This window comes from Spermophilus citellus (assembly GCF_964194105.1).
Source record: "Spermophilus citellus genome assembly, chromosome: 11".
NCBI lineage: Eukaryota > Metazoa > Chordata > Mammalia > Rodentia > Sciuridae > Spermophilus > Spermophilus citellus.
This window is the reverse complement of record NC_138192.1, coordinates 85,327,637-85,471,815: the sequence shown is the minus strand read 5'-3', so window position 1 is coordinate 85,471,815 and position 144,179 is coordinate 85,327,637. Positions and strand designations below refer to the sequence as shown.

Sequence of the window (144,179 nt, the reverse complement as noted above, 5' to 3'; positions counted from 1 at the left end):
AAAGCAGATATTTTAAACCTACATTTTAAAATTGAAAACAATTTATATTTATTCTTATGTTGCTGTATACATAAAGTATGCCCAAATTGAAACAAGTTGTTTTATCAAAGTTTTAACATTAACATTATTCTGTAGGAGACTAGAGTTTGTGGGAATTACATATGTACATACACACAGTTATTTATTAGAAAATGTTTTATTCAGCTGATTCCAATTGGCTCTTAATTATATTTTAAGATTAGGGAATGACATATTGTAGTTATTTGATTTTTTAAGGATTATTTTTGTTATTTCAAGTGTGGACCTTAAGTGCCTTTACTGTGGACAGCAGCATGCTTTGTTCTGTCAAGAAAAGCAGCTGTAATAAGTTTCGGTTCTTTGATTCTAAGTCTTTATTTTTAGTAAGTCAAGGAAATGTCTCAGAAAATGCTTCTTTTGGCCATTTCTCCCCCCCCCCCCTTTGTCTTGCAGTGCCAAGTGAAAACTAATCATCCTTAGGAAAATTAAATTCTAAATCATACAACATGTTGATTCATAGTTTGTGGATTATGCCAATAGAATAGACTTGACATTTCTAATACCAAATTATTGCAATGGTATTTTAACACTCCCACAGAATAAACCTGATATTAACAAAGCTGCAACACACACCACTTCTGCTTTAAATCAATTGATTCAGGTAAAATATGACATATCAGTCAGAGGTTGAAAACCCATGAAACAGAAAAAATGTTTTATTTCTCTTTTGATTGTCTCATTTTTATTTCATTCTTGCTTACAAAAACCCTGTGAAAAATAAGTCTTCTGAAGGTACTGTCCTTGCTTAATGATTTGAAACATCTATCAAGTTTGAAGGATTCAAATGAGTTTCAATATTTCACAAAGTAGAATATTCCTATGTTATATCTTGCATGGCTGGGTAGCTGCTTTTCATTGTTGGAACAAAGCTTGTTGGGCACCTGGGTTCTCCCTGGATATTAGTGAAGGCCATGAATATTTCTGAAAAAACACTCAGACACAAAATGAAAGGAGAGAAAATCAGCCAGCATTCAAGACATTGCCCCTAAATGTTTGCAGTCAATTAGAGCCCTGTTCAAGGTTAGGCTGGAATTCCTCCAGCTGCGGTGTTCCATGTAAAATAAAATATTGCCAGCTGTGGTCAATTATTTGATTTCCCTGTGAAACTCGAGAAACGTGTAAACACTGTTAATATAGTAAAAATTGATCAAGTGTGACATGCTATGTAATTTACTGATTGCAATAGCCTTTTAGGTATCATTTCAGAGCAATATCCACTGATTAGTTTCTAGATCTCAAGGTCTAAAGTAGGAGTTTCAAATTTAGCTTTATATCACAGCACAGGTCAAGAGACCTGTTTTTTTTTTTTTTTTTTTTTTTTTTTTTTTTTTTTTTTTTTTTAGCCACTTGATAAAATAGTATCAACTGTTAAATGTTTGGGGAGTAGTGTTTAATAAAGTAAGAAATGCTTATGGAGGAATATAAATGAATAAAGTAGGACTCAAACTTATAAATATAATGATTACAGTTACATAAGAAAAAGTAGGTTTAAAAATGCTAGAAAATCAAAACATTTTCTTATTCCTCCCCTGGTTCTCATTTCTGTTAAACCAAAATGTTTCATTCAAAGATTGTATTTGGCAGTCTGCATATAATTTGGGAAAGATGTAGAGGGGAAAATATAGTAAAACTATCAAAAATAGTTAAGAAGCAAAAGTCAAAGAAAGCCAGTGAAAAATTGAAAAATAGAACGTCTGAGAGCCCAGGCATTCACTTCCACAACTTGTGCCAACAAAGTAATTCCCAACATGCCTGTACTTTGGTGATAAACATTTCTGAGAATCTCAATATGCTCATTATATTTGGAGAGGGTAATAAAGACAAGACATTTAATCACTTCATGGTGAGGAGGATAAACTCAGGAGCTAGTCATAAACCTGACATCCAATCTATAGAGGTGGAGTAACAACATTACCTACCTAACATAACCTACCTACTAGACAACCAAGTGTGACCATGCACAGAGAGCCCTCAGCACTCTGCCTACTTCTGGTACAACAGGTATTACCTGTTCACAGGTATCACTGATTTTTATGAGTTTTAAAATGTCTAATTTTTCAAATTATCAACTATAATTCTGTAAGCTTTATTTTCCTAATACAATATGCAATCAGCATTTTAAATACATTTTTTTGTGGGCCCAAAATATTTTAAATTCCCTATGAAGAAAGTTTCAATGTATTATCTTTTGCAACTCTCAGAGTTCAACAATTGTAGCTCTTCTTAAACTGACTAGCTTACACACGTCTTTCAAGATTGACTCAAATATTGCCACCTCCTTATTCTGCTATTTGCATTTAAATTCTACCAAAATTAATATTGTCATTTTGTTGTATTGAATATTCATTTACTATTGAGGCATAAATGGTCTGATGTCAACTTTGGCTCTATAGATTTGACTAATCTGCAGACTAATCAGAACATGGGCAGGAGCTAAGGCTGAAGATTATGTCCTTGTTCTGGGGGGATAATATTATCATCTATTTTCAGTAGAGACACTTTAAAAGTCTGTTATATTTTATTTTATTATTATTATTATTATTATTTTTTTTTATTATTATTATTTATTATTATTATTTTTTTTTACTATGTAATCACTCCTCAAAGCTGTACTTTCATTTGTAATGACTTAAAAGGGGAGCAGAGAGGCACAAATCTTTGAGTCCCTGGGTAACTTTGGCCTGTCTGGAAAAAAAAATTACAAAATATGTTGCTTACTAAGGACTCTGTTTTATCTTATCTTATCTTATCTTTTTGCCCTGTCGTGGATTGAGCCCACAACCTTGGGCATAACTAGACAAGTTAGCACAGGGATTCATTTTAATAATCAAGTACATCAAACCCTCAATATGCTCAGCACCCCCTCCTCACACACGATGTTTACTCCAATCTGAAGGGTCAGTCCAGTCTAGGTAGCTTTGGGTTCACCATATGAATTTCTTCCATAGGTTAGGATCGCCACTTGTACTCCCATGCAGGGGTGGAGTATTCCAGAGGGCCCCTGGAAGTTGAAGAGGCATAACCTTAGAGTTTGCATGTCCTGTTGCATGTGCTCTTACCAGGTCTAATGAAGAACACTGCCCTAACTCTACTGGCTCTTTTGTATGTGAGGGCTAAAACTTCCACCTTGGTGTAACTGAGCCAAGAAGGCTCCTCACAAAGGTTACACCTCTAGGTCATATCAAGGCTTTGAATCTGCTACACCAGAAGCTCTGTTTCCCTTTGGTGAGTTGGCTAGGTGCCTTGTCTGCTTTGTCACCACAATGCCTGTTTTTATTTGGGGGGCTTTGTCTTTCCCTTCCACTGTGCCTTTGGCCAAGTCTTCTTAGGTCCTCAGATAGGAACTTCCAATCACTTGGAAGTTCAGAAGGGACTGGGATCTCCATATGCAAACTTGTCTACTTCCTCCCCAATTTCCTTTAGGCTCTGTACACTTGTAGTTTGTGGGAGGAGAAATTCAAGTTTCATTTCTCTGAGCACTTCTCTACATGTCTCATAGCATTGACAACCTATACATCAGCGATGTTTCTGACTTGGACCAGTTCTCAAATCATCTCTGTAGTATTTCCTTCAATTTTGTTTTCACTGGGTTTTGCAGATGACTTCCAAGACAAGATTCCAGATTTTATGGAATTCTCAGCAGGTAGTATTTGCAGTGGATGTACATTCCCGGAACTGTTTAGATTATCCTTAGCAAAAGACCAGAGGCATTTTCACTTGGACAACCATGGTGCCTCTCTCTGTCATTCTTTTATACTCACTCACCACACTGTGAGCACGGAATAGATATTAAAAACATTTTATTGTTGCTGGGCATGGAGACAGGCTGGTACTCAAGTTCCTTATAAATACCACATGACTTTTGGTGATTTTCCCTGAACTACAGCTGAGCAATTGTTTCTGCAGTAACCAGATAACTTTCTGGATTTGAGGGTTATTTTACTGTTAAGAGAAAATCAAGGTAATTCATGCAAAGAAGATAAAAATACTGAAACTTAAATATGCTGGGTCAACCTTTAATTTTCTTGAAAGATTCTATGATTTATAACTCATGCTATATGATTATTGAAGTTAAAAGAAAGATCCCTAAATCAAATCAGCTGGCAGTAAATGAAGGCAGATTAAGTCACACAAAAAAATAGATTTGTGTAATTGTTTATGTTACTTTATCTAAACATAAAGTTCACTAGTAAACCCCCAGAGCAGTATTTCATTTCCATTTGGAAAATTGCAATTGGTGTTTTTTTTCCATTGTCTATTTTGGTTCTTTTGAAAGGAAAGTGGAAACATGGCCTGATGAGGTGACAGTAATGCCTAAATCCACACCCCGCCACTAACGTTTCTCCCCACGAGATTCAGTGTTCAAAGTCTCTAACACTTGCTGCTATTAATAAAAGCTGAGTAAAATGATGCCTTTGTCTGTAGACATTAGCAGAATTGTAGCTGAGTTCCAAAGGATTGGGGGTGGTGAGGAGGGTGTGAGAAGGCCAGTTGTCCAGGGCACCATCCTAATGGATTGCTAAATTTGTTAAGGGGGAAGGCACCCAGCCAGCCATCAGTGAACCACAGCGCTCTGTAGCCAATCTGGGTGTCTATGATGCTGGGAAAAGTTGGGCTTACTTTGAGCAGTTCTATCGTATGTGCTCCTCTGAAACTCTAAAGACTATATACTTTAATAAAGAAAATTTAAAAAAATTGAACATGCAGTCTTGCTGTCTACATATGTAACTGACTAACTTAGAGTTAGGTTATGAGAATATCTAAATGTAAGTCTGCAATCCCAGTGGCTCTGGAAGCTGAGACAGGAGGATTGTGAGTTCAAAGCCAGGCTCAGTAAAAGCAAGGGGCTAAGCAACTCAGTGAGACCCTGTCTCTAAATAAAATACAGAACAGGGCTGGAGATGTGGCTCAGTGGTCAAGTACCCCTGAGTTCAATCCCCAGGATCCTCCCCCCAACAAAAAAAGATATTTAAATATTTCAGATCAATTAGGAAAACCATACTGTCCCCTCCCCTCCTCAGTGGAACCCTCTGGAATAGAAAAATATCTTTTCCCATGTAATTCTTATTTGAGGACAGTGCAATGTTTTAGCACTATGCATAGGCACTAAAATCATTTAGAAATCCTGGGCCTCATCCTGTCCAACTGAAACTGAATCTCTGGGGGTAGGTCCCAAGAATCTATAAGTGTAAATGCTCCCCAGGGCTCTGAAGGTGATTCTGAAATGTAATGAGGGTTGGATGAGAACCATGTGGCAATTGTTAGTTACTACCATACTCTTTGGCTTTAACTTACATCAGAATCACCTGAAGGACTTGTGAAAATAGATTTATAGGCCCCACTCTGGGCGTTTCCAACTCAGCAGTCCAGAGTGAGATGGAGGATTTTCATTTCCAAGTTCCACTGCTTGTGGCCACTCTGGGGACCACATGTTGAGAGCCACTGCTGTGATATGAACCCTGAGCCATTCTGCACCTCCTAAGGTATTGTCACCCCTAGAAAACTTCCAGAAGTGTTATCCTTGTTTTATGGTTCAGATTTGAAGAAGGGGCATTGAGCCAGTGCCAAAGAGGCAGGCTTTTCAGTGAGAAAGGGACTTTAAGAAAAAAGATAAGATGAGAATGTTATCAAGATTGGATTTTGAAAGTAGGGAAGTTTGAGGAGAAAAGACTAGGGGGAATTGCAGTGGGCATAAGAGAATCTGAAGAAAAATTTAAAGGTGTGTTTTTGGGGGTGTCTGTGTCTTCCATGTGCCAAGAAATATGGGTAAAGGATCACTCTGTTGGCACCCTGCAGTGGCAAGCCTATCTGGAAAGAACCATGTGTATTTTGCTTCTATATCCATAAAATACCCTACTTTTTTCCTTCATCTTTCTCTTCCACAACTTAAGTTGGACAATTCCTAAAGAAATGTTAGAAGGAATGAGGTTTGCAAAGATTCAAAAGACTGAATTCTTAGAGTTTGAGGGGAAAACAAAAGTCTACGAGAGGTTGTTTAGGGGCTATGCTGGAAAAGTGTATCCTGTGGCTCTTTTCTCATTGGTTGAAAGAAACCCTGGAATGTGGAGCTCCCCTGTAGTTCAGTTGTGTTGGGGTGAAGAGGGAGGATGGGTGGGCCAGGCTGTCTCAGATGGAGGCCCAGGCAAGCTGCCCTTCCACGTAGAGCTATCCGTGTCCACAAGGTGCTGGGACAAAATCCAGTTTGGGCTCAGAAGCTCTGAGGTGATGCAGAGAGGTGGGTGACTTGGGGAGGGTGTGGGTGCTGGAGGAGCGCCCAGCACTGTCTGTTACAGCCAGCCAAGGGTTCAAGTTACAGGAGTCAACCCATTAAAAAGAGAACAAAATCCTATGTAAATCATTTCAATGTTCTTTCTAGACACCATATAATGCTTATTCTGATAAATTAACTATACCAAAACAAGCTTTACTTTTGTAGTGTCTATCCTCATGGCAAGGGACACTAATGAGTCTTAAAAAGACCTCAGAGTAAAGAAAATGTGGTATATATACCCAATGGAATATTACTCAGCAATAAAAGAGAATAAAATCATGGCATTTGCAGGTAAATGGATGGAGTTGGAGAATATAATGCTAAGTGAAGTTAGCCAATCCCCCCCAAACCAAATGTTTAATGTTTTATCTGATATAAGGAGGGTAATTCATAGTGGGGTTGGTAGAGGGAGCATGGGAGGATTAGATGAACTCTATATAGAGCAAAAGGGTGGGAGGGTAAGGGAATGGGCAGGGAGGTAAAATAGATGGTGGAGTGAGATGGATATCATTACCCTAAGTACATGTATGAGGACACAAATGGTGTGTATATACTTTATATACAACCAGAGACAACAAATTAGAATTTTAAAAAAGACCTCAGAGTTAAGTGGGAACAGGGGTTCTGGTCATCAATGGACAAGATAGCTGTTTTCTGAATTGATGAAGGTAGGTAAAACTGAAATAGAAAAGTGGCATTTAAGTTTGTTTTTGAAGAGTCAAATGGGACCCTGCATGCTCTAAAACATGAGAAAACAAGGCTTCCTAGAGTGAATGATACTTGAGAAGTTAAAACTCCCTAGATGAATTCATTTTCACCAATTTGTAAAAAAGAGAAAGTGCTTATGTCTTTCTAACCATTTCTTCTCTCAAAGGCCTTGCTGAACTTTCAAAGCAACTATAGAAGGGCTAGAAGCAGGGAAAAAGCATAGTGTAATCACTTGGTCAGCTTTACTCTTAGGTGGTCTCCCTATGACTTTTAGCAGCTTTTGTTTTAGGTCATGACACTACTTTTTCTTTTTTTTAAATTTATTAATTTTAATTTATTATATATGACAACAGAATGCATTACAATTCATATTACACATATAAAGCACAATTTTTCATATCTCTGGTTGTACACAAAGTAGAGTCACATCATTCATGTCTTCATACATGTACTTAGGGTAATGATGTCCATCTCATTATACCGTCTTTCCTACCCTCACACCCCTTCTCTTCCCCTCCTTCCCCTTGACCATATCTAGAATTCATCTGATACTCCTATGGCCCCCCAACCCCATTATGAATCAGCATCCTTATATCAGCAATGTATGAGTGTGCCTTTCTCTCCACATCCTTGCCAACACTTATTGTTGTTTATGTTCATAATAGCTGCCATTCTGACTAGAGTGAGATGGAATCTTAGAGTAGTTTTGGTTTGCATTTCTCTAATTGCTAGAGATGTTGAACATTTTTTCATATATTTGTTGACTTATATATCTTTTGAGAAGTGTCTGTTCAGTTCCTTGGCCCATTTATCGATTGGGTTATTTGTTTTTTGGTGTTAAGTTTTTTGGATTCTTTATATATCCTAGAGACTAGTGCTCTGTCTGATGTACATGTGGTAAAAATTTGCTTCCATTCTGTAGGCTCCCTATTCACCTCACTGATTGTTTCTTTGAGAAGAAGCTTTTTAGTTTGAATCCGTCCCATTTATTGATTCCTAATTTTTAATTCTTGCACATAGGAGTCTTATTAAGGAAGTTGGGGCCTAATTCGACATAATAGAGATTTGGGCCAACTTTTTCTTCTAATAGGCGCAGCATCTCTGGTTTAATTCCTAGGTCCTTGACCCACTTTGAGTTGAATTTTGTGCATGATGACATAGAGGAGTTTAATTTTATTTTGTTGCATATGGATTTCTAGTTTTCCCAGCACTATTTTGGTTTCTTTTTCTAACTGAAAACTATGCAGATGTGTTTAAATACAGAGAAACACAGTACTGAACATGGGCTAAATGTGCATGCTCCAAGTTCACACATGTACCTCATACAACCTGATGGAGAGCAGACATTAACTTCACCACACTACAAGCTTCAGTGCATGACATCAAAGCAAACACCAAAGTTAAATTTATCTAGAAAGAGGGAAAGGGGCCATTTCACCAATGAAGCAACTGACAGAATTGCACAATTAATATTTTAGTCATGTATAGTATTTGCAAACATCTTAAAAGAGCACCCCATTGAAGTGGCCTAGGAATAAGAAAACCTGACATCTAGTCCTACTTTTTTCATTAACTAGCTGCACTGTCAAACCTCTTCAGCTTCCTGAATCTCACTATTCTCTTGAAAAATGATTATCACTGAGGATAGAGCTACAACTATCCTATGAAACAAATGAAGAATCTGATGTTGCCTCCTTAGAAACTTAGTTTTTGAAGCAACTGAGATTTTATCTTCAGCTGAGATTCAAATTGGGTAAAGCTCAGAGTTGTACCCTTGGGTTTGGGGATGAGGCCAAGGTAAGTTTTTAAAATAGCACAAAGAAATCAGTGGAACCTTGTCCTCAAGGTAGGAATATACAGTTGTTATAACAGTTCAATTTTGGCAACATTGGTATAATACTGCATAGAGTTGAATGACTAATGAAGCCCCCCTGGACCTTTTTGGAGGTAGGAAGAAGTTTGCATTCCTCAATGGACATAGACTAATAGGTGAGTTACACTAGAGTCTTTAGATCTTATTTCTCTTTCTTCTGCTGCTCTTTATTAGTTCTGATACTGGCAAAGCAGAATGACTTTTAAAAAGATACTCAGTCATTTATCTTATTTGAAGATTATATTTGTTCCTCATTCTTTATTCTATTTTTACATCATCTTCAGAGGTCATGTTTTATGGTTAAATTGGAAAGTTTTTCTAAAGAATGAAAATTCAGCCAGGTGTGGTGGCGCATGCCTGTAATCCCAGCGGCTTGAGAGGCTGAGGAAGAAACACTGCAAGTTCAAAACCAGCCTCAGCAACTTAGGGAGGCGCTAAGCAACACAGTGTGACCCTGTCTCTAAATAAAATACAAAAAAGGGCTGGGGATGTGGCTCAGTGGTTTAGTGCCCCTGAGTTCAATCTCTGGTACCAAAAAGAAAAAAAAAAAGAGGAAAATTTATATGAAAAAAATCATAAATTATAATTGAACTGTTAAGGATGCAACAAAATTATTAAGGTGATAAAAATATTAGCTATTTCACATAATTGCATTAGTACACCAATTGATAAGAAAGTTACAGCAATATATCATTTGTGACATTATCTTACTAAAACTTAATTTTCATTATCAATATTAATCATCTTTATATTAGTTCTCAATTCCCTCTCTTGCCCTCTCGGAGCTTTCTCTCTGTATTCTTTTTTCTATGTCTTAAAACACTTGCTTTTGGATTGCCTTTTTAATTTTTTTTTTTTTTTAGTTGTAGATGGACACAATACCTTTATTTATTTTTATGTGGTGCTGAGAATCAAACCCAGTGCCAATATATGAGAGGCAAGTGCTCTGCTGCTGAGCCACAGTCCCAGCCCTACTTTTGGATTGTTTTTGCTTCCATGAAAAAATACGCTCAGTATGTTCCCATTCTGAAAATGATTACATTCTTATCTGCAGACGGCTCGATCTTTCCTTGTTTCTTTTTTTTTTCTTTCTCCATTTCTCTTTATTTTCTTGTCCTCTTCCCTTATTTTTCTGTTCTTTTTCTCCTCCCCCAGCCTCACCCTTTCATTCATTCATTGGTCAAGTGCTTTGTGGAAGAGATACCAACTACTTTAGTCAGCTTTTTTGCTGCTGTGACTAAAGGATCTGACCAGCACAGTTAGAGAGGAGGGAAAGTTTGAGGGCTCATAGTCTCAGACACCCTAGTCCAGAGAAGGCTGGCTCCATCCCTCAGGGCTCAAGTGAGGCTGAACATCATGGCAGCAGAGGGTGGCAGAGGGAAGTAGCTCACATCAGGAATCAGAGATTCCACTCTCCAGATACAAATATATGCATCAATTCTTACCTCCTCCAGTCTCCCCTACCACTTCAATTACCACTCAGTTAATCTCTGTCAGGGGATTGAGTCACTGATTGGGGCTAAAAGCCTCACAACCCAATCATTTCTCCTCCGAACCTTCTTGCATTGTCTCACGCGTGAGCTTTTGGGGGACACCTCACATCCAAACCATAGCACTAACTCTGTGTTGCACACTGCACTGAGTTCTAGCAAATGTAAGTATACTGGAAAATTTGGGGTCTGCCTTCCTGAGGTTTATAATATGGTAAAGACAGAAATTTTATGTAAATAGGCAGTCATTGTCATTAGCTTCCACTTTTTAACCTCAATCCACTGAGATTGGATTTGAGCTCTAGTCTAGGCTATCATGACTTTTGACTCCAAAGCAATAAACCATTTTTAGTGTTTTATCATTTCATTTTTCTGGAAGTTTCTTTCTCCTGAGTTTGTTCCTCTGGTCTTTGCTGGTTTTCTTACTCCATTTTTTTTCTTCTGGTCTGGGTTCCTTTTCCTGCAGCCATCAATGTAAAAGCATTTCATAATGTTCTATCCTCAGTTCTTTTTTGTATTTTTTTCTTTGATTTCCTGAGGCAAACCAACTACTTGCATGTGCTCAGCTACATATCCAATCATAACTTTTTCTTGGGGCCCAATTCCTTTTATTTAACTGCCTGGGTTGCAGGGTATCTAGTTTACATGAAACACAACAAGTCCTAAATTGAACTTATTTTCTTTAAAACTGGTTCCTCCTCACATGTTTGCTGTCATTTTTGAGAATTTCTTAAACTAGGCTATTGTAAATAAGAGCAGCAAGATTTAAGAACTGGCTGGTATGGGTAAGATTCGAGTTGAAATTTAAATGACAAGAAGTCAGTCACATTTGGGGATGTATTGTAGGTAGAAAGATCAGAAAATAAGGAGACCCAGAGGTGGAGAACAGATTATGAGGAGGCCACAGAAGAGAGAGACTAGTGAGTGTGGTTGGAGGATATTGGGAAGAGGGAAAGACAATGTCAAATAGGTAGAGAATTAACAGAACTTATTATCAACAAGATTGCTGTCTACTATGGAGAAGGTTTAATTTTATTCTAATTAAAATGGGATGCCATTGAGGATTCCTCAGTCAGGAATTAACATTTTACTTTAGAAGATCACTCCTATTTACTCCATGAATAACAAATTGTGGAAAAGCAAGTGGAAAATGTGTTGTTCAGCGAGGAAGCTGTTAAGTAGCACATGCAGTGAACAGGACAAAGGGCAGTACTGGGGAGCTGGAGACGGAAGTTGGTGTATTTTGGACTTTAGCATCAATAAGTCTGAAAAGATGTAGAGGGAGAAAAATAAAGGCATCTAAGATTACACCTAGGTTTTGACATGAGCAACTGTAGAGCCATTTTACTTAGATGATAAAGGTTGGGAAATGAATACAGAATTGTTTTGAAAGAGGAAGAGGGACAGAAAGTTCTGTTTGATTATGTTAAATTTGAAATAGGTAGTACATTCCCCAAAAGATGTCAAAAAGGCAGATGGATGAATGACTGTGGAGCCTGGCAGAGAAGTTGGGACGAGACCTAAATGTGGGAGTCATTGACAACAGATGATATCTGAAGCCATTGGAATGAGTAAGTTGTTTAACAAGTGAATGTAGATAAAGAGCAGAGGGAAGGCTGAGGATGGATTCCTGAGTTACTCGAACGTTTAAAGGTCAAGAAGGAGACAATCAAGCAGACTAATTAGGTGTGGACAGTGGGATAAAGACCAGGAGAGTATAGTACCATCAAAGCTGAGAGAGGGTCTTGCTTTATTAGGGAATGATAAGTCTCTAGTAACGTAAGGGGAGGGCAGAAAAGGGACACTAGGGTGGAAGTTGTTGACAATAGTTGTGATGAGGACAGTTTTAGAATGGAGGTAGTCTAGGCTTGGAGGGAGCACTTCAATTTGCCCTAACGTGCTCAATTTCTTGTATTATTCTTCATTAAGTTTATAATAATTGTATTAGCTGGGGACGTAGCTCAGTGGTAGAGCTCTTGCCCAGCATGCACAAGGCCCTGTTTAATCCCCAGCACCACAAACAGCAATAATAAAACCAAGAAACTAAAATGACTTTATTGACATTGATATGGCTCTTTATTATGGTTAAAAATGGTCACTATTATTGAGAATAGTGTGTACGAAGACATAGAGACATAAAGAAATAGAATGACCTTTCAGGAACTGGCATTAGTTGAATATGACCAGATTACATGGTGTGAGGGGAAGATCGAAGGTGGAAGAGGATCAAAAATGGTGAGGGTTAAGTTGGACACGTAGAAAGGGGTCAAAGGTAAAAATGAAATTGTACGGATAGATGAGGTAGATCAAAAAGGGTGAAATTGGAAAGGTAGGGTAGATATAAAAGCCCCTTGTATGATAAACTATAAAGATTATTTACATTCTGTGGATACTGAGGGGGCTGTTAAAAGCTTAAATGCAAATCATGGTATTTCAGAAGCATAATTTTGGCAGAATTAAGGACGAAAAACTGGCTAAAAATGAAGCTTTAGGAAATTGAAGGATTTTGCATAAGGACATTATCAGGGTATCTAAAGAAGGGTTAAGGATTCATGAGGGATTGAAGGTTGAAGTGAGTGAATTGCATATGACAGGAAAGAGAGTTACTAGAGCAGCAGTGCTGAGTATTGGGCCATTATCTTTAATTGCTTCAATTTTTTAATAAAGGTCCAAGTGTATTAATCTGCCTTCCTATTTTATTAAGTACTATAAAGCATTGTTTAGGTTTTAATATCTTTCTATTTGCCTGGTAATGTTAGATCATTTTGGAAACTTGTGTAAGATTAAATTTGTGTACCATCCTGGGAATCATCCTATAAATGAGATGCTGTTTAATACACACAAACGCCATTGCTGTCTTGATGTCAGCATGGTCTATCATTTAGTATTTTGAAATAAAGGTGAAGAGTAGAACTTAATGCAGGATTTAATCATGGTTTTTATATCTTAAGCCTGCTGAAATGGTTCTTCTGAAATATATTACATTTCAGTCAAAGATTCAAGGAAGAATTTGTTGTTCATGTTGGGGAAATGTCATTAAACTACTTTAACTAGAATCCTTATAGCTATTTTGTTTTTAGCTTGGAGTTATTCACATAGGAACACAAATTTCCTGAATTTTTAAATCTCTAGTATTTTTGAGTCTGGGACACCAAAGTACTCTCATGTTCAAATATGGCAGTGCTACAGTGTGGTTTTCTATGACCAAACTAGAAATAATAGATCAAATTCATTTACTTAAAATTATGTAGTTTTTGTTACAATAGACATCATGAATTGTGAGATTAGAATGAGGTTTGTAACTTCACTGTTCAGAAAAGAATGATTTTGGCCTGTAATACTAGACTTATCAATAAAAGGATAAATGTTCCATAACACAATTGAAGGGTCTGTGGGAATGATGGACAGGAAGAGAATTTCTTGGGGCTCCAGAGCAAAAGAGTCTTGGTATGTGTTCCATTTAACAGGTTTCCCATTGTATAGGTCTAGCTGTGCATTCACCAATTAACTAAAATTCAAGCCAGTGTGCTTTAAGAGGGGTGCCATCAATATTTCCAGTAGGGAAACAGACAGGGGATGTAGCTCAGTGGCAGAGCACTTGCTATCATGTACAAGGCCCTGGGTTTTCCATCTCCTGCACTGAAAAATAAACAACAAAAAAGGAAACTTTCTACACATCTGAAAGTAACTTACTGACATTGTGGAGAGAGAACCCCTGGATAAATCACATTGCTGGAAGGCTTATATCTTGCCACTTTTGAAAAATAGAATTGCTGATAGTGAGCTCAGTGGTGGAGTGCTTGTCTAGCATGCTCAAGGCCCTGGGTTTGACCCTCAGCACTGACACACACACACACACACACACACACACACACACAAATTGCTAATGTAAGTGAGGATATCAGTTATGTTACAAATAGACATTTACTAAGCAAACAGTAAGCAGCCAAAAATTGCATTAAGTGTGTGTTTTTAATATAGCAATACAAGAGAAACATAAAACTGATCAGTACATGACTGAATAGCTAACAACTACTCAAGGATGTGAGAAAGTAGATTACTTTCCACAGAACTTTAATATTAATATTGAATGGAGCCTTATGCTGACAGGGAATCTCATCCTCCAACACATTAAACTTTTTTCAAACTTGATATATTTGCAATTCCTATAATATTTGGGATAGGACTTTATATAATCACCATCCTATCTTTAGTCAACAAACTTGGGTCACAACCAACCTTAAAACTTACAGTAGACACTTAATAAATTTTTGAATTACTGTCTGAATGCTAAGTGCCATTTAACATTTCCTATTTTTAATTCCTAATCTTAGGTGAAAAATTGTTACTAAAATATGCTTATCAAAATACTGTTGATGGACATTGTGGATTCATGTTTGAGGTTCTGTATACTCACTAAAATGTATTCGTAAGTCCTAACCAATACTCACGGAGCTTTTGCTGTCGTTGCTTGACATGTTCAGAGTGGCAAAGAATTTGAGTTGTTGTCCTTCTCAGAGTCTATTTAGTGTCTTGATTTTTCACATTTTTGCACTTTGTGTTGGTCATTTTGCTGCTTAACGTGATCTCCAAGCAGAGTGCTGAGGTGCTGGCTAATGTTTCTAAGTATAAGACGGATGACTGTATCAAAATATGTAGGTGTTGGATAAGCTTCATTTAAGCATGCAGTATAATGCTGTTGGCCATGAGATCAATATTGGCAAGTTAATAGTACATATTAAATCTACTGTCTTTAAACAGAAACATACAAGAAACAATACTATGTCTTGACTGGTTGACACATTGTGACCAGAGGCTTATAGAAATCTAACCCTGATTTTTCCTGGGAGTAGTGATTTAGCATCTCATAATTCAGTGCTTAGGATGACTTTACAGAACATAACTTCTAAGAATAATGAGAATCAATAGGCTGTATTTACTGGTGATATGATATGATATCTGAGGTTTGCCTAAAAATTATTCAGGGAGGCATACAGAGTTGGGACCAGGCATAGATGAGACAAATTGGCAAAGGGTTGAAAATTGTTAAAGTTGCATTATGAGTATCTGAGGCTCATTAAATTGTCTTCTCAGGGCTGGGGATGTAGCTTAATGGTAGAACACGCACTTAACATGCCCAAGGCCTTGGATTTGATCCTTATTACTGATCCCTTCCCACCAAAAAAACCATCTCCAAAACAAATCTGAAGACCAGCCAAACAGAAAACCAACCAACCAACCAACCAAACCTATTTCCTCTATTTTCACAAATATGTTTGACATTTTCCATGATAGTTATCTTTTCAAAATGTCATTCTAACTAGTTAGAGACTTCAACTTCAAACCTTTTTGTTTCAATATATTCTAGTATAGATTTTTCCTAAATGACTTTTTTTTTTCTTCCTGGATCATTCTATTTCTAATGTAGCTAAATGATAATGGAAGGAAGTTAGAATAAAATCTGAGGGCTATGAAAGGAGCCTAGTATGCAGACCTAGAAAAAGTAATTTCTATGCCTTAGAAGATTCTGTTCCCCTCACTGTCAGAGCTTTATCTAGACAACTCTCCTTCCTGCCTCAAGGATGCAGAGATATCCTGCGTTCATTTGCTCTTCTGAGAATAACGTTTGTAAGGGGTCCTCCAGGTAAGCCCAGCCTGGAAACAGTTTGCCTTAATAGTAGAGCATTTTGTTTTTTAGTCGCATGTTGACCTTGACTCTTCAGTGTGAAGGATGGTCTCAGGACTGCCCTTGATAGACGAGGCATGTTTAAACTGACAGCTTACTGAGAGGGAGGAATAGGCCACTGGCTCTGTTTATTTTTTAAATAAAATAACAGCCCAAATAGAAAGAGACAGGAGAAAAATACGAGGAAAATAACATAATCATACCTTGTGCTTTCCTAAAGTTTTTTGCCTGTAGGGCTCAAAATATTCTCTAAACATAAACTCAAACTTCAGTAGCTCCAAGGTACAGACAGGGCAGGTATTGTGGCCTGCATCTGAGAGAAGAGGTCAAGCAGGGCAGGGAGCTGACAGAGCCAAGACTGCGACTCAGAACTGGACTTCTCTGCTCAGTAACCAGCCAAATTAACTGCAGGATTTTCTCTCCCTTCTTGGGTGGTTTCCACTTGCACCTAAGTGCAACTCATTCCCTTATCACAAGCCTCTTGTGATCCTCTTCTCCCCTAAGTGAGAGCTTCCCTGACCTCCCCATTGGAGCAGTGCCTCTCCAACTCCAGCCCCTGACCCTTCCCTACCCTTCTTTCCCCTTTTATTGCTTTGTTGTTTGCTCCTGGTTTCCTCCCATTAGGATGCTCCTTGAGTGAATGTTTGTTGCATCTCCAATGACTATTGAGCCCATGGTGTATGATAAGTAAATACTTCTTAATATTAATAGTAAAATATAGTAAAACTCCTTTCCTTTATGCAAACATACTTGTAGTTGGGAATTAAATAGTTTTCTCAAGGGTCTGAGGAGGCAAATATGAGACAGCTTCTGGAGGTTACTTGAATTATAACAGGAGAGAGCTTGTTGTGTTCAAAACCCAAGGAATAAGCTTTAATGCATAGCAAGTAAGTAATATTTGAAGAAAGTAATTTTTGAGTAGCAAGGGGTTCCCTGGATGCTCTCTGATCTAAGACCAACACCAGTTCTTGTAATAGTTATGACCAGAGTGGGAGAAAAAGAAGAAAAGTAGGTAAGAAATAGGCTTTGACCAGTGTATATCAGCAGTGCTGGTTAAATTGCAGAGAAGTAAAACAAATAAAAGGTTTTACTTTAACCAAAGTATAGTCCATGCTTAGGAGTAAATCTTTCCATGATTTCTAATAACATAATTTTCTTTTTTACACTTTTCTTTATGTGGGATATCTGACATTTATTGATGGGCTCTAGTGAGAATTGGACCCTGGACCTTGCACAAGCTAGGCAAGTGTTCTACTACTGAGCTACAACCTCATCCCTTATTAAGAATTTTATTTTGAGACAGGGTTTTAATAATTTCTCCTGGCTGGCCTTGAATTTGTGATCCTCCTGTCTCAGCCTCCCCAGTAGCTGGGATTACCAGTGTGTGTGGCCATACCCAGCTCTCCAGCCTTTATCTGAACTGCTTTTAACACCCACAAGCAAAGGAGGCGTTGTCAGCCAAGCAACTGAAGGAAAGTTTCTTTTAGAGACCCTGACCTTCATAGAATCGACAATAAAGCAGCAAGATGTCTTGCCTAGGGGCTTTCCTTTTCTAAGGAGGAACACTTCCAGGTGGTCTTGAGTGGCGATCTTTGAACTGTCTGTCTGTGTGTGTGTGTGTGTGTGTGTGTGTGTCTTTTTCCCTCAAAGAACCCATCATCAGAACAAATTGTAATTGGGATCAAATCAGGACATGATTAGACCTCTGGAACTTCTGAAAAATGTAGATGTCACTTTAAGGTCTATCTAGATGATAACCCATATTGTGGTTATTCTGTTAGTGTGTTTGATTACTTCTAACTTGATGCTGCACACATTTTGGCATTTTTGCACTCATTTGCTTTTGTTTCCATTCAGTCTTCTTCCAGGGAACATTTAAGATGGTTTAATAAATACGCACAAAAAGGAAAACAAAAAACAGATTACACTAAAAATTGGAAGAGATCAATATCACCAAAAAGTAGTAGAAAAGGTGAGGTGAGAATAGTATCTAAACATGAACCATTTGCTATATGGTACACACTGTTGAGCACTTTGCACACATGGGGTTGTTTAGTTCTGACAATAATCCCTGGAGATGAGAACTATTTTCTCCATTTTATGGAAGAGGTAACTAAGGTATGGATGATGATGAAGACCATACGAATTTTAAGTGGTCAAGCTCAGGGGCTCAATACCCAGGTCCTCTGGCTCCATGATCTTTACTGACTCAACAATGAAGCTAGAAATAAAGCTGAGACACAAAGTAGAAATTGTTGGCTCCTATGGTCCTGCTAGGGACTGACCACATATTTGCCCCTAAGATTTTTTTGGCAAAGTAGAGAAGGAAAAACGATCCGTAATATAATGCACAGTGTTTAGGAGATAAAAACAAGCCAGTTGCTCAAGAGTAGCCTAATTATTTCTGGTTGAGAGACCAGGAAGAAATTTCTCTTGTAAATCCTCACAAAGAAGTCACTATGTGATAAAGTAGACACTCTTCTCCAATAAGTCTGACAGATTTTCATAGGGCTGTTTCTTAAAACATCCCCACTGTGTCATAAGGTATAATGAATGCTGAAGCCAAGTTCAGTAAAAGGCAATTCAGGAGAGATGGGGATTTCAGAAGATGTGGTCAGGTTTGTGGATCTTTGTTGGTCTGGCTTGTTTTAGGAAAACATTTTAGGCTATTTAGAGGGAAAAATGGGCTATAGATTCTGCAGGCCACTGTCCATAATTATTACTTTCAACTGAACTTTTGTAAAAATTTGAGTGGTAGTGGATTTGTGGTTATTTCTTGACCAGTACCTGGGGTGTAGTTCTGTGTTAAGTATGGAGTTTCTGCTGTACTAGTCAACTGGAATGGAGGAAGGAATGCTTTTATTTCTTACTTTTTAAAAATTCAGACATACTATTTGTACATCTTTATAGGGTATTTTATGGCGATCTGGTACATATATAATGTATAATAGGATAATGAGCACTTTTACATCATCCAATGTTAATTATTTTTATGTGTTGGGAATTTTGTTCTCTTCTAGTCATTTCAAATATAGCATATGTTGTTTAAACCAATGATTACCCCACTGTGCTATATAAAATCAAAACAAATTCCTCCTCTCTGTGTTTCTGTGCCCCTACTTTTAACTTTTCCATCCCTCTTCACACCGCCACCCACTTCCCTTCCCAGTTTCTAGTGATCACCATGCCACTCTATTCTTCAGTGAGACCGAGTTTTTGGTTTCCACAAATGAGTGAGAACATATGGTATTGCCTTTCTCTGTCTGGCTTGGCTTATTTTGCTTAACATAATGACCTGCAGTTCTATTCCTTTTGCTGTAAATGACAGAATTTACTTTTTTATTGCTTAATAATACTCCATTGTGTATAGGTACCCTATTTTTTTCACCCATTCATCCACTGATGGGCATTGGGGTTGATTACATACTTTAGCTATTGCAAATAGTGCTGTAATAATCATGGCAGTGCAGGGATCTTTTTGATAACAATGATTTAATCTTCTTTGGATATATAACCCGTAATGGAATTGCTCATTGCTAGATCATTAGGTTTTACATAATGGCTGAACTAATTTACCTTCCCACCAACAGACTATGAGTTCCCCTTTATCCATACCCTCCTCACACTTATTTTTATCTTGATGACAGCCATTCTAACTGGAGTGGAATGCTATCTCATTATGGTTTTGATTTGCATTTCCTTAATAATCAGTTAAATTGAAAATTTTTTTCATATTCTTTTGGGCCATTTGTATGTTTTCTTTTTCTTCAGTACTGGGATTGAACCCAGGGTACTCTACCACTGAGCACTTTTCATTTTTATTTCAAGAAAACATCTCACTAAGTTTCTTGGACTGGTCTTGAGTTTTGTTTTTCTCTGAGAAGCTGAGATTACAGGTATGAGCTGCCATGCTTGGCTGTGTCTTCTTTTGAGAAATGTCAATTCCGATCTTTAGCCCAGTTTTAAATTGGATTGTTTGTACTTTTGGTGTTCTGTGTTTCAAGTTCTTTTTATGTTCTGCAGATTACTCCCTACTAAGATGCATAGTTTGCAAACATTTTCCCACATTATGAAGGTCGTCTCTTCACTCTGTCGATTATTCCCTTTGCTGTGCAGAATCTTGTTAGTTTGACATAATCTTATTTACCTATATTTGTTTTGTTGCCTGTGACTTTGGGGTCCTATCTAAAAATCATTGTCTATACCAATGTTTTTAAGTATTCCCCCTGCCCCCTTTTTTTTGGTAGTAACTTTATAGTTTCGGTTTTAACATTTAGATCTTTGATCCATTTGGAGTTAATTGTGTACACTGAGAAGAAGGGATCTAGTTTCATTCTTTTGCATATGTACATCCAATTTTGCCATTCAATGAGGAAATTGTCTTCTCTCCACTGTATGTCCTTGGTGCCTTTGTCAAATCAGTTGGTTGTATGAATGTGGATTAATTTCTGGGTTCTCCTGATCCCTTGGTCTATGTGTTAGTTTTTATGTGAGCACTTAGCTATTCTGTTAGTTATAGCTTTGTGGTAGTTGATTTTGAAGTCTGTTACTGTGATGTCTACAGTTGCAGTTTGTTGCTTTTTAACTGAAGGTTGCTTTGGCTTTTTTGGTCTATTTCTGTTAAGAAAGTCATTGGCAGTTTGAGAATTGCATTAAATATGTAGATCACTTTGATTAGTATGGTGATTTTAACAATATTAATTCCTCTCATCTACAAACAGGAATATATTTTTTTGTTTCCTCTATAATTTATTTCATCATTTTTAAAATTATATCTTTATTTATTTTTATGTGGTGCTGAGGATTGAACCCAGTGCCTCACATGTGAGAAGCAAGCTACCGCTGAGCTATAACCCCAACCCCTCATCAGAGTTTTGTACTTTTTTTTTTACTGTACAAGTCTTTCACTTCCTTAGTAAAATTTATTACTAAATATTTTATGGTTCAATGGAATTGTGTTCTCAATTTCTTTTTCAGAAAGTTCATTATCAGTTTTTTAACATGGTGCTGTTTTTAGGGCTGGGCTATAACTCAGTGATAGAATGCCTGCCAAGTATGGTGAAGCCATAGGTTAGATCCCCAGCACTGCCCAAAAGCAAACAAACGAAAACTGTTGCTTTATTTATTTTTTTTTTTGATCTTACAACTCTACTGAATTATCAGTCCTAACACTTTCTGATGGAATATTTAGTTTTTTCTATGTAAAGGATCATATTATCTGCAAACATGGGTAATTTAACAACTTCTTTTCCAACTTGGATGCCCTTTCTTTCTTTCTCTTGCCTAATTGCACTTGCAAGATTTCCAGAAGCATACTACACGGAAGTGGTGATACTAAACATCTTTCTCTTATTCCAGACCTTAGAGGAAATGCTTTCAGCTTTTTCTAATCCAACATGATATTGACTGTGTGTTTTTCAAATTCAGCTCTCAGTATTGTGAAATGTTCCTCCTATACCTAGTTTGTTGATAAGTTTTTTTTGCAAGAAGGGGTCTGGGGGCTGGGGATTATAGCTCAGTTGGTTGAGTGTTTGCCTCACATGCACAAGGCTCTGGGTATACACACACACACACACACACACACACACACACACGTACGTGTGGGGAGGTCTGGTCTTGAATTCATGGGTTCCAGTGACCCTCCCACTTCAACCTCACAGGTAGTTGAGACTATAGGTGTAGGTCACCGTGGGTGACTTTGTTGAGTGTTAATCCTGAAGGAATGTTGAATCTTCTCAAATGCTTTTTCTGCATGTATTGTGCTGATGATATGGTTTTTGTTTTTAAAAAAAGTCATGTTTATTGATTTGCATATGTTGAATAATTAGTACATACCTGAGATGAATCTGACTTGATCATCTTATGATTTTTTTTTTTGATGTGCTGGAAAACTTGATTTGCTGTGTTTTAAAAGTTTTAGTACCTATTTCATTAGAGGTATGTGTCTAGTTTTTTGTTTTGGTATTAGGTAATGCTGGCCTTGTAAAAATTTTGGCAGAGTTCTTTTTCTTTTTTTTTTCATTTTTTAACTCTTTAATAGTTTTAAAAGGAATTACCGCATGGATGTGAACACGCTGGTCTTTATCATTAACCTGTTCAAAAACTGGGAAGAGCTGAAATTTGCTAGTATCTTCCCCAGCTTCCTGCGCCTTCCTAATTCCCCACTGGAACGGAGTAAGAAAAGTCAAGTTTTTTTTTATTTCAATTTTTTTGGAATAGTTTAAGAAGAAAATTGTAAACTGGACATAGTGGGAGGCTGAGGCATGAGGACTGGCAGCAAGTTCAAGGCCAGCCTGGGTATCTTAGCAAAATCTTATTTAGAGATAAAGATACAAAGGACTTCAGAAATAACTCAGTGAATTGTAATTAGTTCTTTAAATGTCTTGTAGCATGCAGCAGTAAAACCATCAGGTTCTGGATGGTTTTTTTAGACTGGAGACATTTTTTTCTCTTGTGGTGGTGAGAATCAAACTCTGGGCCTGTCCCCTACTGAACTAAATCCCCATCCCCAAATACTGGAGACTTTTAATTCGTGTTTTAATATCATTACTCATTATTGGTTTATCAGTGGTTCAATTTTGGAAGGTTGTATTCAGGAATTTATTCATTCTTTGTTTTCCAGTTTTTTTTAGCATATAATTGTTATCTGTTGAATTTTTGTGGCATGGGTTATAATCTCTCCATTTTCATCTCTGATTTTATTTATTTGGACCTTCTCTTTTTTCTTGGTTAGTCTAGCAAAAGTTTTGCCAATTTTGTTTGTTCTTTCAAGAAACCAACTGTTTCATTGATTTTTGGTATTGTTTTTTAGATTCCATTTTATTTATTCTCTTTATTCTTCTAAGTTTGGGTTTGGTTTTCTCCTCCTTACAAGTCCTTGAGGTGCACTGTTAAGTTGTTTACTTGAGATCTATTTTTTTATCTGTACATTTATTGATATAAACTTCCCTCTCAGTACTACTTTTGCTGTATTCCACAGATTTTGATATTGTGTTATTTTCCTTTATTTCAAGAAACTTTATTTCCCTTTTAAATTCTTCAGTTAGCCATTGGTCATGTAGAAGCATTTGTATTTTTTCCACTATTCTTGTTGTTGGTTTGTGGTTTTCTATTGTCTGAGAGGATGAGAGAGATGATTTTGATTTCTGAAAGTTTATTGAGATTTGATGTGTGTTTTAATAGATCATCTATCTTGAAGAATGTTCCATGTATTGATGAAACGAAGATGCAGCCCAGATGACTCTAGGGGGATCCAGAAGTTCCCCATGGAGTGTTTCATTCTAAAGCAGGCCAATCCATATACCTGCCTTGGTGATTTGTGTTTTTTTAAAAAAAGCTTTCAAGACAGAACTCTGAGAATTTTTAAACTGAAGGATAAAACCACAGTCATAAACATATAAACATGATTTTAAAAATAGTATGAAAAAGCTAAGCAAAAATAACGGTATTTTGTGCCAACCTTCTTCTTTCCTGTTTAACTGAGAGGTCACGACTTAAAATTTTTATTTTTACTTTTTACACAGATTCACCAGTTTTTAATATTTTTCCACAATTTCATTATCATTCTTACTCTATTTACATATTAAGTGAGATCCATATGATTATTTGAACCATATGAGACTAGTTTGCATACAGCATAGTTTTTTACCCTTGTTAAAAGGAAAAAAAATGTAGTTAAATTTTACAATGTTTGAGCAAGAAAAAGGTTTTAAAACTGGGTAGCGGAGAGCACTTGCCTAGCATGAGAGAAGCCCTGGGTTCAATTTCCCGTACTACAAAAAGAAAAAAAAAAAAAATCCCCAAACAAAAGAAACCAACCCAGAAAATTGGGCAACATTCCAGAGCAAAGATGGTTCCAAATGCCCCTTCCACCACCTGTACTGGTTGTATTTTATAGATAGAAGAAAGAAAGTGACATTTTGACAATGCAATTGGCTATGGTTATCATTTACCTTAAGTGGTCATGTTTTGGCAGCTTTCAGTCTCTGATTGGCTAGAAGTTCAGCTGCTGTGTTTGGCTGAGACTCAGTAGTTTGGTTACATGGATATATTCTTAGGCTTTAATTTGTTTTTACATAAAGGTAAAGTAGAGTTCACTATGTATAGAAGTCATTTTGAGCCAAACTTAAGTGTACAGAGGCTGGTTTAAGACAAATTAATTTTGGTTGAATCTCCTTAAATATTTAAGGAAGTGTTTATTTCCTAAGCCCAAGTTGATTATTTTTTATTATAATATCAGTACACAAAATACAGGAAACTAAACATTAGTTCAATATTTAATCTATAGTTCATATTCCAGTTTTGTCAATTGTCCCTATAGTGTCCTTTAAGCTTGTGTTCTCCTTTAGTGCAAAATCCAGTTCAGGATTGAGTATGCCATTTATTTGTCATTCTTCTTAATCTCCTTTATTCTGGAATGGCTTTTTAGCCTTTCTTTTATAACTCTAGCAATCATTCTAGTTTTATTGATATAAAATTGTCACAAAATAAACTGTATGTAATTCATGCTATTCTATAAGTATTAAATATGTATACATCTATGAAACAGCATAATTAAGGAAAATCTTTCATCACCAAATGCTCCCTCATGTCCCTTTGTAATGTTGTTCTCCAACCATCCACTGCTTTCCCATTCTATATACAACCACTAAACTAATTTGTTTTTAGAATATCATATAAAATGGAATGATATTTACTTTGTCTTTCAGCATGATTATTTTGAGAGCCATCCATGTTGGTGGATATATCAATATTTCAATTTTTTTTGGTATGGCGAAACACTCCTGTGTGTGGCTATACCAGAGTGTTTACCCATTCACCTGTTGACAGACACATAGGTGCTTCCTTCTCTATCAAATATTAAGCCATGAAAATTTGTGTACCAGTCTTTGTATGGACATATTTACCTTCTAGGTAAATACCTACATGGATATACCTGAATTCTATGTTAAGTATATGTTTCTCAGGAAAGAATGCCAAACTTTTCCAAAGTAGTTGTACTATTTTATATTCCACTAGCATTGTATGAGATTTCCATATCCTCCAGGTTTTAGCCAGCACTTAGACTGATCAGTGCTTTTAATTTTTGTGATTCTAGTAATTGTGTAGTGGTATCTCGGTGTGATTTTTTTTTTTTTTTGCATTTCCCTAGTGACAAATGATTTAAACATAATTTGTTTATTTGTTGTCATCTGTTTATGTTCTGTGGTGAGCTATCTTTTTAAGAATTTTCTGGGTGAGTGGTATAATACTCATGTGGCATATGCAAGGTCCTGGGCTGGATCCTGAGCACTGCAGAATAAAAACATTTATTAATGTTTGTCAATTAGGGTTGTTCTTTTATTGCCTCTTTATTAGATTTAGGTTATGTGTGTCCAGCTAGAACACCATAAAAAAGTAACATTTCTTCTCAGAATATCACATCTAATCACATTTATTCCTTTATTCCTCATTGGTAATATGATCACTAGGCAAACTTTCCAACTCACCACTGGATGTTTAGTTTTCCACACTCCATCTTCTAAAAAGACCTAGAAGCAATTACACCCCATATAAATTATCACATGTTCAGTTTTTAATTTCTAAATTCCATTCCCATTTGGAAAGATGACTAATTTCAGACTGTAGCAGGAAAGGAACAAGTGGGGCTATAAAGTCTTTTCATGACTTTTAAAAGCAAAGATGTCTAAGAAAAATAATAAGGGCACATCATAAGGACATGAGACAGTTTGAAAGGGTGGTTGTTCTCTGTCTAAATCTGGTACATCAATATAATGAATTATAAACCATTGAATAAAAGAAGACTCTTTAAGGCCATACTGATCATACCAAGAGAAAGGGAGGGGGAGATAGGAGAAGGGAATCATATTCATTTCTGTTTTATTAAAAAAATGTCAATTCAAAGCCAAGTTGAATTATATTTCTTCTTCCATAGGTTTAATGCTATGGTCACTCATTGGAGGGAATCTGAATAGTCTTCATTTTCGTGTTCTACTAGTGGTTTCCGGTGTGATCAAATTTTTCCCAAGTCCACAGACATGAATCTGACTTCCTCCTTCTTTCCTTCACAGATACTTTCCCAAGGTCTCTGCTCAAGAGCCCCACTCTGATCTGGGTCATCTTTAGTCTTCCTGCTTTGCTGCTGCTGCTGTTGTTGTTGTTGTTGTGTGTGTGTGTGTGTGTGTGTGTGTGTGTTCACTGCTCTTTTGGGTTGGAACCCTTGTTTCCTGAATTGAATGTAGTTCTGTTTATGCCTTCATTTAATGGACACATCCCCTCAGTTAACCACTTGAGAAATATTTCCTTATAATTTGCCTGGTACTTGTTAGTCAGGGTATATGTGAACTTAGAATTTAATTTGCAGCCTTTCAGCATGTCTAGAATTCCAATTATAATCTGATTCTTCCTCTGTAGGTAACCTGTGGGTGGTGTTTTTTCTCTGGAAAGTTTTTTTTTTCCATCTTTTTTTTTTTAATTGGTTTTGTTCACAACATTACAAAGCTCTTGACATATCATATTTCATACATTAGATTGAAGTGGGTTATGAACCCCCAATTTTACCCCAAATGCAGATTGCAGAATCACGTCGGTTACACATCACATTTTTACATACTGCCATATTAGTGACTGTTGTATTCTGCTACCTTTCCTATCCTCTACTATCCTCCCTCCTCTCCCCTCCCATCTTCTCTCTCTACCCCATCTACTGTAATTCATTTCCCTCCATGTTTGTTATCCCATTCCCCTCATAACCTCTTATATGTAGTTTTGTATAACAATGAGGGTCTCACTCCATTTCCATGTGATTTCCCTTTTTTTCTCCCTTTCCCTCCCACCTCATGTCTCTGTTTAATATTAATCTTTCTTCCTGCTCTTCCTCCCTGTTCTGTTCTTAGTTGCTCTCATTATATCAAAGAAGACATTTGGTATTTGTTTTTTAGGGATTGGCTAGCTTCACTAAGCATAATCTGCTCTAGTGCCATCCATTTCCCTGCAAATTCCGTGATTTTGTCATTTTTTAGTGCTGCGTAATAATCCATGGTGTATAAATGCCACATTTTTTTATCCATTCATCTATTGAAGGGCATCTGGGTTGATTCCACAGTCTAGCAATTGTGAATTGTGCTGCTATGAACATCGATGTGGCAGTATCCCTGTAGCATGCTCTTTTAAGGTCTTCAGGAAATAGTCCGAGAAAGGCAATAGCTGGGTCAAATGGTGGTTCCATTCCCAGCTTTCCCAGGAATCTCCATACTGCTTTTCTGGAAAGTTTTAAGATTGCTAAATTAAATAAGGACATTGGCCTGAGGCTCTCTCTGGATTTTGAGTTCCTATATAACAAACTGCCCTAATTTAGTACTTAAACCAATGGAAACCAATTTAGGAGTATAATTTTTGTAACGGGTAGCTAGGTCTCTGCCAATCACAGGTAGTCAACTGATCAGACCTGTCCAAAAAAGCCAAATGCCTCATTGTAGTCGAGCTGTCTGATTTTTACTTTGTTTTCTGTCTATAAATGCTCACTGCCCATGTTGCAGAGTGGAGTTCTCTAAATCTCTTCTTGTTCTGAGTGTTGCCTGATTGAGGAGTTTTTCTTTGATCAAATAAACTGTTAAATTTACTTTTTCCAAAGTTTTTCTTCTAATGGGATCTTATTTTTGGCTCTGGAGTTTTGCAATTTCACTTTGAGTAAAAGTTTAAGTCCTTGCAATGACTTTCAAAGCCCTTTTAAATCTGGCTTCCTATCCCTCCCCCCACCCCCTAACTCCTAGCAGTCTTCCTCTGGGTCAATCTATTCCAGCCACATTAGCCTCCCTACTGTGTGTTGAAATTGCCAACCTGCCTTGGAGCCTGTCCTCTACCCTTGTGCTCTACTGTTAGATAACGTGTGGCTAGTTTTTTTCAACTCTTTCAATGACATCTTCTCCAGCACACTACCCAGCCCGCACCACTTAACACTGTTATCCCTCTGCTGCTGCCGCACACTCACAAACCCTCTCATCCTGCTCTGCTTTTCTCTTTATACCTGAATGCATCTACTAACATACTGTAATTATCACTTCATTAAAATCAAATCTTCATGAGATTAAGACGTTTGTATAATTCACTGTCTTAAATGCCTAGAACATAGCCTAACACACTGTAGTGCTCAATTTTTGTTGGACAATACCGGGTTCATATTGATCTCATGTAGGAAGCTAAAGTGAAATCAAATCAATTATACTAGGATTTGAAACAACTGAAAGGCTTTAGAAGAGGAAAAAGATTGAATACGTCCTTTACATTATTCTTGGACTTCAAAATGTTATTCTATTCCACACCCAGAATCCCTCCCAGCAACTACATTAGTGTAATCTTGGCTAATTCAATAGAACAGTTGCTTCAGCTTATAAGGAAAACCATGAAATATCATAGTACAGAGAGAGAAGAATAATTGTTCATTGGTGCCATACTAGCATTTGTGAAGCTCACTTGACCTTATGTACCCATTCTCTAAATTTGTATTGAGTACTGAGACTGTGGGCTATAAGGTGAACAGGGTAGTATCCTGTATCAAAGTTTATGCAGTCTAGGGCAGGGGAATGGGTAAATAAGTAGGTGTGAATTTACAGGGTAAGTTTTAGGATTCCATTGAATATTTTTTGGAGTTCAAACTTAAAATGTTGTATGCAAATTTGTATGGCTGAATGCTGTATTTTTTTTTTTAAAAGTGAGAGGCAGAATAAAGCAGTCATTATTAAAGCTAGGCCCCACTTGTCAAGGGTTTCATAGAAGAACCTATTGAAGACAAGACATGGAATTGAAGCAGGTTGGGCCAGTATTTGTTAATAGCCGTATAATCATCGTGGGCAAATCTATTTTCTCCAGCATGGTGTCAGACTAATCACTGGCTTTTAGCTGGGCTGAGCTTTTAAAGTTCAAGATATTTATGTATTTTTTCTAAACTTTACAGGAGCTCATTTTTTTTTTACTAATTTGGCCAAAATGGTATTCAAACATACTGTGTAAATGGCCACCTGAATATATTTCTTCCTTAATTCTAATTTTTGAGGCTGGGTGAGGAGTTCTTATGTTAAGGTTTATTCACACCAAGGCAGGCTAGTAATGATTTAGGAGGCCCGAAAACTAGGCTCTAAAGTTTCTTTAATTGGAGAATTACTGCTTGGATTCAAATTTTATGGCTTGATCCCATAATGGATGAATTGCCCTACTTCTGAGGCAACACATTTAATAGAGGGTAAATCTGTGTATGGGTGTTTATTCACTGAATTTAAAGAGTGTATACTTTTTATTCCAAATGAAAAACTATTAAAAATATTTACTTGAAAATATGCCTTAAAGTTTCAATACCAGAAGAGTGAACAAAGGGAGAAAGAGTAAGGATAGTTGAACAGGAGGGGAGAAGAGAAAGGGGTTAGCTGTAGTGGATAAGACAGAGCTGGTTGGGGTGGTGCTCACCTGTAATTCCAGCTGCTCAGGAGCCTGAGGCAGGAGGATCACAAATTCAAAGCCAGACTTAGCAGCTTAGTAAGGGCCTGAGCAATTTTACCAGACCCTGTCTCAAAATAAAAATAAAAAGGGGCTGGGAATGTGGCTCAGTGGTTAAGTGTCCCTGGTTTCAATCCTGGGTTTAAAAAAAAAAAGTGTGTGGGGGTTAGAGACAGAGAATAAAGCAAAGGTAAAGTCAGAAAACAAATGAAGTCATAAGGCGAGAGTGATGCTGGAAGGCATGATTAGTACTAGTGGGATTTAGGGAAAGATGCTTTAGTAGATAATGGCTTTTACTTCTGACATTTTATATAGCAGGTTTAAACAAATCTAAGTATTGGGCGGTCCTATAAGACACAAGTATTGAATTTGTAAACTTCTCAAGCTTCACAGTCATGTAAACTAAATGAATAGGCTACCAAATATGTAGTAGTGTGAAATTCTTCAGCAACTCTTGAAGTTTGTAAGTAAAAAGCGAGCTGCTTGTGTTCTTGAAGACCTAGCTATGTAGTGTGTAAGACGATCACAGAATACCAAAGACTTCACTGTGGAAGTGGGCTTAAGGGATAAGGTAAAGGATGGAAAATGTATGTAGGTAGGAAAATAACACCACACAAGGAATGGACATGTAAATGAACCTATTTTCCATAAAAGATTTTGATATGGAAAAAGTAGTTCTTTAAAAGCCTAAAAGTCCCAAACAATGACACATCAATTCACACTTAGTGGGACAGCTATATTAAAAAACCAAAAAATAAGTGTTGTCAGAATGTGAAAAAGCCAGAACTCTCGTGCACTGTTGATGGGAATGTAAGATGGTGCTGCTGCTATGGAAACGGTATAGGCATCCTTCCCCAAACCAAAAATAGTGACTATATGATATAACAATTCCAGGTCTAGGTCTAAAAGAACTGAAAGCAGGGTTTCACAGAATTTGTACTACCATGTTCCTAGCAGCATTGTTCACAGTGGCCAAAAGATGAAAGAAACTAAGGAAACAGATGAATGAATAAATAGTGATAGGCACACGAACATGCGCCCAATTGGATATTGCTCAGCCTTAAAAAAGAAAGGACATCCTAACACATGCTACAAAGTGAACAAACCTTGAAGACAATTTTAATAGTAGACTTATTTTATACACATCTAAGATAAAATGATATCTAAACAAGAATTCCAATAAGTCAATAAAATGACAAATATTCCAAATTGTGGCAGTCATGCTCCCCAAATATTCCATAGGAAAACTTACATTTCCTTCCCCCAGGTGTTAGTTTGAACACATGCATTCTTTCTGAATAATTATGAATTTAAGCGATGTGTTTTGTTTCTGGTTTAGGGCAATGGCAAACCATAGGCAATTCTCCAGTCTTTCCCTGCTAAGGAGGCTGTAGGATTTGGATTTGCTAAGTCAAGCTCTATCACTTTGATCTCCTATGATAGAGCGCTTTAATGACTCACTGTGGACCTAAAGTGGGAGGGAGAAACAGTCTTACTGTGTTGTGCCTTTGGGATTTTAGAACTAATTTGCTGCTGCAGCAATGTATAGTCTATTCTAACTAATAGATCAATAGAAAATGGGAAGGAGTGCAAACAGTTAACTCACAGTGGAAGGAAAACAAATGATCAATAAACATAAAATGAAAGGCAAATTAAATAAACAATGAAATATTTTACAATATTTATATTGGCCAACTTGGAAGATGATGATACTATGTGGCACTGAATGAGGAGACGAGTGCTGTCACATCTTGGAGATTTGCTCAGGTACACACATAGCCTTTTTTGGAGGATAATTTGACAATATCAAATTTGACTTTCATGAATATAAGGCATAGTTCACATTTGAAATGTATATGCTAGATATCAACAGGAGCTTTGTAATAGTGAAAAAGCAAACTAAATGTTCAGAAAGGAATACTTAAATTGTTAGCTTCATATTATATCATTAAAATATTAGAGCTATTAAAAACAATAGCATAGGATAGATAGTGGCGACTTGGGACCATCTCCAAGACATATTAGATGAAGATTCAAGTTGCAAAATACATAGTGTAATTTTAAGGCTCTTAGACTATATATTTGCATATGTAAATATTTATTTCTATATAGTAGTATCTACAGTTTGTGGGTGGATATCAAAGAGATCTCAGATTTTACTTGATAACTTGTGTTTTTATTTCACAACTGGGCTGTATTCGTGTGTTATCTCTAGACTTAAGAAATTAAAAACAGAACATAGAAATATGGAAGACCAGGGCTGGGGTTGTGGCTCAGTGGTAGAGTGCTTGCCTTGCATGTATGGACCACTGGGTTTGATCCTCAGCACCACATAAATAAATAAAATAAAGGTATTGTGTCCATCTACAACTAAAAATAAAAACAAAAACCATAGAAGACCAGAAAAATAGAATTTAAATATTTTAAAATTGAAAAAAAATGTTTAACACATGTATGAACTATGACTCCAGATTAGTGTTTTGTTTTGCAAAAGGGGACAAGTGATCAGTATCAAATTACCAATTAGACCTGCAAATAACTGGTTTCTGTTGCATGGCCCCTATACATCCTGATCTCTTCACCCCTACTATTTCCACTAAGAGGTTTGGCCTCCTGATTTAAGCAGACGTTTCTCATAATAGTTGTCTTAGTTTATTCAGGGTTCTGTAACAAAACAATATAAACTAGTTGGTTTACAAACAACAAAAATTTATTTTCCTGAATTCTGGAGCTGGAAGTCCCAATCTATGTGCCGGTAGGCTGAGTGTCTGTCTGGTGAGGTTCTGTTTTCTGGTTCATAGATGGCATCTTCTTACTGAGTCCTCTCATGGTGAAGGGATTAGTTAGCTCTCTGACTCTGCCATTATGCCATTGACCTAATCACCTCTCCAAAGCTGTACCTCCCAGTACCATCACCTGGGGGTTAGGATTTTGTTGTAAAAACTTGGGTGGGGGGCTGGGGATATGGCTCAAGTGGTAGCGAGCTCGCCTGGCATGCGTGAGGCACCACATAAAAATAAAGATATTGTGTCCACCTAAAGCTAAAAAATAAATATTAAAAAAAACCCTTGGGTTGGGACAAGCATTCAATCCCTAGTAATAGCCTCTAAAAATAATTATCCAAGGATTATTGTAAAACAAAATAAAAATAAAAATTTAGGTCACTGAATCCTCAATTTTCTTCTCTCTTGCCAAAGAAATTTCCTCCTTAAAATCTAAATTTATGGAAACTGAATCTGTGCCTCCAGCTTGGGGCATGTGGCTTACCTAACAATGTTTCTTGGTCCAATTTCTATAACACCTTCACACCTCTTGGCTAGGGTACGCAAAGAATCTTGAGCAGTTCCTAGGTTCCCCATATGTCTGGATTTAGGTAATGTCAAGAGGAATGATGATTTCCACTCCATAACACAGGGCAAGGGTGAGGAACTGCACCCTGAGAAACATGGAAGTCAAGTCAAAGTCTGTGTTCTGCCTTAGGACAAAAAAAGAAAGGGGTGTATGCGTTCATACATGCTACCATAGAATCTGTGTGAATCCATTCATATTAATTACATAACTATTTACCGATGTATCTACAGTGCCTTAGGTGGACCATAGATGTTTATATGAATAGTAGTATTTTAAATTTTCTAGAATAACCTGAGATAGATGCTGCACAATGAATGAAACTCTTAAAGAGCTTTGGGGGGAAAGGTCTAGTTTCTAGTATGCACAAGAAGTTTTTATACAGAAGCAGTATGGAGAGAATAACATCAAACTGTTGACCTGCGAGAGAGAAGGAAAGGTTAAGTACAGAAGGAAAGAGCAGTCCAAGAGGAGCAGCTGCTGGTTGGCTGTTGGAAGCTGGGTACCTGGCACTGCCAGCCACCTTGGGCCACTCCCTTGGGAAAAGCAGAAGTCGCATTAGGAAGGTGCTCTACCCTGTGCTTCAGGCAAAGTCTGCTGATCTTCCTTCAGAAGATGGTGAGATCTCTGACAATCTAGTTTGACTGGACAATCTCTAGTCAATTCTTTTCATTTGAGAATTGAGTCTTACTGCCTCAGTGAGGGAAACAGGATACAATTTTCCATCAATTTCAGAGCTTAAGCCAATTACATAAGCTCTAGGTAGTGAAATGGCTTTCAGATTCCAAGCTGAGATGTAATGAAAGGAAAATGACTTATACCCACTGTCTTCCAAAGTGGTCCTACTTAGTGCCAACCAATCCCATTTTCATCCTGTAACTTTCCTCTAAGACAGTAAACCAGTTTACTGAGTAACATTTCATTTGGCATTCTGCATACATTCAAGTATTATCTCAGTTATAAAAGACCTTTTTAAACAACTAAAATTTATTTTTAAAACTTTATCAAACAGAAAACGGGGATTATACTGTTCCCCCTGCCTCCCAATCTATCCATTACTCAAGTTCAATACTTGATAAAACACAGCCAGCCTTGTTTTATGTTTTATTAAAGACCACCTCCAGACCCTGGATTATTACTCCTGACACCCCCAAACCCACACATTTCTGGTCACTGAATTATTTTAATGCATATCCCAGACCATGCTATAATTTCAAAAATACCATAAGCATACTTAAAAATAGAACAACCCCGCGTTCATGCTTAATATCTAATATTAATTTTCCTATTTCTTAATTTTTGTTAAAATCAAGATCCAAATAGTTCACACAGTGTATTTGGCTGATATGACACAAAACTTTCTTTTTGTGGAATTTCTCTTTTAATCCGTAGGTTACCTTTCCCCTATTTTTTTTTTTTTTTTGTCTATAGAATTTTCCACCCTCTTGATTCTTGGTGCCTGCATGTTTTTTATTAAAACACATTTTGTTTTTAAACTTCATGATTTCTTGATGCAGCAGGTAGAAGAGACATCTTTTTCTATGAGGCAAATAAGTTAATCATGGTACAGAAAGTAAGCAAGTTTTCTAAACTCAGTAATCAAGTCAAAATCTGTTTCTTAAAGCAAGTGCTTTTTTTTTTTTTTCACCTAAATGGCAGGACTTTCTTTCTTTCTTTTTTAGATTACTAATTTTTAAAAAATTTTTTTAGTATATATGACAGTAGAGTATATTAGAACTCTTATTTCATAAACTGAAGGAGTACTTAAAAGCACCAGAAAACTTTGAGCATTTTGATTTTTAAAAAATCAAGCAATTATCAGAACTATTTTATAAGCACTTTATTATTTCTTAAAAGTGACCCATGGAGCTGTAATGTAGGCACCATTCTTCATGGGTCTGTTCAGGCTCAACGTATGTGTATATCTTTATATGTCTATAATAGTACGTGCACGTACCTAAATTTCTTAAATTTACTTTCATACTTTTCACATACTTGTCTTATTACATTAGATTATGAACTTTTGAATGCAAAATATTATGATTTTTCATGGTCAATAAGTGGAGTTCAGAATTGTTTTGGCGAAAAAAACAAAGGCAATCTGAACTCCACTGTGATTCTTGTTCCACACTGAGGTAGAAATGGTATTTTCTGAGTCATGAAATGTCTCTGCTTATTTCTCACTGCCACCTACTGGTGTTGATGTTTCTAACTAAAACCCCCAGAGAAACCTGTCAGAAGAACTTCTAGAGGAGAAAAACTGAATTATGAAGTCATAAAAAAGTCAAAGTTCCTTTCAAAAGAATAGATGCAACCTTGATAGGCGGAGCTACCTTAAATATTACAATAGAAATCTCTAACATCTGAAAAAGTTACTATAATATATTATAATACCCTAAAACTTTTTAAGGGATGCTAATTAAGCTTAAAACCATTAGCTATAATTTTTTGAGGCATAATATTTGTACATCTTTGTAGGTCATGTGGGGGTTGCTCAACACATGTATAACATGTGGAGTAATCAAACCAGGAAGAAGCACTTCCATCTGTTCAAATGTTCATCATTTTTATGCTGGGAATTTCATACTCTTCTAGTCATTTTGAAATATATTGTAGGTTGTTTTAACCAATAGTTACCCTAATGTGCTAAAGAATCAGATTTTTTCCACTATTTAACTTCTTTCCATCTCCCTTTCCCCTTATTCTTCCCAGTCTCTAGTGATTACTATTGCATACTATTTTTCTATAAGATTACCTTATTGTTTTTTAAAAAACGAGAATGTGGGATATTTATCTGATTTCCTCTAATAAAATGAGCTTTACTTCCAGGCTGTTGCTGAAAATGGCAGAATTCATTCTTTTTATGGCTAAATAATATTCCACCCTGTGTGCATGTTTTACACACACACACACATAAATATATAAAAAATACAGACATAACACAATTATACACATACACAAAATTATATACAGACATTATATCTCCCATTTTCTTTGCCTCTTCATCCACTGATGGGTATCTGGGTTGATTCCATGTTTTAGCTATTGTAAATCGAGCTGTAAGAAATGAGTGCAAGTACCTTTTTGGTCTAATGATTTCATCTCCTTTGGATAAGATATTGCAGTAGTGGAATTGATGGATGGATTGTGTGGTAGTTTTATTTTTAGTTTCTTTGAGGAACCTCCATACTAGCTTCTATAAAATGGCTGTAAAATTTTACATTTCCACCAAAATAGTGTCTGAGTTCCCCTTTCACCAGTGGGTGAGTTTTGTTATTTGTTTTTAGTTATGATAGCCATTCTAATTGAGATGGAATGTATGGTTTGGATTTGCATTTCCCTGATGATTAGAGCGATTGAGAATTTATTTGGTTTTGTTGGTCAAATAAAAGATTTAAAGAATTAAGACTTCATTGATCTTCTGCACAGCAAAGAAATAGTTTGACATAATCCCATTTGTCTATTTTTTTTTTTTTGCCTGTGCATTTGGGGTCCTATAAAAAAAAATGCCTATACCAATATCTTGAAGTTCTCCCCTTGTTTTCTTCTAGTAGCTTCACGGTTTCAGGTTTAACATTAGGTATTTGATCCAAATTGTTTTTTTTTTTTTTGTGTGTGTGTGTGTGTGTGTGTATACAGTGAGAGGAAGAGATCCAATTTCATTCTTCTATATATGTATATCCGATTTTACCACCACCATTTATTGACAAGATTGTCCTTTCTCCATTGGTGTTCTTGGTGCCTTTATTTTTTAAAAAATCAGTTGGCTGCAAAGAATGTGGTTAATTTCTAGATTCTCTAATTTGTTTCATTAGTCTGTCAGTTTTTATGCCAATGCCATGCTGTTTTGTTTCCTATAACTTTGTAGTATGGTTCTTTTTTTCTTCTTTTTAAATTCCTCAGTTATTTTGGCTATTCTGGGTCTCGTGTGGTTTCATAAGAATTTTAGGATTTTTTTTTTTTGTACTGAAGATTGAACCCAGAGGTGCTTTACCACTGAGCCACATCCCCAGACCTTTTTTATTTTTTACTTGAGACAGGGTCTTGCTGAGTTGCTTAGGACCTTGCTATGTTGCTGAGGCTGGTTATGAACTTGAATCCTCCTGCCTCAGTCTCCCAAACTGCTGGGATTACAGGACTGCACCCAGCTAATTTTAGGAGTTGTCTCCTCTAGTTCTGTGGAGAAAGTTGTTATTTTGATGGGGCAGTTGTAATTCTTAAGATATGAAATAATGAAATTATAATTGTTTTTCAACAATTTGTCACAGATATAATCTAAAAATTTAATTTAAATTTACTTAACATTTAGTATATTTCTGGTTAACAGTTAAAATATAAGTCATATATCTGTGATTAAAGCCATGTGTTATTCTCTGAACTCAGAAGGGAAGAAAGGCATCTGTTTTTTTCAAAGATAACTGTACATAAGGATGGTGTGGGGACTTGAGATATTTTTAAGTCATATAAAACACAACAAAATGAATTCTCAAATTTACATAATGCTTATAATAAGTTATTTTTCTTATTTATTTTGTATTTAAATTGACAAAGATTGAATTAACTTTCCAAAGTGCTAATATGGTGACTTGGATTATAGGTTTTTTGATTATATCATGTTGAGTCTTGAATTCTTTATTATTTGAAACAATGAATTGCTAAGGTTTTAATTTAAAAAATCACAAAAATATAGTTGATTTTCACATAATAACTCCATTTCTCTACCAAATAAGATATTGCTGTTACAAGTCTGAAAAGTATATAAACTTAAACATCATCTTTACATACCATTAAAAAAAAATGTTGGTTGGGTACAGTAGCACATGCCTGTAATTCCAGTGGTTTGGGAGGCTGAGGTAGGAGGATCACGAATTCAAAGCCAGCCTTGTCAAAAGCAAGGTGCTAAGCAACTCAGTGAGACCCTCTGTCTAAATAAAATACAAAATAGGGCTGGGGATATATGGCTCGAGTGCCCCCAAATGACAGTTAGTTCAATCCCCAGTATCCTCCCTGCAAAAAAGAATTTAAGTTCTTATTTTTTCTTTTACTTGAAGTAATAGTATGCAAGTCATCATAGTAATTTATTGGTAATAGGATAACTTAATAGGATGTTTCTAATTTCATCCCCCTCCCCAAACCAACATGTAGTAATCACTTTTGAAAATATTTCACCTCCTCAAATAAAATCTTTTCTGGGTCTTTAAATATAGGATCATGTCATTGGCAAATCAGAATAATTTGAGCTCTTCTTTCCCTATTCATATCCCTTAAATTCCCTTCTCTGGCTAGAGTTTCAAGGACTATGTTGAATAGAAGTGGCATCCCTGTCTTGTTCCTGTTTTTTAGAGGGAATGCTTTCAGTTTTTCTCTGTTTAGAATGTTGGCCTTGGGTTTGTTGTATATACAATGTTTAGGTATGTTCCTCCTATCCCTATCTTTTCTAGTGTTTTAAGCATGAATGAACACTATATTTGTCAAATGCTTTTTCTGTATTTCTGAGATAAACATGATTCCTTAAGTCAATTTATGTGGCAAATTGTTCACTGAATTTTTATGTTGAACCAATCTTAAAACCTGGGATGAAACCCACTTGATCATGGTACACGATTTTTAAACGAGTTTATATGCAATTTTCCAGTATTAAGAATTTTTGCATCAATGTTCCTTAAGGATATTGGCTGAAGCTTTCTTCCCTTATCTGTCTTTGTCTAGTTTTGGTATCACACTGATACTGGCCTCATAGAATGAATTTGTAAGAGTCACCTCCTTTTCTCTTTCATGAAATAATTTGAGGAGGATTGGTATAAGTTCTGTAAAGGTCTGGTAGAACTCTGCTGAGAATCCATCTGTTCCTGGGCTTCTTTGTTGATAGGTTTTTGATGTTTTCAGTTTCATTACTTGAAATTGATCTGTTTAAATTTTCTATATTCTCCTGGCTAATTGGCCAAGTCATATGTCTGTAGGAATTTGTCTTCAAGAATTTCTAGCTTGTTGAAATACAAATCTTCCAACGATTCTGGAAATTATCTGGATTTCTGTAGTGTCTGTGGTGATATTTCCTATTTCATTATGAATTTCAATAACTTGATTTCCCCCCCCCCCAATTTTCACTTGGTATTTATTCTTTTAACGTATGAGCTCAATGCCATGAACTTTCTTCTTAAAACCACCTTCATAGTGTCCCAGAGATTTTGATGTATCACTAGTCTCATATACCTCTAAATATTTTTTTCTCCCCAGTTTCTTCTGCCCTCATCATTCAAAGGTGTATTATTTAATCTCCAGGTGTTAGAGTGGTTTCTATTTTTTCTTTTTGTGGATTCCTAGTTTCATTCCATTATGATCTGATAGAATGCAAGTTTTTTTTTTTTGTATTTGCTAAGATTTGCTTTGTGGACTAAAATATGGTCTATTTTAGAAAATGTTCCATGTGTTGCTGAGAAGAGAATGTAGTCATTGATGAACAAAATAATCTGTACATGTCTATTATGTCCAAATTATTAATTGCATGTTTTAGTTCTGTAGTATCTTAGTTTTAGTTTAGATGTATCCAGTGATGAGAGGTGTTAGTCACCCAGTATTACTGTGTTATAATTTGAGTCTTAAAAATAATGAGAAGGGTCTGTTTGTATGCAGATGCCCCATTGTTTGTGGCATAAATATTTACAATCGTTATTCCTTGTTGTACAATTCCCGTAAGCAGTATGAAATGGCCTGTCTCTTCTGATTAATTTTGGTTTGAAGTTCACTTTATCTGACATTAGAATAGCAACCCGTGCTATTTTATAAGCATGTTTATAAGACCCATGTGAATAGTATGTTTTTCCCCAACCTTTCACGTTTAGTCTGTGAATGTCTTTGCTGATAAGGTGTCTCTTGGAGACATACAAGGTTGGGTCTTCCATTCTGAAGGAGATCCTAATTAGAATAAGTTATACTCCATGTATGTATAAGTCAAAATACACTCTACTGTCATGTATATTTAAAAAAAACAAATAAAAAAATTACATGAAAAATAAAGTTTGAGGCAATCATTTTAGAAATACTTCTTTTCCCAACTGTATGAAATAGGTTGTTGGTATCCAGGTGTATTAAAGGGGGAAAATAATGAAAATTCTATAAAACTGCTAATAAACAAAATAAATCCAATATCTCAATTATGTCTTTTGATTTTAGAGTTTAGACCATTTACATTCAATGTTATTGAGAGATGAGTATTTCCTCTCATTTTTTTTGTTCTGGTGTTTTAAATTGAATTCTTTTAGAGAATCAAATTCACAACTAGAAAGCCTGCACTACAAAATGTACTCAATATTTCATGAAGAAGAAATAAAAAATAAAAATAAAAACCAACAGAAGGAGGAACTACTAAAATAGTCAAAGAATTGAAATCCAATGTTAAGTAGAAAAATGACTCAAGTCAGTGAATTGATAATATTTTTATGGACTATCAAAACTATGTTTATAACCTAGGTTGGTGTTTGGCCTCAGTTTTATTATTACTAAAAACAAGCTTATTCACTATTAGAATTTAGATGTATTTAAAATTTTTCACATGTGTAAGGTAGAATATTATCAAAGATAATAAGGTTTACTTTTCGTCAATTTTATGTAGGTATCATTTTAGAAAATTGAAGATTTTGTTAATCTAACCTTTGTACTATTTAATAGTCATGAAGGAATCAATGTGCCCAATTTGAAACATTTGGTTTTGTGGGCAGACTCAAAGGATTAAGACTAGACTAAAATTATACCAAAATTGTATTAAATATTTGGCTTAAAATGCTACTCCTTCATTAAAATTTTTATTATACTAAACATCTTTGCAAATTGTTGTGAGAAACAATGTTACTTTTTTTCTTGAACTACTTCCAAGAAAATTTCCACTTTGATCACTACAGGAAAACAAAGAACAATTTAAAGAAAACTTTAGAATAAAAAAGGTAAATTATACAACTACTTCATTTTTGCTTTATTTTAATTATACTTTTATTCTTGGCAATACTAGAGATTGAACCTAGTGCTTCAGACATGCTAGGCAAGTGTTCTAATACTGAATACTTCTGTAGTCTTTGTTAAAATATTTTGAGATAGGGTCTTGTTAAGTAGCCCAGGATGGTCTCATACTTTCAATCCTCTTGCCTAATCCTCTCAAGTAGATGCAATTATATGCTGTGCCACCACCACAGGCCCTTAATCATATACTTTAAAATCGGGAAAACTAGAATAAGCAAACATCATTAGTGTCCAAAACACCAGCTCCAAGTAGTCATATACTTTAAGAATTAGTACCGTGTTACACAAGAACAGACTCACAAAAATGGTGTGTTGGAAGAAATGGCACCTTATGCCTGGCACTCCTTGATGATAGTCTACTAAATGAATGAAGCTGTTAAAAACCTAAGTCCACTGGGTGTAGTGGTGCACATCTGTAATTCTAGCTTCCTGGTAGGCTGAGGCAGGAAGATTCCAAGTTTGAGGTCAGCCTAGGAAACTCGCCAAAAAATAAAACGAAAAAAGTTAAGTGGTAGGGCACATGTTTAGCATGTGTAAGTCCTTTGTTTAATCTCTAGTAGCTAAACAAACCAAAAACCCTCAAATCTTCCAGCTGTTTTGAGAGATACAAATGACATTGATATGACTATAGAAAACTTCCTGATGTATGTATGTATGATACAGGTTACCTAATCTGACTCCTGGGGGTTCCTGGCTTTGTAGCAGATTCCATAGGCACATGATGTAAGCCAAATTAATATTGACTTTTTTACTGCCTAAAAATGTTTCTCAGCTGGTATAGGAAATAATTTTATAGGTAACAATGTAAGTCCTTACACATTTGAATTCAGGAACAGAACTCTGAATCAGACACCTGGAAGTCCAGGAACAAGACTTACATTCCTTTTGCACATTCCTCAGTATGCAAAAGTAGTATGCATGCACTGGTGTGTTTAGTGCATACTTTCCAGTCGTTTCTTTTTGGGATCCTTGTAGAAATAAGTCAATTCTGAAGAATTGAAGGCTTTAATTAATGAGTAAAAGACTCTTACATTATCAATTGTTAATTTAAAAATTTGCTGGTAAATTTAAGGTTAGAAGTGGTTACTGTTCCATGAGCTGATATGTAGAAAAAGCAGAATCCAAGGTAGGGAGTTAAAAATATAAAAAATATGGGAGAGAATATGAATAGGGTTAGAGTTGAAAATGAATAGGCCTATTATTTTTTGTATAATAGAATAGTCTTTATCCTGCTCCCCAATATTTTGTCATAAAGTGATAAGCAAAATTCTTCCAACACAATAAACCATAATATGAATGGGTTTTTGGAACATGAAAAAAGATTCTTTTATTGACTTCTGATCAATTTAAATTTGTACCACTCCATATATTTTGAATTATAACTAAACAACTACAGGTTACTCAGTTTTGTTAAAATGGAAAGAAAAAACGTTGAGTCTTAACAACTCTGAAACTAAAAGATCCCATTCTAGAATTATATACTTGATTTTCTTAAAAAAATAACTTCAGTTATTATGCCAATATCTGAAAAAGCAGCCCCTGACAGTAAACGAATAACTGGAATAAATAACCACACGGTATCTATGTGAGCTACAGTAAAGTCTTTAAAATTATCTTTCCTATTTGAATAATGAACAGATTGAAAAGCATAACTATGGGGGAAACTGGTGTAAATAAATGATACAGGTCAAAAGAAAATTCAAAAGGCAATTTACGTAAATATTGGAGGTATCTATCAGTGGCAAAATTTTTATGAAAACAATTTCAGAAAAATAAACAAATCTTTAAAATATAGAGCTCTAAATAGTTGATATATTTGGGGGTAGGTACTCTATAATGCCCATTTAATTGTAGTAATTTTTTCCCCCTTGGATTTTTTTTTTTTCCAGATGATAGGGCAGTCTATAGCATTTTTTTGCACTTACAAGTGTTGCAAAAAGTTTTTTCAATTATGAAAAATTTAAAGCATTTCTTCAACCTTTAAAAGATGAAATGGAGATACATCATGAAAACAGGTATCTGTATTTTTCTATTGCATGGGTGTTTTTTAAAAACAAAATATATGGTCAGACATGGTTTTTAGGAGGTGACCAGAAACCAACTTGCCTCTTTCCAGGTCAGCCAAAATACTGCAAGTAGGGAGGAAAAAAAAAAAAATCCATTTTGTACAGTATGTAGATAACAGCAGAATAGACTCATTAGAGCCAGACATTCAAAACACCATTTCTAGGAGTTAGCACTGTAGGCCCAAAGACTGAATTTGGCCTGTGGTTTATACTTTGTATGGCCCTGAGCTAAGAATGGTTTTTTTATTTTTTAAAAGGATCATTACAGACAACAAAGAAGATTTAACAAAAAACCATATATGGTCTGCAAAACTTAAAACATTTATGACCTGGCCCTTTACAGGAAGTTTGCAGACCTTTCATTTTATACCAATGTTGTTCAGAATTCAGGCAGTGCAATTACACGTCCAAGGTAATGTTCATTAATTTCCACAAGGAACACAGCATTCTTTCTTAAAAGGTGTCTTCTGATGCTATTTTCAGACTTTTTTTTCTTTTCAATTTTTCTTCCATTTTTCAACATCAAAGTTCATCCTGTGTTAATAATGTAAAGGTGATTGAAAAGTATGACTATAATGTTTACAATAAGGTGAAATATAAACTAACCAACATTTTACCTTTTTAAATGTACTCATTATTCTTAATGAATAACCATGAAACATACCTTTCTTAATTGTAACAATGGGAAGGGAAAAAAACAAAAACGGAATATCTCCTAGTTTGCACCTGACACCAACAGATACATTAAATCACATCTGGCATGCTTTTAAAGTTAATTTCAGTTATGATATTCTTTTTAAGACTAAACTTTTTTATTTTGAATATTTATAATTTCAGATATGTCACAAATTTAAAAATAACCTGAGAAAACTAATATTCAAAACACTTCAATAAAACAAGAAAATATAGAACTATTTCTGTAGAACTTTCTTTCCTAACCTCTAGATTTGGATAAAATACTTGGGAAGCAGGCTGTAAGGCTTTCTCTACTGGGGTCTAACAATTTTTAACTGGATTATAACAGAACCTGTGTCCTTTATTTTTCGTACTGGGGACTGAACCAGGAGTACTTTACCCCACTGGGTTACATCCCTATCCCTTTTTATTTTGAGACAGGGTCTCACTAAGTTGCTGAGGATGGCCTTGAACTTGCAAATTCCTACGTTAGCCTCCAGTGTTGCTGAGATTACAGGTATGCCCACCAGGCCAGGCAAAAAGAACCTGTATTCTAATGGGTTGTAAAAAGCTAGATTTCTTTAGAGTTCTCCAGAGATTTTGCTGTTGTCTTTAACCTTATAAAGAAAGAACCCAGGGCTGGAGTTGTGGCTCATTGGGAGAGTGCTTGCCTCATACTTGTGAGACCCTGGGTTCGATCCTCAGCACCACATAAACATAAATAAATGAAATAAAGGTATTGTGACTAACTACAACTAAAAATAAATATTAAAAAAAGAAAGAACCCAAGATAATTCATATGTGATTGTATTAAATTCCATTCAAAAACTAATATTCACAAGTCTTTGGTCTGTTTCTAAGTACTCCCTAGAATGACACTGAATTAGGAGGAAAGAAATGAACTGCCTTTTGAAGAATAACAGCAAAGTTTATAATGCTGCTTAATACATTAAAAATTCAAGGAGGAACCAAGATGAATAATGGATTTAAACATACATTTTGATTATACCAAAAGAAAATTTGCTATCCAAAATGTGTTGGGGCTTTAGTATATTTATTCCTAACAATTATATTTGAATAAAATTTAAGTAGTTAATGGCCAACTCATTTTTTTACAGCTTTATTATACATTTAACATGCCATAAAATTCCCACAATTAAAGGAATCCAGTGTTTTTTTATAATATCTACAGTTGAGCAACTAATTTTAGAACAGTCCACACTCCAAAAGAAACTTTCACCCATTAGCAGTCACCCCCAATTTCTGCTCTTTTCCACTCTACCCTAGGCAACCACTAGTCCACATTCTGTCTCTATGAATTGACCTATTCTGAACATTGTATATAGATAAAAGGCCACATATATGATTCTATGACTGGCTTCCTTGACTAAGCATAGGTTTTCAAAATTATTTAAGTAGCAAGCATCACTTCTTTTAGGGCTAAAAATTACTCCATTGCATAGATAAACACCATATTTTATTCAGTAATGAATAAAATATTGATGGACATTTTTTCCTATTGCGAATGTTTAAACATTCACATACAAGTTTTTTGTATGGATCTTAGACATTATTTTCTGCTAACTGGTGTTACTTGTACAAATTTCTAAGCATTTCAGTGTCTAAAGGCTGTTTTGATTGATATATTTCCCAAAGTAGAAATTTCCATTTTTATATATTTTTTTAAGCTTCACTTTACACGAACTGCATACTGAGAATACATTTTGGTAACTTTTACCAGTTAGTTCTAGGTTCAGTTCTCACCTTATTTCTCTTTCCTTGATTTTGAAGAGTTTCCAATTTTCCATGAATAAAGGCAGCAATTGTTTTTGCATCTCTGGCATTTACTTGCTCTTCCCAAATATTTTTCTAAAATTAAAAACATTACCATTAAATACTTAATCAAAATACAATATTTCTGTCTAAGAAACTAGGTTAAATATGCTTTGAAGTTCTTTTGTTCTAAAATTTTAAGTGTTTGAAATTCAGATTTCTTTGAGGTCACAGTGGGAACATATGGGAAAAATGTATTGCTGACCTCAAAAAACATAAACTGAATAAGAAAAGATACCCCTAGGGCTGAAATCATTCTAAACTATAATAAGGGAAAGCAAGTAGTATCTCCTGGTTTTTATCTGCCCATGCCAGAAGGATGGCTGAAAATCAGGGGCAGGAGCAGGTCACTGTATCCAGACCTGCTTAGTTTAGATCTTAAGCCACTGGTTTCTTATTCTTTATTAATCCCAAACTGTATGCTACCATTTTGCTTTTGTGAGTTGGTTTGCATTCATTTACTTCAATCATTATTCTGCTTTGGTTTTCCTCTCTGGCCTGAACTTCTGGATTACCCATCTTTCAGTATGGACAGGGACCTGTGGTCCCTAACTTTGTCCTCTGGATACATAGTAATATCATCTTTTCAAATACCTTTATGTCCTGGTTCAGTCTAACTTCTCATTGTATCAATACTTTGCTAGGATCATTCTATCTGAATAATACACTGATTTATGTCACCCATTTCTAAGTTATTGTGAAAACTTAAGATAGAATAATTAATTCCAAAAGAATATTCGGGTATCTTACCTCCATGGTGCAGTTTACCTTGCAAATACGCTAGGCAAGTTGTCTACTACTGAGCTACATCCCCGCCCCAGAGATCAATTCTTAATAAATCTTTCACTGAAAAACTTAGATTTGTGATAATTCTAGGTTTCTAAAATTTATTACTTAATTTCTTTAGTTATTATTTATTGATAGTTATAATACATTTGAAATATCAGGTGTTAACCTGGTTAGTCTCCCTTAAAAAGCATAAAAACATTTGGAATTATTTACTTTGAATGGTTTGCCAGAAAATAGTACATGGCAAATACTTGTTTTATCAGTTTTTTTCTTCCAAAGGAAGTAAGCTCATTACTTGAAAATGAATTCAAGCAGCACAGAACATATTAAATAGAAATTCTGAAAGTAAATATTTGAAGTATAGTATGTATTACAGGTGTTCTTAAGTCACTATATCACAACCTTTTGAGACACAATTGTTCTTTTTTTTTTTTTTTTTTGTTCAACTGGCCACATCATCAAGATTAATAACTTTGTCATTAGCTGCATTCTGGGTAGAATACCACCCATTTACTTAAGAAGACCACTCAAATCTGCCTTCCTTAATTTGGATTTTACTGGACATCAGTGTCATTTATTTAGTTCTTCCACACCTTTTTTTTTTTTTTTTTTTTTTTTTTTTTTTAATTTTAGCTTTACCTATTATAATTAGAATCCTCTTTCTACTTTTGGAATAGAAAATATTTTTTCTTCTTTTGGTAGCTAAGTGATATTCAAAGGTACATTATTTTCTTTCTTTTTGTAGGATCCTACAAGATAATATATTTTATTTTTCACCACACTATATAATCTCCTTAGTCTTCCTCCTTTTACTTCTTGGGTTTAAAAAACAAAACAACAAAAAACCAAAAAAACCTGGTTGTTTTTATACTTATTCATCATTCTCATCATTCTTTCATTACTTCTTTTTTCTTCAGTGCTGGGAATCTAAATCTAGAACCTGTGTATGTCAGACAAGTGTTCTACCACTGAATTATATCCCTTCATTTACTTACAAATTAATTTAGTATAAGAAATTTAGTCTTCTACTGTCTGAAAGAATAGAGAAATTCTTATTAAAATAGTATCATAGCTTGTGAAGAAACTTTTTTACTTTGGAAAACAAAAGTCACAAGTACTTTCAGTTACCAAGTTACACTGGCTAAAAGACAGCTTCTGTATCAGTGATTACTCACTTGCATTTTGTTAAAAGCACCTCACTAGTAGAACCTTAGTTTTGCTTTTAAGTAATAACAAATGAAAAAACAAAAAAGTATACTGTTAGTCGTGCCCACAAGTAATTATGACTTGAACAAGGGACCCAAATTTTTATTTTGTAATCTAAGTCTCTGATGAATATTCCTAAAGATATATGCTCATTACTAAGGCTATTTCAAAAGTACAATAAAAGTATTCTTTTAAGTTTTCATAGAACTTAAAAATACATATTCATTCTATAAAAATATAGAAATACAGCCAGGTGTGGTGGTGCATGCCTGTAATCTGCTCTGGCGGCTGAGGCAGAAGAACTGTAAGTTCAAAGCCAGCTTAAGCAATTTAGCAAGGGTCTAAGCAACTTGGTGAGAACTTGGCTCTAAATAAAATATGAAAAAGGGCTGGGGATATGGTTTGATGTTTAAGCAATCCTTAATACACTCTCCCCCACCCCCAAAAAAGATAGGAATACAAAATACAAAACTTCACAGAAGGGATGTGGGTTGTGGCTCAGTGGTAGAGCACTTGCCTAGCATGTGTGAGACACTGGGTTCAATTCTCAGCACCGCATATAAATAAAATAAAAAATAAAACAAACGGTCCATAAACAACTAAAAAAAAAAATTATAAAACGAATTAAAAAAAAAACTTCACAGAAAATAAGTACCTTGAATTCTACCACCTAACCATGTTAATATTTTGTTAGATCTCTTTTTATGCATGAGCATAAAAATTTCAAGGCAACTGAGCATAAAAATTTCAAGGCAACTGAGGTCCTATCAATAAGACAGAAATCTTTTTTAAGATCCCCTAAATAAAAAGCTTCTTTTAATAATATTAAAAAAGACAAATGGAGAAGAAAGTGGAAGAAAGCAGTACTCAGACTGAACAAATTCCCTTTGGAGATTGTCATGCTAAAAAAGGAAAACAGAAAGCCTATACATACCTTTGTTCTTTCGTAGGAATAAAATTTAACAGTTGGATAGGCTTTGATACCAGCTTTTTGACATGTTTGGGCATAAGCCTGACAGTCTACTTTCCCAGCTTTCACTTTTCCTTTAACCATCTGAAAAAACCAAAAATATGTTTTGCACACACACACACACACCAATCTCATATTGAAGGTTTGAGAAATCTAAAAGTGTGATTTAAAAAAATTTCTGTCATTCGCAAAATGTTTCAGTTTACCTGTATTTTTAAAATAACTCATGGGAGGGCACCATATTATTTTCGGTGCTCTAAAAATCTTTATGTTGGCTCTTGTTTGTCCATCAAGGTAACCTTTCTAAAATGTAAAATGGGTTCCTGCCATAACCAATGGTTCTCCCCTACTATTAATAAGGAAGATATTCTAAATGGTATGTAATCACTGAGGTAGAATGTACATTCTGATAGTATGGGAAAAAGGATTAAATTCCTGGTTCCTGCCCGTTTTTTGAGCTTCAAGTTTTACTATTCACCTTCCATGTTTGGACTCTGTTAATACTACACTAACAATAAATATTCCAGAACTGCTTTTCTCACTTCTTGGTACATAAGCAAATACTGTCTTCTGTATAGAGTACTCTCTAGCCAATTCTTTCAAGCGCTAAGTCATGTAATTCTTACCTCAAATACTAACTTTCCTGTATAGATTTTTGTTTCCTCCTAGTATATATTTGCTCATGGTATAACTTCATTCTAATTTTATTATGGCAATTACCCTGTTGTGTCATCTATATTTATTTGCATTTAATCTTCCCACTAGCTTAACCTCCTTTAATATAGCTTTTCATCATTGTAGCCATAGTATCTAGCATACTTTTTACTTGATGCTCAGGATTTGTTGATTGAGTGATCCTCCTCATGTTTAATAGTTTTCTGCTATGTTCCAGGAATAATTGCATCACAAAATTTATAACAAGGCTGTTTCCAGTACATAAGGGATGAGGGAATAAAACACTGGTAAATTCTTTGAGAAAAGGAATCATGAGGAAAAGATTTGATTAGGTGGAAAGAATGAAAACCTCTTATTTGAAGAACCAGTCATTAATCTTTTACAGTTTATAGAACCTTTCAAAAACAATCCCTCTGCTAAAAAATATTACTTTGGCATGGGACACAAATATTTTTATTTCAGATTGGTGGAACTGGTGTTGATTTTAAAATTTTCATTCTGAGTGTTATGAACCAACAACTCTGAGTTCCTTGAGTTACATAGGCAAGGAAGCTATGAATTTGGAATAGGTCATCAATATGACTGTTATGACAGAAACATCAAGAACTCAGACTGCATTGAGTTACATATTCCAGTTCAATTTTATAAGCATTTACTGAGTCAGGCACTAGGAATACAAGGATAAGACAAGAACCTCAGTCTTCTGCAAGAGATAGATAAATAAACAAATAGTGTGCACTGTATAAATACACTGTTGGAATATATGATATCTAGGTAACATTGATTTAATGAGATAGATAGAGGACACAGAACCAGTGGCATTGGAGGTGGGTTTCACAGGATGAGGAAAAGACAATTCAGGGAACCAAGGTAAAGATGGGACATTTCAGAAACAGAGCAGCACTTAAAGAAACATGTTCAGAGAACCTATAGTGTGAGCTATAGGGCAGAGGTAAAGCTGAGAGGCAGGAAGAATCAGACCAGAGACCTGAAGTTAAATACACATGAAAGAACCTGGTTAACATGCCAGAGAAAGCACTGTTTTAGAAAGATCACCAGGGCAGCATTGTACAGGGAACAATGGCAAGTATGACAAGACTAGGTGAGAGATAAAGGCTTACACAAATGAAGCCAGCAGTGGAGATGGACAGATGACAGATCTGAAAGACATTTAGGAGACAGAACTGATGGGATCTTGTGTTTGTTTCTGATGTTTATGGCTAGGTAGAGGATGATTTTATCAGCCAAAATAGAAAATGTTGGCTGAAAGCTTCAATTAAAAAGAAATCAACTGCAAAGATTAGCATCACAGAAATGGAACAGTTTTCTAAAACTCAGAAGAAACTTTACAACTAAATTACGAATTATTTGTTTTAACCAATTACTAAAACATGCATATGACTACAACTTAAGAATATAGACGAGACTTACCCTCGCCAAGAGCTCAAATTCTGGAGCAAAATTTTGGCAAGGCCCACACCAAGGAGCATAGAAATCAACCACCCAATGATTTTTCCCTTGTAAAACTTTTTCACTGAAAGTCTGAGGTGTTAAATCTATGGATACTTGAGGTAAAAATCTGTGAAAAGGGATCAAAATAACTTTTCATTAAATAAAGCCAAAGCAAACACTAATAATATTGTAAGGCTAGGTTAAAAATTATTCCAAAGAAGAGTAATGTAATAAAGTTCAGCTTTATTGTGGTAAATATAATCCTTTTCTAAGTAATTTTAAATGCTAGAATCTTAATCCACAGAAATTTAACTATACACTTATGAGGAAGGTAAATTGATTTGACTATTTTATACAATGAACTTTGATTACTCACCCTAGAGCCCAGATTCTTAGGGAATAAGCATCTCTATTCCAACCATTGTAACTACTAAAAAAAGAAGAAGAAAAGGTAAGATACAAATGGTATTTTTTGTTATTAGATATATTCAGAAAGTAATCTTATTTTTAGCAATTTAAAAAATACATTTAGTTAACATCTTTCTTCTAAGAAATAACTAGCTACAACTACTGACTATATGGCTTCCAAAATATTATTTTTCTTGGTTTATTTTTTTTTAGGGAAGAGGAGAGGTGCTGGCGATTGAACCCAGGGCTTCATGAATGTTAAGAATGCATTCTACCATTGAGTTACATCCCCAGCCCTACTATCTTTTTTTGCTTCAGATACACCAGAATGTTGAACATCTCTGCAGCCCTACAGGAAGTTCAAAATTCAAAATGTCCAAACCTTTAGGAGTTTCTAAATTTTATTCAAGTTATTATCTATAAAATTCCCATCTGCTTTAGGATGCATGTCAAAAGCTATCTCAAAAATACACTTTCCCCACAGCTGTGATTCTTTCCTCCTTTGAAACACATGGCTCATTTTGACTTTTAAAAATAACATTCATCATATTCTACATTTGAGTTTTTTATATGAAATACTGTGTTGTGGTTGGAGACAGCCTGGATTCAAATTAGGCCTGGGTTCAAAACTCAGCTTCAAACCTTAGTAGGAATGTGACTTCGGAAAGTTTTCTAAAGGCTAAGAATCTGTTTTCTTCTCTGAAATAGTAGGAAGGGTAGTAATTCCTTCCTCAGAGCATATGTGAGGATTATTGGAAATAATATGAGTACAGTGCCTGAAACCAGACTATTAAGATTCTTCAAATGTCTTACTATTCAATTCTTTGTCTTCTGAAGTGCTCACTAATACACTATCTTAAACATGGTGGGTTCCCAATAAATATTTGTTAGGCTAATTTCTATTTAGTTAGGATAACTTAGATGTTACTTGTATAATTAAATGTTTATAATAAATGTTTTCAAATTTGAGAGAATACTTACTGATACTGATAATCTTTATTTGATTTTTTGGGAAAAAATCTTATCTCAGGGTATCTTTGAACATTTTCTTGGGCACAAAAAGAATGATACTGTTGGCAGTCTACACTGCCTACATTGATCAGTCCAGTTAATGTCTATAAAAGAAAATGGTATACATATATCAATGATTAGAATAAAATTACCTCCTTTTCTATACAGAACCCAGGGCTTCATGAATGTTAAGAATGCATTCGACCATTGAGTTACATCCCCAGCCCTACTATGAAATTATTATTTGCCAGTGATTATCGCCAAATAACAACTAAGGACTCAACACAGACCATTTATGCTAGGGAATTTGAAATCTAATAATCACTTTCCACAACTACTGCAGGTTAAATAATTAAATTCATCCATTAATTACGTAAGAAAAATGTATTTCTAAAATTTAGTGTTTAAAAACTCAACACTAAAGGAAGCTCTCTGCAATGGTATTTCAAAGAATTACTTTTTCTAATGGAGGCAATCATTACAGGTATCCTTTGACTCAAAGGTCTTACTCAAATTAAAATTTATTGAAAAGAGCATAAAAACATAATATTCAATATGAAGATATTAAAAATAACTTCAATTGCACTTTCTTTTCTGGTATTTAAACATTTGCTTCCAGTCTTTTGTAATTTATCACACTGTGCCTATTTGTAGAAAATTTTCTAATTTTTTTTTGCTCAAGGCTATTTTTACTAATTTTTAAGCTCTAAAAATAAATGGTAGAAAAAATTTAAACAGAAGGGGACACTGGCAAGAATTTGGTCAAAAGTGTACCAGATACCACACCAAAAAAGGTAGACTATTTTGTACAGTTCGCATAATAGAAATAGAGGTAGAATCTTAATGGTATGATCAGAGCTGTTTTCAGAATAACTGTTAAATAAACATTCTTTGTTAAGTGGTAAGACTTTAAATAAACTATTTTACTATACCCGGGCCATTCTTTTCCATTCTGGCATTAAGACTTGACATGGATGGCACCACGGAGAATAGAAATCTACCATCCAGACTTCATCATGTTTTCTTTGTTTAACTAGTTCACTGAAAGTGGTCGGTGTAAGAGTGATCACTGAAGGATTCCTTAGATCCTAAAGAAAGCATATGCTATTACGTTAGACATACAAGAAGAGTTGTTGATATATTCTTTAGAAAATTGCTGGTATGTGTCATTCAGAAAGTTCTTGATTTAGAAAGAGCAGTAGAATAGAGGGAAGGGAATGGGAGGTGGAATGAAGGGTGGTGAAGGGGAAGTGCTGGGGACTGAATTAGAACAAGTTATATCCCATGCTTTTATAATTATGTCAAGATAAATTCTAAAGTCATACATAACTAAAAAGAACTAATAAAAAACCGAAAACAAAAAAAAGTTCCTGCTGTAGAGAAATGAAAAAATGCTAAAGGAAATTTAAGAAAAATCTATAGTAAATTGTTTTTAATATGAAAAATGATAACTAAGCAAAATCCAAATTTAGGATTTTCAGTTTTCTTAAATCAGGGTATGGTTTTCTCTTATTTCTTGGGCTGGGAAAAGGGGCAACTTTATTTATTATGAGTAGATAATATAATAGAGTTCTAAGAATTAACTCTAGGCCATATATAGTTCTGTTGAGGAAACAAGAAAAACTGGTTTGGAAATGACCTTTTAATAAATTTGCCATTCATAATTTTATTTTTTATTTTTCATTTTGACTGGAGATTGCACAACCTATTTAGAGAGCATGTATTTAAATGCTATTTCAATAAAGCTTCAGTATATAATGATCAGGTAATACTAACAAAAGTGGTCAGCTTCACTGAAAAAACACAAAACATTACTTTGAAGGAGAAGGGATTAGATAAGTAGAATAGAGTAGGATGGTCATTAAATGGAAAATAATAAGTTCGAATTTATCCTTTCTTAGGAGGTCCCTATAACAATTTTAGTTAAGACTATACGAAGGGAATTAGATGCTGCAGTTGCAGGGTACTTTTACTAAGTAGCAGTCTTAGAATTGCTGTGCTCAGAGAGAACAAGCCAAGGGGATGGGTAAAATTCTATGTGAAAGTATGATTTCATGTATTTAATAAATAGCTGCATCTGTTATGCACAAGGTATTCTAGGCAAAAAAACACAACATAGACAAAAAATTTCCTTGTCAGAAAATATCGTAGCATAAAAAAGAGTAAGTCCCATTATTAAACATTATTATTCATTCACAATGTACATATACAGAGAAGGATTTCTAGTCAGAGGCTGTAATGTAAAATACCTCTATGAACTCCAAGATCTGGTTAGCAGAGTGATGTCCTTCATACTCATGGATACTGGACTGGTTGAATACCACTGTTGTTGGATAAGCCTGAATGTTATACTGTTAGGAAGGAGAATAAAAATTGAACAAAGATGTTATATATCTTACCAATTTATTTTAAATGTATAACCAATTTTCCTTTAAGAGACAATAACAAGATTTAAAAAAAACCCACTGAATTTCTGGTGGCTGAAAAATTTTAACCTAGTCAAATTTAGCAAAGAAATAACTGATTTCTTCTTTATAGCTCCTGAGCCTTAAAAATCAAAGGCACTGAAACATTAAGTGAGCATGGGTAATTATGTGATTTGTTTCTTTTTGTCCTACTAAACAAAGATGGGAAGAAGCTATAAAAAATAGATTATATTTCTAATTTCAGTTGCTTTTTTGAAATCATAGTTACGAACTCTTCATTTTTCTAGAGGTAGCTGATGACCACGTGAACAAAACAGCAAGTATAAAGAAATAAAAATTAATGTGTACATAACTTTCTTTTGGTACTAGGGATTGAACCCAGAGGGACTTAACCATTGAACCATATCACCAGTCCTTTTTGAGAAAGTGCCTCAACAGATTGCGTACAGTCTAAGTTGTTGAGCCTGGCTTCAAAACTGATCCTCCTGCCTCAGGCTTCCAAGCCACTGGGATTACAGGCATGTGCCACCATGCCTGGCTACATATAACTATTTTCAGTTAAAGAATTATGAATCATGCCCTAAGAATGTGGTCACCTTTTATTCTATATGCAAGATAATCTTCATGATTAAAAAAAAATGCCTTATTTCTTCCTCAGAATTAATATGGGTGCCAGTTTTCATTTTTGAAGAAGTTAGGGACCCCTATCTGCAGATTTGCTATAGCTGATCTTTGCAGGCTTCAAGGTGAAAAACACTCGCTAGCAAATTAGAAGCTTAATTTCAGAAAAAAATGTTGCCGCTGGTTTTTTTTTTAATCAAAGTTTTGAAAAAATGTACAAATTCAAATAATTCACTGGATTAACAAGTTTAGTGTCAAGCACTAAATGTGGTTTCTCATTTATTCCTCAGTTCTACTTAGCAGTTAAAATTTCAAAACCTCCTTAAAAGATGAGGAAACTGAGTTATTGAGAGGCTAATGACATGGTCAAGGTGAATCAACTAGTGAGTAGCAACTCACTTCTATTTCAAGTGAATCTGACACCCTATATTTTAGACTCTTTATCTCAAGTCATTAAATATCACATCATAGGTGTAAAAGTAGAAAAACTACAGGGACTCAAAGAAAATAATTTTTTTCACAATAATTTTGCATTTTTTGTTGGCATCTATTTTCTAAGTCCCACATGACTTCAGAAACTGAAGGACCTATTTACTTCTTAAAACCCCCCAAAAGCATAGTTTAATAAAAATTCAAACTTACTGAAAATAAGAGAATAATTAATAAACATCTACATCTTTCTCCCTTCTAATAAACATTAGATAAAAAATATGCAAGATAATCTTAGATTAGATAACAAACCTATATATCCCTCACCTATATTTAACAAGAATGAACTTTGACCATACTTGCAGATTGTTGATGTTCTCTTTCTTGATTTCATTCACTTCCTTCCCCCTTACAAGGTACACCAATATCCTGAAATTAGTGTGTATCTACTGATGTTTTTATATTTTTGCTAATATGTATATATTCTTAAGCAGTATGTGGTAATGTCTGAATATATACAAATTTTTATCATACTTTATGCTATTCTTTAACCTGTTTTTCTTACACACACACACACACACACACACACGTGTAAAATATGTAACAAAAAAAATTGGGGGGGGGAGGGGTCTGGTACTGGGGATTGAACTCGGGAACACTCAACCATTGTGCCACATCCCTAGCCCTATTTTGTATTTTATTTAGAAACAATTCTGAGTTGCTTAGTGCCTCATTTTTGCTGAGGCTGGCTTTGAACTTGCAATCCTCTTGCCTAAGCCTCCTGAGCCACTGGGATTATAGGCGTGGACCACTGTACTTGGTCCTTATATTTTTGAGATTTACCCATGCTGGTAAATACATTCATATGTATATATTCTTTTTGTAGTGCCAGGGATCAAAACCATGACCTTGTGCATGATAGCCAGGTGCTCCACCACTAAGCTACATATATCCCCAGCCCAATATACCTCTTTTTAAATATTCTGCAATCCCAGAGTGTGACTATTCATCTATCTGCTCTTGTTAGATTTCTAAATTTTTGTTCATTTGGTGAAGTTAGCTAATTTTTAATATAATTTGCATTCTCAATCACTACTAAAGTCATAATGTCACTTTGGCAACAGTTCAAACACGTAGTCAAATTCATTAGTTTTTTTATCCTTATAGTTTGTACTTTAAGTATGGAGGCAAGAAATTATTCCCCCACACAGATACTATAAAGATTTTCTACTACATTTACTTCTGTTTTTAAAACACAATTTTTTTTTGTTTCCCTTCTTTCCATCATTCAGCATTTTAGTTTGAGTCAAAACATCACAAAAATAGAAAGGAAATACTTTCATGTACTCATGTAGTTATGATAATCTATAGAATGGCTTCTCTTATATCATCTATACCTTCTTTCTACTCCTACCAAAATTATTATTTTAAAGCAAATTTCAGATCTATCATATTCATATACTATCCATCAATAGTATATTTAAAACAAAGATTTTCCCAAGTAATATAACCATTGTATTAATTTCACATCTAAAAATTAGCAAGTCTTTGAATAATCAGATACCCTGTGTTAGAAACTGAATTGACACTTCTCAGAAATAAGGATGGTCAAAAAATATATGAAAAAATGTTCAACATTTTTAGCAACTAGAGAATGCAAATTAAAACTACACTGAAAAACGCACTGAAATTTCATCTCACTCTAGTCAGAAGGGCAACAATCAAGAAAACAAGTAACAATAAATGTTGGTGAGGATGATATATTGACGGTGAGGTGGCAAATAGGTGCAACCACTCTGAAAAGCAGTATGGGAATTCTTTAGAAAGCTTGGAATGGAACCCTCATTTGATGCAGTTATCCCATTTCTCATATATCCAAAGAATTTTAAATCAGCACATTACAAGTGACATTGCCACATCGATATTTAAAGTAGCAGAATTCACAACAGCTAAGCTGGAGTCAACCTAGTTGCCCCTCATGGATGAATGGATAAAGAAAATGTGGAATATGTATACTAAGCTATAAAGAAGAATGAATTTATGACATTTGCCATGGATTGAAGACTTTTATGCTGAGTCAAATAAGCCAGGCCCCCAAAGCCAAAGGTGGAATGTTTTCACACACGTAGAATGTGGAAGCAAACCCATAATAAGGGGGGAGAGGGTAAGAACAGACATTTAGTAGATTAGACAAAGGGGAATAAAGGGTAGAGGGATAGGAAAAGAGCGGAATGAATCCAAAATAATTTTCCTATGTACATATACGAATACACCATAGTGAATACCACCATTGTGTACAACCATAAGAATGGGGTCTTGGAGTAATATATATTATATGCTTGTATAATACCTCTGTCACGTATAACTAAAAAGAAATATAACCACTCCCACCCACCAAAAAAAAACAAAAAACAAAAAAAAAAAACAACCCACTGCATTCTAGTTAATCTTTTATGTCTTTTTCATTTTTTCCTCCTACACCCTCTTCAATTGAATTTGTTGCATAGAGTATCCTGAAAAGTTCTCTACATGCTAGGATTCGTATGTTGTGTGTTCATGGTATCAATTGGATTTCCTTTGCAGTCACAGATCTGGAAATTTGATTTGCTTAAGGACCAATTTCCATCCCCGCATCCCCATTATTATTTTACAGATGGTATTATATACTTCCATCATGAGGTGTAACATGTCTGGTTTTTGTTGAAACTGAGGAGTGAATATTTACCCTAAGAAAATATTTTCATGTAAACAAAAGTTTCAAAAATTTCCTTCTGTGACCTACACTTAGAACAAATATGGGGAAAGCCAAAGAAAAAAAAACCAACTAACAAAAAAAGTAGTATTAAAAAGATCTTTAATGGAAAATTGCAAGCATATCATCTAGTCAAAGTATTTGCTTAACTGTGATAAATAAGACCTTATCTATATTCAACCACATTTTCCACTCATGATTTAATCCAATCATAATTGTATCAATTTGTTGGAATGGTTACTACTACAAATAGAAAATATATACTTGAAAAAGTACTTTGTTTTAATATTAAACTGCCCATAGTCTCTATTTTACAAAAATATTAGAATAAATTTCTTATGCTTTGCCTTACCATGTTACAGAGTTGTCCATGAACTGTACAGTCTAGTGTACCAAATTTAAGTTGACCATAAAGAAGTGTTGATGCTTTTCGAAGCTCTGGCAATAAAGCTCGACATGGTGGACACCACTAGGAAGAAAGTATAAGCACTGAGCCAAATGAAACAAATCCCTTCAGTCTTGTAACAAGCAACATGCTAATAAGTAAGACAAACTATACTTAGTGGCATCTGTTCTGGGTATATATTTAATACTCAGAGGAGTAATTACATTGGCACTCATTTAGAAGCGCGAAGTAGTAGTTCTAGTATTAACAGTCAAATCATCTTATATATCATATCCTTTTGTCATGATAAGAGAAATATGACAATACTGAAATCTGACTGATTAAAAATAACTTACCGGGGCAAAAAAGTCAACAAGCCATGGTTCTTTGTCATTGGAAGGAAAATTTTGAGGTCCAAGTGTGGTAACATGAGAATTAACACTTTCTTTGGCAAAGGCAAGTATGTCATATAAAATCTTCTTTCCTTTAAAATTGAGAAAGAGAAAACTTAAAATCTGCATTATGTCTTTTACATTCATGAAAACATTCAAGAGTTTTACACTCATGTTTGTCTTATTTTAATATTTTGAGTGTTGATAAGTTTGTCTTGTTTTAATATTTTATCAACATGTTGATTTTGGAAAGGTTTTAGTGTTCTGTATATTGCACACAAATTGGATCTACTAGGAGTATCCCTTCCTTGCACACTCTTCTGGTTTTTGGACTAGTTAAAATGTCAAGACCTCTGTGAAATGTTTCTTCATCAGAGGTAGAATAATCTTTATAGTGTTCTTTGAATTCTTTATTTACCACACTCTAACTACTACATCTGTTTCTTCAACCTAAACTAGTCTTAGGAATCAAAACCTGTATTATTAACTACCCCATAAACACTTCAAACACATTTCCTTCTAATTTTGTTCCTTTTCCCACCTTTTTTTTTTTTATCATCATCCACATGGCTAAATAAGATTCTCCAGAGTGATTTTTGCCTTCTCTGTCTTTGTATCATAACTTTATCTATTTTCTCTTACCATAGCTTCAGCACCAATGCCACCACCTGAATTCAATTTACCTACAGCAGTGTAGCCATGCTGGTATTTGTCCCAGCCCTTAACCAATTCACTTTCTACACTGCAACCACAGTTTTTAAAGAACTGTATTTCTCCTTGCTTAAATGCCTCTAATTATTTGCCAATGCCTAAAGAATACACTCCTTTCATTTGGCAAATAATCTTTCTCAACTAGAGAATATTTTCCCAAGAGCCTTTTGACTTATTTGCTCCACAGTCAAAATTACTTCTTTTATGTGTCAGAACCTGTTTTAAAGGCAATATAAGTTCAGCACAAATGAGGAGGGGGGGGGACTCCTTATGGGGTTCATGGTCCAGCAGAAGAGATGCAAGACACTTACATTACTATTCAAATATGAAAATAATGGTACCACATTCTCCTGTCTTTTTCTTACGCTTCAATTGCTTTACAGATTTCTCTATCTCTGACCATCCTTAAAGGTGATCTAGTTCACTCCAATTCTGATCTTTTACTTCTCTATTCACTCTTAAACAACTCAACCTTACTCAGGTTTTAATTAACAAGATAATTTAAATCTACACTTTCAGCCCAAATTTTTCCTGAAGCCCAAGTCTCTATATTCAAAAGTGAAATGGATGTGTCTATTTTTTGTAAACTCCTCAGCTAATATTTCTCCCCTCAATGAGAAATAACAACAATTATTCAATGGTGAACTCACAAAGTAAAAAGCATGAATACAGAAGAGACAATTTCTCTTATGTGACTTTACATCAGGCTTCTGCCTATTCTCCCTCTAATCTTGTTCCCACCTATACTAGTAATGAATAGCCACCTAAAATGTAAACCCATTTAAATAATTTCTCTACTTAAAATCCATGGTCTCTGCTTTGCCCTCAGATTAGACACAATTTTGGACTCCTGCTGCCCTCTGCATTTTCAAGTCTTATTCCTTTCAACACTACACTATCTAGCTATCCTAAAATTCTCGCTTGTCTAAGGTCTATATTGGATCCCTCACCTTAGAACCCATAAATACATCTGCTGGTTCTTGTGCCTGGAATGTCTATTACTTCTTTGGGTAACTTACAACACAGATGATTTCTTCTTAATTTCTTCCTAAATACAAACTATACTTATCCCTTGTGATTGCTGGTTTCCAAGATGAACCCAGAGATCTCATACCATTTTACAAGTTTGTATGTGATGGGTTGGTGCATGCCATCAACATAATATAGGCATGTGATGGTTTATCTTGTCTGAAATTAGGTCATAAAAATACTATTGCTTCTGTCTTGGTGACTCTTCTCTTAGATTACTCATTATGGAAGAGGTTAGCTACTATATTGTGAGCAGACCTATAGGAAGGTATACGTGGTGTGAGGAATTTAAATCTTCTGCCATATGAGACTTCCTGATATTCCATGCGTCAGCTTGAATCCAGATCCAGGAACTGTGGCCCTTGCCTACTGTGACTGCAACATCATGAGAAAACTTGAGTTCAAAACTACCTGACTAAGCTATTATATTCTTGACCACCCAAAATTGAATTACTTATTTTGAGCTCCTAAGATTTGGAATAACTTGCTACTCAGCAGTAGACACATAAAATTAATTGCCTTAGACATTTAAAAAATGTATCCATTTACTTGTCTGTTTTTCTTTCTAGTCTATAATGTTCCTTAAGGCAGAGATTAAGTATAGTTCACATACTCTCCTATTTATCATACTGTACTTGGGACACAAAGATACTCAATTCCTATTTAAAGCTAGAGCCAGATGTGGTAGTGCACACCTATAATCCTAGAAACTGAGGCACGAGAATTGCAAGTCTGATGCTAGCCTCGGCAACTCAGATTCTTTCAAAATAAAAGGGCCAGGGATGTAGCTCAGTGGCAAAACACCTCCCAGGTTCAATTTTAATCTCTAGTATTGCTATTAAAAAAAAGCGGGGGGACAATACAAGGTATATTATAAAGGTATATTAGTAAATAGTAAATGAAAGAGCTTAATGATGCTCAGTATACTTCCTGGGGGAGAAACTATGTTAAGTTATAGTTATTATAAGAATTATTTGGAGCTTACAAAATATTTTGAGGAGCTAGAAGAGTTACAGTGCAGAAAAAAAAAATCACATGTGACAACATAAAGGAGTGAAAGGATCCAAAAGCAGTAGGAGCTATGATTACTGGGCAGACCATGAAAATACTCCATTTACCACAACTATTTACTGAGTTACTATGTACCATTCTAAGTGCCAGAAAAAGAATAGTGAGCAAAACAAAGTCATTGCTCCTATGCTGATAAATCTGAAATTGAATCTAAAAGAAATTGTAGTCAAGGCAGAAAAGTGATGTGAAAATGGTGTTCTGGGTACCAACTCTGCAAACAAGATAAGGAACCAACTGCAGGAGGAAGGACTAAGACAACTATAGTCCTACAGGAAAATATGTACAATAGATGAAGGAGGTGATGAACCTGAAACAAGGCAGAAAACTGACAAGAGTGGGGTCTGAGGAAGTTTCGGAGGTGAAAAAGAATAAATCTCTTTTGTAAAAATTTAATAATTTCTAGCGCTTTGAGGATCTGACATAGTTTATAAGCACCTATACTGTAGGATTTTGTAGTAGACACAATGCATTCAAAATCTACCTAGACTCATTTCTAGTTCTTTCTCATGGGGCAAGATGCTTATTTTTCTGAGGCTGTTTTCTCATTTACTAGTGGTTGTGAAAATGAAAATAAATCTTAAGTTGTAATGAAGTTATTACAACTTAGTAGTAACTGTAAGGGTTATCTTGCCAAGCCTTTTTGATATAGTTCCTTCAGCCCAGAGGGCTTAACTTCTTTTACCTCTATATTTGTTTTGGGAAATTGAGCATTTTATACTCAATTCAAATAGCACTTTTCTTGTAATTTATGAATAATGGCCATCAAAATATTTTTTGTTTCATTGTACATCTCCCTTCTCCTGATCCTACCAGACTGTATTTTAATCTTCTTGAGAGCAAAGTTTGTCTTACAAGTTTGCAGCCCTAACAAATAAGGGAGTGCTTGTTACCTATTAGGCATTTCATAAATACCTGTTATTCATTTAACTGTATTACAGTTGATGGTTTGTATCTTTCGCTACATTTGTCCTCTTTCAGGAAAGGGACTCTGATGTCTTCCAAACTCTAGGAAAACTAAAGTCCCAAATAAGCTGAAATATAGAGATGCAATTATAAATTCAAGAGAAATAACAAAGCAGTTAATGGAGAAGTATGATAGTCTAATAGCAGATAAATCCAAAAACAATGTCTAGAAATGGCTATAATGGTTAAGATGATATCTGTGGCACACTGGAAATTGCAGGTATTGCTTGCTTCTGCCAACAAGCAAATAAATTCCTCACTACCGTGACATGTTACCAAAAGTACTTTTGATGAAACAGTGATCAAAATACTGAAAAATTTTACTTTAAAAAGAAGGGTAAAAAGAATGTTAATTTAAAAAGATTTTCCCCATATTTACTAACAAATGAGAACAAACATTATGTCCACACAAAACAAGGTAAAAAGCACAAATGGAACATTTGTATTAGAAGATAGTTATCATTTTTTCCCCATTCTTACCATGATGAATTTCATATTCTTTGGTTCCTTGTCCTTTAAATACTGCTAGACAAGGTTGAAAAACATAGAGATTGCTACAGATGTCTGGTGCAGAGGAGCAGTCAAACCTTCCGACCTACAGTAGAAAGTGAAGGTTGAATTTGATGGAAACAAAATTCTTATCCATTCCACTTTTAAATATTCATAAAGACAACCCCAAAATGACCCCATTCTAATGACACTGCTTCTCAACAGAAGCTAATAGTTATTAAACAAGAAATAGTTCATTGACAATACTGAAACTCAATTTAAAGAATACTTATTAAAGAGTTCAAAAATCTGAGAAAATGTGAAGCAAGAAATATATCCTCCAAAAAATGTAGGGGCTGTTTATCTAATCTTGGGATGGAAGAGGATCCAAAATGAATGAACAGAAGTGCACTATGCTGTTAGCATCACAGAGAAGAACAGGGCAACAATGGACTAAATGCAATTTGAGAAGAAATAAAAACATAAAAAACCCAAAGAGAAACCCCAAAACTAAATAATTCAACTGGCGAGGTAAAAAAACAAAACAAAGTTTCAACAATAGGCTAAAGCAAGTAAAGAAAGAATTTCTGAACTTGAAGACTTGGATAAAGAACTCCCCTCTGCAAAAAGTAAATCAAGAATATTATATCCAGCAAAGCTACTCTTAAAAAATGAAGGTGAAGTCTTTCCTAGACTAGCAAAAAATGAGGAAATTAATCACCACTAGACTAGCCTTATAAGAAATGCTAAACAGAATTTTGCATCTGCAAATGAAAGAATAATAACTACCATTGTGAAAACGTGCAAAGAGTAAAAGAAAAACACAAATGAAAAAAGAAACGTTATTTCTACAGAAAAGCACTAGACCGCAAAGACAATAACTGGTAGAAAGGAACAAAGAATATACAGAGAATAATTAACAAAACACAGGAATTAAGTTCTTATGTATCAATAAAAACCTCAGGGTTATTACCATAAATTGATTAAATTCTCCAATCAAAGGATTGACTACTGGCTACATATGTAAAACAAACATGATCCAACTATTTGCTGCCTATAAGAAGCTTACTTTGCTGATAAAGACCTATACAGATTGAAAGTGAACAACTGAAAAAAGATAATTCTATGCAAATAACCAAAGGGGGCAGGAGAATTTATATCAGGTGAAACAAATTTTAATTAAAAAACCAAAAAACAGAACATTACATATTGATTAAAGGGTCAACTCAGCAAGAGTATGTAACAGTTGTAAATATATATGAACCTAACATCAGACCACTCAAATATATCTAGTATTTGCTTTATGTAAAGACAGACTCCAAAACAATACTTCATTTTAATCAATGGACAGATTAACATACAAAATGTCAAACAAGGATACATCAGAGTTGAATTATACTATAGAGCAAGTGGACCTACCATTTACAGGACATTTCATGCAACAGTTGCAGAACACACATTCTTCTCATCAGCATACAAAACATTCTCCAGGACAGACCACAAATTATACATCAAACTTCAATATATTTTTAAAAAGTGAAAATCATGCATCTTCTCTGACCACAATGAAATAAAACTAGAATTCAATAAAATATGATGCAAAACATACAGGCCAGCCTGGACTCTGTGTTCTTGAATAACCAATGTGTCACTAAAGAAATTAAAAATAAGAAAAACTCAGAAAAATGAAAAGCATCAAAAACTGGGATACACAAAAGCAGTAAAATAAGAGATTTATAGCAATAAATACATGCACTAAATTATAAAACCTAATGATATACCTCAATGACCTAGAGAAGAAAAAATCAAATCCCAAATAGGAAGACACAAAGATCAGGGCACAAATAAATGAAGCAGTAATCTACCATCAAAGATCAAGAGCTGAGGACTTCACAACTGAATGTTAAAACATCAACAAATAACTAACTCCAATTCTCAAACTATTCCAAAAGACTGAAAAGGTAAACACTGCCTAATTCACTACATGAAACCATGACCCAAACCAGACAAGAACACAACAAATGAAACTATATACCAATATTCTTGACGAACACAGATGCCAAAAATAACAAAATACTAGTAAACTGAATCCAATAGCTCATTATGGAGATTATATACCACAATCAGGTGAGATTTAGTGCAAGGCTGATTTCAACATATATAAATCAATAAACGTATCAACAGAATGAAGGACAAAAGATGTATGATTATCTCAATAAATGCAGAAAAAATTCTGTAAGACTCAACATTTCTTCTTGATAAAAATTAACAAATTACGTAGAGAAGAAACATCAACATATATGACAAACTTATAGCTACCATTCTATGGTAGATGGGAAAATGCTGAAAGCATTTCCTCTAAAGGATCTAGAATAAGACAAGGATGTTCATTTTCACGAGTCTTATTTCACAGAATATTGGAAGCCTTAGCAGAAGTAAATAGCCAAGAGAGAAATAAAGGTTATCCAAAGTGGAAAGAAGGAAGTCATATTATGCCTGTTTGCAGTTAGTAAAGGGTACAGCATACAAAACCAACAAATTAGGAGCATTTTTATGATTAAACTAAAATGAAATCAAGAAAGCAATCCCACCTATAATAGCTATGAAAAAAATCTAGAAATATTTAAATCAAGGAGATGAAAAATCTCTACAATGACATTTCTAAAACACCGATGAAAGAAACTTTACCAGGACACACAAACAATAGGACATCCATGTTCATTAATCAGAAGAATCAAAATGCCCACACAATCCAAAGCAATCTACATTTTCAATGCATTTCTGATTGAATACCAATGATATTCTTCATATGAGAAATAAACAAAACCCTAAAATTCATATAGAACCACAAAGACCAAAAATAACCAAGATAAACTATGTAAAAAGAACAAAGCTGGACTAGGTGTGGTGGTGTACACTTGTGTCAATTTACTCAGGGGGCTATGGCAGGACTGCTTGAGTCCTGGAGGTCAAGGACAGCACAACATATTGAAACACATCTCAAACAAAGATGGAAGCATCACAATATTTAATTCCTGACTTCAAAACAGAATGTTGAACTATAGTAAGGAAAAAGCCTAGTACTAGGATAAAAATCATTATGCACACCAATGGAATAAAATAGGTCAGAAACTAATATACATTTACACTGTCAACTGATATTTTACCAAAGTACCAAGAAGACATAGTAGAGAAACAAGAGTGTCTTCAAGAAATGGTGTTGGCAAAAGTGGACAAACACATGCAGAATAAAACTGGATCTCTTTCTCACTGCACACAAAAATCATCTCAAAATGGATTAAAGACCTGAATGTTAAACCTGGAATTATGAAGTTACTATAAGAAAACAGGGGAAATCTTTCAAAATATTGGTGCACGCAATTATTTTTGGATAGGACCCAAAAGTCTCAGGCACCAAAAAGGCAAATGGGCTTAAGTCAAACTAAGACGCTTCTATTATTTCTATTAAAGAAAAATGTTAAAATAGGAAAGGATAACCTGCAGAAAAGATCTAAATAGACATCAAAGGATGACAAAAATAAATGGTCAACTGGCATATGGAAAAATGCTCAATATCACTATCAGAATAATTCAAGTGCAAACAACAAGATTACCACTCCAATCCAGTAGAATGGGCATTATCAAAAAGAAAAATCAATCCTGATGAGGATGTGGAGAAAGAGGAACTCTTAAACACTGCTGGTGAAAATGTAAATTGGTACAGCCATTATGAAAAATAATATTGAGGTTCCTTAAAAAAAAAAAAAAAAAAAAAAACCTAAGAACTATCTGATGGTCTAGTTATCCCAGCACAATGCACGTATCCAGAGCAAATGAAACCACTGGATCAAAGATATTCTTACAATTCAAGTTTATCATAAGCACTAATCACAAAAGCTAAGCTATGCAATCAACTAAAGTGTGTACTGATCGATCAATGATAAAGAAAATGATAAAGAAAATGTGATATATATATATAAATGTGATGTGTGTGTGTGTATATATATATATACACACACACACACACACACACACACACACACACAATAGAAAATTAGATGTTAAAAAATGTCACAGCAACATGAATGAAATCGAGGACCTCATTTTAAGAGACATGTTTTCATTCACTGTGAAAGCTAAAAAAAAAAAAAAAAAAAAAAAAGTGGTCTCACAGAATGAGTAGGACTGGGAAAAGGAGTGAGGAAAAGGGGGGAGAGGCTTGATAATGAGTACTAAAACAGTTAAACAGGAGGAATTAATAGTGGTGTTATATATAGCATGGTAGAGTATCATGCTCTACCACAATATATTTCAAAATAACTAAAGAGTATGAAGGTTTCTAATACATAGCATTTTCACCTCAAGTATTTATCATTTCTAACAACCCTGATATGATCATTATACTATATACACATATTGAGTTATCACAGTATACCCTGTTAAGTATATACAAATAATGTGCCAGTTTAAAAAAAAATTCATATTGAAATATTTTGGATACATGAGGTTAAATAAAACATGTACTAAAAAAAAGGAAAAGATACTCTTCTATAACATCTTTCAGAAAATCTGTAAGATACAAATTTGTCAAATGCTAGAAAAGATGAAAATTCACACTTTTAAATATCATGTCCATGTTTAATAGAAAAAACATAAATAAAAAAACAAATGAAAACCAACACAACCAAGACCAAAACACTTAAGGGCTTCTTAATCTACCAAGTCAACAAACATTTTTGTTATTTAAAATTTAATCATATGTATTGGACTAACAAGGAAGCACACCATCAGAAGACAAGGCAAAATACATTTTTCTTACCTGAATATGATCATTTTTAAGTAGAGTTTTCAGTTTTTTCAACTCGGGATCATCTGAATTTTCATTTTTTCCAAAATAAAAAAATAAGAGCCACCGATGATGTGCCAAACGATCCTTGAAAGTGGTAAAGAAACATCAGATGGGAAATTCTAAGGTAGATCTAATCTTTATTTCTTTGACTTTGAGGTTAGTTTTAGCTATCCTGCTCAGTTACAAATATAATCTAAAATCTAAAATCCAGACCATTCATGCTTTTTTTTATAGCTTACTGGGAATAATGCTATGTAAATCAATTTTATAATATCATAGGTGGCTAAATCATTGAGTCATAAAATGTTCAAGCAGATGACTGTGCCAAGAAAAAAAATATAGTTTAACTAATATACAGCTAAAATTTTGGGGAGGGGTTGAAGAAGTAAGTTTTGCAAGTTTAATAAAACTTATATTTGGTAGAAATATATACTTGGATAACTCTGGGATCAGAAAGTAGAATACGTGATTCTAACTGAATATTTCTAAGAATTCTAATCACAAATAATGCTTAGTTTTCAGTGAACAACAGAAAGCAAGAACATTAAGTTCCAATTCAGATCCAAAGTTCCTTTGTGATCAAAATCTTGCCTTTTCAACCTTCAAGTTGGGTAGGTTCTTAAATTATAGATTTACTTTGAATTACCAATATCTCAGTTCCAGGAATCCAAATGTAACCTAGAACTGCTTAATACAGAATTCTTGGAAACTGCTACATTTAGTTCTCTTTAGTGAGAATAAAACAATGCTGACTTTAATATTTAAGGACTTGAAAAGTTACCAATATTTATTACTATATGCCACTATTAATAAAATCATTACCTCTAATGTGCTTGCCGAAAGTAGTTCAAAATCTGGAAGATTACGTATTATTTCCAAATATATTTCTTTAGCATCCAATGAATTAAGAAACTAGAATAAGAGAATCATGTTGTAATCTTTGAGTAAACAAGAAGAAATCTGAAGTTTTTCAAAATATTTCAAAATGTCTTAATTTTTAAAAAAGTATATAACATTTGGGCAATTATTTAAAATACTGAATAATCATATGACCAGGCTTTAAAAAAGATAATGAAAAAGAAATCCCATTATTAGGTGTTTCAGTATATGAAATTTTCTATGGAATCCTTATAGTAATTTGCTAAATCACCACAGAAATATACTATGTTCAGTTTAATTTTAATGCTAACTATGTTTACATGTCTTATGTATTCTATTAGATTTTTAAAAATATTTTTTTGTTTTTAGACATTTATTTTTATGTGATGTTGAGGATTGAACCCAGCCAGTGCAAGCATTCTACCACTGAGCCACAACCCTAGCGTAGAATTTTTAAATCGAATTTTGATGATCCAAGACATTTTACACCCCAACTAATTAATAGTGGTAAGGTAAGAAAAACTTATAACCACAAAACTGAGATGGTTTTCAGAATACTGTTCACAAACCAAACAATATAGGAGTATTTATACTAAAATATACATAGATCTTAAGCATGTTTTAGAGCCATGTCTATTTAAGACAAAAACTGAAAAAAAGCACACCTCCCTTCTAACAAATCTCTTTTTATTTCTGCCTCACAGAACCCCCTCTGCTGGTCCAATTCTCCATGAAGCAGCTGTTACAATAAAGAATGCAGCAATGGTTTACATCAAGTAGATGTATATGAGAATTGAAAAAACAATTTTATATCTTTAATCATGAATCATCTGTTTAATAATTAAGAAATACTACTTGAAAATGGCTTAAAATATAAAAATAAATCTTTTAATGCTTCAATTAAAAAAAATTTTGGTTGTAGATGGACACAATACCTTTATTTTTTTTAGTTTTTTTTTTTATTTGGTGCTGGGGATCAAACCCAGTGCCTCACTCATGCTAAACAAGCACTCTACTACTGAGCCACAATTCCAACCCTTAATGTCTCAATTTTATAGCTTATAGTTCCATACTTTAATCAGTCATTATAAAGATCACACTAAAAATACTCATAACAGCTTTATATACGTGTATGATTAGTATATTATAAACTCATTATAAACCATATTTGTCTTATAGAATTTGCTAGTTACACTTTTAAAGGACTGTTTAAACCTCACCTTTCAGATATTTAGCTGAGATAATACTTCACAGTTTTAAAACTTGAATAAGTGAATTAAGATAAGTATACAGGATTACTTATTATAGCACTGCTTATAGCCTTCAAAAATAGCTTTTATGAGTCCTCTCTTGATACTTATTCTAAGTATATCATATTTACTTAGTGAATTATGCTAAGAAATTGTTAATTATTAAAAGTGTATACACTTTAATAAAGTAAATGAGTTACTGAAGTATATATGTATGTATATATACACACTCATATACACACACACACACTGTTGAAAATATATACCTAGAGTATATATACATAATACAAACTCATAGATACACATAGAGATGCCATACAAACACACAATTATCACCAGAATACTTCTAGGCATTTGGTATACACCAGTGAACAAATATAAACTTAAAATTTAATGCAGGAGAAAAATAATGGAAAAGTAAATAAATTACAGTGTATGTTATAAAGTGATAAGTACTCTGTAGCCATAGAGGCAAATTATAAAACATCTTAAAGATAGTCAGATTTTGAGAGTGCCAGGGATCCCAAAAGCCAACAGTGTGACCCTGGAGATCCAGGCTGTCTGATTCCCGCGGCCTGCCCCGCGGCTACAGAAGGTGTAGCGCCCCAGAGAAGGGATTAGCTGGTAAGCAAGAGATAAGTGGCTGCGACACGGTGGTATCCCACCAGCCAAGCCCGCACTGACCCCCCGGGCTGAGTTTGGGATTGCAGACGGGGAAGGAAGCGGTACAGCCCCATCCCCCACAAGGGACACTCCACTAAGGCAACCAGCGGCCACCATCTTGGAGAGCTGAAGTATCCACCGCCACTCTCAGACAGATTGCAACAACAAAACAGGTGTGTGTCACTCAGTTCAGCCCCCATACATAGGGGGATTTCGCATAAAATCTCTCCTAGACTTTCAGGGGAAGGGAGTATCACAGTGAGCTTGCATAAAGACTAAAGGAGAACTAGAGGCACCTGACCTTCAACCCCCCCTCCCATCAGCAGCCAAAACAAAACCTGTCTAGCCAGCGCTGGGGGAGGGGCAAGCAGAAGAAATCAAAACCATAGAGTGCCGGGGATCCCAAAAGCCAACAGTGTGACCCCGGAGATCCAGGCTGTCTGATTCGCGCAGCCTGCCCCGCCGCTACAGAAGGCGTGGTGCCGCAGAGAAGGGATTAGCTGGTAAGCAGGGAGATAAGTGGCTGCGACAGGTGGTATCCCAACAGCCAAGCCCACACTGACCCCCGGGCTGAGTTCGGGATTGCAGACGGGAAAGAAAGTGGTACAGCCCCATCCCCCACAAGGGACACTCCACTAAGGCAACCAGCGGCCACCATCTTGGAGAGCTGAAGTATCCACTGCCACTCTCCGACAGATTGCAACAACAAAAGAGGTGTGTGTCACTCAGTTCAGCCCCCATATATAGGGGGATTTCGCATAAAATCTCTCCTAGACTTTCAGGGGAAGGGAGTATCACAGTGAGCCTGCATAAAGACTAAAGGAGAACTAGAGGCACCTGACCTTCAACCCCCCCTTCCATCAGCAGCCAAAACAAAACCTGTCTAGCCAGCGCTGGGGGAGGGGCAAGCAGAAGAAATCAAAACCATAGAGTGCCGGGGATCCCAAAAGCCAACGGTGTGACCCCGGAGATCCAGGCTGTCTGATTCGCGCGGCCTGCCCCGCGGCTACAGAAGGCGTGGCCCCGCAGAGAAGGGATTAACTGGTAAGCAGGGAGATAAGTGGCTGCGACATGGTGGTATCCCACCAGCCAAGCCCGCACTGACCCCCGGGCTGAGTTCGGGATAGCAGACGGGGAAGGAAGCGGTACAGCCCCATCCCCCACAAGGGACACTCCACTAAGGCAACCAGCGGCCACCATCTTGGAGAGCTGAAGTATCCACCGCCACTCTCCAACAGATTGCAACAACAAAACAGGAGAAACCAAGACTAGCAGGAGAAACCAGGAGACTAGAGGCAAGGCCCTCGAGACTGGGCAGCTGTAAACTGCAGGCCCGCCGGCGACAGTTCACCCGCTGCCCGCGTAACTGGGCGGTAGGAGAACGCCCACCCGCTGGCGACTGATCACCTGCCCGCAGCCTGTGATACTGGGTGGCTGGAGACTGCCCACCTGCCGCGACCGGGAGCTGAAACCAAACAGAGACAGTCCAGTCACACCCCCCCATTAGGGCACCCCGGCAAGGAGTCTGGGGCCCGTCATAGAGTAGTGTCGTCACTGGAGCTCGGACGTTGGAATTCCTTCCCAGCGGAATCCACGTTAGCAGGCATAGTTTAACAACACAAAGGAGAGACATCAGAGTAATACAGAAACAAAACAAATCTATAGAAGAGAGCAGAAACACGACAATCAAAAAGAGCTGGAAAGTAACGTGGACAACATGAGAAAACAAGGGAAAAAAGGATTACAAACAATGCAAGACAACTCAATTCTACAGGAGGACATAGAAACATCAGAAACAGGGATAGGGAAAGAACTCAAGGCATACCTAACTCGAATGGAAAGGAATATTAGAGAAGACATGAGACAGCAAGTCCAAGAAATAAAAGTATATTTTGAAAATGAATTAAACAAACAAATTCAAATGGCAAAGAACGAGCTCTACCAGGAGATAGAGATCTTAAAAAAAAATCAAACAATAATCCTAGAATTGCAGGAAACTATAAACCAAATTAAAAACTCAAACGAGAATATTACAAATAGACTTGATCAAGTAGAAGTCAGAACATCAGATAATGAAGACAAGGTTTATCAACTTGAAAAGAATATAGTCAACACAGAAAAGATGCTTAAATCCCACGAGCAATCTATTCAAGAGATATGGGATGTCATAAAAAAACCAAATCTGAGAGTCATAGGGATAGAAGAAGGCACAGAGATTCAAACCAAAGGAATGGACAGCATATTAAATAATTCTAGAAAACTTCCCAGAGATGAAAGATGGAATGGATTGCCAAATCCTGGAAGCCTACAGGACCCCAAACATTCAAAACCATAATAGACCAACTCCAAGACATATAATTATGAAGATAGCCAACGTACAGAACAAGGAGAGAATACTAAAAGCTACGAGAGAAAAGAGGCAGATTACATTCAGGGGTAAACCAATTAGGTTAACAACCGATTTCTCATCACAAACTTTGAAAGTGAGAAGATCCTGGAATAATGTATTTCAAATGCTGAAAAATAATGGATTCCAACCAAGAATACTATATCCAGCAAAATTGAGCTTCAAATTTGACAATGAAATTAAAATCTTTCACGATAAACAAAAGCTAAAAGAATTTGCAGCAAGAAAACCAGCTCTGCAAAGCATTTTGAACAAAACACTACAAGAAGAGGAATTGAAAAGTAGTGCCCAAAACTAACAGCAGGAGGTATCTCAGTAAAGGGGGAGGAAAATAACCAAAAAGCAAAACTAGCCAAACTAAAATAAATAAATAAAGAAGCATGACTGGAAGTACAAATCATATCTCAATTGTAACCTTAAATGTTAATGGCCTAAACTCACCAATTAAGAGACACAGGCTAGTAACCTGGATCAAGAAAACAAATCCAACAATATGCTGCCTTCAGGAGACTCATATGATAGGAAAAGACATACACAGGCTGAAGGTAAAAGGTTGGGAAAAATCATACCACTCACATGGCCCTCGGAAGCAAGCAAGAGTGGCCATACTCATATCGAATAAAATCAACTTCAAACTTAAGTTAATCAAGAAGGATAAAGAAGGACACTATATACTGTTAAAAGGAACCATCCACCAACAAGACATAACAATCATCAATTTGTATGCACCAAACAATGGAGCTGCAACGTTCATAAAACAAACTCTCCTCAAGTTCAAGAGTCAAATAGACCACAACACAATAATTATGGGTGACTTCAACACACCGCTCTCGCCATTAGACAGATCCTCTAGACAAAAACTGAATAAAGAAACTATAGAACTCAACAGCACAATCAATAACCTAGACTTAACCGACATATATAGAATATATCAACCATCATCAAGTGGATACACGTTCTTCTCAGCAGCACATGGATCCTACTAAACGACAGACCATATATTATGCCATAAGGCAACTCTTAGTAAATATAAAGGCGTGGAGATAATACCATGCACCATATCTGATCATAATGGAATGAAACTGGAAATCAATGATAAAAGAAGGAAGGAAAAATCCTACATCACATGGAAAATGAACAATATGTTATTGAATGATCAATGGGTTATAGAAGACAAAAAGGAGGAGATGAAAAAATTCTTAGAATCAAATGATAACACAGACACAACATACCGGAATCTATGGGACACAATGAAAGCAGTTTTAAGAGGGAAATTCATTTCTTGGAGTTCTTACCTCAAAAAAAGAAAAAAACCAACAAATAAATGAACTCACGCAACACCTCAAAAACCTAGAAAAGGAAGAGCAAAACAACAGCAAATGTAGTAGAAGACAAGAAATAATTAAAATTAGAGCAGAAATCAACGAAATTGAAACAAAAGAAACCACTGAAAAAATTGATAAAACTAAAAGTTGGTTCTTTGAAAAAATGAATAAGATAGACAAGCCCTTAGCCATGCTAACGAAAAGAAGAAGAGAGAGAACTCAAATTACTAACATACGGGATGAAAAAGGCAATATCACAACAGACACTACAGAAATACAGAAGATAATTAGAAAGTATTTTGAAACCCTATATTCCAATAAAATAGAAGATAATGAAGATATCGATAAATTTCTTAAGGCATATGATTTGCCCAGATTGAGACAGGAAGACACACACAATTTAAACAGACCAATAACAAAAGAAGAAATAGAAGAAGCCATCAAAAGACTACCAACCAAGAAAAGCCCTGGACCGGATGGGTATACAGCGGAGTTCTACAAAACCTTCAAAGAAGAATTAATACCAATACTTTTCAAGCTATTTCAAGAAATAGAAAAAGAAGGAGCTCTTCCAAATTCATTCTATGAGGCCAACATCACTTTGATCCCAAAACCAGACAAAGATACTTCATAGAAAGAAAACTACAGACCAATATCTCTAATGAACTTGGATGCAAAAATTCTCAATAAAATTCTGGCGAATCAAATACAAAAACATATCAGAAAACTTGTGCACCATGATCAAGTAGGATTCATTCCTGGGATGCAAGGCTGGTTCAATATACAGAAATCAATAAATGCTATTCACCACATCAATAGACTTAAAGACAAGAACCACATGATCATCTCGATGGATGCAGAAAAAGCATTTGACAAAGTACAGCATCCCTTTATGTTCAAAACACTAGAAAAACTAGGGATAACAGGAACTTACCTCAACATTGTAAAAGCTATATATGCTAAACCTCAGGCTAGCATCATCCTAAACGGAGAAAAACTGAAGGCATTTCTTCTAAAATCTGGAACAAGACAGGGATGCCCTCTATCACCACTTCTATTCAATTTAGTTCTCGAAGTACTAGCCAGAGCAATTAGACAGACAAAAGAAATTAAAGGCATAAAAATAGGAAAAGAAGAAATTAAACTATCGCTATTTGCGGATGACAATGATAATATACTTAACAGACCCAAAAGAGTCTACAAAGAAGCTGCTAGAGTTAATAAATGAATTCAGCAAAGTGGCAGGTTATAAAATCAACACACATAAATCAAAGGCATTCCTGTATATCAGCAACAAAACCTCTGAAATGGAAATGAGGAAAACCACTCCATTCACAATATCCTCAAAGAAAATAAGATACTTGGGAATCAACCTAACAAAAGAGGTGAAAGATTTATACAATGAAAACTACAGAACCCTAAAGAGAGAGATAGAAGAAGATCTCAGAAGATGGAAAAATGTACCCTGTTCATGGATAGGCAGAACTAACATCATCAAAATGGCGATATTACCCAAAGTTCTCTACAGGTTTAATGCGATGCCAATCAAAATCCCAACGGCATTTCTTGTAGAAATAGACAAAGCAATCATGAAATTCATGTGGAAAAACAAAAGACCCAGAATAGCAAAAGCAATTCTAAGAAGGAAGTGTGAATCTGGAGGTATAGCGATACCAGAGGTCAAACTGTACTACAAAGCAATAGTAACAAAAACAGCATGGTACTGGTACCAAAACAGGCAGGTGGACCAATGGTACAGAATAGAAGACACAGAGACTAATCCACAAAGTTACAACTATCTTATATTTGATAAAGGGGCTAAAAGCATGCAATGGAGGAAGGATAGCATCTTCAACAAATGGTGCTGGGAAAATTGGAAATCCATATGCAACAAAATGAAATTGAATCCCTTTCTCTCGCCATCCACAAAAATTAACTCCAAATGGATCAGGGAGCTAGATATCAAATCAGAGACACTGCGTCTGATAGAAGAAAAAGTTGGCTACGATCTACATATTGTGGGGTCGGGCTCCAAATTCCTTAATAGGACACCCATAGCCCAAGAGTTAACAACAAGAATAAACAAATGGGACTTACTTAAACTAAAAAGTTTTTTCTCAGCAAGAGAAACAATAAAAGAGGTAAATAGAGAGCCTACATCCTGGGAACAAATTTTTACCCCCCACACCTCCAATAGAGCCCTAATATCCAGAATGTACAAAGAACTCAAAAAATTAAACAATAAGATAACAAATAACCCAATTAACAAATGGGCCAAGGACCTGAACAGACACTTCTCAGAGGAGGACATACAATCAATTAACAAGTACATGAAAAAATGCTCACCATCTCTAGCAATCAGAGAAATGCAAATCAAAACCACCCTAAGATACCATCTCACGCCAGTAAGATTGGCAGCCATTATGAAGTCAAACAACAATAAGTGTTGGCGGGGATGTGGGGAAAAGGGTACACTTGTACACTGCTGGTGGGGCTGCAAAATGGTGAGGCCAATTTGGAAAGCAGTATGGAGATTCCTGGGAAAGCTGGGAATGGATCCACCATTTGACCCAGCTATCGCACTTCTCAGACTATTCCCTGAGGACCTTAAAAAAGCGCTCTATAGGGATACGGCTGCATCAATGATTATAGCGGCACAATTCACAATAGCTAGACTGTGGAACCAATCTAGATGCCCCTCAATAGATGAATGGATAAAAAAAATGTGGCATCTATACACAATGGAGTATTATGCAGCACTAAGAAATGACAAAATCATAGAATTTGCAGGGAAATGGATGGCATTAGAGCAGATTATGCTAAGTGAAGCTAGCCAAGCCCTAAAAAACAAATGCCAAATATCTGCTTTGATATAAAGAGAACAACTAAGAACAGAACAGGAAGGAAGAGCATGAGGAAAAGACTACAGTAAACAAAGACGAATGGGGGGAGAGAAACGGAGAGAGAAGGGAAAGCACATGGAAATAGTAGGAGACCTTCAATGATACATAGAATTATAAGAGGTTATGAGGGGCAAGGGGGAGGGAAAAAAAGGGAGAGAATTGAACAACAGCAGGGGAGGTAGAGAGGGAAGATGGGAGGGGAGGGGAGGGGAGGGGGGATAGTAGGGGATAGGAAAGGTAGCAGAATACAATAGTCACTAATATGGCATTATGTAAAAATGTGAATATGTAACAGATGTGATTCTGCAATCTGTATTTGGGGTGAAAATGGGAGTTCAAAACACAATTTGAGTCAAATGTATGAAAGATGATATATCATGAGCTATGTAATGCTTTAAATAATCAATAAAAAAAATAAAAAAAAAGAAAAATCTTTTTCCATCTTTAAAAAAAAAAAAAAAAGAAGATAGTCAGGTTTTACTGACAAACTGTTTATAGGGTACGAGAAAAAGAGCAATCAAAATTGACTGCAGGATATTTGGCCTGAAAGAGAAAGGACAGAGTTTTCATAAACTGAAATGGAGAAAATTGGGGAGAAGCAGATTTATATATGGGAGTATTAGCAAGATAATTATAGGCATTTAAATCTGACATATTGACTAGTATCTCGGGAGATGCTGAAAGGCAGTGTACATATGTGTACATATCCATGCATGTATATAATATTTCTGGAGTGCAGGGCAAAGGTCTGAGCCATAAACTATGGACAGTCATTATAGAGTGTATATGTAAAAGATCTGCAGGATATTTACCAAGACTTGATGGTGGTTGTCCACAAGTGATTGAATTTTAGGAAATGTTGGATCTTTATATATTTCTGTACTATGCATGAATTTCTGAAATGAGTATGTGTTATAATTATCAACATTTAAAAAGCAGAATTAAAGAAAAATGAAAGAAATTTGTCTTTATTATTCTTCTTTATATTCTTTTGGGAGTCCCCAGGAAATCCCATTATTTAGCTCACTTCCTAGACAACTAGCTTGAGTCTCAAGTTTCCTGGTTCAGAAACACAGGGAGGTGAACTGTATCAGATTTCCAAATTTCTAGATTTCTGAGTTTACATCAGAATCCCATAGGGTACTTAAAAACATAACTGGGTCCTAGCCAAACCTATTAGGGATCTACATTTTTACCATTAGAAAATACAAAAATAAAAACTTAGGTTAAATGAAAGAGTATTTTTACCATAACTATGTATTTCATATCTTTGAAGTTTAAAACTATAATGGTTTTAAATGTAATAATACAAATGCCAGTTTGTAAAGAATTTTATAAGGATTATTTTTAAACTAAAGTATATAATAAACAAAATCCCAAGAATTTACATATTCTAATTAATGAAATGATCCATATAAACTGTTTCATTTCTTTGCTAACTGCTTATAAAAGGATACTTATAAATGTGTACATGCACACACATGTAAAAATGTAAAGAAATTTCCTTAAAGTTATTCATACCAAAATACTGTTTTTCTCCTTGCTATTTAAAGTGGCTCCAGGAGGAAAATAAGCAGTAGTACTTGTTGTAATATCCAAACTTTTACAAAGGTTGTCCTGGGTGGCACAGTCCATCCATCCTACGTTAACAAGGCCATCCTAAAAATGTTAAACAAAAAACACACTATGTTGTAAATTAAGAAAAAGTTAAAACCCAACATTTCTATTATAAAATTACAACTTTTTAAATAGTACTCAATAACCTGAGATAATAGTTTTCCATTTTCCCTTGATGTTAACATCTACTTTTTAGAATTTGTAAAAATCTACAAAAAACTAAATTTATCATTTTTTTAAAATAGAAAACAGGCTGCTCAATAATCTTTTAGGTTAAAAATCAAATGTGACTTATTTAAGAGTTGTCATTATTACTGCACTTTCAATATGTATCATATAGTTTATCAGACATTCTGTCTACAGCATACATTTAAATTAGTACCTTCCCAGTGTTCACCTATTGGTGGCTGAGTTACTTTAATGTGCTCTAATGTCCTATACGAAAAGTACATTTCTCGGAACCTGAAGTTACTGAAAAAATTTTCTGGACTACTCAAGTTAGTAAACAAATAGAAGAGTAACATACATTCAAGTGCAATTCCAAAAAACAAAGAATGGGACATTAATAATAATTGATATAATAGCTGAAAAGTTTCTACAACTTTGAAAATATTAACCTATCGATTTGAGAGGTCAAATAAATCTTAAGTAAACATCTATTCAAATCATAACAAAACTTCAGAAAATCAAAAATCTTAAAAGCAGAAATGATAATTTTGATTTAGATGGTGTTATTTGGGAACATACATAAGAATTAACTAAGCTATACACTTAAGACGCATTCCCTTAACTGCATATAAGAAATTATTAGAATAAAGAAAAGTAAAATTAAAAATACATGCTGGCAAAGTGTCAGAAGTAATAAAGAAATTTGTGTTCAAGGTCTCTTGCTACCCTATCCAGGAAATGGTTAAGTCAGGGAGGCATGTTGTAAGCTCTAGGGTATTCATTAAAAGGACAGTTTTAAAAAACAAAACAACAACAACAAAAAAACAAAAACAAAAACTGGTAACTAAAGAGATGATAGTGAGGAGAAATGAAATTAAACCACTTGACTCACCTAAAAGGAGTCAAAGAGGAAAGAAAAAGGATTATATCATAGGTGGGACAAACAGAAAACTAATGAGACAATAAATATACACAATATATCAGGAATAATATTAAATGTAAATGGAGTAAGAAAACTGATAGAAAACCAAAATTAAGCATATGCCGATTACAAAAAATACACCTTAAATATAAGGATACCAGAATGCCAACATTAACCAAAAGAAAGTCGTAGTCATACTGATGTCAGTCAAAGCAGATTTGAAGGCAAGAAACATTATAGAAGAGAGTTATTTCATCAAGCTAGAAACTCATATCACAAAGAAAAATAACAATTCTAAATTAGTACCCACATGATGACAAAGGCTCAAAATATATAAACAAAAAGAATTAATGGAAAAAACAAATATCCATAATAACAATGGGTAATTAATAAAATATTAACAGATATTAAGTCACTCTCTTCTCTGTGCCGGAACAGGCAGACAATGAACTTATTAAGATCAATATTTGAATGGTAGTGTTAAACTTGACCAAACTGATTTTACACAGGTGTGCATCTATGAACTACAGAATTTACTTTTTCAAATGTATATGAATATTGTTAAAAACACTGAAACCATGTTTGCTAACCACGGTAGAATTAAGGTGCCCATAAATAACAAAAACAAAAAACTTGAAAAAAAAAAAAAAAAAAAAAAAACAAAGGAAAAAAACCCTCTGTTTGGAAATTAAGTCCTAAATAACCAATAATTCAATAAAAATAAAAAGTTATAAAGTATTTTGAATTGACTGTTAATAAATAAAAATACATTTCAAAATATGGAATATAACTAAAAGCTATACTCAGTAATCCATAGTTTAATTCATATATTACAAAGGAAAGCCTGAATCACAATAACTTAAAAAATTAAATGCAAATTAAATTCTAGGGAAGCAGAAGGAAGGAAATAAAGCACATAAATGAACAAAACTGAAAATAAATGCAAAGTAGAAATTTTAAAGGTTGATAAATTTCTCCTAATGTTGACGGGAGATAGTACAGAAAATCATTATCAGAAAGTGAAAGTGGGAATCACTAAGGAAGTTACAGATAAGAAAACTCCACAAAAATCATAGGATATTATGTATAACTATATACTAGTATATTTAAAAATTTAGTTGGAAGAACAAAAACAATTTCCTAAACAGAGGAAATAACCTGAATAATCTGATTTAAAAAGGAGATTATAGATACAAAGAAAACTCTAGGCAGATGGCTTCCCTGAAGTCTACCAAACAAAAATATTATTTGAGGGGGAAATAATGCCAATCATACAGAAACTGCTTCAAGAAGAGAAAAAGATGACTTTGCATCACATTTTTAAGACCAGCATTTCCTTGACGCTAAAAGTACACAAAAGACTTTGCTGGAAAGGAAGAATATAAAAGGCTAACAGCTCCAATCCTCAAAGATTAACAAAAAATACTTATGTTCAGAGCTCATCTTCAAATATTTTTAATATCTGAGACCTATTTTTTAAAAAATTATTTTATTTGTTTTTAGGTACGCCAATGGAACTCAGGGGGGCACTCAACCACTGAGCTTTATTCTCTAGTTCCTTTGTACTTTATTTAGAGACAGGGTCTCACTGAGTTGCTTCATGCTTCACTGTTGCTGAAGCTGGCTTTGAAGTGGAGATCCTCTTGCCTTAACTTCTAGAGCTGCTGGCATTATAGGTATGCACTACCACACCCGTCCCTAAGACAGATTTGGTTTTGATATAAATTCTTAGAAGATTCTCAAGGAATTTTAACATTGTGTTGAAAAACCATTGTCTAAGTATAGGGTGAAATAAAGGAAGAGAATGAAATGTAAGTATACCAAGTTAATCATTTCAGTGTTAGATAAAACAATTTGTTTTTAAAAAAATGTCCATAATGCACAAAGAGGTATAAATAATAGCCACTAAAAGAATATGCTGATCAAGATCATACATTATGTGAAAATATAGATATGCATTGCATAATAATTTGGTGAACAATGAACAGCATATAGGACAATGATCCCATAAGATTATAATCCAGTTGAAAAATTCCTATTGCTTAGTGAACACATAACTAAAGATGCAAGTGAAAAGCAATCTAATGAAAGAAGAACCCAAGAACTTCACTTCCCTGTTAAGGGTCTAGTAAAACCTTTGAAGACCTTACGAAGCTCCTTACAAAGTTTGAAAACATGAACCCTAACACGAAAAGGTTTACATTGGATGGTCACAGATATTTATGAAAAGAATGACATTTCCTCAATAAGAGCCTCACGTAGATTCAGAAAGATTCCAGAAGGCAGTACTATTATGAGAGATGATAGCTCCATGCCTGAAGACCTTCCAGAAGAAGAAAATGTGGAGATGAAGGACAGTGATACTGACAATTCTGATATTATGGAGGTGTAGGCTAAAGTGCGTTTGTTTTTTAGTTTTTTTTTTTAAAGGTTTAAAATGAAAACAATTAAGAGAAAAACATTTATAGAATAAACACCACAAACACAAAAATCAATAAAAAATGATAAAAATTAAAATAGACATATAATCTTTTTTATATAGTTGTACAATGTTTATGTTTCAAGCTAAGTATTATTACAAGAGTCAAAAAGTAAAAATGTATAAAGTAAAAAAAATTACAGTAAGCTAAGGTTAATTTATTACTAAAGAAATTGTTTTCATAAACTTATTGTAGCAAAATTAGTGTCTTATAAAGTATACAGTAGTAGATAATAAGGCTCTGAAACCTCATATTCACTCAAGTTATCTACCTGAAGAAATTTCTAGTCCTACAAGCTCCATTACCTACTAAATGTTCAATACAAGTGTACCATCGTTTATAATATACTTTTTTTTGAGAGAGAGAGAATTTTTTAATATTTATTTTTTAGTTTTCAGTGGACATATCTTTATTTTATTTTTATGTGGTGCTTAGGATCAAACCCAGGGCCTAGTATGTGTAGGCGAGTATTCTGCCGCTGGTGCTAGGCGAGTGCTCTGCCGCTGAGCCACAACCCCAGCCCAATATAATATACTTTTATTGTACCTGTTCTATGGCTAGATACATTAATACTTAACCACTGTGCTACGACAACCCCTACAGCAACATTTATAGCAAGTTTTAGTCTAGAAGCAATAGGCTACATATAGATTAGGTGTGAAGAAGGCTACACCTTCTAGGTTTGTGTAGTATACTCTGATATTCATCTGATGAAGAAATTATATACTGTCAATTTCTTAGGACATATTCCTCCTGCAGGACTCTATATAAAAATGAACCATTCAGTTGGAAGTTTTAATATGCCTGCTCAGAAATTATGGTTCTATATCAAGTAGAAAAAAAACTAAATGATACTGATATGAATAACATGATTAAATGTGATCTGATACAAAAATTATACCCAACATAATTATATCCAACATACATATACATAGAGACTTATTATTTGAGCTCACATAGAAGTTTCCCAACTTTTACAACTGAAAAACTCCCAAGCCAATGCATGCTATCATAACATTAAATAATCAACAGATGACATTCTTCAAATCTTAACATGATATGAGAATAAGAAATAACAAAGTAAAATCAAAACAACAGGAAACAAATTTTGGAAACGATAAGAACACTAATATATAACTAGAGGAATTCATAATAAATGTAGAATACTTACACAAATGAAAGCACCACATGAAAAGGTACTTAACACAACTAATTATTTAGAATGTTTTATCTATGAATACATCATTCAGAAAATAAGAAAAATTACAAAAATATGAGTTAAGTGTTCAAGAAACTATGAAAAAAATTTGAAGTCAACTTATAATGATGTAGTTTTACAAAAAGGATGGATGCTTACCAACATGCCACTAAGCCTAAGTCGTGTCTGTGAAGTCAAACAATCTGAGGGGAAAAAAAAACTTTATGAGGCTATTTAAGCTTTATTAAGCCTATCCTCTCATGCCTTTTCCTCAAATTACCATGTTGATTCTAAGACCATTAACTGAAATAAATAATGAAACATTACTTAGTAGTCTCATTTTATATACACAAACTCTCATTCCTTCTCATTAATTTTTCAGGATTTCTAGCTACAGAAAAGTAGGCATTTCTTTAGAGTCTTCACAAATCTGAAAATATGTTCTCCACCAGTTTTATGAAAGTTCTGTAAATATGAATGGTAGGATACATTTGAGTTTAGATTTGGAAGAAAAGGGGGCTGTAGTATCATAGAGCCTACAGAGATAGGTAAAATCAAATTACCTGGGTTCAAAAACAAGACAAAAGAATGTTAAAAAGTTTAAAATGTTTTGTGGATGGACAACAATCTGGGCATTAGGTCAAAATGAAACAAAATCCCTTTGCAAAAAAGTTTAAGGCTGATTTTTGTTCAAAAGCAGTATCTTCCTGATATTGGTCTTATAGGAGGGGTTGAATGGTTAATTTTAGTTATATATTATAATACATTCCTAACAAAGGGGCATTATGGTTGAGAAGTAAAGTTTGGGGAAAAGATTCATGTTGGGATTAACATATAAAAATGTATTAAATTAATGAATTAGGATATTTTGTAACATTGGGGCCAATTTTTAATCAATCTCATTGAATACAGTTTATGTTATAGTTTGGCACGTAGGGTATTGAATTTTCAACTTAGTTCACTGAGGGAAAGGTCCTAGAAATGAAAAGGTATCATTTTCATATACACAACTTTATGAGCCAAACATATTCATTTTAATATCTAACAAGGAAAAATTCATACTTCCAAATACTATTATTTGGGAGGAATTATAGTTGTTAACAATAATTATTTTTGCAATATGCCAAATACACTAGTGGCTACCTAAGCTACAATTTATCATGAATACAAGTAAGCTGAAAAACTTGTCCAACAAATACATGTCACATTAACAAATTAACAATGTGATAACATCTTATGTAACAAAAATGGTACATATTCAGTAAGTAAAAAGTTATAATCTTGTGTCTAAATCATGGTTTCAAATCATCAATTATTTAATGAAAAGGCAATTACAGTAGCATATTTAGAACTGCCACCTAAAATTTAAACGTTACAGTCTTCATTTTAGGATGAAAAAATAATAAAATTACCTCCTCCTTTGGAACAAAAGGTGATCAGCCAGCCAATACCAGCAGCAAAAGCAGTTTGTATGGAGTTAACAAAATTTCCTTTAAAGAAAATAAAAGCAAATTTCTGATCACCTATTACTCAATGTTGCAACAGTCTTCCAAATGAATTTGTCTTTCTAATCTTATCCTCTTCTAATTCACTGTATTATTAAGTTATCTTTCTATAAATCCTCTTAAGTTTGTCAAAATCCTTTACTGGCTCTCCAATTTTTTATCACATAAATCTAAATTCATTATTTCCTTAAGAAGAATATTCAAGATGGCAAGAAAGGCCTCTTGTAATCTGAGTTTTATTTAAATATGTAGACAAAACTCCTGTCTCCCCACACCACTCTTAACACATTACATCTTTTTGTCAGATACAGAAGCTATTGCCAATTCCCAAATGCACAGTGCTCGCTGAAGACTTCCTATTCATTTCCATTGGAGACTGGATATGACATCTTCCAAGAAGTATTTTCTAACCTTTCCTCAACTAGGTTATTTCATATCTTTTTTTAAGTATTTATTTTTTAGTTATAGTTGGACACAATACCTTTATTTATTTATTTTTATGTGGTGCTGAGGATTGAACCCAGGGCCTTGAACATGCTAGGTAAGCACTCTGTCACTGAGCCACAACCCCAGCCCGGGTTATTTCATATATTTTATGCCTCTCTAAGCTTATGTCTATCATAAGAGTTACTGTACTGTATTTTAATTGTTCATTAGTATTTTCCTCATTAAAATAATGAGGTTGTTGATCGCAGGAATTATGTATTTCATTTCTGCAGCCCTAGTAATTAACAGTTTCTGATATATAAGTGGTACCCAAAGAATTAAATAAATATCCCTTTAACCATAAATACTGTCATTTCAAGAATAGTTCAGAGAAATAAGCCTAAAATCACTTGATGAATTAAAAGCCTAAGAAATGTTTTTGAACTTAAATCTGGATAGGCATGAACTTACTTCCTATGCTTATAAAAGCAATAAAACATACATTACTAAACATTTAGCTGCATTTTAAAATCCGCCTTGTCACCTATGTCCATCTTAGATCCATTTCTCATACCTTGTTAAGTTTCTGTAAAAATAACTAGGTTTGGGGCTGGGGATGTGGCCCAAGCGGTAGTGTGCTTGCCTGGCATGCGCGGGGCGCTGGGTTCAATCCTCAGCACCACATAAAAATAAAATAAAAAGATGTTCTGTCCACCAAAAACTAAAAAATAAATATTAAAAATTCTCTCTCTCTCTTAAAAAAATAACTAGGTTGTTAAACATTTACTATTCAGTTGAAGTCAGAGCAATGACATAATTCCTCTTTAAGAAACATGGAAAAGATACTTCAAAATTTCAGTACTATGACCAAAATATTAATACTGCCATTGTAAAACTTAAAATTCCCATTTAAAAGTATCCTTGAACATCAAGCACATTAAGAAATTAAAATTACCTGTTGATAATTCCGACACTGTGCTTCTAATATGCTGCATGGCAAAACTCACTAAACTTTCCTTTGATCTGTCTCCATAATATTTCACTGCAGCCTATTGAATTTTATAAAAAGAGAAATATTTACCTTTTCATTTTAAAACTCACTATGAGAGTATCAAATATTTTGATTTTACATTATTTTAAACAGGTATCTCTCAACAGTGTAGTATCATTTCCAATGATATTCTGAGAAAATGGATAGTACAGATTCTACAGAAAGAATTTGATTAATACTAACAGTTTTAGTTCTATCACAGGAAACTTGGAAAAAGGAGATTGGAGCTTAATATTCAACAAGTTAATATCTACAAAATACTCTGTGAACAACAAACCACAATATGCATGATGAATAAATTAAGACAGAAACTGAATTTGGAAAACATTTAATTTTGGCATACACCAAAGGTAAAGTAATGGCATTTAAAAGTATTCATAAAATAATCCCAAAGTGAAAAGTGTAGGAGTCAATGATCACCTATATTTCAACAAGACAGATCTAAAGAATATTACTATGAGTTCTATGGATATTACTATGAGTATGCATTATTATTATTTAGATGGCACCTAAAGTAACAAACACTTAAAAACCTATATATATGTATACTGTACTTTATCTAGCCATTTCACTTGTTATAAAGTTCAACAGATTTGAAAATTGCTAATCATCTCTTACCATTCCAGATCTAAAAATGAAGAGGCTAGGATAACTGTTGACTCCTTTCATTCGACAAAGCATTCTATCATCACCACAGTTCACAGCTCCAATTCGAAGTAATCCATCCACTTCTCTAGCAAAGTCTCTCCACTATGATAGAAAAAGTATATCTCTATTCATTTTTTCTCCTTAAAAACATCTCAAGCTATGAAGCCTTAAAGGAAAAAAATTTTATCAAATAAAACTACATATGTAAAAGTATTTGATAATTATTTAATAGTCATAATTATTACAAGCAGAAAAATCCCAACATATTAAAAAATAAAAAAATCAGAAGGTAAAAAATACATACAGTGGGAGCTAAATCATGGCAGTGTGAACATCCTGAGGAGTAAAAGTTTACAAACCACACTTCTCCAGAATTAACAGCAGCATCTAAAAGTACATAAAACAATTTACTAAACGTTACTGTTTATTTTAGTTAAAAAAACTTTGAGATTAACAGAAAAAACAGTCATAATTCTTTTATAACTACCTTTATCATTTTCTATAAAAACTTTTTATTTGAAAACAATTACTAATAGGGCATTATGTAAAATTGTGGATGTGTAACCGACGTGATTCTGCAATCTGCATTTGGGGTAAAATTGGGGGTTCATAACCCACTTCAATCTAATGTATGAAATATGATATGTCAAGAGCTTTGTAATGTTGTGAACAACCAATAAAAAAAAAAAAAGAAAATATTTCAAATGTCAAACCAACAATAACTTTTTTAAAAAAAACTTTCTTAAACCCATATTTGGTAAGAAGCATGCATGAACTGCAAGAAAAATATGGCTCTGAAACTTAAATAAAAAAGACACATGGAAATAACAACCAACCTTATGTAAGAGCTTGTGTGGATAAGAGAAATAGAGAACCAGTGAGAAAGATTCAGAGTGAGGTTCCCCTACTATATATTGCATAGTTTAAGTATGTGGTCAAATCAATTCTGATGCCTGTTTTAAATTCTCAAAGAATGAGAAACCTACACAATATAGCAAGAATTGTAGAATTAATTTAATCTTTGCCATAGATAAGACATTTACCTTGGAAAATCATGTTGTTCAAGAAGTACTAGATAAAGGTTTTTATTATTTCAAGACAAATACATATTTGCTAAAATAGATTTGAACATGTCTAACCAATAATATATGTTATAATCTGTATATGACTTGATGAGGGTAAAGAAACTTAATTCATTTTATAATTTTAACATTGTAAGGGTGTATATGTACATTCAAAGGCACAGGCAATTTGCTTTTGGTTAAGGGTTTTCATACAATTCTACATCAAAATCAGTTATTGGTAATTTTATTTTTTTACTTTTTCCCTCACAATCTATTGGTAATTTTAAAATAAAATTTTCATAAATTATAGTGAGACATCAAAACAAGCATATTGTATTAACTATGCATGATTAACTCAAGTTAATTTGATATATGTATGAGTCACCTGTGTTTCAATAAGATAGATTTATGGAAAAACAGTTAATTGTACACTATAGGCAAAATAATTTATAATTTTATCAACTGTTTTTAGCAATGCTTAGAAAGTGACAGACAACTCTGTCTAGGTTAAAACAATTCCCATGTTGGCTCTGATGACCAATGGATGCTAATTTAATTAAAAATCTCAGTAGAATGCAAGCTTTACTAGAAAAAGTGATTACCTTATTAGTTATAACTGTGAAAATGTGTAATTTTGGTACTTTGTTTTTATGGACACTTCTAACACATCTACCCAGTTCTGGATGATTAAGAGTAATAATATTAGAAGTATTTTCATTAATTTTTTTTTCCTTTTTTGAGACAGTCTTGATGTTGTCTAGGTTGGACTTGAACTCATGATCCTCCTGGGATCAGAGGTGTGTTCCACTGTGCCCAGCTACAATTTTTTTTAATACTACATTTTCAGAGCACAAAGAAATGCTTTTACATAACTCAGTGAACTAAAAGACTTGAGTATATTTCAAAATCCAATTTTTGGTCTCTGAATTACCCAACTAAAACTGGTATCTGTTAATAATTAGATAACTACAACTAATAGTTTCTTTAAACACAGAAAAATGAAACAAAAGGCAGAAGTGCTTTGAGATCCTCTTTCTTACACTATTTTCTAAAGGATGCCTATATTATATGGTACTACTAAGAATGACCAGTACACATGTGAGACATTCTCCACTTTTGCAAATACCATCCAGAACTTGATTATAAAGACTGAAACACTACTGTGCTATAACATATAAAAAGATAAAAATGAATATTTACTGAGATGGATGAGAACATTTAAAAGCTGTGAAAGTGTAATCAGATTTTTCCTTCTGAACAAAACTTGAACATTTTGGGCTTTCCCTCCTGGTAAAATTTAACTATGTAATTTGGACTAATTCTGCCACTACTAACAATTGGAAAACTGGACAAAATATAAAAGACCTTTGTTAAAGTATACCAAACAGTGAAGAATCAGGGGCTAATGGTATGAAAAAAGGTAAAAATCAAAGAGTCAGTGTTTGTCACTTTGAGAAAATGTAGCAGCTGACAAGGAAGAAATGAGCAGAGATTTCAATTGATTTATTGGGCCAGAAGGACAAAAGGGCATTCAGGGCACATCTCAAGAAGATTTCTGTATATAAAGAACAACTGGAAAGTGACTAGTCCTCTCAAAATTCAAAGCACAGCTTTTGAATTACTTTATTTGAAACTGCTGGTGATCCTAACTGGAAGAAAATACATTATCTTTCCTAGAGGAAGAAAACAAAACTAAAATAATTCTATATTTATGAAAACATAAGACTAAGCAACTCAAAGCAAAAGAAAACAACTGGTAATAGACATACAATTGAGGGTAGTGTGATATTTACATAAGTACAAATTGACTCTACCATCTGTTTGACATCTTACTTCTGCTTCTTCAACTACAACTTCAGAATTATCTTGTCTAAGTCTAGTAATATGAAGAGTAGTATTAGATATCAAGTGGAATAATGGCAAATATGTATTGAACTATCAATATTAGCTAGTAATCTAGTCTTACATTTTGTGGCTGTAATAATTTAAAACTACTATTTGGAGTTCTACGTGAACTGTTAGTGGTTCTCAGCCTTTTCCACATAGTGACAAAGCTGAAAAAGCTTGAACTAATGTGCAATATCAGTAAAGTCTCATTCTAGGTGGACTCATAAACTAGTTCATTTGCAGGTTTTGTTCAGTTCCTTTTATTCTATCTGTAATTCCAATGTTTTCTGCCTTCTTGGTCCACACAACACTCACTAAAATAGTAGATGATGAGTGACAATAACAACTACACAGGAAAAGCTACAGATTTATATAGTGAACATGCTGTAAAGTTATGTCCACCAGTTCATCACATGGGTGTTAATTTATCCTACCAATAATCCAAATGATTCAAAATTTTCCTACTTCCTTTGTAGGGAAGATATATTTTCTCTTTACTCAGAACTTGTATTCACATGCAAAACTTATAACAGAGCATAGTTATTTTTTATGCCTGAATTCACTGATATAAAAAGTTAGAATAAAAGGTAATACTTGCTTAGAAGTAATAAATGGTACAAAATCAAGTGACTATAATACATCTTTTATGATGATAATACATAAAAACATAAAATATATACTTTTTGCAAATGGTATGCTATTTTAGTTTTCTAAATTAAATGTGATTATAATACAGAAGAATAAAATGAGAATTTAATTTGAGGTTCAATTTACTGCTTTGAAATACAAAAGAATGAATAAACCTATTATTATTGTATAAAGACTGAAAATGTAAGAATTGAATCCAGTTTTTGTTAGTTTCTGAAATGAAATATGCATAAATATATTCTTAATATTCATTTTCACACAAATCACAGATCAAATTAAAACTTATTCTAAAATAACCATATACTAATCCAAAATTTTAAAATAAAAAAGCTCAGACACTGGAAGTTTTTCTTTTTCCTTTTTTCCCCTTTTTGGTTCTTTTTAGTTATACAAAACATTAGGATTCATTTTGACACAATTATAAAAGCATGGAATATAATTTGCTTTAATTCAGTCCCAAGTATTTCCCACTTCCTTCTCTTTCCCCCTCCCTCTACTCTACTGATCTTTCTTCTATTTATGGAAATTTTTTGTTTTGCAAATATGCAGCAAGCTAATTTGGCATCCAAATCTGGCCTGAATGGACACAGAGCTACATATTATTTTTATTTCTTTTGTTTGATTTACATATAAATCTATATATATGTGTGTGTGTATGTGTGTGTATATATATATATATGTATATATATGCATTTTTTTCATACATATGCATTTTGCTACAGAAATAATAGTGTCTTTATTAATGGCATACTACCTCACATTCTTCTGGAAACACTGTTTAATATATAAACAATATTCCATTATTACCTTTCTAAAATCCAAAATGTTTCTAACTTCTGAACACATTTAGATCCAAGAGATGACATTGAGATTGAACTAGTTTTAGAAAATCATGTCTACAAACTTACCAAATTCTCTTCTTTCCAATGTTATGATTTCAGGATCATCATCATAAATACCTAATTTTTAAAATATACAAAAATTATAAACACTTCTCCATAAAAGTAAATTACCACGTAATATTCATTTTTGTTTTAACCATGAAAAAATAAAATTTTTATATAAATTCTCAAACTTGCATAATGTGTAGTAAGCTAATAGAAAAACCAACAGGAAATAATACTATTGGTGATATATCTGCAAAGTGATATAAAAATATTAGTTTTCTTAGGCTGGGGCTGTAGCTCAGTGGCAGAGTGCTTATTGCCCATGTGTGAGGCACTGAGTTTGATCCTCAGCACCACATAAAAATAAACAAATAAAATAAAGGCTTGCTGTCCATCTACAACTACTAAAAACAAAAATAAAACAACAAAAAAAAGACATTAGTTTTCTGATCTGGCCTGTCAAGAGTGTGAGTATATTGGGGGGTAGAGGAAGTTCCTAATATTACATAATTTCATCTCCACAGAAAATTTCTATTTTCTAACATTTAGCAGTAAATATGAATTTTACTTACCATAATTAAAATCAATGTGAGAAAATTTCTCATTACTATATAAAATATCCAAATAGTACTAACAATGGATATAAAACCAGGAGTCAGCAACCTTTTTCTATATAGGCCATTAGTAAACATTTGGGGCTTTTGAAGACCTATGATTTTTAATCACAAATACTAAACTCTGCCTTCAAAATGTGAACGTATAGGCAACATGAAAACAATTAAGCATAACTGCATTCCAATAAAACATTTTATATAAACAGGTGGTGAGCCAGATTTAAATGGTCAGTAAAATGTAGTTTGCCAACAGCTGACACAGTTATGGAGTTGCAGAAAATATACTTGAAAATATGATTTTTGAAAATAAAATCAGTCTTGAGAAGCCTTTTTTAAAAACAAATTTAAAATATTTTTGTCAGTTTAATATAAAAGCATATTTCAGTTGTTAAACTGCATTTGAGGTTAATTAATGACTGAGAAATACTGGTTATTCTGCCTTCATACCAGTGTTTGTTTTCTGTCTCCCTTGGTTCCCTTGTTTCCTCCCTCTGTTCTTACCTTATTTTTTGTAACACAGGAGAAGGATGGCATTTCTACCGAAGTAACCACTATTAAACTTACAAGACTATTTACCCTTTTTGGAAAACACGATGTTCTAGAAATTAATTTTAATGCAAACATATGTAAATGTACATACACACACAGACTTTTTTTTTAAGTAGGAATTTTTGGCCAATACACTTTCATATCTGTACAGATAACCTCTGTATACCAAGTGACCTGCCTTTAGAATTCCACTCCCAGAGTAAATTCAAAAAAGCAAATCAAGATGATACATATTAAATTCACAAGCTAAGTGGTGAAACAAAATTAACTTTTTTTTTTAAATCAGATAATAAAATTCACAACATATGACCTTACCAAAATCATAACGATAATAGTTCCAGCTTTCATACTGGCCTCCTTGATTATCTTCAAGTCCTTTTTCTCCATATTTGTCATACTTCTTCCGAAGATCTTCATCTTTAAGTACTTCATATGCTCTATTTATTTTTAAAAAATCACCATGTGCATTTGGGTTATTCTGTTAAAAAATATTACAAATGACAGTTATTTAAGATACATAATCCAAGTCCTTTCAGAACCTATGTGTAGATTAATTAAAACAAAGATTTCTCGAATACTATATACCAACATGGGGGGGGTTAGTATGAGTAATCATGGGATAAAATCAAGAAATATTTTCTAATTACAAATACAATTGAATAAAAACAAGACTCTGAAATCCTTAATTTTTAAAATATTATTTTTGAAACAATCATAGATTGTAGAATATTTTTCTGAGGCAGATCAACATATTAACTTAAAAAAGTATGTGCTCCAATCCCTCAGATAATTACATAAGAACTAATATAAGCAATAATTCAAAACTGGATTGGCAGTTTCTCATTTATTATATTTTGGTTTTTGAAGGATGCTTTCATTTAAATAATATACGAATGTAGGTCTACCATCTTTCATATTCTGAAAATTAAAAGAAAAACTGAAAAAAGTGAAAATCCTAAATATAGATCACAAAGATAATTAACAAGAGTTCTAAAGAAATACTGTTTCTATTGCTCAGCTTTGTTTCAGAAATAAAATCCTTTTAAAAAAAATTCTACTTTGAAAAAACTTAATCATTTGATTCTTAATAATGATGAAAGCTATTATTGAGTTCATTACACAAATTACAAACAGACCATAAAAATTAAAAGTAATTTTAAAGATCACATTATTGGATACACAATCAAATATTTATAAATGGAAGACATCTGAATACTCTCAAGTTTTAATATATAAAACTTTCTAACTGGTCTGTGGTCTTATGTGTGGAAAAAAAAGGGAAGTTAAAGCACATAATTATCAGTTATTATTGTCATTTTTGGCAAGACACTGAGTTCTGAAAATTATTTTCTTCTTCTCTAAAACAGTTGATCATAACTTAGTCTACACTAAAAACTCCTTTACAGACATGATAATTTGGAAATTATTATCTTTAATATATTTGCTGAAAATAGTTTTCAAATTAAGAGGGAACTGCCTATTTGGTATGACATTCCTTTCCACCATTCCAGACGAGAATATTTTTCTTCTTCTGTTTTTAACTGAATTGTCACTTCTGGCATGTGACTGTTCCTTAGCACTTTAAACTTTTCTTCAAAATATTTTAAATATAAAAATGTACTAAAATAATCAGATATTTTCAAAAGCAAAACTTTACTTACTGGGTTTTTATCAGGATGTAACTTCAATGCTAATTTCTTAAAAGCTTGTCTTATTTCTCTACTGCTTGCAGTTTTGGATACTCCAAGTAAACTGTAAAAATCCTGATCTGTGCCCACTAAAACAGCCATATACACTATGAGAAGACAGAGACTGATTCTTTTTAAGTCTCTGATATAGTCATCCTTATTTAACCAGACTCCCATTCTCTTTCTTATACAAGCTCTGATTTAAGTGAACATTAAGACAGACTTCTGGGTCCAGCTGATGTAATACGCAAATTTGAGAACTTCTGTCCGCATTACTTCAAGGGTGAATCAAGTATCAATGGATTGTCTCCAAAAATGTTAATCTAAACAGAGAAAACCAGGCAGTTAAAACACATTTCAAATGAAACTGCAATAACATAAATTATTTCAAATAGCACGGTCAAGCCATAAAATGTCCATCAAATGGCAAATCCCTATGAATGATGCAGGATCTATTCTTCATGGCCTTTCCTCACAGCTTCCATATTTTGGTGGCCAAATTTGTGTAAATCTCAAGACAGCAGTTAAAGGTATTGAGTGGTGGTAACTAGCTAGAACACTCAATCGCATGCACACACACACAAAGAGCAATTTATACAATGGGGAAAACCTCTGATCAGCATCAGAACATAAGGGCAAGAAAAGGATGTATTTTCTTCTTTCTACCTAGCATAGGTGTTGTCCTTTTGTAATACCTTTTTCTTTTTTCAGCTATTTTTACACTCCTTAAAGCTGTGTGGTTTTCTTTTTATTAGATCTCATTTGTAGGAAATACCTTTTCAGGGGACTGGGAGGAAGCACAGTGTTTTTCCACAGGGTCTCTACTTTTCACATAACTCAAAATACATCAGTTAATTACCCTGTAACTTAGATGGTAGGCCATCTTTCCCGAGTTTTTTAAGGTGCTTATACTAAATTCGAGTAGAGGCTATTTTACAAAAATAGAATAATAGTTAATGTATTTATACCACAAAGTTCACGTTCAATATGAATAAAAATAAAAACAATAGGAAAAGGAGAATCAGTTATTTAGACAAGTTCACCTCTGAAGGGTAAAAAGAATCATTACCAAGATTACCAATCATTACCCAAGATTTAAAAATGCTTTGAAAAACTTAACTTTCCAAGCATCCTCAGCCAGTTCTGCCTTTCTTCCTTTAATCCCAAATGCCTCGTTTTAAAAATTCCTCCTTACCTGTGAATGGTCTTCATCTCGTTTCTAATTCCACCTTTTCATGCCCCCAAACTATACCTTTGGGAAATATACTGATGAAGAAGAAACACCCAGGCTGAAAACAACCTTCAGAAAAAGAGAACATCTCAAACATCACTTTGGGATGAGGTGTTCCTCCCCTAGGGGTTGTTCTGTCAGCGTGGGTGTGGCTGAACTGCCCAAGCTGGAGCTCTGGGACAGGTGGAAGCTGCAGGTAAACGCTAAAAGCGTTTCGCGAAATGCGAAAGCCTCCCGCAGACATCTCCCCGGAGTGAAATGGGGGAGAGAGTGGAGACCGGGAAACAGGGCTGTCTTGCGCGTGTCCCAAGTGTCAGGTCTGATCAAGAGAAAGGGAACCCGAGTTGACCAAAGCTAAAGTGAGAAATGGGAGCAGGAAGCCGGGAACCGACAGACAGAGGGCGGAGCGGGTAGATGGGAGGAAGAGCTGGACAAGAACACCGCACGCCCGTCGTCCGAGCTAAGAAGGGGGGATTCAGGAGCGCAAGTACGCCGACCCTCCCTCCCGGGAGGGCCCAGGCCGCCGCCAGCTCCGGGACAGCCCCAGCCCCCGGCCCATGCCCACCTCCGTGAAGCCTCCAGCGGCTACTCCCCCATCCTCAATCCCCGGCGGACCCTGTCCAGTCGAACCCAAACTGTGCGCGGAGAAGGAAAGCACGCACTTCCCGACCGCCAGGCCGCCGAGCTCGGGATGGGGGAGCACGCGCCGCACCGGCAGCGAGAGCGCGCGGACAGCTCCGGTCCGCTCCTCGTTCCTCGCGCGCCGCTCTCCACGGCGAGCCGGGGCGGAGCCTACTGCGGGGCATTGTGGGAAAGGCGTGGAGGACGCGGCCGGAGACCCGCCGCAGCGGCGCGGTGGGGAGGGTGGTGTAGGTTTAGGTTGACGTGGCTGTCTGTCCGGGATCCGGCTCCAGCTCCGGGTCCATCCCGGAGCTGAGGGACGCGGGAAGATTGCGCAGCCAACGCCCCCGCATTAAATGAGGCAGGCGCCGGCCGCCGGCGGAAGAAAGGATGGGGAAGCCCGCCCCTTCCTGGTCCGGTTGCCTGGGTGACGGCGAAACCCTGAGCGAGGGTTTGGGCGTGAGATTTCCTTAAATCCCCAGTTTTAATAGGAAGTGGAAGGCGTGCAAACTTTGTCTGGTTGATGGATGGGAGACACCCCCAAAAGGGAAATTTGGCAGGAAAAGGAGAGCTTCCCCGTACTGACACTTCAGGGTGACCCTAGAAAACTAAACAGGCAATGGGAAACTTGCAAGAAATAAAAACGTGAGTGTACCAACAAACATTTGAGCATTCTCCAGTAGTTCCTGGCTTCTGAGTCGTTCAAGCCAGATACTAGGGCGTTATCCATACTCCTTTCTTTCACCGTGTATCTACATGATCTGGTACAGAATGCGTTTTGAACCCGGAGCAATATAACAACGGAAGTAGCTACACTTAGGACCATCAAAAGAGAACAACACAACGAAGCTGATACCTATTTATGACATTATGCCCAACACGAAATAAGTTGTGGTGGGTAGCAACTTCATTGGTAGTATGCCAAATATCAGCTTATAAAAATTTTATGACTACATGGGATCTATGTCTAATATTGTAGGAAACCAGAAGAAGTAGAATGAACAAAGGAAGAAATATTAGAAGCAGCCTGATGTGATAATTGTCAACATGTACCAGGAAATGGTCTAAGAATATATATACATGTATTAACTCAGACCTCCTATTAGATAATGGCTATTATTAGACGCATTACACAGTTGCTGAAATTGTGATTAATATGTGTTTGAGCTGAGATTCACGCCTAAGCAACCTGGCTCCAGGGACTATGATGTTAATTATTATGCCACACTGTAAACCAACATTTTTTCTTTTTAAAAATTGTTCTAATTAGTTATACATGACAGTAGAATGCATTTTGACACATCACACTTAAATGGAGTATAACTTCTCATTCTTCTGGTTGTTCATGATGTAGAATCACACTGGTTGTATAATCATATATGTACATTCATTCCACTATCCTTTCTACCCCCAACCTCTCCCTCCCTTCACTCCCCTCTGCCTAATCCAAAGTATATCTGTTTTTCCCCAGCACCACCTTATTGTGAAGTTAGCATCCACATATCAGAACATTCTGCCTTTGGGGATTGGCTTATTTCACTTAGCATGATATTCTCCAGTTCCATCCATTTACCTGCAAATGCTATAGTTTCTTTATTCTTTAAGGCTGAGTATTGTGTATATATAACATATTTTCTTTTTTCATTCATCTGTTGAAGGGCATCTAGGTTAGTTCCATAGTTTGGATGTTGTGAATTGAGCTGCTATAAACATTGCTGTAGCTGCTGATTTTAAGTCTTGTGGGTATAAACTGAGGAATGGGATAGCTTGAAAAACAAACTGAAAACTGGAGAATTAAGCTGGGCCCAGGTCATCTTTTTATAAATGCCATAACGGATGAAGACTTAAGATATTTTAGATGCTGAGGAAGCTTTTTAAAGCTTTTAAGTAAAGGACTGAGTATTTTACATAACTATCTCAGATATTGGCAAGATGATACAAAGGGGAGAAAGCTGGAAAAGGGAGAGTAGTTTGGAGAATATTAGGCCAAATGTAGCAATTTAAAGCAATTTATTAAAACTGTTTATTGTTCTCTGGGCTAGATCCTTTGGGATCCTGTACTGAGTAAAGATATGGTCCTGCCCTCAAAAAGCAGTATAATAGAGTTTACATCAATTATTCAGACAAGTCTGTAATATTTAGTGCTATGAGGATGAATAATGGGAAAAGGACCTACTCCTGGGGGCAAAGGTTTGGAAAAGGTCATACCAAATTTAAAAAAAGAAAGGAAGAAAAGCATAGAAGAAATTTAATATAATATGAGGCCAGGAAATGGAGAATGTTCTGGGCAGAGGGCACAGCAAGTGGATAGCCCTGTACTTCAAGAATGTCTAAGGAACAAAAAGAACAACAGAATGCAACATGCCAAAAGGAGAGAGTTAGCAGAACAAAACTGAAATGTAGGAACAAGATTATGCAGTCTTGTTCATAAAAATCCTCATTTTAAGGATTTTTGTCTTTTTTCCTAAGAGCAACAGGAAGCTACAGAACAGTTTCATGTAATGGAATGCCATTGTATGTTTGTTACTTAAATTTGGAGACAATCTCAAAGTTATAAAACATTAAATTTATATTACAAATACTTTGTTTTTGTCAACCATTTGGGAGTAATTGCTAATTTGTCTCATTATCTTCCCAACCTGTGGTCTGTCTGCCTGCCTGCTTTTTCTTTTCACATATAAGAACATAACCACAGCACAGTCATCAAAACCAGGAAATTAAACTACTACATTATTATTGTCTAATCCACAGACCCTATTCATCTTTTGCCAATTGTCCCAATAATGTCTTTTCAGTAAAAGGATCTAGTAAGGAACTACTTTCTTCATTCAGTGTCATAACATTTTAGACTCCTTCGGTCAGTTTCCTAGTTTTTTCTTGACTTTTAAGGCCTTGGCAATTGTGAATGACACATGCCAGTTATTTAATACATAACTTTCTGTTTGGTGTGTCTCACATTTTCTCATAAATAAATTATGCAGTTATGACAGGGATACAATAGAAATGGCACTATATTCTTTTCATTGTATCTTATTATTAGGTAGCCCAGAGTTTGATTTGTCTCATTGTTCATAGTATTCACTTAGATTGCTTGATTATAAACTTTTTGTGACACTTTTCCCCTATAAAGTTATATTTTTTCTTTTTAAAATAAGTGCTTTGTGACAGAGGTACTTTGATCCTCTGCAAATTTCCTACTTATCACTAAACTTTCAATTATTCATTAATTAATATTTTTGTAGATTCATGGATTTCCATTTCATTAAATGGACATCTATTACTATCACTTATTTAGATGTTTAAGTGGTTTCAGACTTTGAATATGTTTGTTTTGTGCACAGTATGAAGTTCTAGGCTCCTCTAGGACTTTCACTGCCTCAGACCTGAAAGCGAATTCTTTAAAAAGTCTTGGTTCTTTTGAAGAACAGTAATTCGATAGCAAGATCGGGGAGCTAGGCATGCTCCATGCTGTTGGGACTATTGCTTCTCTGTAGACAAAGGTAGGGAACATATGCTCCTATATAGATGCACATACACACACAATATTCACATTTACATGCATACAACTATCAGTTTACAGTGGTACTTCTCCTTGCAAGGCAATGCCACAGAACTCAGAATTCATTCATTTTAATTTTATTTCTTTTTACATGTGTAGTTCCTTTCTTTGAAAACTGGTCTTCATTATCCTTGATATTCTCATTTGTTCAATTCCCCTTGTGTTAGTTATCCTTTCATTGCTGTGACCAAAATACATGAGAGGAGCAACTTAGAGGAAGAAAACTTTACTTTGGCTAATGGTTTTAGAGGTCTTAGTTCATGGTCCACCACCTCCATTGCTCTCATGGACTGAGATGAGCAGAACATCATGGCACGAGGGTGTAGCAGAGGAAAGCTGCTTGGCACATGGCAGCTGGGAAGAAGAGAGAAAGTAAGGAACCATAGACTATAGAGTCTAGGCCACACCTTCAGGAACCTATTTTCAGTAGCCACATCCATCTTCCTGCAGTAATCACCCAGTAGTCCATTCATATTATTAATCCATTTGATGGATTAATGTAGTGATGAAGTTATAGCTCTCATAATCTAATAATTTCTAAATTGCCTATTATATTATCTTTTCAGGAGACATTCCTATTTCCAAACCATAATACCCTATGTTATTAATCTCTCATTGCTGATGCCAGCCTATCCACTGTTTAGTTGCCCTCTTTATCCCACTTGGATTCCACAAGTTACACTGAGCAGATGTTTTACTCACTCAACTTAGGTTCCAGTCTGGGTCAGGCTTTCCAGTCACAGAGATACACAACTCACCCTGAAGGGGCTCCAATACATACAGACTCACTTTTCCTCCTTTGTATGGACACTCTCCTCATCTTGGTTGGTCTCTGACTGGCACCAGTCCAATCTAATGGTTTTTGATCTGAGTTATTTTAAATAGGGAAGGGCCATTATCATTTTAGCTATGGTTTGAATAATACATTGTATAAGAGCAACAGTGGATATGAGAAAATGGGCTAGTTGACCATTGAAATAATCCAGGTGATTGATGATGTTGGCTTGGGTTAGGGTAGAGTTCTTGTGGATTTAGATGAACAGATTCAAGAAGAAAGCATAACTCAAGTTCATTGCAGCACTATTCATAATTGCCAAGATGCGGAGACAACCTAAGTATCCATTGACAGATAAATGGGTAAGGAAAATGTGGCATATATAAAAGGAAATTTATTTAACCGTAGGAAAGAAGGAAATCCTGCCTTTGTGATAATATGAAGAATGAGAAAGACTTTGTGCTAAGTGGAATAATCCAGAAAATTAAATGCAAATACTGTACAATCTCATTTATCTGTGGAATCTTAAAATGTTGAACTAATAGAAGCAGAGAGAAGAATAGTGATTTCCAGGAGCTCAGGCATAGGGGATATGGGGAAATGTTGGTCAAATAAAATAAAGTTTTTCAATTTAATGAATAGATTCTGGGGTCTAGTGTACAGCACAGTGATTATAGTTAATACTGCATTGTCTACCTAAAATTTGATGACAGCAGATTTTGAGTGTCCTTATTACCTACGATGCCCATACACAGAGGTAACTTGAGTGGTGATGGACATGTTAATTTAACTATGGTAATTAGTGTACTGTGTATACATATATCAAATCATGTTGTACATCTTAAATATATTCAGTTGTTAAACGTTTTTAAATAGAAGAGAGAAAGTAGAAGATAATATAGAGGATTTGGTAATGAATTCATCAGTATGGAGTAGAGAAATATATAGGAACATCCATCTCTACAGAGAATTAACAACAGGATGTCTGGTTCAAGGGGACCAAGACCTTGCCAACTTCGATATAATAAGTCAACTCAATACAATAACTCCACCATGTATACACAAGATCATTTCGCCATTTCACCTTTTAATTCTATCAGGGGAATTACCTTTCAAGATCCAATATATGTTGCTTCTGAAATCATTTATTGTGAACCATTCAAGGATATTTGATCTCTCCATCCATTATTATTGCATCTGTCACAACACAGTGTACTTAAACTTTATTGGTGAGTTTACTAAAGTAAATTCTTTGAAATCAGAAATCAGAAATTTGGTTTCATTTTTTCTCAATGCCTTACTTTAACAATGTTTGGCATCCATTCAATACATGCATTATGATGGAATGAAGAATCAATATTTATTATGGGCAAAGAGAAAAGAATGTCCCTTTGTTCCTAAATTTATCATTGTCTGATATGGTGGGGGATGGTTAAACACATTCACACATAGACACAAAATAAATGTTAAAAGAGTGATATAACAAAAGTTAACTCAAAATGGATCAAGAAGCTTGATATCAAACCAGAGACAAAGCATCTGATAGAAGAAAAAGTTGGCTACGACCTACACACTGTGGGGTCGGGCTCCAAATTCCTCAATAGGACACCCATAGCACAAGAATTAATATCTAGAATCAACAAATGGGACTTGCTCAAACTAAAAAGTTTTTTCTCAGCAAAAGAAACAATAAGAGAGGTAAATAGGGAGCCTACATCATGGGAACAAATCTTTACTCCTCACACTTCAGGTAGAGCCCTAATATCCAGAGTATACAAAGAACTCAAAAAATTAGACAATAAGATAACAAATAACCCAATCAACAAATGGGCCAAGGACCTAAACAGACACTTCTCAGAGGAGGATATACAATCAATCAACAAGTACATGAAAAAATGCTCACCATCGCTAGCAGTCAGAGAAATGCAAATCAAAACCACCCTAAGATATCATCTCACTCCAGTAAGATTGGCAGCCATTATGAAGTCAAAAAACAACAAGTGCTGGCGAGGATGTGGGGAAAAGGGTACACTTGTACATTGTTGGTGGTACTGCAAATTGGTGCAACCAATTTGGAAAGCAGTATGGAGATTTCTTGGAAAGCTGGGAATGGAACCACCATTTGATCCAGCTATTCCCCTTCTGGGTCTATTCCCTAAAGACCTAAAAAGAGCATGCTACAGGGACACTGCTACATCGATGTTCATAGCAGCACAATTCACGATAGCAAGACTGTGGAAGCAACCTAGATGCCCTTCAATAGACGAATGGATAAAAAAAAATGTGGCATTTATACACAATGGAGTATTACTCTGCATTAAAAAATGACAAAATTATAGAATTTGGAGGGAAATGGATGGCATTAGAGCAGATTATGCTAAGTGAAGCTAGCCAATCCCTAAAAAACAAATGCCAAATGTCTTCTTTGATATAAGGAAAGTTACTAAGAACAGAGTAGGGAAGAAGAGCATGAGAAGCTGACTAACATTAAACAGGGATGAGAGGTGGAAGGGACAGGGAGAGAGAAGGGAAATTGTTTGGAAATGGAAGGAGACCCTTAGGGTTATACAAAATTACATACAAGAGGAAGTGAGGGGAAAGGGAAAAATAATACAAGGGGGAGAAATGAATTACAGTAGAGGGGGTAGAGAGAGAAGAGGGGAGGGGAGGGGAGGGGAGGGGGGATAGTAGAGGATAGGAAAGGCAGCAAAATACAACAGACATGAGTATGTCAATATGTAAATCAGTGGAAGTGTAACTGATGTGACTCTGCAATCTGTATACGGGGTAAAAATGGGAGTTCATAACCCACTTGAATCAAAGTGTGAAATATGATATATCAAGAACTATGTAATGTTTTGAACAACCAATAAAAAAAAAGAACACAAAGAAGCAGAAAGTTCTATAATAATACAATAGCTTGACCAGTTCCTAATAAACAGGACTACTAAATTGCCAAAAAAAAGAGTGATATAAACAAAATGGTATATAGGGACTTAAGTTTTGAGTGAATTGCTCAGAAGACAATTAGGGGAAACTATGGGTATTCCTAGATAAATTTAAAAGACAAAATAATTCTTTAAAATATTTGGAAATTTTGAACCAGGTAGAATATTTTTTAAAAAAATATTTATTTTTTAGTTGTATTTGGACACAATACCTTTATTTTATTTATTTATTTGTATGTGGTGCTGGGGATTGAACCCACGGTCTTGCACATGCAAGGCAAGCACTCTACCACTAAGCCACAACCCCAGCACCCAGATAGAATCTTTGAGATCATAAATTCCATTCCTTAGATAAAAAAGTGGCATTTATACACAATGGAATATTACTCCGCACTAAAAAATAACAAGATCATGGCATTTGCAGGGAAATGGATGGCATTAGAGCAGATTATGCTAAGTGAAGTTAGCCAATCCCCCCAAAATGAATGCCGAATGTCTTCTCTGATATAAGGGAGGTGACTCAAAAAAAGGTAGGGAGGAAGAACATGAGAAGAAAATTACCTCTAGATAGGGAAGAGAGGTGGAAGGGAAAGGGAGAGGGAATGGGAATTGCATGGAAGAGGGAAGGAGACCCCCTTCATTATACAGAATACAGGTATGATGAGGGGAAAAAAAAGAAGTGGGTCACATAAGATTGGGTAGAGAGAAGTGATGGGAGGGGAGGGGAGGGAAGGGAGGAACGGACGGCAGAATAAAATAGACATTATTATTGCTGTGGGTATATATGTGACTGAATGACCAATGTAATTCTGCAACCTGTACACTCAGAAAAAGAAATTATATCCCATCTGATTCAAATGTATAATATGTCAAGATCAAAATAAATAAATAAATAAATAAAGATAGAAAGAAAGAAAATAAAATAAAAAATAAATTCCATTCCTTCACAATATAGGACATGGAAGCTGAGAAATTTGAATGCCTTACCCATTGACACTCAAATGTAAATGGTAATATAACTTACATTTCCTGATTTCTTGGCCAGTTTAAAATGATAAGTAAAACATACATGTTCATATGTTTCAGGCACTATTTTAAGCAGTTCTACACTCAATTGTCAAATAATCCTAAAGGTAGTGCTGTTATTGTCACTTTCACTGATGAGTGATGAGGCAAAGAAAGAGTAGGCCACTTGCTCCACATCACACAGTGACTAGTGGAATATGGATTCCAACATGAGTGGTCTGGACTGGGAGTCCATAAAGGACATTGTGCTGTGTTAACTGAAATATTTTTTATAGCATTTATTTAAGCTAGAGGAGGTGTTCTTTTCATTAAAATGTTCATAGTATTGTGAGCTTGATTTGAGAGGTTTAGTAATACTTTATTGGATATTAAAAATCATTTGTCGATGTCTTGAAATCACCAATAGCATTTGCTAATGGAGTTGGCATTCAGTTGAATTTGCAGAGTTACTGCAATTGCAGTTTCATATTTCTACCTCCAATCAATGGCTTTCCTTTTAGTTATAACTAACCTTGCTTTTATGCTTATTTCCCTACATACCAATTATTTTGACACTACAATTTTTATGTTAAAATGATTTGTTGGCAAATAAACACTTAATCTAACAAAAGTTAAAGTCAAGCAGACATAGGAACATACACACACATATGTATATATACATATATAAGTACATATATCTTGTATTCCTTGGCTTTTCTTAGCACTAATGCATAAATCAATTCTTGCTAAATTGAACCTCCCAAAGACCTAAAGACAAATACAAGTTAATAGTCCTAGTTAAATTTATTTTCTTTCTTTTTTGCTAAATAGAGACTGAGTGGTGAAATATCTGTTAACAGGCTGACAAAATTTGTCTACATATATATATCCCAAATCTTTAGAAATGATTGAGCAGTTTTTTGGGGGGAGGGGGAATGGGAGGTAGAGGTGCACTGGGGATTGAACTCAGGGGCACTTGGCCACTTAGTCACATCCCCAGTCCTATTTTGTATTTTATTTAGCTACAGGGTCTCACTGAGCTACTTAGTACCTTGCTGTTGCTGAGGTTGGCTTTGAACTCTGGATCCTCCTGCCTCAGCCTCCTCAGCTGCTGGGATTACAGGCATGCACCACCATACCTGGCTGAGATGTTTATTTTTTAAAGATAATTTTACATCATGGCTATAGGAAAAGAAACACACTGAATGAACCAGAAAATTTGAAGAATTCTTGAAATGTGAAAGACAAAGAGTTGAATTGACAGAAGTAACTACTGAGCAATATACAAGAAGAAGAATGCTACAAACTGTGAGATGGCTCTGAAGTTGGGAAGGAGAGACTGACAAGGAATGAGGGAACTTGAAGATGATGGCTAGTATGGTACCACATCTAGGGTAGCATTTGTGGTCCCCAGGTGGGGTCCCCAGAACACCCCTAGCTTTGATGATTGACTAAAATGACACATAGGTCATAGTTGTTCTCATGCCTGTGGTTATTATAGAGACAAATCACAAGGCAAAATAGCAAAGAACAATGGTGCCTGGGTAAAGTATAGAGGAAACGGGGTACAGGCTTCCAAATCCTTTTGCAGTGGAGCTTGCAGAATACACAATTCTAACAATAAGTTGTGACAACACATGTAAAGGGTTGTCTATGAGGGAAGTTTATTAGATACTAAATGCCTAATTTTTCATTGGGAGCTGCACACATAGACATCCTCTGCTTAGCAGGTACCAAATTCTAAACTCTCAGAAGAAAAAGTAGGTGTTCAGTTCAAATCACCTTGCTTTTGGAGTTCAGGCACAGTGAGGCATCCTTATATGAAGAAAAGTTTTACATCAGTACAGGAAATTGTTTACCAGCCAAGTGCCTGGATGCAGTCAAGGGCCAACCTTCTAAGTACAACTTCATAAGATAGCAATCCCAGGCTTTCTATGTTACCTCTTTTCTACACAGTCCCTTTACACTCTAACTTCCATCCCTGCCCCCAACCAATTAAGCAGTAAACAGCAGAGGCTGCTGCCAGACAGGTAAAATGGAGATATGAGATTTTTCTGTGTTTTCAAGGAAGGATCCTGGTTTGCTAGGAGGGAGAAGATGCAATTGAAAATTGATGACTGACATACTTCTCTCAATGGTACCTTTCCTCCCTGTTCATGAACACCAAGAAGAGCCTGTAGTACATAGAAATTGTGCATACATCTGGGCTTTAGCATATATCTATACTTAAGTATTTTAAATATTTGATTGTTCATCACAAATATATAGTAACAGGGTTTTTTTTTTACTATATTTTTAATCTTGTGTCCTACAACATCACTAAACTAACTGTAGAAGCTATTTTTTGTTTACTGTTGTTGATTTGCAAAAAAATGATCATAGGGTCTGTGTGTGTGTGTATATATATATATATATATATATATATATATATATTTTTTTTTTTTTTTTTTTGCCTTATTGCACTGACTAGAACCTGCAGTACCATGTTGAGTAGAAGAGTGTTGAACAGATTGTTTCTAATCTTAAGGGAAGATATTCAGTGTTTCACCATTAATCTTGATGTGTCTGAATGTTTTGTAGATCCCCTTTATCAAGTTGAAAAAGTTCTTTCTCATTTGCTAAGAGATTTTATGAAAACTATATATTGGATTTAAAAAAAATGATTTGTGTTTTTTGAGATAGTCACATTTTTGTTTAGTTTTCATTTTTTCCAGTTCATTAATATGGTGAATTAAGTTGATAGATTTTATTGATTTATTGATTGATTTTTGTTCTTTTATACATAACAGTAGAGTGTATTTTGACATATAAGTTGATTTATTTCAATGTTAAACTAAGCTTATTTTTCATTAGATAACTTAGTCATGATATATTTTCTTTTTATATATTATCAGATTTAATTTGCCAAAATTCAGTTAGAATTTTTACATCTTGGTTCATATGGCATTTTTTGCGTTTGTAATTTTTTATTCTTATAATGTCTTTGGTGTTGGTATTGCTATAATGCTGGAATCACAACATGCTTTGGGGTATATTCACTCTGTCTCCATTTTCTAGAACAGTTTGTATAGAATTGGTATGATATTAAATATGATATTAAATATTTGGCAATAACACCAGTGAAGCTATCTGGGTCTAATATTTTATTTGTGGGAAGATTTTTAGCTTCAAGTTCAATTAAAAAAATAGATATAGGGTTATGAAGCATATTTATTTCTTTTTACTTAACTTTTCATTTTAAAATAATTAAAGACTCAAAGAAAGTTGAAAAACTAAAATATAGATTTTCTCTAAGCCTTCACTAAATTTTCCATAATGGGTATTTTACATAACTATAGTACAATATTGAAAACAGAAAAGGACATTGGTACAGTGTTTGTATAATTCTATGCCACTTTATCACACATGTAGATAATAGTAACCACCTTTAAAAATCATAGTGCAGAACTATTTCATTGCCACAGTTCTCCCTTATGCTATCCTTTAGAAACTGATCACCTCCATTTAGAAACATACCTCTGTATGCCCCACTGTCTCTAATTCTTGACAACCCTTTAGTTTTTCATCTTTATAATTTTGTAATTTTGAGAGTATTTTGTAAACTGGTATGTGACCTTTTGAAGTTTGTTCTTTTCACTCAGCATTATGTCCTTCAAATACATCTAATCTTTTGCAGATGTCAATAGTTTGTTTCATTTATTTTGAAACAGTACTCCATGGTGTATATATACCACATTTTAACTCTTCTCCTTTTGTAGAACATCTTGGTTGTTTCCAGTTTAGGACTCATGCAGATAATGCTGCTGGAAACGTTTGTGTATAGTGTGCTTACACTTGTTTTTATTTCTCTGAAATAGATGGCCAGGATTGTGATTTCTGGGTTGTAAGGTTAAATGTATGTTTACTTTTTTTTTAAGTGGCAAACAGTTCTCAGAGTGACTGTACCATTTTGTATTTCTACTAGTTACTGTTGGTAGAACCATGCTTTCAAAATACAAAAAAAAAAAAAAAAAAAAAAAAAAGGTGGGACTGTATTGTAGAACAAATGGATTTGCATTCTGCATTGAATTTACGATGATGGTAAGTGAACTTCTTCATTTTTGATAGTATTGCCACAAGAGTGAACTAAATTAGATTGAGAAGAGAAAACACACCACTTTCTGGAGTAGTGTTCAGAACCATGCCATTCAGTGAGGACAAGACCTCTGAGGGTACTAATCTATCAACCCAGGACAGGTTCTGGGGCACATGCAAATGTATGCTAGTACTAGAAGAAGGGCATACCTGGGAGAAAACTTCCAAGGAAGATGAGCTTTCATGAATTGTAAACCTTGTGCTTATAGAGATGAGGGACCTACAATAAGATATAAATGAGAATGACTCGTTTCTTCTAAAAAGATTGGAGGGAACTTGATTTGAAATAAGAGGTGAGGAAAGGGGTAAATGAAAGGAGCTAGCACTATTCTACAACATTTTATATTGTGAGAGAAATAACAGTATAAATCAAGGTTCTCCAGCAAGACAGAACCAATGGGATAGACAGATAAATAGATGGATAGATATGTGAATGAAGATTTATTAGGGGAATTGGTTTATGCAAGTATGGAGGTTGACAAATCCCATGACAGGCAATCTGCAAACTGAAGACCTTTCAATATTGGTAGTTGGCCCAGCCAAACTTCTAAAGCCTTAGACCTAGAGAAGCTGATGTCTCAGTCTGAGATCAAAGGCCTGAGGCACTGGTGCAAATTCTGAATTTGAAGGGCTGGAATTCTAATGTACAAGTGTAGGAGGAGAAGAGCATGTCTCTGTTCCAAGAGTGAGAGGACTGAATTCCTTTTGTTTTATTTTATCCAGGTTCTTAGCAGTTTGGATGGTGCTCATCCAAAAGGAGATCTAACGTTCTGTCCCACTTGGTCCACTGACCCACATGCCAATCTCCTCTAGAAACACCCTCACAGACACACCTAAAAATAATTCTTTATCAATTTTCTAAGTATGCTTTAATCCAGTCAAGTTGATATCTAAAAGTGACCATCACAATAATCTTATACATTGTGATGCAGTTAGAAACAATTTTTTCCTACAGGTACAAAAAATGGTTGAAAGGAAATGAAGGAACTAAGCATTAATAAAAGGACTTCAAGTATGAATGTTGAAAATATACAAAGGAATAAAGAAGATAAAAGTTTATAGTAAACTGCCTGAAACTGATTTCCTTGTAGGAGACTCTCCTCTCAAGAGGGATTTGGCTTTTGCTGAATTCCATAGAAATTGGCTACAGCTGAGTGTTAAAGAACAGCACTGGTAGAATTCTGAGACAGTTGATCAAGCCACTCATCTATTGCCTACCAAAGCAAGGCTTAGATCCAGAACCCTGATTATACCAGAGAAAGGCTAGTGTTTTCCCAATTAAATACTCATAGCATAAAATCCAGGCTGATTTTCCTGAGTTTAATGTCTAACTTTTTAGATTCTTAGGTTCTAGCCAAGAATATGATAGGCAACAGGGAAACAACATGCTCACTACTTTCTCAGGAGCTTTATCACAGGCCTGGTGTGTTTGTGCCTGGTTACTTGGCATCGTGTGCTCAAGAATTAGCACAGAAAGCAGGGCATCTTGCTCAGCATACCATGGTACCACAGATCAAAGACCTAACCAGGAAGTGGGAAAATATCAAATAAGGCAGAATGACTGGCTTCAATGATTGGGATGGGTAATTATCAACTGGTTGTAGGAACTAGATCTTTTAAGTCTCAGACTTCTTAAGCAGTAAATTTGCCAAGGAAGTCAAGACCTGGGGAGATACAGATTACCAATATTCCATGACTATTTTTAGAGCTGTAGAGGGAATTGCATAGGAGGTGAACTAGAAGCAAAAGAGTTAGCATAGAATCATAGGTATGCTAGTGGAATTTGCAAAGAATTATAGATAACATCAGACCAGATAAATGGGCCATTTCCTTAATACTCTATACCCAGAGTAATATAGATTATAATGTAACTAGAATATGTATTTTCTGTCAATCCTATACAGTAAGAGAGAATATGTAGGGTAGGGGGAATCATAAAATATGTGACTCTTATATGACCACAACCCCTGCTCCTTTTAAGGTGATAACTGTACCAATTGTACTTGATAGAATTTCAGGGTGGGCCCTTATCATGAGGCTGCCTCTTAGAAGGTTAAGTGGTTATGGCATTTGAACTCAAGATACCAAATGGAATAACATCGAAGTTATCTCTGGCTATGTTTTATGAAAAAAGTAGGATATGGAGGTACCATCCTGTGATAACTAGAATGAGTTCTTTGTGAGATAGAGGAAATAGTAGGGGAGTTCAGACTACCTGAGAGGTGAGACCAAGGAGGAACCCCAAATAATATATATCTGTTCCTATAACATTTAAATAGGAAATTTAAATAGGAAAATGCTTTGCCTAGTGAAGTAGGTGTCCTTTGTTTAGTTGTTGACCAATCCCATTCCACAGAGTCCCCAGATCCATCCAATGATTCATATACCAAAACAGAAGCATTGACTGTTTAGATGCTGATGCTCACATGCATAAAGCCTTAACCAGATGATGCTGTTTACTTCTGGGATAACCAGACATCCTCCAATCAGACACTAGAACACTCTTTACAACTCAGAAAATAATTCTGGACCACCTATCATAGGATCCTGTTGTTCTTCTGTATTGTTTCCCCAGTAGAGTATCAGGACAATAAAGTGGTATTGGAATGGGTCACTAAAAAATCAAATTTTACCAGTTTGCTCTTTACCATTCTCTTTGGTAAACTAACTCTACCTCCTGCCTAATGCTTCACATGCTCTAGATATATGTCCTAAAGGAGCTTTCAGTTCTCTCTTAGCAAGCAATCCAGGAAATTGGAGGCACCAAAGTGTCTGGAATAGAACAAATACAGGGCAGGACCCAAATCTAAATACCACTTCCCAGAGTTTTTCCTTTTCCCTCTTAGATTGCTTGATCAGTCAGTTGCTTGTGCCAATGAGTGGGTGGACACCAACTCTGGTGGCATTGCTATCTCCTGACTCACTCTATTGTTACACAGGCAGGCCATGCTCATTCCCTTTACCTCGTCCCTTATAACACTGCACTTCTGACCTATGAGAGATAGCCAACACAGAGCTCTCTTTCAAGGATGTTACCCCACCTTTCCCCAATGCATTAATTAATAACTTGATGAAGATTACATTCTTTTGGTTGTTCAAAGGGAATTGGGTAGGTTAAACATTATAGACCCATTTCAACTTGCTCTTTACCTCCAACCTTTAAAGTTCTTCCACAACATTATTCTAGGAATGTTTTGACATTTTAACTTCATAAATTAGAAACCATCATATAATCCAGGCTTCACTTAGCTATCCTGAAGGGTTATGAACATGTATTCAGGTGAAGCCAAAATGTAAATGTGAAATCCCAATAGTATACATCCATGCAGATGAATTTGGTCCTATCTAGTCATATATTCTGGATCTCTTGGTCTGAATATCCTTAAAATTTATTCTTCTGCATGCTTCCCAGATTCCTGTCAATATGAATTGGCAGCTCTTTTTAACTATTTGTATGTGCATGTCATTTCTTCTAGTAGCAGTTTGTGCATTGCTCCCAGGTGCTCTAGGTAAGAATCTAAATCTTGTTATGGGCCTAGAATCATAAGTGGAAAGGGTGAATTCTGGGAATATAATTATTAGTAATTTAAAACATCTAGTATACAAAGGAGAAAAAGGAACACTCCAGAAAAAAATGCATATTTGAAAAAAGATGTAATGAGAAACCAAGCACTTCTTGGGAGCACACATCAAATCCTGTGGGATGGGGAAGACAGAGCGGGAGAAGTTCTATGGTTAGCCAATGACATTCTCTGAAGTGATATCCTTTACCCTATATTCTCTTGTTCTACTTTATGGGAAAACACTTCTTCCTTACTACCCTCTACAGCCACCTCAGATGGGTTCCTGGGAAGGAACAGTGAAGAGAATAAACTTATTAAGGTTAAAAAGAAAGGAATAACATTCAGAAAATAGCTAAAATAACTACCATGTATGAAGTGCATCTACACACCAGGAGTGTTTTAGGTGCTTGTCACATAATAATTCCTTAAATCCTTTAAAAACCTTCTCAGGTTGGTGTTATTATGCCAGCTTTATGGGGGAGGTAGTGAGGTACAGAGACTACATTGCTCTACCCAGGTAGTGCCCTCTATGGGGCAGAACTTGAACTTGAAACTCGACAGCCTGGTTATGGGTTGGAATTTTGATATGAGAGTGATACTGACCTCATAAATGAAAGCATGCTCTTCTTCTTTACTTTCCAAGAGAAACTGATTTTATTTTTTTCCTTCAATGTTTGGTAGAATTCATGGTAAATTCACCTGGTCCTGGAGTTTTTCTTTGTGAGAGGTTTTTATAGAATTTTAAAATTATCTGTAATTTCTCTATGACCTAGAGCTATTCAGATTTCCTATTTTTCCTTGAGATAGGCTTAGTAATTTATGTCTTTTAAATGATCTGTCCATTTAATATAAGTTGTCAAGTTTATGGCTATAAAATTGTTCATATTTGCTTGTTATCCTTTAGCACCTGGGGAATATGTAGTGATATTCTGGTTTCATTCCTGAAACTGGTTATTATTCTCATTCTTCCTTGGTCAAAATATTGACTGATCCATTTTATTCACCATTTAGAAAAATTGGCTTTTTGTTTGATTTTTACTAGTTTGTTTTCTATCTTGTTGATTTTTCCTTATCCTTATTTCCTTCTTTCTGCTTCTAAATGATTTAAATGATCTTTTAAAAAATGTTTATCTCTTAAGATGGATGTTTATGTTATTTATTTGAGATATTTCTTCTTTTTTGTTATAATTATTTAGCACTATAAATTTCTAAGTACTGTTTTTGTGGCATCCCATGAATTGTTGTGTTGTGTTTTCATTTTATTCAGAGCAAATTATTTTCTAATTTTCCTTGTAATTCTTCTTTGGCCCATGGATTATTTAGATGTAATAGTGGAGTAAACTAGTACTTTCCTCAAAGAGTTGCTCTGTACAGCAGGGACATTTGTCTTTGCAGAAGTGAAGTGCTTTCAAACAGTGCCTGATATAATACTTGCTGTGTTTTTGGTTTTCCTCATTCTACTTTAAGGAGGAACCTCAATTTTCTTTTACCTCTGCTACTATAAACACTGTCTGTACTTTCATACTCCTTTGTGACTACCAGTGTAAAAATCAGAATGCTTCCAGGGCTTGAACTTTCTCATATTGTTAAAATGCAGTCACTTGCTTTGATTTACGAGTCTTTGGATGAGAATCACTGTTTGTCTTTGTCAACTTCTGCTTGCTTTAGAAGCCATGTGCCTTTTAGTATTGTGTGGCCAGAATGAGAAAACAAAGAAAGAAAATGGGTACTAAAAATAAAACAAAACAAACATCTTGCTGCTCTGTGATTGTCTTGTTCATTCCGAAAAGTTTACTTTGGCCAACTTGGAGTATAGTACTTATTTCAACCGAATCCAAGTTATATGATTCCTTCTTCTAGATGAACCTATTCTGAATCTGAAGGCACTTCTTTTCATTCCCCGGGGCTTTTCTCTCCTCAACATTTAAAAACAACAAACAACTGAGTGTGCTGTTGCCCAAGTTAATATAATAGAAACCAAGATTGAATAAAAATTTTAAATTTCAAGTGTAGACTAATATCCTGAGAATTCTATTCAATGGAGGTGGTAAATAAGTAGGAGTTCTCTGTCCCTAAAGGGAAGGAGAAGGGAGGAGAAGGGAGCAGAGGTTGAAAGTCTTTTTCAGCCTTTAAACCCTAGTCTGGATGCAAATGACTGGAAATGGCTGCTTCTGGGTTGGCAACACCTAATAGCCAACTTTTCACATCTTGCTATAAACTTCTATCCTGTTCTCCTTTTAGAAGCGTTAGTTCCTTAACAGATTTAGATTTAACAATTCTCTTGGAGTAAATGACCACAAGATCCGACAGCAGATTCTTTTAAGCAATTATTCCATTTGAAAAACATGAAATAAATACTATTCTGCAGTGAAATTTATCTCAAATACCTAATCTATTTCTTATAAAAATGTTCTCATCAATGCCTTTTGCTTGATTAATTAGCAATGTTAATTACTTGAAAAATTATTTTGTTATTAAAATGCTAAAGGGCAGATTGCCACCACATTGATGACAACAAACATATTGTCACTATGCTTGATTCCTTATGTCCCTACTATTTGTTTTAGTTCAGTTTGTAAAAATGGTACTGAGGCAGCAAAAGGTGTCATCCTTTTCATGAGAAAAGTGACTTTCTCATGAGAAAGTCTTCATTTCCTACAGGATTTTTGGTTAAAAATTATCATACACAATATTTGGCCTTCTAGGGTGCCTGGACATTTTTACATTGGTCTATTCTTAAACACTTTATAATTTTTTTTAAATCAATTTGACAGTTGCAGAAGCAAGAAAACTACAGGTTGCAGTTTGCCATATTCTCCAAGATATATCTAAGAATTTAAAAAATCTGTCTTTTTTAAAAGATGTCAATCATTAGGATACAAGGATTCATGAATTGTGACCTCGAGACTTTTTGCGGCCCCCCAACCTCTTTTAGGAATGTATGAGGTCAAAACTATTTTATGGTAATAAAAAAATGGAGAGTCATAGAAATTTCAAGAGCTGTGAGAATTAATGAGATAGACAGACCTTTTTCTTCTTTGGATTTTACATTGGTAAGTCTTGACCATAACACATTAATAAATTCATTTTTGTAGAATGAAGGTATAAATTTGACACAATTTAGGCTGAGTCCTGATTAGCTGTTGGAATATTTCTTCTTTTTTCTCATTTCATTACATCCCTGATCAGACTCAGAATTTCTTTTATAAGAGAGATTGAAATTAGTCTAACAGGAACTTAAAAGTAAATTCTCAATATTGAGTTATGAGAAATAAATCACAAGTAGAATTTTTATGTAACATGAAATATACATATTCATTCACACCCCCATATTCCCTCCTGAAAAGAAATTCTGTCTTGCTTTTATTAGGCTATCTGGACCAATTTGGCTAGCTCAGTTCCACTTTGGTAATCAGTTTAAATGCATGAATGAGTTCATATTATTAACTTTCATATCTATTTGCCATTATAAAATAGGTCTTAAAAAATAATAGTTATTGTTTCAGAAAGTACTATGTGTGATTTTTCTCTGTGAAAGATCATAGGAAGGATAATGAATAATTCACACAAGTCAAAAGTAACGCATTTTAACTGTCACCAGCTTTCTTATTTTATTTGTAATAGGAAAATACTTGAACTTAACTCAGTCACATTAATGGAGTGGGGGAGCAACCCTGGCCACTTTTCTAATAGTTTAGATCAACTCAGAGCAAATGCGTATTAAGATGGCATATGATGATAGCTAAGAGAATTCTAAATAACTAGAAAATAGCGTTCAAAAATATTTATTTGATTTACTGTAATGTTATTTATATATTACTTAAAGCAAAGTCTTTTTTCATACCTTTTGTAGTTATGAAAACGAAGACATGTCCCTATTTTCTCTGCCCCATATTAATTTATTGCACACATTTTATGATGTGCATTACACATCACTTTCTCTATATATTTTTCTTCTCCCTCACTTGAATTTAAGCTGGTAAGGGCAGAGAATTGATTATTTATCTTTGATTCTTTCACTAAAAGCAGCACGATACTTTGTAGATTATGTATACCAAATAAATATTGATGGAAATAAATTATTCATGCAACATGCAGAAGTTTTTCTCAAGATTTAAATTTTCATTCTATGTGGATTTTTTTGAAAAGAAGAACCTAGAACTTAGAACCCCAAATTTAACTGTCTTCCTTACTTTTTAAAAATATTTATTTGTATTCTTTAAATAAGTGTTAACATAAAATGCAGAAATCACCCAAATAATAAATAGGATTCATCTCATTAGTGTTATCTGGATCAGTTAGTTTTGTTGGAATAAAAGCTGTGTTCTTAGATCATAGACTCTGGAGACCCCATCTTTATCTGGTCTTTGAAGGCTGCTTAGAATAAGGATAGGGACAGTGAATAACTGGTTTGGGATAAATCTAGTACTCTAGTTATCAGACACAGTTTTAAAAGATAAATATTAACATTTAGGCTGAAATAAAAATATTACTAGAACAGAAGGTCAGGAAGCAAATAAAATACTTTTGTTAGGAAAAGTATTTTCTTTAATGAAAATGAATTAGGATATGAAGTCCACAGGTTAATTATTTTTAAATACAAAATTTTCCCAGAAATATTGGCTGTACGTTGTATTTTGGAGATGGTGAATTCTCTGGAGTAAGGTATCCTTATAATGCAGTCAACTTGAGAGTAAGTTGCTAGTTTTTATTTTTAGGAAATGTGGTTTACAAAGGTACTTGTGTTCACTTTAAGAAGAGTGGCATAATGACAGTAAGGTTGAGATAGTGATTTGTCTCCTGAGAGTATTGTTCCTTAAGAAGGAAAAAGTTGGAGAATAGTCTTGCTAATTTTTTTCCAGGAAAAGAGAATGGTTATACACAGAAATGCTGACAGCAGGCTGAGTCTTGTGGTTAAGAGCAGGAATTACAGGAGTATGAGGCAGACAGGGTTTGGATGCCAGCTATGCCATCTTAGCACTGCACAAATTGGTTAACCTCTTTTCTCCTTATCTGTAAAACAGTTATAATTCTTCCTTGTCTCACATGATTGCTTTAATAATTTTAAAACACTATGTACATAATAAGCATTTATCAAATGGTAACAATAAAGAAAAACAAACTTGTTCCTTCTACAAAAAAATATTCTTACAGCAGAGAATGGTATTTTATCATGCTATTTTAGGTTGAGAAAAGTATTTCCTAAGAGCCTGCAACAGTCATCTAAAATTCTACAGACTCAAAGTAACCTCCTATATCCTATTTTTGTTTTGAAGAGGAATTAAATCAGAAGATATGGTAGAACATAGTAAATACATTGGCAATCCTGATTTTCCATTAGTATCTTATAAAATATATTATTTGCTTCAAAATCACCAATGCTTTACTATCCCTTCAGCGACTTGATAAAATAAATTTTTGAAAACCCAACAATAAGAAAAAATTCAGATCTGAAATTTGTTGTATTTACTAGAATGGACAACTTGTGGACCTGAAACAATCAGTATATCTTACCCATCTCTTGACTGGGAAAAGGACTAGAGTGAACTGCCTCCAGAGAGTGAACAGTCAATTACTAGTCAGTGCTCTGCCTAGAAGCCTTGGTTTTCCTGATGAAGGTAACTACTCTACTCTTCTTTATAAAGTTTCAGGTTGAAGGCTGCAGCTGAATATTACCACATATTCCTTTTTTTTCCTTCATTATGATCAGAAGAGAGTTGAATCAAACAGGGGTCAAGATATAATTTATTATTATGAATAAATAACTATGTTAGAGATAGACATGCAGTCTTTAATACTTAGGAATAATAAATATATTACTGTCTGATCTTCCTGTTAGTTGACAAGCATTACCAAGCGCCTGTGTTCCTTGGGAACTCAAGGTTTCAGGGCCAAATACACTATGTTCTCATGTTCTCCCACATGAGTATATTTAGAGATGAAATCAGCTTGAAATGAACATTAAGAACAGCCTTAAAGGGGGAACAAAGTTGTAGTTTTTCCTTTGCTTTGGTGATGGGGTATGCGATGTGCTCACTGTATGCAAATTTCTTTGGGTCTTAAAAGGAAAGATTTGTTCATGATAAGAATAGGTATTTTTTTTTTTAAAGTAGAAAAAGGAAAAAAGTGTTCCTGTACATCACCAATAATTACTATTAGCATTTTCTATCATTTGGTTTTTAAAATTAAAAAAATTGAAAGTATTTTATTGTGTTCTATTTAAAATCATAACCAATATCATCCAGGCTATAATCTTTATGAAAATACTTAATAATGCTATAGACCTATATTTTTCTTTTTTTAAAATTTTATGTAGAGACAGGGTCTTGCTGAGTTGCTTAGGGCCTTGCTATATTGCTGAGGTTGGCTTTGAACCTGTGATCTTCCTGCCTCAGCCTCCCAAATCTCTGAGATTAAAGGAGTAGCACCTATATTTTTCAACTGAAGGATTTACATAATTCAACCAGTCACCCATTGTCATTTCCAGTTTTTGAAGTTGTTTTCAGATTTTCCTTTACTATAAATAATACTGCTGAAAATGTTATTCTGCTGTTGTAAGAAGGCCTTTGCTGTTTCAGATTTCTTACTTTAGGGTAAATTCCCAGAAGTTCAGGGACCAAGAGTATAAGGTACCTTCCTGCAAGACCTTTTGAATAGGAGGTAAAGAACCATTTTCTCCTTATAAAAACATAATCAGCTCTCTAACACCTGTTGGCTGAAGGTTGTCTTGAGGAGACATATTGTAGTAAAGAACCTGAGGTTCAGATATGTCAAGCAACTTCTTGAGGTCACAGAGGTAAGTGGCAAGTGGTTAAGCCAACATTCAGACCCAGGTGTTTAAGACCCCAGATGGGAGTTCTTTCCATAGTGTTTCAAGTGCTTCTGCTTTCCTGAACTCTACCTCCTCTTAGTATGTTTGTATTTTAACACAGGCTTTCTGTAGACATGACATTCATAGGGGTGGGACTGACTCGCATGGTGGGAATTTTTGATCTCCTGATTGACCATAAGGGTTGAGATATGGGGCAATTTAGAATTCAGACATTTCTCAAATGATGAACTCATCTATCATTATTTGGAATAGCTTAAATTCTAGATGGAAAAATATGAAAGAAAAATGCCTAGAATATAAGACAACATTTTGCTATGAGAAATAACTTTTAAAATGAGAATTTAACTGTTATGTAGTTATATTATTTAAACTTAAAACACGACTTTATAACATAATGATCTGTAAGAATTTTATTTTTTATACTTCATTTTATAGACATTTAAAAATATACTTCATTGCCTATAGAATGGGAGAAATTCTTTGCCAAGTGCACCTTTAAATAGAGCATTAATCTCCAGGATACATAAAAAATTCAAAAAATTAACACCCCAAACCCAAATAACCCAAACAATAAATTGGCTAAGGAACTGAACAGGCACTTCACAGAAGGAGAAATGCCATTGGTCAACAAATATATGAAAAAATGTTAAATATCTCTAGCGATTAGAGAAATGCAAATTAAAACTCCCCTGAAATTTCATCTCAATCCAGTCAGAATGGCAATTATCAAGAATAGAAGTAACAATAAATGGTGGTGAGGATGTGGGAAAAAAGGTACACTTATACATTGCTGGTAGGACTGCAAATTGGTGCAAACACTTTGGAAAGCAGTATGGAGATTCCTCAGAAAACTTGAAATGGAACCACCATTTGATCCAGTTATCCCACTCCTCCACATATATAACCAAAGGACTTAAAATTAGCATACTATAGTGATGCAGCCACATCAATGTTCATAGCAGCACAATTCATGATAGTTAAACTATGGAACAAGCCCAGGTGCCCTTCAACAGATGAATGGATAAAGGAAATGTGTTTTATATAAACAATGGAATATTACTCAGCCATAAAGAGAAATGAAATTATGGCATTTGCTAGAAAATGGATGGAACTGGAGAATATCACGCTGAGTGAAAGTAAGTAATTCCCCCAAATCAAAGGCTGAATGTTCTCTCTGATATGTGGATGCTAATTCACAATAAGAGGAGGGGGTAGGGAAGAACAGAAGTATTTTGGATTAGAAAAGGGGAATGAAGGGAAGGGAGAGGAATGGGAATAAGAAAGACAATAGAATAAATTAAACATAACTTTCCTATGTTCATATGTGAAGATACAACCAGTGTAACTCCACATCATGTACAACCAGAAGAATGGGAAGTTGTACTCCATGTATGTATAATATATCAAAATACATTCTACTGTATGTACAACTAAAAAGAACAAATGAAAATATTTGGGAGACTAACCTCACATGTGACTGAGTTAACTCCCCTGCTGGGCAATGTGGCGTCAGGCACCCATGCTGCTAGACTGCCTCACTCTTCTAGGGTTCGAGACACACCTGGGCGTGTCTTCCTACAGCCCCATGGGTGGAGCTATGCTCATCTGTTCCTTTGTAATATAACCCCTTGCCCTGTTTAGGATAGAATCTTCCATGGAAGTGCCTTGTGGGTTTCCCCTTCTCTTACTGTGCCCTTGGGTGTGGTCTACCCAGGTGTCAGTCAACCTGCTGACAGTGGACATCATGAAGATAGACTCAGCCCCCTGAAACCTGACCCCTTGCCTCATTTGAATAGCTTCTCCTCAATAAAAGGGGTCAGCGCTGTGTGCTAGTGCTCTCTCTCTGTCTGTCTCTCTCTCAATATCTCTCTCTCTCTCTCTCTCTCTCTCTCTCTCCTCTCTTTCTCTTTCTTCCTGTGAACCATTAAGGTCAGAGGTGCCATCACAGTGACCCCAAAGAAAAAGGTATTTGTGTCTCTTGTATGGTTACTTTGTACAGCCCATTTAGCCCAGTTCAACTGGAATAACTCCTGAGCCTTTTAGTCTCGAGAACAGAAACCCGGCAAAAATACACTTCATTTTGTAGATCAGTTTTAGGTTTACAGCAAGACTTCATGGAAGCTACAGAAATTTCCCATATGTTACCTTCTCCAACACATGCACAACCTTGCCTATTATCAATACCCATCTCAGAGTGGAGCATTCCTTACAACTGGATGACCCAGCATTGATACATCATCTTCACCCAGAGTCCATAGTTCACATTAGGGCTCACTCTTGATGTTGCACATTGTTGGGTTTGGACAAATGGATAAAACATGCAGCCACCATGATAGTATCATACAATAGGTAACCTTTTCAGATTGACTTCTTTCATATGGTAATAACATTTTTCTTCCATATTATTTCATCACTTGATATCTCATTTCTTTTTAGTGTTCAATAATTCTCTTACCTGAATGTTTATCTATTCATTCACCTATTGAAGGTATCTTCATCGTTTCCACATTTTGGCAATCATGAATAAAGGTGTTAATAAAAATTCATGGGCAGGTTTTTGTGTGGATTTACATTTTCATATCCCTTAAGTAAATGCTAAGGAGCACAATTACTAGATTGTATGGCAAGAGTATGTTTAGTTTTGTAAGAAACTGCCAAATTGTCTCCCAAAGTGGCTATCCCATTTTGCATCTCACTAGCAATGAACCCATGTTCCTTTTGCTCTGCATCCTCGCAAGCATTTAGTGCTGTCACTGTTTTGGATTTTGGCCATTCTAATAGATATAGGATGATATCTCCTTGTTTAATTTGGATTTTCCAGATGACATTTTATATGAAACCTTTTTTTCATGTGCTTATTGACATTCATGACTCTTCAGTGAGGGGTGTTTTAAGGTCTTGAGCCTAATTTTAAGTTGGGTAGTTGCTTTCCTTATTGTTGAGTTTAAGAGTTCCTTATAGATTTTGATAATCATTCTTTATGTCTTTTGCAAATATTTTCACACAGTCCTGGCTTATATTTTCAATATTTTACTAGTGTCTTCTCATAGTAGAAGTTTTTAGTTTTAATAAGCTTTTAAATTCCAGACTTGTTCATACTGAATCCTTAGCAATTAGCAATTATAGTTTAGATTTTTTCCTACCCTGACAGTGGTCCCCATGGAGGTTTCTGCTTGTGGTTTTTAGGTCTGTTAAGTTGTGATTCTCTGTATTTGCCTGTCTCCCAAGTTTTGGGGGCAGTGGTTTGCCTTATGACCGCACTTGTCTTAAGATCCAAGAATTGTAGATTTTTCAGTTTGTTCAGATTTGGTGATGTCCAAGCTCCTTAGAAGCTACACTGGCCATACTTGTTTTTAAAACGATGTAAAAAAAAATTAAAAGATATCTTTCAAAGAAATAAATAGAGATACTTTATCAGTTATAGCTACTAAATTCTTTAATCTTTTTTTAAAATCTATTTTTCAGTTGTAGTTGGACACAATACCTTTATTTTAAAATATTTACTGATTTTTATGTGATGATGAGGATTAAACTCAGGGCCTTGCATGTGCTAAATGAATGCTCTACTGTCGAGCCACAACCCCCACCCAAATTCTTTAATCTTATAATATTTTTTCTAATTAAAAAAAATGGCCACTTTCTAGATTTCAAAAATAAGTTGTTACTTTCCAAAAAAGGAAAAGTAAATGAAAAATAACATCAATAATCCCATAATCACTTAAGTATTTCTTTTGTATTTCTTATCATATATATATATATATATATATATATATATATATATATATATATATATGCCAATGTCTTGGCTGGGCATAAGATACACGAGCCACCACACAGCTTTGTAGATTCAAACAGCAATTCTTTATTCCCGAACCTACACCGGCCTCTACACACGTTCAGGGGAAATCCCAGTTCTGCCGCCACCCAATTCACCTACTCCACGAGGCTTTCTTTTCCAATCTACTTTCTGAATCTCACGAGAACTCAACGGGAGCTCAGGTAGCAGGAACGCCCTATTTCCAGCAGCAATAATCTTCAAACTCCAACTTCCCTAAAACCCATATTGTCTTAAACCAGGAACGCCTTAAACTTGTCTTAAACCAGGAAGGCCCTAAACCCAAGGACCGGGATACTTCCTCAAACCTGATCAGCTCTAAACCCGGATCCGCCCTGGTCCTTGAGCAAGGTCACCTTACATGCAATGTCAACAGTGAAATTCCAAGGCAAGTCCATTTAACATGGGGTACGCTTGCAAGGAAATTTCGATGTGTCATTCCTACTTGGCAATGGCCCTCAGCGCGTATATATATATATATATATATATATATATATATATATATATACACACACACACACACACACACACACACACACACCCCTTTGGCCATTTTTTAGGCAATATCAATAGTATTTCATTTTTTTAAAAAAATAACCAGAGCTCTAGATTCAATAATTCATTTTTTTTTCTTTTTTTTTATTGTTGGTCGTTCAAAACATTACATAGTTCTTTTTTTTATTGGTTGTTGAAAACATTACATAGTTCTTGATATATCATATTTCAAACTTTGATTCAAGTGGGTTATGAAGTCCCATTTTTACCCCGTATACAGATTGCAGAGTCACATCAGTTACACTTCCACTGATTTACATATTGACATACACATGTCTGTTGTATTTTGCTGCCTTTCCTATCCTCTACTATCCCCCCTCCCCTCCCCTCCCCTCCCCTCTTCTCTCTCTACCCCCTCTACTGTAATGCATTTCTCCCCCTTGTATTATTTTTCCCTTTCCCCTCACTTCCTCTTGTATGTAATTTTGTATAACCCTAAGGGTCTCCTTCCATTTCCAAGCAATTTCCCTTCTCTCTCCCTGTCCCTCCCACCTCTCATCCCTGTTTAATGTTATTCATCTTCTCATGCTCTTCTTCCCTACTCTGTTCTTAGTTACTCTCCTTATATCAAAGAAGACATTTGGCATTTGTTTTTTAGGGATTGGCTAGCTTCACTTAGCATAATCTGCTCTAATGCCATCCATTTCCCTCCAAATTCTATAATTTTGTCATTTTTTAATGCAGAGTAATACTCCATTGTGTATAAATGCCACATTTTTTTTTTATCCATTCGTCTATGGAAGGGCATCTAGGTTGCTTCCACAGTCTTGCTATTGTGAATTGTACTACTATGAACATCGATGTAGCAGTGTCCCTGTAGCATGCTGTTTTTAGGTCTTTAGGGAATAGACCCAGAAAGGGAATAGCTGGATCAAATGGTGGTTCCATTCCCAGCTTTCCAAGAAATCTCCATACTGCTTTCCAAATTGGTTGCACCAATTTGCAGTACCACCAACAATGTACAAGTGTACCCTTTTCCCCACATCCTCGCCAGAACTTGTTGTTGTTTGACTTCCTAATGGCTGCCAATCTTACTGGAGTGAGATGATATCTTAGGGTGGTTTTGATTTGCATTTCTCTGACTGCTAGCGATGGTGAGCAGTTTTTCATGTACTTGTTGATTGATTGTATATCCTCCTCTGAGAAGTGTCTGTTTAGGTCCTTGGCCCATTTGTTGATTGGGTTATTTGTTATCTTATTGTCTAATTTTTTGAGTTCTTTGTATACTCTGGATATTAGGGCTCTACCTGAAGTGTGAGGAGTAAAGATTTGTTCCCATGATGTAGGCTCCCTATTTACCTCTCTTATTGTTTCTTTTGCTGAGAAAAAACTTTTTAGTTTGAGCAAGTCCCATTTGTTGATTCTAGATATTAATTCTTGTGCTATGGGTGTCCTATTGAGGAATTTGGAGCCCGACCCCACAGTGTGTAGGTCGTAGCCAACTTTTTCTTCTATCAGATGCCTTGTCTCTGGTTTGATATCAAGCTCCTTGATCCATTTTGAGTTAACTTTTGTGCATGGCGAGAGAAAGGGATTCAGTTTCATTTTGTTGCATATGGATTTCCAGTTTTCCCAGCACCATTTGTTGAAGATGCTATCCTTCCTCCATTGCATGCTTTTAGCCCCTTTATCAAATATAAGAAAGTTGTAGTTTTGTGGGTTGGTTTCTGTGTCCTCTATTCTGTACCATTGGTCCACCCGCCTGTTTTGGTACCAGTACCATGCTGTTTTTGTTACTATTGCTCTGTAGTATAGTTTGAAGTCTGGTATCACTATACCACCTGATTCACACTTCCTGCTTAGCATTGTTTTTGCTATTCTGGGTCTTTTATTTTTCCATATGAATTTCATGATTGCTTTCTCTATTTCTACAAGAAATGCCATTGGGATTTTGATTGGCATTGCATTAAACCTATAGAGAACTTTTGGTAATATCACCATTTTGATGATGTTAGTTCTGCCTATCCATGAACAGGGTATATTTTTCCATCTTCTAAGATCTTCTTCAATTTCTCTCTTTAGGGTTCTGTAGGTTTCATTGTATAAGTCTTTTACCTCTTTTGTTAGGTTGATTCCCAAGTATTCTATTATTTTTGAGGATATTGTGAATGGAGTGGTTGTCCTCATTTCCATTTCAGAGGGTTTGTCGCTGATATACAGGAATGCCTTTGATTTATTCGTGTTGATTTTATATCCTGCCACTTTGCTGAATTTATTTATTAGCTCTAATAGTTTCTTTGTAGACCCTTTTGGGTCTGCTAGGTATAGAATCATGTCATCTGCAAATAGTAATAATTTAAGTTCTTCTTTTCCTATTTTTATGCTTTTAATTTCTTTCGTCTGTCTAATTGCTCTGGCCAGTGTTTCGAGGACTATATTGAACAGAAGTGGTGAGAGAGGGCATCCCTGTCTTGTTCCAGATTTTAGAGGGAATGCCTTCAATTTTTCTCCATTCAGAATGATGCTAACCTGTGGCTTAGCATAGATTGCTTTTACTATGTTGAGGTATGATCCTGTTATCCCTAATTTTTCTAGAGTTTTGAACATAAAGGGATGCTGAACTTTGTTGAATGCTTTTTCTGCATCTATCGAGATGATCATATGGTTCTTATTTTTAAGTGTATTGACGTGGTGAATAACATTTATTGATTTCTGTATATTGAACCAGCCTTGCATCCCAGGGATGAATCCTACTTGATCATGGTGTATAATTTTTTTGATGTGTTTTTGAATCCGATTCGCCAGAATTTTATTGAGGATTTTTGCATCTAGGTTCATTAGAGATATTGGTCTGTAGTTTTCTTTCTTTGAAGTGTTTTTGTCTGGTTTAGGCATCAGGGTGATGTTGGCCTCATAGAATGAATTTGGAAGTTCTCCCTCTTTTTTCTATTTCCTGAAATAGCTTGAAAAGTATTGGTATTAGTTCCTCTTTAAAGGTTTTGTAAAACTCTGCTGTATACCCATCCGGTCCTGGGCTTTTCTTGGTTGGTAGTCTTTTGATGGTTTCTTCTAGTTCCTCAATTGTTATTGGTCTGTTTAGGTTGTCTATATCCTCCTGACTCAATCTGGGAAGATCATATGACTTAAGAAATTTATCGATGCCTTCACTATCTTCTATTTTATTGGAGTATAAGGATTCAAAATAATTTTTGATTATCTTCTGTATTTCTGTAGTGTCTGTTGTGATATTGCCTTTTTCATCCCATATGCTAGTAATTTGAGTTATCTCTCTTCTTCTCTTCATTAGCATGGCTAAGGGTCTGTCGATTTTATTTATTTTTTCAAAGAACCAACTTTTAGTTTTGTCAATTTTTTCAATTGTTTCTTTTGTTTCGATTTCATTAATTTCAGCTCTGATTTTAATTATTTCTTGCCTTCTACTTCTTTTGCTGTTGTTTTGATCTTCTTTTTCTAGGATTTTGAGATGAAGTATGAGATCATTTATTTGTTGGTTTTTTCTTTTTTTAAGGAATGAACTCCAAGCAATGAATTTTCCTCTTAGAACTGCTTTCAATGTGTCCCAGAGATTCCGATATGTTGTGTCTGAGTTTTCATTTAACTCTAAGAATTTTTTAATTTCCTCCTTGATGTCTTCTAAAACCCATTGATCATTCAGTAACCTATTGTTCATTCTCCAAGTGATGCATGATTTTTCCTTCCTTCTTTTATCATTCATTTTCAGTTTCATTCCATTATGATCAGATAAGATGCATGGTATTATCTCTACTCCTTTATATTGTCTAAGAGTTGCCCTGTGACATAATATATGATCTATTTTTGAGAAGGATCCATGTGCTGCTGAGAAAAAAGTGTAACTGCTTGATGTTGGGTGGTATATTCTATATATGTCAATTAAGTCTAGGTTGTTAATTGTGTTATTGAGTTCTATAGTTTCCTTATTCAACTTTTGTTTGGAAGATCTGTCCAGTGGTGAGAGAGGTGTGTTGAAGTCTCCCATGATTATTGTATGGTGGTCTATTAGACTCTTGAACTTGAGACGAGTTTGCTTGATGAACATAGCTGCTCCATTGTTTGGGGCATATATATTTATGATTGTTATGTCTTGTTGGTGTATGGTTCCCTTGAGCAGTATGTAGTGTCCCTCTTTATCCCTTTTGATTAACTTTGGCTTGAAATCTATTTTATTTGATATGAGTATGGACACTCCTGCTTGTTTCCGCAGTCCATATGAGTAATATGATTTTTCCCAACCTTTCACCTTCAGTCTATGTATATCTTTTCCTATCAAATGCGTCTCCTGTAGGCAGCATATTGTTGGGTCTTGTTTTGTGATCCATTCAACTAGCCTGTGTCTCTTAATTGGTGAGTTTAAGCCATTAACATTTAGGGTTATTATTGAAATATGGTTTGTTCTTCCAGCCATATTTGTTTATTAATGTTACTAAACCTGATTTGTTTTCTTCTTTGATTATTTTCCCCCCTTTATTGTCCTACCTCCCATTGTTGGTTTTCATTGTTATTTTCCATTTCCTCTTCCTGTAATGTTTTGCCAAGGATTTTTTGAAGAGATGGTTTTCTAGCTGCAAATTCTTTTAACTTTTGTTTATCGTGGAAGGTTTTAATTTCATCTTCCATCCTGAAGCTTAATTTCACTGGATACACGATTCTTGGCTGGAACCCATTTTCTTTCAGTGTTTGAAATATGTTATTCCAGGATCTTCTAGCTTTCAGAGTCTGTGTTGAAAGATCAGCTGTTATCCTGATTGGTTTAACCCTAAATGTAATCTGCTTCCTTTCTCTTGTAGCTTTTAAAATTCTCTCCTTATTCTGTATGTTGGGCATCTTCATTATAATGTGTCTAGGTGTGGATCTCTTATGATTTTGCACATTCGGCGTCCTTTAGGCTTCTAGGATTTGGGATTCTGTCTCATTCTTTAAGTCTGGGAAGTTTTCTCGTATTATTTCATTGAATAGATTGTTTATTCCTTTGGTTTGGACCTCCATGCCTTCCTGTATCCCAATGACTCTTAAGTTTGGTCTCTTTATGTTATCCCACATCTCTTGGATGTTCTGCTCATGGTTTCTTAACTGTCTTGCTGAGCTGTCTATGTTCTTTTCAAGTTGAAATACTTTGTCTTCATTGTCTGATGTTCTATCTTCTAAGTGTTCTACTCTGCTGGTAGTATTCTCAATTGAGTTTTTAAGTTGGTTTATTGCTTCCTGCATTTCTAGGATTTCTATTTGTTTGTTTTTTATTACCTCTATCTCCCTGTATAATTGATCCTTTGCTTCTTGGATTTGTTTATGTAATTCCTTGTCAAAGTGATCTTTCATTGTCTGATTTTGCTGTCTCATGTCTTCCTTGAGACTCCAGATCATCTGAAGCATGTATATCCTGAATTCTTTATCTGACATTCCATCTGTTGCAGCTATTACCTCTTCTAAAGTTGAGTTGACCTGCATTGCTTGTGGTCCTTTCTTGCCTTGTCTTTTCATACTGCTCCTGTTTCTTTCTGCTTGGTAAAACTGTTGTGTTTTTGAAATTTTCCCCCTATTTATTTATATTGCTCTTGTATAGTTGAAAAATCTCCCTTGCATGGCGGGTAGTGGCTGTGCTCCTCCTCCAATTGGGGTGATCTGTGTACCACGCTGGCAGGCCGCTAGGCCTGCTCTGCCGGTCGGTCGCAGGTCTGCCCACCCTGCGGGCGCGGGTGGCGGCTCTGCTCTGGCCCCACACCAATTGTGGTGACGTGACCACCACGCCCACGGGTCTTTGGGCCTGATCCGGATGCGGGCGGCAGCTCTGCTCGGCCCCTACTCCAATTGGTGTGACGTGTCTACCACGCTGGCAGGCCTCTGTGCCTGTTCTGCCAGTGGGTCGCAGCTCTGCCTACCTTGCGGGCTCGGGCAGCAGCTCTGCTCGGCCCCCACTCCAAATGGGGCTACCTGACTGCCACTCCCTCGGGTCGCTGGGCCTTTTCCGGACACGGGCGGCGGCTCTGCTCGGCCCCCACTCCAAAAGTGGTGACTTGACTCTCACGCCGGTGGGTCGCTGGGCCTTTTCCGGGCACAGGCAGTGGCCCCGCTTAGCCCCCACTCCAATTGGTGCGACGTGTCCACCATGCTGGCAGGCCACCGGGCCTGTCCTGCTGGTGGGTCGCAGGTCTGCCTACCTTGCAGGCTCGGGCGGCGGCTCTGCTCGGCCCCTACTCCAAAGGGGGTGACTTGACTACCACGCCATCGGGTCGCTGGACCTGATCCAGGTGTGGGCGGCTGCTCTCTTTGGCCCCAGCTGCACTTGGGGTGACTTGATACCACGCTGGTGGGTCGCTTGGCCTGTTGTGGGCACAGGAGGCAGCTCCACTCTGCCCCTCTGGCCCCCACAGCACCCAGCAGGACCCGAACCGAGAAGCAGTTTCCGCGGGATCCCCAGCCCTGGGCCAAAGCAGCTCCGGGAGCCAGAACCTGGCCGCCTCGAGCTTGGTGCACGCTCTGCTGGGAGCGGGCTCCAAGAAGCAGACTCCGCGGGTTCCCCCAGCCCTGGGCCAAAACAGTTCCGGGAGCCAGAACCCGGCTGCTCAGAGCTCGGTGCACTGTCCGCTAGGAGCAGGCTCCAAGAAGCAATCTCCGCGGGTTCCCCAGCCCTGGGCGAAAGCAGCTCTGGGAGCCAGAACCCGGCTGCTCAGAGCTCGGTGCACGCTCTGCTAGGGGCGAGCCCCAAGAAGCCGTCTCCGCGGGTTCTCTAGCCCTGAGCCTGAGCTGTCTGCGAGACGCAGGCAAATAACAGCCTGAAATCACCTGTTCTGTAGCTGAATGAGCTGAGATCAGTAGAAAACAGAGATGATTACGTCAGCTCTCCAAGATGGCAGCCACTGGCCTCCTCCGTGGACCGACCGGTGTGGAGAACCAAACTGGACCGCTTCCCTCCTCCATCTCAAACCCAGAACTAAGCACTGGGCGCAGCCATTGCACCACTGGCAGGAGCCCACAGAATCTGCAGCGCTGCAGATCCTCACCGCCACCTCGCCGCTTCCCAGCGCGCGCCACAGACTCCGGCCACAGGGCAATCCGCCGAACAATCCGTGCGACCCTCCATGCGGAGAAATCGCCTGCGACCGAGCCCCCGCAGCCGATCCTCATGCGATGAAAATCCCTCCACTAGATTCTGGAGCACCTCAATTTTGCTGGAAATTCCATAATTCATTTTTTAAGGTATCTTCTTCCATCAATAGCACATCTTCATCCTGAATATTTAAACATTCTTCTCTGATTTTTATTTTTCAGCATTGAATTAACTGAATTAGTCAAGGCCTTTCTGTAAACATTTGTTTGAATGCAGACATTTCTGTTCTATCTAGTTCTAAGCCCTTCCCCCTGTTGGGAGAGATTGCTTTTTCATGGGTCTCTTTTGATCCTCTTTGTCTGCCATATGTGCTAAAATTGTAAGGCCCTGATTGCTTTTTTTGTTTGAGCCATTTTTTTCAGACAAAGAGAGGCTTGATTACTGCTTTTTGTACAAGTGGTGTATTCCATAAACTCAAGAGTCGTTCAGGTGCAATGCAGAACCACTGCATGTGTTGCAGCCACCTGAGTTCATTGTATCATAGGCTCTGTAGTACTGGCATAAAAGTATCAATGTAAGAGAATTGAGAGTTTAGAAATAAACACATACATTTATGGACCATTGATTTTTGGCATAGGTACCAAAATAATTCAATAGGAAACTAGTCTTTTCAACAAATGGTGCTGGGACAGATGGCTATCCACATGCAAAAGAATGTAGTTGGATCTCTACTCGTACCATATTAAGAATTAACCCAGAAATATTCATCTATATATTTATCTTAGAAGAAACTATAGGTTTTCTAAATAAGTCTGCATGAGCTTGGATTAGGCAATGGTCTCAGATATTTAAATATAATACTAAAAACAGAAACAATGAAAGGAAACACATTAAACTAAATAAAAATTAAAGTTTTGTGCTTACAAGTATACTGTCAAGAAAGTAAACAGACAACACTCAGAATGGGAAAATATTTTAAAAACATACTTGATAAAGGCCTACCATCCAGACTTTATAAAGAATTCTCCCAACTAAAAAATAGAACAATTTTAAAAAATGACCAAAAAAATTCCTCCAAAGAAGACTTACAAATGTGCTTATAGGTACATGAAAATATGCTCAACATTATTATTCATCAGGAAAATAAAATAAAAATCCAACTTCACATGTAATAGAATAACTATATAGTTTATGAGTTTTGGCATGAATGTAGAGAAATTAGCACTCTCAGACATTGCTGGTGGGAATGTAAAATGATTTAGTTGCTTTGAAAGTCATCCTGGTAGTTCTTCAAAATGTTAAAAAGAGTTACCATTTGATCCCATAATTTCATTCTTCAATGCAATGAAATATTATACATTGAAATATTATACAATGAAATATTATTTGGCCATATGAAGGAATGAAGCTCATATGATTATCTCAATAGATGGAGAAAAAGCATTTGACAAAACACAGCACTAAAAAAATTAGGTATAGTAGGAATGTACCTCAATATCGTAAAAACTATATATGCTAACCCAAAGGCCAACATCATTACAAATGGAGAAAGATTAAAAGCATTCCCTCTAAAAACAGGAACAAGACAAGGATGCCCTCTTTCACCATTTTTACTCAACATTGTCCTTGAAACTCTAGTTGGAAGGCTGGGGTTGTGGATCAGTGGTAGAGCAAACGCCTCACATGTGCTAGACCCTGGGTTCGATACTCAGAACCACATAAAAATAAATGAGTGAAATAAAGGTATTGTGCCCAACTACAACTAAAAATAAATAAATTTAAAAAAGAGAAACTCTAGTTGGAGACAGAAGAAATAAATTAAAGGAATAGGAATAGGAATAGAACACAAACTATCCCTGTATTCTGGTGACATGCTTTTATATTTAGAAGACCTGAAAACTTTCCACAAGAAACTTCTAGAACTCATAAATAAATTCAGCAAAGTAGCAGGACATAAAATTAACACTCATAATCAAATGCATTTCTATACATCTGTGATGAATCTACTGAAAGAGAAATCATAAAAACTACCACATTCACAATAGCCTCAAAAAAATATACTTGGGAATCAATCTAACAAAAGAGGTGAAAGACCTCTACAATGAAAATTACAGAACACTAAAGAAAGAAATTGTAGAAGATAGAAAGATCTCCCATGCTCTTGGATAGGCAGAATTAATATTGTCAAAATGACCATACTATGCAAAGCACTATGCAGATTTAATGTTATTCCTATTAAAATCCCAATGACAATCATTGTAGAAATAGAAAAAGCAATCATGAAATTTATTTGGAAAAATAAGAGACCCAGAATAGCCAAAGCAATCCTTAGCAAGAAAAGTGAAACAAGAGGCATCATAATACCAGACCTTCAATTTACTACAGAGCTATAGTAACAAAAACTGCATGGTTTTGGCACCAAAGCAGACACATAGGTCAATAGTACAAAATAGAAGACACAGAGACAAACCCTCATAAATACAGTTATCTCATACTAGATAAAGATGCCAAAAACATATATTGGGGAAAGATAGCCTCTTCAACAAATGGTGCTGGGAAAACTGGAAATACATATGTAGCAAAATGAAATTAAACTCCTATCTCTTTTTTTTTAAAGAGAGAGTGAGAGAGGAGAGAGAGAGAGAGAGAGAATTTTTAATATTTATTTATTTTTTAGTTCTCGGCGGACACAACATCTTTGTTGGTATGTGGTGCTGAGGATCGAACCCGGGCCGCACACATGCCAGGCGAGCACGCTACCGCTTGAGCCACATCCCCAGCCCCAAACTCCTATCTCTTACCCTGTACAAAACTCAACTCAAAGTGGATAAAGTACTTAGGCATTAGAAAAGAGACCTCTTAACTAATAGAAGAAACAGTAGGTCCAAATTTACATCATATCAGCTTAGGAATTGACTTCCTTAACAAGACTTTTAAAGCACAAGAAGTAAAATCAAGAATTAATGAATGCAATGGAATTAAACTACAAAGCTTCTTCACAGCAAAGAAAACAATCAAGAACATAAAGAGAGAGCTACAGAATGAGAGAAAATATTTGCACTTGTACCCCAGAGAGAGCATTAATCTCCAGAATATATGAAGAACTCAAAAAACTTAATACACACACACACACAAAATCAATAAATGGGCAAAGAAACTGAACAGACACTTCACAGAAGAAATACCATTGGACAACAAATATATATAAAAATATTAAACATCTAGCAATTAGAGAAATGCAAATTAAAACTATACTGAGATTTCATCTCCAGTCAGAATGACATTATAAAGAATACAAGTAAAATAAATGGTGGCAAGGATGTGGGGAAAAAGGTACACTCATACATTGCTGGTAGGACTGCAAATCGGTGCAAACACTTTGGAAAGCAGTATGGAGATTCCTCAGAAAATTTGGAATGGAACCACCATTTGATCCACTTATCCCACTCCTCCACATATATAACCAAAGGACTTAAAATCAGCATACTATAGTGATACAGCCACACCAATGTTCATAGCAGCACAATTCATGATAGTTGAATATGGAACAAGTCCAGGTGCCCTTCAACAGATGGAAGGATAAAGAAAATGTGGTCTATAAACACAGTGGAATATTACTCAGCCATAAATAGGAATGAAATTATGGCATTTGCCAGCAAATGGATGGAACTGGAGAATATCATGCTAAGTGAAATTAGCCAATCCATAAAAACTGCAGGCCAAGTGTTCTTTCTGATATGTGGATGCTAACTCACAATAAGGGGAGGGAATAGAAAAGAATAGAAATAGTTTGAATTATAAAAAGGGGAATGAAGGGAAGGGATAAGGAATGGGAATAGGAAGGATAGTAGAATTAATCGGACATTACTATCCTATGTGCATATATGTTTATGCAACCAATGTAATTCTACATCGTGTACAACCAGAAGAATGAGAATGTATACTCCATATATGTATAATATGTCAAAATATATTCTACTATCATGTATAACTAATTATAACAAATTAAAAAAAAAAGAATGAAGCTTTCATGCCTGCTACAAATCAGATGAACCTTGTAAGTGAAAGAAGCCAGACACAAAAGGCCAAAACACAAGAAAACTTTGCTGGGCCATAGCCCAAAATCAGGTGAAGTGAATTAATGGAATAACATTGCACAAGTTTTATTTCCCCATAGGAAAGGAACTTTGAGAGAGAGCTAAAGTAGGAGTCTCTTAGATAGGAGTGGTAGATCAATACACAGATTTACTTTTGATGATATAATATATATATGGTGGTTTGACATAGCACACAAATTCTTTTGTGGGAATTCAAACTGAGGCCTTTTATTTTTTACATTTATCTTTGAAAACAAAAAGGGGAAGAATTTACAGTGGGAGAGGAGGTGGATACTCCAAGATGTCAAGGTTTTGACTTCCCCTGGCAACCACAGGCTAGGAGAAGGAAAGCCAGTGAGTGCCCTTCCTGAAAAATGTGTCTCTGACAAACATCAAATACTAGAGCTAGCCCCTGAACTCTTGGCAGCTGTGTGGGGTGCTGCTACATCATTCCACTTAGAGAGTGTGGTGGGGTGTGCAACTCTGGGTAGCATGAACTGGGTCTTGAGATTTATTATTTTTTTTTATTTTTATTTTTTTTATAATATTTTATTGTTGGTTGTTCAAAACATTACATAGTTCTTAATATACCATATTTCACAGATTGATTCAAGTGGGTTATGAACTCCCATTTTTACCCCGTATACAGATTGCTGTGTCACATCAGTTACATTTCCATTGATTTATAAATTGCCTTTCTAGTGACTGATGTATTCTGCTGTCTATCCCATTCTCCACTATCCCCCCTCCCCTCCCCTCCCCTCCCCTCCCCTTCTCTCTCTCCACCCCCTCTACTAAAAATCGTTTCTTCCACTTATATAATTTTTATCCTACTCCTCCTTTCCTCTTATATGTAATTGTGTATAACCCTGAGGCTCACCTTCCAATTCCATGCAATTTCCCTTAACTCTCCCTTTCCCTCCCGCCTATCATCCCTGTTTAATGTTAATCTTCTTCTCCAGCTCTTCCTCTCTACCCTGTCCTTGGTTACTCCCCTTATATCAAAGAAGACATTTGGCATTTGTTTTTTAAGGATTGGCTAGCTTCACTTAGCATAATCTGCTCTAATGCCATCCATTTCCCTCCAAATTCTATGATTTTGTCATTTCTTAATGCAGAGTAATACTCCATTGTGTATAGATGCCACATTTTTTTAATCCATTCATCTATTGAAGGGCTTCTAGGTTGGTTCCACAATCTTGCTATCGTGAATTGTGCTGCTATGAACATCGATGTAGCAGTATCCCTGTAGCATGCTCTTGTTAGGTCTTTAGGGAATAGACCGAGAAGGGGAATAGCTGGGTCAAATGGTGGTTCCATTCCCAGCTTTCCAAGAAATCTCCACACTGCTTTCCAAATTGGCTGCACCATTTTGCAGTCCCACCAACAATGAACAAGTGTACCCATTTCCCCGCATCCTCGCCAGCACTTGTTGTTGTTGGACTTCTTAATGGCTGCCAATCTTACTGGAGTGAGATGGTATCTTAGGGTGGTTTTGATTTGCATTTCTCTGACTGCTAGCGATGGTGAGCATTTTTTCATGTACTTGTTGATTGATTGTATGTCCTCCTCTGAGAAGTGTCTGTTCAGGTCCTTGGCCCATTTGTTGATTGGGTTATTTGTTATCTTATTATCTAATTTTTTGAGTTCTTTGTATACTCTGGATATTAGGGCTCTATCTGAAGTGTGTGGGGTAAAGATTTGTTCCCAGGATGTAGGCTCCCTGTTTATCTCTCTTATTGTTTCTTTTGTTGAGAAAAAACTTTTTAGTTTGAGTAAGTCCCATTTGTTGATTCTGGTTGTTAACTCTTGTGCTATGGGTGTCCTATTGAGGAATTTGGAGCCTGACCCCACAGTATGTAGATCATAGCCGACTTTCTCTTCTATCAGACGCCGTGTCTCTGATTTAATATCGAGCTCCTTAATCCATTTTGAGTTAACTTTTGTGCATGGCGAGAGAAAGGGATTCAGTTTCATTTTGATGCAAATGGATTTCCAGTTTTCCCAGCACCATTTGTTGAAGATGCTATCCTTCCTCCATTGCATGCTTTTAGCCCCTTTATCAAATATAAGATAGTTGTAGTTTTGTGGATTGGTTACTGTGTCCTCTATTCTGTATCATTGGTCCACCCGCCTGTTTTGGTACCAATACCATGCTGTTTTTGCGACTATTGCTCTGTAGTATAGTTTGAAGTCTGGTATCGCTATACCACCTGATTCACACTTCCTGCTTAGCATTGTTTTTGCTATTCTGGGTCTTTTATTATTCCATATGACTTTCCTGATTGTTTTATCTATTTCTACAAGAAATGCTGTTGGGATTCTGATTGGGATAGCATTGAACTTATAGAGAACTTTTGGTAATATCGCCATTTTGATGATGTTAGTTCTGCCTATCCATGAACAGGGTATATTTTTCCATTCTTATGGATATATAATTGATTGATGGCCGCATCCAATCTAAAATTCAAACTATTTGTATAAGAGAAAAACCTCATATCTGTGGTCTTTGGGGTCCTGTATGTCTCTAGTAGAAATACCATATGAATCTTAGCTACTGCATAGGATATATCTGGTAACTGGGAACCTCTGTAGTTACCTTTAAGTGGTCTTTTTATTGGAAAATTTCAAATGTATTTCATCTATTTAAAAAAGCACTGGTTTAACCCAATGTGTCCCTATTGTTTCCACCTACCCTCTCCCACCTCCTCCTCCTTCTCCTTCTTATTCTTTTTCTTTCTCCTCCTCCTCTTCCTCCTCCTCCTCCTTCCAGGGATTGAACTCAGTGGTACTCAATCACTGAGCCACATTCCCAGCCCTATTTTGTATTTTATTTAGAGATAGGGTCTCACCGAGTTGCTTAGCTTCTTGCTTTTGCTGAGGCTGGCTTTGAACTTTCGATCCTCCTGTTTAAGCCTCTCAAGCACCTGGGATTACAGGAGTGCACCACTACACCTGGCCTCCCTCCTTTAATGGAAATGTATTTGTAATTTAAATTAATTTTAACTGACACATAAAGATATAAACATTGTACATATTTATGTGGTACCATGTGATGTTTCAATACATATATACATTGTTGAAATCTATCCACCACATTGTTTGCCCTCTTGTATTCTATTCAAGGTGAGTCAAATGTGCAGGCATCTGTTTTCCTTCAGATTTCAGCATAGTTGTTACCCTAAAATATCTGATCTTTGATAGATTCAAGAAAATATTTACTTTCATAGATTATCCAGATTTTTCTTATTGTTAGTTTAAGAGGGGGAGTTGCTTTCAGTTTTTTTTTAACATTCTGAAGACAGAAGATGTATAATATGAAATAATTATTTTGTTAATAATAATAATTGAAAAGATATCAACTATTTATAAATTCACATTTATACTTAGATATTTTATGTAATTTTCTTATAATGGATTTTAAAGGGTTATTTTGGATTTTAAAGATATACAAATGGAAATAAATGCCTATTTAATACATTATTTTTCTTCAATATTCCATTTATAATTAGTCCTTCATATCCATGGGTTCTGCATCCTCAGATTCAATCTACCATAGATCAAAAAATTTGAAAAAATTGCATCTGTTTTGAACATGTACAGACATTTTTCTTGCCCTCATTCCCTACACAATAGAACATTTATATACATTTATGTTGTATTAGACATTATATATAATATAGACATGATTTTACATATATGGGAGAATTAGCATAGATTATATTCAAATACTATGTCATTTTATATAAGAGACTTGAGCATACATGGATTTTGGTATCCTTAGGGGTCCTGGAACCAATTCCCTACAGATGCTGAAGGGCAACTGTATGTGGCTTAAATTATTATCTAGGACTTTCAGGAGGTTGTTCAGTTTTACAGATAATGATAGTTCTTATTTTTTGTTGATTTCAATGATAATTAATTTAGCATGTTACTCCTAACATCATCGAAAAAGAGGCCACCAGATATCACATACGTCTTGATAGAAGAATACAAGTCCAGCTACAGAGTATTATTGCCCCAAATATAAAAGCCAAATTTCATCAACCTCAGATGTAACCATCAGTTTACAGTAAACATAGAGGACCTAGGACAATATTAAACTGTAGCCCTGACATACAATTAACAAATTACAAATAATGGTCATCCCTATAGGATGATATGCTTTTCTCAATAAAAAATATTTTATGGGGCAAAAAAGGAGATAAAAGTAGTAACCTATTGACTAAAAAATTTTTAAGAATGGGAAGTTATACTTCATGTATAAACTTTACTGTTATGGATATCTAAGAAGAACAAATTTTTAAAAAAGAGTTTTAAAAGGCATGTCAACCAATTTTAATCTGTGGGGTTACCAGGACAAAGTGATCTATTTTAAAATGATGACATTTATGAAGAAAATGGAAATTTGAACATTGGATATTTGATATTATTAAGAAATTCTTACCAACTCTTTTCATTATGATAATAGAATTATTATTATGTTAAGAAGATTTCTTTTTATAGATAAGGAATATAAATATTTATGATGAAATCATATGGTATTTGTTATTTGACAATGTGTGGTGGAGAGCATTGGGTAGAAATTCAGTGAATAAAAGTTACCAAAATGGATAGTTGAAATTGCACAATAGATACATAGGAGTTCACTACACTCCTCACTATTTTGTTTATATTTGAAATTTGAAACAAAGGTTTATAGGCTTTGAGAAAATTGCTCTAAGCCCCAAAATTCTGTCAAATAATTAGGACAATTAAAATGGAAATGGATTTATAAAAAAGACGAACCAATTAGGCAATCTCTGAATAGGTAAAATACAATCACAGATAATACAACATAAATTACTTGAAATGACCCAAGAGAAGAGACATGTTTATACATATTTCTATATAAAAAGTAGCAGACATAAAGATCACCAGGTCCAGATTAATTTACCTGGATTCAATCTAACTTTGAAAGAACATGCAATTTCTCTATTATTACTATTACAGACAAATTAAGGGAGTAGAGGAGGTTGCAAAATGACATAATTATTTTTTCAAAAATAACCTTAACATTGAATACTAGTAAAGATAGTTCAAACAAAAATATTTATGAACATAGATACAAATAGTATGCATAAAATATTTGAGTGAGCAATGTATTAAGAGAATAAATAAACTATAAACAAGTAGTGTTTGGGCTTTTGGTTTACAGGTTTGAAAGACTAACATTTGAAAATCCATTAAAATAAATCATTACCTTAGTAGATTAAAGAAGAAAAATCATGTAATTATGTTAATAGATATTTCTCCAATTTTGGTATTGTTAAGGGAAATTATATTGGGAAGTTTTGTGGGGGTTATCAGTTAACTCATACATTTACCTATTGCAGAGGGAGGACAGAAAGATAGAAAATATTTTTCAGTCTCCCTGGAAAAGCAGATTGCTAAGGTCATTCAAATCAAGTTCAAATTGGTTCAAATCAAGCTCATTTATGTGATACAGAATCATTATATGATGATTAAGATTGCTATAATGACTAATGAAATAAATTTTGTTTTATTGAAATGCAAATTATCTTTGTAGAAATTATGCATTCAGCTTCTTTTGTCAATTACCAGAGGAAACTTTGTTGGGGGATCTGGAAAGGAGGGAAATACATAACATGGGGAGAAAGATAAGTCATCAATGAGACCTAAGGACTCCAGGAGATAAATTTCACTGATCTAACATTTTGGTTTATGGTGAGCCTTGAATGTCTGCTCTAATTATAGATTAGAAGGGCAGATCAAAAATAAAAGCAGACAGGAGAGGAGTTGAGCATTCAGGAGAGCCTTCCATGGTCTTAGCATTTGATAGACATTTTATAATGGTACTAGGATTGTCCACATTTTATAGATGAAGAAACTGAATTCTTAGAGACATTAAATCATTTGCTTGAAGTGATTCAACTATTACAATACTATGTTAAATTTTAATTCCAAGTTCGTATGACTCCAAGATCAAGGTTGTTTCCACTTAAATAATTCAAGGAAAGAATAATCAGCTATACCTTATTTTTCAATAATGAGAATATGAGGTAAGTATTATATCATCATGTTATACATAACATACAAATATTTCATTGACTGATTTGTTAAACCTTCAGTGAGATTCAAAAACAGAAAATGACCTTTTTTATCAAATACAAGGAAGAAAAGTAACCAGTGGGAATTATTTTATTTCTCTAGTATATATCTGTTTAATGAAGCATTAAAACCAGGCAAGTCATCTGTCTCTCATTTGATACTCAGGGTTTTAGGTATTTACTGTCTGCTAATGTATGTATATCTGTTGGAATAACTTTCAGTCTCAGCTAGTAGCTACTAGCAGCTCAGAAGTGCCTGAAATATCCACCTTCCTTCAGGCCTGACAGGAGCGCCTGCAGGATGGGGTGAAACCACATCCTCAGCACTTGTGGTTAGCATTGCCAAACTGCCCAGCCAGGAAACTGAGAGTCAGGGGCTTCAGGGTATGAAATCCCTGACTCAGTAAGGCCTAAAGACCCTTCCAGATTGCTTTCTGCCACGATAGCAATATTTAGAGTTTCCTCACAGTGCGGTTACGATAGGCAGAAGATGACTGGCTTATGGATATTGTCTTGCTTATGTATGATTGACAGGCACACCCCACTCAAAACCTGTAACAGTTGTGTGCATTCCAAAAATAAACTGAGATACTGGACGATGACCTGAGGTGGGTCTCCAACCAGTTCTCTCACCAGTTCCCGGAGTCTGTGTGTTGATTCCATGTCTCTACCCCCCACGACAAGGTAGCTGAGTGACCATTGATCACGAAGGGACTAGGAACACATTCATAAATCCTTCTTCTCTCTTGGGGGGGGGGCATGTACGAGGGCTGGGATTGTGGCTCAGTGGTAGAGCACTTGCCTAGCATGCATGCATGAGGTACTGGGTTCCATCTTCAGCACCATATAAAAAATAACTAAGTAAAGTTATTGTGTCCATCTACAACTAAAAATATTTTTTAAAAGTATAAATAATACAGATATGTCCTCTCTAAGCACAATTTTTACTCTTATGCATTCAATTAAGTACTACATCTTTTACATCCTTTAAAAAAATTGTCCTAGACCCTTCTTCAGGAATATCTTTCTTTAAAGTGGTTACTCATGCAAGATTTGCATGTTGGATTTTCAGTCTTCAGTTTACAGCAGGGAAAAAAAAAGAAAGAACAAAGAAAAAACTAGTGTTTTCTTTCTTTTTTTTTGGTGAGAACTGATTAACTAAAATATCTATTTTGTAGCTTATTTTCCTCATATATTTAATTAGCAATATTGGCCAGGAAATGCTTTACAAATACACACACACACACACACACACTATATTCAAATACATTTCACTAGTATTTTTGGAGTGAGTTTTGATGTGTTAGTATTTTTGGAGTGAAAAGTTTTGATGTGTCATTTATATTCATAACTATTTTTGAGTGTTGGACATTGAATCCAGGGCTTTCTAAGTACTAAACATGTACCTGCTCACTGAGCTACATCCCCAACCCCAATATTTATAATTTTTAAAGAAACTGTAGCAATGTGGTCTGTTGATCCATTTTGCACCCACAGCCTTACCAACAGATGGTGTAGTCATACTTTTTGATCTTCAGGACTTTACCTAAAAAGTAGTTAAGTTCTTTTCCAGTGAAGAATTGTAAGCTTTTATCCTTGTTTGCTAATTTTTCATTGACTTTTCATTTTTGTCACAATTTAAAAATATTTGATATAGTCTAATTTGACGATCTTTTATTGCTTCTTATTGAATCAGAGTTAGGAAAACTTCTCCACTTTTAGGATATAGAGAAATTCTTCTAGTCTTGTACTGGTCTTCTTCCAGTACTTGAACAGTTCCAGATTTTTACATTTAAATATGTGATCCATTTGAAGTTTATCTCTGTGGATCTAATGATATCATTTTCCATATTTAGGAAGTACAATCAGTCCTGCTGACATTTTCCAGAGGGACTGAAAAATATTTTTTTCTTTCTTTTTTTTTTTTTGTGAGAAAGTGGGTACTAGGGATTGAACTCAGGGGCACTCAACCACTGAGCCATACCCCCAGTCCTATTTTGTATTTTATTTAGAGACAGGGTCTCACTGAGTTGCTTAGCACATCGTTGTTGCTGAGGCCGGCTTTGAACTCATGATCCTCCTGTCTCAGCCTCCCAAGCCTCTGGGATTACAAGTGTGTGCCACTGAACCTGGCTGGGTCTGAAAAAGATTTTCTATCTTCCTTTCCTCCCTTTCACATAGGTTGTTCCAATGAAATTGATGTATTAGGGTACAGCTTGAACAAATTTGAGAGAAACACTTGATGGATACAGAAAACTGTACCTACACAGGACTGAGTGACACTGTGTAGGAATACACAACACATACACACACATATACACACAAACACACACTTCAAACATCTACTTGCCACCTCAATTCACCACCTCTAATCCTATAAGTTTGTGTTTCGTATTACTTTGCACATTTGTAAACTTTCCTGTGTAAAAAAACTCATTCAACATTGCAAACATGTCTAAGCATCCTGGTTCGAAAATGCGAAGCAGTGTATGTATGTGGAAGAAAAACTAAATATTGCTGGGTGTAGTGGCACACACCGGTAATCCCAGAGACTCGGGAGGCTGAGGCAGGAGGATCCGAAATTCAAAGCCAGCCTAAGCAATTTATTGAGACCCTGTCTCAAAACAAAAAATAAGAAACGGGCTGGGGCTGTGGTTCAGTTAAGTAATCCTGGGCTCATTTCCTGGTACTAAAAAAAGGAAAAAAGAAAAACTATAGGGTAAAACCTTGAAATAGTAAAAGTTTGGAAAAAAGTGAGAAAGTATGTGTTATCTTTCAAGTAAAGGGCATAGCAGTAGTTCACATTATGGATAAAGACTCTAAAAACTGCATTGAGAACAACATATTTTTATAATCATAAATTATAATCTATACACAAAGGCCTTAAACAAACCTTGTCAAATCCTGAAGAGGTAGCTTTTGTTTATTTATAATTTATGTTTAATGATTTTTAA

General features: G+C 35.2%; 1 protein-coding gene across 1 annotated transcript; it reads right to left on the bottom strand.

Moving 5' to 3' along the window:
• Nucleotides 1–43,467: 43,467 nt before the first annotated feature.
• Nucleotides 43,468–97,128, bottom strand: DNAJC10 (DnaJ heat shock protein family (Hsp40) member C10). The gene is made up of 23 exons (XM_081260431.1): nt 96,733–97,128; nt 94,910–95,259; nt 93,564–93,726; nt 92,107–92,157; nt 87,904–87,986; nt 87,570–87,701; nt 86,856–86,949; nt 85,382–85,459; nt 84,129–84,172; nt 79,106–79,243; nt 68,980–69,069; nt 68,128–68,241; nt 63,300–63,414; nt 59,010–59,137; nt 58,621–58,737; nt 54,290–54,391; nt 52,973–53,128; nt 52,011–52,144; nt 50,998–51,051; nt 50,601–50,748; nt 48,459–48,578; nt 45,461–45,565; nt 43,468–43,555 (listed from the first exon to the last, which is right to left on the bottom strand). Exons 2-23 carry the CDS (start codon nt 95,111–95,113, stop codon nt 43,544–43,546), a joined length of 2,382 nt encoding a protein of 793 aa, XP_081116557.1. The 5' UTR covers nt 95,114–95,259; nt 96,733–97,128; the 3' UTR covers nt 43,468–43,543.
• Between the last annotated feature and the right edge of the window lie 47,051 nt (nt 97,129–144,179).

Excerpts from the sequence above, each read along its gene's own strand:
- DNAJC10 (XM_081260431.1), bottom strand. The coding sequence starts at position 95,113 with ATGGGAGTCTGGTTAAATAAGGATGACTATATCAGAGACTTAAAAAGA. Across the intron at positions 52,145-52,972 it reads AATGGAAAAGAATGGCCCGG|ACATTAACTGGACTGATCAA; the intron begins GTATAGTAAAAT and ends TTTCTTTTATAG. Across the intron at positions 48,579-50,600 it reads AATTTGAGCTCTTGGCGAGG|ATGGTTAAAGGAAAAGTGAA; the intron begins GTAAGTCTCGTC and ends TGGTTTTTTCAG.